This window comes from Lepidochelys olivacea (assembly GCF_965140295.1).
Source record: "Lepidochelys olivacea isolate rLepOli2 genome assembly, chromosome: 8".
NCBI lineage: Eukaryota > Metazoa > Chordata > Testudines > Cheloniidae > Lepidochelys > Lepidochelys olivacea.
Window position 1 is genome coordinate 79,556,948 of NC_140418.1, and position 144,179 is coordinate 79,701,126.

The 144,179-nt window shown below is 43.1% G+C and overlaps 2 protein-coding genes across 4 annotated transcripts; one reads left to right on the forward strand and one right to left on the reverse strand.

The window, feature by feature from the left end:
• Positions 1-18,667: 18,667 nt before the first annotated feature.
• Positions 18,668-64,101, forward strand: LOC311525560 (uricase-like). 3 transcript variants are annotated; one of them, XM_084637804.1, is made up of 8 exons: positions 18,668-18,774; positions 47,754-47,972; positions 49,209-49,325; positions 49,451-49,529; positions 56,287-56,473; positions 57,128-57,251; positions 60,155-60,238; positions 62,270-64,101. In XM_084637804.1, the coding sequence occupies exons 1-8, from the start codon at positions 18,682-18,684 to the stop codon at positions 62,348-62,350; spliced, it is 984 nt and encodes a 327-aa protein (XP_084493930.1). In that variant the 5' UTR covers positions 18,668-18,681; the 3' UTR covers positions 62,351-64,101. The 3 variants fall into 3 exon arrangements, with proteins under 3 accessions (XP_084493930.1, XP_084493931.1, XP_084493932.1); XM_084637805.1 differs by lacking the exon at positions 18,668-18,774 and adding an exon at positions 40,178-40,288; XM_084637806.1 differs by lacking the exon at positions 18,668-18,774 and adding an exon at positions 46,290-46,361.
• A 21,797-nt stretch (positions 64,102-85,898) lies between these two features.
• On the reverse strand, positions 85,899-99,685 carry DNASE2B (deoxyribonuclease 2 beta; the record flags this gene model as incomplete). Its single annotated transcript, XM_084637644.1, has 6 exons — positions 85,899-86,345; positions 86,940-87,137; positions 89,255-89,416; positions 91,011-91,092; positions 94,205-94,382; positions 99,573-99,685. The coding sequence occupies 6 exons, from the start codon at positions 99,683-99,685 to the stop codon at positions 86,002-86,004; spliced, it is 1,077 nt and encodes a 358-aa protein (XP_084493770.1). The 3' UTR covers positions 85,899-86,001.
• Positions 99,686-144,179: the final 44,494 nt, after the last annotated feature.

Here is a 144,179-nt window from a genome sequence, read left to right on the forward strand (position 1 = left end):
GAGGTTCCACCGAGATGGCAGCCATCTTCACTGGGGCCATGTGACTCCTGAGTGTTCTTAGGATGGCCGTGGCAAGCTGGCACCTGGTCATTTGGCCCAAGCGGTCCTCCGCCAGAACGGAAGGGTGCATGACCACAGTGAAGTCTACGCCATCGAACCTGTTGGTTCCCACTCTGTTCTGGTAGGGATCCCGGGATCTGACATCAGGAATCTGGTCAGGTAATTATTTCTGTGTTTTGTCCGGACTGAGGACTGTCTTGTCTCTGTGTCTATCCATCCTCCCTGTGGTGTGTTTGAGTCTGGGCGCCGTCTCCGTCTGGGGATCAACTGACCAAAGGGTTCCTGTCCCTACGGTCTGAGTGAGTGAAATCTGCACAATCGCAGCTGCACCGCGCCTTGGGTAAAACCCTTGGGGTAATTCACTAGCCTGACTATAGAACAGCCTGACTATAGAACAAAATAAGTACAGCCTGGAGGTAATTCTTCTTTTTTTCCTGCAATTAGCAAGGAAATTTGTAAAAGAAAGTGGTATTATTATTAAGCAATAATCTGTCCCCACCATGGGGGTGGAAATTGTTTCTTTTGTTTTTAGACTCTACAAGCAAGCTGGCGCCAGCGGAAGAATAACTCAGAATACCATGGATCTATGTTTTGTGTTGTTTGTCTGTGGTGTTTGTCTTGTTGCTAGCATTGTTGTGTTTTAATGAACAGAAAACCTCATGACATGGGTGGGGGATGGCTTCAAAAGGCTGACCTTGGGGGGGGGGAGGGGAAGATGTGTATGGGAATGCAAAAGGCTAACTCAGGAGAATCCCAAAATTCAGTGGCCTCTGTTAGGATCTTGGGACAAAGACCAAGTAGACATCTTAAAAGCCAAACTCGGCCAACCTAAAACTAAATTGGCAAAAGGAGAGGTTGATTGTTTCATGCAGTGGTGGGAAGAGGCAAATCATAGGTGGACAGAATCAATACTTGCCTCTCTCAAAGATTCTGGCTTCTATCCTACCAGATGCAACTCATTTTACTGTTGTTGATTTGTGCTCTGCTTTCTTTTCTGTCCCGGTTCACCCTGACTCCTAGTTCCTGTTTCCCTTTTCTTACAAGGGTCAACAGTACACATGGACCACACTGTCCCAGGGGTATACTGAAAGCCTGCCATATTTTTCCCAAGCATTAGCCCGAGACCTTGCTGACCTTGTTTTCCCGTCCAGGTCCACACTAGTCCAAAATGTAGATGATCTAACTGACTCTTTAGTGCTCCTTACTGCCCTAGCAAATAAGGGTCACAAAGCTTCTCGCTCTAAACTACCACTCTGTCAAGCTTCTGCCACATACCTTGGCTTTCTCCTCTCCCAGGGTTCCTGTGCACTTTCTCCCACTTGCGTCCAAGCTATCCTTAGCTTTCCCCGACACCACTCCCCATGCCAGGTCCGGAAGTTTTTAGGCATGGCTGGATTTTGCAGAAAATGGATTCCCCAATATGTCTCCCTTGCAAAACCTCTCCAGGAACTCACTCGATTCTCTGTGCCTGACCCCATGCCGTGGCCCCCTGAGGCCAATTCTGCCTTTGTTTCCCTCAAACAGGGTTTGGCTTCTGCCCCTGCCTTAGGGCTGCCTGACTATTCTAAGCCTTTTACCCTTTTCTGCCATGAACAATCTGGGTGTGCACTTGGAGTTCTCACTCAGATGCACGGAGAAAAGAACTGCCCAGTGGCTTATTTCTCTGCCACTTTAGACCCTGTTGCCCAAGGCTTACCCCCCTGCCTGCGTGCTGTGGCTGCTGCAGTGCGCCTAGTCGAAATGTCTGATTCCCTTGTTCTCCACTCTTCTCTTACCCCTGGTCCCTCACTGACCTCATCCTGCTCCAAGACTCTGCCCCAGAAATCGAGAAAGAATCCTGGGTTGCCCAGGGTTGCTCTCTACATCCCGATTCCTTTTGGCGCTCGTCTACGAGCGCCTTTGTGGCCCCCTTTTCACTCTACCCATCTCTGGCCGCCCTGCTACACGGTGTTTCACATGTCGGAAAGGAGGGGATGGTTTCTGCTGTAACAAAGACAGGATGGTGGGCCCCCACATTTTAGCTCTTTTGCAGCCCGCCACTGTGCAGCCTGTACCATTTGCCAAAGCCATAATATTTACAGGTAAACCTGTAAAAGTGGCCCAGGGGTTCAGGGGCCTGCCTCAAGCACCGTTCTTGCACAAATGCCTAAGTGTCAACAATATGAATTTATATTGGTTATGGTATGTTTATTCTCCGGTTGGATTGAAGCCTTTCCTTGTCACAAGGCTGACTCACTGTCTGTTGCCAAATGTTTGTTAAATCATATTATGCCTGCCAAGGGAATTCCTGCTACTCTGTCCAGTGATCGGGGTACACATTTTACTGGACAACTTGTTCAACACCTGGACCGTATATTGCATATCAAACACCTGTTGCACTGTCCCTACCACCCACAGAGTGCAGGTGCAGTTGAAAGACAAAATGGTGTACTTAAGAATAAGCTTGCTAAAATTTGTGACTCTACAGGATTAAGCTGGCCAGTAGCCCTTATGGACATGAGATCCACTCCATCCCAAAGGCATAAATTAAGTCCCTTTGAAATTGTTATGGGACGCCCTATGCGAGCTATGATTACCATTACTCCCGTTCCAGATTTGAACTTGACTCACAGTGCACTCCTTCAGTATTGCAAGGGACTAATGCAAGCTGTAAGTCACTTCCATTCACAGGTTCGAGTCGCCTGGCCCACGGAATCCACCTCCAACACTTGCCACAACCTCGAGCCAGGTGATTGGGTCTACGTATGGCGCCATCATCGAAAGCGCGCCTTGGAGCCCCGGTGGAAGGGTCCTCATCAGGTACTGCTTACTACACAGACGGCTGTTAAACTATCTGGCATCGCAGCGTGGATACATGCTTTACAGTGTAAGAAGGCACCATCCCCAGAGAACCAATCATCACCTCAGGACAACGCAGAGTCAATTTCCAGAAGAAGACGTAGAGGAACAGTCTGCAATACCTTACAATCTACGCTTTCGTAAGGGTTGCCAGAAGTAGACGACGAACAAAAAACAAACAAACAAAAAAGCAGTAGCGAGCCTAGCGCCTACTGCCTGGTGGGCATAAAACCGTGACTGCGGTTCCCCCAGTTGGGGTTGTCAGAACCAGAAGAGCCTTGCCTCCAACATGCGTCTCTGCCTGTTCCTCAGCTACTGGTATCTTAAAGTCTGGGGAGACCATGATGACAATTCTTTTATCCAGCAGCAGGTGTGGATAGCTCAGACCCTTAATATTTCTAATTGCTGGGTCTGCAGCCACATCCCAGCCCGCTCTCAAACTGGTGTTCCTGTCCTGGCTATCCCACTCAAGTCCCCAGACCTCACTGGAGGGCCTCGTCCGTTTAACAAAATATGGAACAGCAATGACACTTGGGAAGCAGTGGGAATAAATGCATCTAAATGGATAAGTGTGGTGGAGGGAAAAGGTCATTGGTGTTGGGTGTGTAATGTGACAGGGCTGGATCTGGGGAAGAGCTGTTGCCTTCAGCATATTGTGGCCAATGGTGTATGGGATTATTCAAACAAAACTAAAAAGCGGTGGGCCAGGTATGGAGATATGAACTTTTTCTCAACCTGGGATCAAACAGAGAAATCAATCTTGTGTTCCCCCTATAGAAACATTAGTGAAAACAATACAATCTTTCAATGTCATGCAAATAACACCACTCCTCGTAAGGAGAATTACCTGTACCCTTTAGGGGATACTACTCCTCCTTTGCAAACACCTATACGACAAATGGGTGCAACCGACCCTTCCCGGCCTTAATAGGCCATAACTGGGTGTGTGGGACCAGACCTTATACCGCACTACCAGCTAATTGGTCAGGAATCTGTTATCCCGCCCGACTCTTCCCACAATTCCGAGTGCTAGGAACCTTCCCTCGAACGCCTCCGCAATTTCAGGTGAAAAAGAAGGGACTTAACAGATGCCCAATGGTATGTAAATAACATAAGCCCCTTAACCTGGGAAGAGGCCATTGGCGGTTCCTTAATACCATTAGGGGGAGTAATACACCATGCAAAAAGGCTCCTAAGGTTACAAGCAGTAGTTGAAATAATGGCAAATGAAACCGGAGAAAGTTTAAGAGCCCTGGCCAAAGAAACAGGGGCTATCCGACAGATGGCTCTCCAAAACCGTCAGGCATTGGACATAGTGCTCGCGGCAAAAGGAGGGACTTGTGCTCTCATTGGAAAAGACTGCTATGTGTATATACCAGACAACACCAATGAGGTAACAGATCATGCTAGCCACTTAGAACAAATCGCATATCTTCCCCACGAAGAGCCAAGTTCTTTATGGAAGTGGCTAAGTAACCTTTTCAATTTCTCTGGCATAGGAAATTGGTTCTTTCAGGGAGCCCTAACTCTCCTGTTTGGAATCCTAATAATTTTTATGTGTTTTCAGTTACTTTCCTGTTGTATCCAAAATTGTGTCAGGCATGCTACACAGATAGCTGCCCCAAACCAGAGTGCTAATTTGATGATTTTAAATATCACTGATGAACAAAGAGATAAAGAACGCTTGATATGTGGAACCCCGTCATTGTTGGTCATTGCGTAGCTTGACCAAAAGGAGGGATTGTGAAAGTAGAATGAATTATATTGAAATTATAATTCATTAAAGAAATGCTACTTGAAGGATTTGTTGAAATATAGTTGTCAGGAAGAGAAACATTAAGGAGTGTGAGACAATGGGTCCTCATACTAATTAACTTAGAGCTCCTACTGAGCTAGGAGATTGGTAAATGTTAGTATGCAAATAAGATATGTATGTATATTTGTCAGTTTCTGCTTTCTTTTGTCTCTTATGTTAAATTGGCTTTGGCTGTATAAATAAGTTATCTTGGGCCTCAGAGAGGGGCTCACCTCTGGGTGCATTAGCAAGGCGCTTTGCTGATAAACAGAGTGGTCTGACAAATTATGTGAGTCCTGAATCTGACTTTGACACATCCCACCATCAACCTCAGCCTGGACCAGTCCACACAAGAGATCCACTTCCTGGACACTACAGTGCTAATAAGCAATGGTCACATAAACACCACCCTACAGCGGAAACCTACTGACTGCTATCCTTACGGACATGCCTCCAGCTTCCGTCCAGGACACACCACACGATCCATTTTCTACAGCCAAGCTCTAAGATACAACCGCATTTGCTCCAACCTCTCAGACAGAGACAAACACCTATAAGATCTCTATCAAGCATTCTTACAACTACAATACTCACCTGCTGAAGTGAAAAAACAGACTGACAGAGCCAGAAGAGTACCCAGAAGTCACCTACTACAGGACAGGCCCAACAAAGAAAATAACAGAACGCCGCTAGCTGTCACCTTCAGCCCCCAACTAAAACCTCTCCAGCGCATCATCAAAGATTTACAACCTATCCTGAAAAATGATCCCCCACGCTCTCAGATCTTGGGAGACAGACCAGTCCTCACTTACAGACAGCCCCCCAACCTGAAGCAAATACTCACCAGCAACCACACACCACTCAACAAAAACAGTAAACCAGGAACCTATCCTTACAACAGAGCCTGAGGCCAACTCTGTCCACATATTTATTCAAGTGACAACATCATAGGACCTAATCACATTAGCCATGCCATCAGGGGCTCGTTCACCTGCACATCTACCACTGTGATATATGCCATCATGTGCCAGCAGTGCCCCTCTGCCATGTACATTGGCCAAACTGGACAGTCTCTACGCAAAAGAATAAATGGACACAAATCTGACATCAGGAATCTTAACATTTAAAAACCGGTAGGAGAACACTTCAATCTCTCTGGCCACTCAGTAAAAGACTTAAGGGTGGCAATTTTGCAACAGAAAAGCTTCAAAAACAGACTCCAACAAGAAACTGCTGATCTTGAATTAATATGCAAACTAGATACCATTAACTTGGGTTTGAATAGAGACTGAGAGTGGCTGGGTCATTACACCTATTGAATGTATGAAGTGAGCTGTAGCTCACGAAAGCTTATGCTCAGATAAATTGGTTAGTCTCTAAGGTGCCACAAGTACTCCTTTTCTTTTTGCGAATACAGACTAACACGGCTGTTACTCTGAAACCTTTCCCCATGTTAAGTAGCCTCACATCTTCTTGTCAACTGTCTAAATGGGCCATCTTGATTATCACTACAAAAGTTTTTTTTTCTCCTGCTGATAATAACGCATCTTAATTAATTAGCCTCTTACAGTTTGTATGGCAACTTCCACCTTCTCTGTATGTGTATATATCTATATCTTCTTACTATATGTTCCGTTCTATGCATCCAATGAAGTGGGCGGTAGCCCACGAAAGCTTATGCTCTAATAAATGTGTTCATCTCTAAACTGCCACAAGTACTCCTGTTCTTTTTGCGGATACAGACTAACATGGCTGCTACTCTGAAATCTGCAACTAGGATCACATCCACCAAGGGAGAATGCACCTGGACACAGCCTCTGCAGTTGAACTTCAAACAAAAATGGACATTTAATAGTTTATAGAAGTTTAGTTCAGTTAGTCCTGTTTGTTAAACAAGTTCCCTTATGTGGCATGTAGCCTCACCTAACCCTAATTATTTCTTACCTGTGTGTAGGTGATGGGATTAGCGTGCATTCCTCCACCTTCCCACCAGTGCCTCTGCCTATCATCTTCCAGGGTGCATCATTATTTTATTACACAACCTGCAGGGCTGATGTTGATCTGAAGCTGATATGAGGATGTTGCAGGCGATCCTCCCAAAGCAATTCTGTAGCCTGTATCCAATTACTCAGAATAAACAAATTCTAATCTGATTGTTTTCTTTTGCTTAGAATAAATTACTGAGTAAATCGTTTCCTTTTTTTCCTGTTCTCTCTCAATATCCTTCTCAACTTCTCCCTATATTTTGTTACAAATAAATTCACAATTCTCCATCCTGCCTTTTCATTCTCCTGCTCTGAGACCTGATATTTGCAATTTTATTCTTTTCCCCCTTTTTTTCCCTTTTCTTTCCTTTTCCTTCTCCTTCTCATCCTGCCAGGAGCAGCATGATCACTCTTCTGTTCTGCTTGGAGCCGACCATTCATTCACCTGTCTGTTGTGTGGTTCCTCATGGGATCAGCCACTCCGCTCTGCCATCCTGACAAGGGGCAGCATTAACACTTCCATGCTGCCACGGAGCCGCCTCTCCTCTCCCATACCTCAGAGGACGATGTTGTCCACTCCCCTGTCTCCCTGTCCATCCAGCCTCCTGTCCCACCCCTCCAGGGAGCAGTCAGACAAAAACAGTCTGCTGGGCTCAGGACATTTCCTTCCTCCTTGTCCTTATGGGGCACAGGGGGCTCCTGTCCCCCTCACGGCCAGTTCGTCTCCTCTTGCTCCAGGAGCTCTGGGTTCAGCATCCCAACATTCTAAGAACTGCCAGATGGAAGCCAACTGCCATGGAACTTTCCAGAACATTCTCAAGCCAATGTTCCAACATTTACCTACATGACACACCCTGGCAGAAACTGGAAGGAGTTACGTCCTGAGGGTGAAAATTAAGCCAGAGTGATTTAAGTGGGGCTTAAATGGCGCATTAGAGCCCGGTGTGGGCTCTCTGAATTTCATCCAGATTAAGAACTAGTCTGTGAACAATCCTGTGAATTAATATACAAAAAACTGTGTTTAGGAGCAGTTAGAGTTGCTGTAATACACCAGATACAAACATACAAAAGCATAGAAATGAAAAGTTACCTTTTAATTTGACATACCCTCTACTCCTCCATTCATAGGCACACACTCTACCATCACTACAACTACTGTATACCACAGACCATACACTGCAACCTCAAATCTGCCCCGCTTTGTCTCTTCTTTACAGATCCTTCTTTCCAGATTATTTTTTATTGACAGTGGTGGCTGTGGACCTTTGGTGTCATAGTTGGTTGTGTTAGGAGAGGGTAATTTGGCAAAGGGGTGTGACAGAAGGGCAACTGAAGGGGCTGATGGTAGCCTGGCATCCCGAGCGGGGTCAGAGTTAAAGTTACGTTGCATGGTCCACAGTGTATAGTAGTTGTGGTAATGGTAAAGTATGTGCCTGCGAGAGAAAGAAGTACATATTATGAACTGGCTTTACTTTTCATTTGTGGATTTGTGCCAAGTGTGTTATGCCAAGCTGTTTGGAAAAATTCCAACAAAACATTTTTTTGCCAGATTTGCCAATTTGTTGAAGTCAAAATGTTTCATGGAGATGCTTTGATTTCAGCAGTGTTTGAGCAGAACCGAGACGGGGTTCCTGTCTGTTTTTGTGGCAGCCCACCTGCAGGACTGCCTTGGAGTCAGAGATACCAGGGCTTCCAGAGTCTATACCCCCGGGGCGGAGGTGGTGGGGGTGGGCGCTAGCAGGCAAACAGCCTTGAAGTTGGGAATCCCTGGTCTTCCAGGGTCTGTGGTGCTGGGACAGTCCACAGAGAAAATGCCTTGGAATTGGGGCTCCATTCCATATCATGGAGAATTTTGAAATTTTTCGTTTTCATTCTGAATTGGATAGATATCACATTTCAGAATATTAAACTCCTCTGCGAAGCAGAATTACCTTTCTGTGCACAGCTGTAATGTGTGTAGCAACTTTAAGAAGCTTACAGCCAAGTTTTTGTGTATTAATTTGATGAGGTTTTTTCAATGCTTAAGAGTAGGTGTGGGTGCTTGGCCAAGAGGCAGCTGGGAGGGGCAGACCTGTGGGGAGGTTGGAAGTGAAGTAGTTGATGGAGAAGATTTTATCTATCCATAACTGTACATGCGCACTTATGTGTCAGCAGCTGCACATGAGTCCTTATATACCTTTTTCATTGTAAAATAAAATTTGGAAGAAAAATGTAGTTTTGATAATGGGAAAAAATGTGCACTGCAAACTGGCTTTGGAACAGGGGCTAAAAATCTGGCCTGTGGGGTGGGAAGGAGGATGTTGACCGGATGTCAGGAATACAGCTTTTGCAATTTCTGTGAAAATTTGAGCTAGTTATAGGATTCCAAAAAAATCACAGTTCACATCTGCTGAGTAAAGAGTTAAAGTTTGGTAACTAAAATTTCCAAAGAGTCCATCTGTACTGAGCATGCTCCATGCCCTCACAATTCCTGTGTTAACCCGAGGCTGCATACACCATCCCTATAGAACAACCAAGCATGCTCGCTCCTGGGGCAACAGGGGCTGAGCAGGACTTTCCCTGCAATTACATAAAAATGGCTATACGGGGTCAGACCAAAGTTCAGTATCCTGTCTTCCGACAGTGGCCAATGCCAGGTGCCCCAGAGGGAATGAACAGACCAGGTAATCATCAAGTGATCCATCCCCTGTCACCCATTCCCAGCTTTTGGCAAATAGAGGCTAGGGACATCATCCCTGCCCATCCTGGCTAATAGCCATTGATGGACCTATCCTCCATGAATTTATCTAGTTCTTTTTGAAGCCTGTTACAGTCTTGGCCTTCACTACATCCTCTGGCAAAGAGTTCCACAGATTGACTGTGTGTTGTGTGAAGAAATACTTCCTTTTGTTTGTTTTAAACCTGCTGCCTATAAATTTCATTTGGTGACCCCTAGTTCTTGGGTTATGAGAAGGAGTAAATAACACTTCCTTATTTACTTTCTCCACACCCAGTCATGATTTTATAGGCCTCAATCATATCCCCCTTAGCTGTCTCTTTTCCAAGCTGAAAAGACCGAGTCTTATTAATCTCTCCTTAGATGGAAGCCCTTCCATACCCCTAATCATTTTTGTTGCCCTTTTCTGAACCTTTTTGATTCCAGTATATTTTTTTGGAGATGTGGTGACCACATCTGCACGCAGTATTCAAGATATGGCTGTACCATGGATTTATATAGAGGCAATATGATATTTTCTGCTTTATTATCTATCCCTTTCTTAATGATGCTCAACATTCTGTTCCCTTTTTTGACTGCTGCTGCACTGCGGGGATGTTTTCAGAGAACTATCCACAATGACTCCAAGCTCTCTTTCTTGAGTGGTAACAGCTAATTTAACACCAGGCACACATCATTTTATATGTATAGTTGGGATTATGTTTTCCAATGCACATTACTTTGCATTTATCAACATTGAATTTCATCTGCCATTTTGTTGCCCAGTCACCCAGATTTGAGAGATCCTTTTGCAGCTCTTCACAGTCTGCCTGGGACATAACTATCTTGAGTAGTTTTGTATCATCTACAAATCTTGCCACCTCACTGTTTACCCCTGTTTCCAGATCATTTATGAATATGTTGAATAGGACTGGTCCTACTAGAGACCCCTGGGGGACACCACTATTTACCTCTCTCCATTCTGAAAACGGACCATTTATTACTATCCTTTGTTTCCTATCTTTTACCAATCCATGAGAGGACGTACCCTCTTAACCCATGACAGCTTACTTTGCTTAAGAGCCTTTGGTGAGGGATCTTGTCAAAGGCTTTCTGAAAATCTATGTACACTATATCCACTTGATCCTTCTAGTCCACATGCTTGTTGAACCCCGCAAGAATTCTAGCAGATTGGTGAGGTGTGATTTCCCTTTACAAAAACCATGTTGACTCTTCCCTAACAAATTATGTTCATCTAGGTGTCTGACAATTTTGTCCTTGACTATAGTTTTAACCAGTTTGCCCGGTACTGACATCAGACTTACTGGCCTGTAATTGCTGGGATCATCTCTGGAGCCCTTTATAAGAATTGGCGTCACATTAGCTATCCTCCAGTCATCTAGTACAGAAGCTGATTTAAATGATAGGTTACATACCAGAGTTAGTAGTTCTGCAATTTCACATTTGAGTTCCTTCAGAACTCTTGGGTGAATACTACCTGGTCCTGGTGACTTATTACTGTTTAATTTATCAATTTGTTCCAAAACCTCCTCTAATGACACCTCAATCTGGGATAGTTCCTCAGATTTGTCACCTAAAATGAATGGCTCAGATTTGGGAATCTCCCTCACATCCTCAGCCGTGAAGACTGAGTCAAAGAATTCATTTAGTTTCTCTGCAATGGCCTTATCATCCTTGAGTGCTCCTTTAGCATCTCGATCGTCCAGTGGCCCCACTGGTTGTTTAGCAGGCTTCCTGCTTCAGATGTACTTAAAAATTTTTTGCTATTACTTTTTGAGTCTTTGGTGAGCTGTTCTTCAAATTCTTTTTTGGCCTTCTTAATTATATTTTTACACCAGTTCATTTGCCAGAGTTTATGCTTCTTTCTATTTTCATCACTAGGATTTAACTTCCACTTTTTAAAGTGCTCCTCAAAGATGCCGGAGGGGTGGGCAATGCCCCTCTGCCATGTACATTGGTCAAACTGGACAGTCTCTACGTAAAAGAATAAATGAACACAAATCAGACGTCAAGAATTATAACATTCTAAAACCAGTCGGAGAACACTTCAATCTCCTTGGTCACTCGATTACAGACCTAAAAGTCGCAATATTACAACAAAAAACTTCATAGAATCATAGAATATCAGGGTTGGAAGGGACCTCAGGAGGTCATCTAGTCCAACCCCCTGCTCAAAGCAGGACCAATCCCCAACTAAATCATCCCAGCCAGGGCTTTGTCAAGCCTGACCTTAAAAATATCTACGGAAGGAGATTCCACCGCCTCCCTAGGTAAAAACAGACTCCAATGAGAGACTGCTGAATTGGAATTAATTTGCAAACTGGACACCATTAACTTAGGCTTGAATAAAGACTGGGAGTGGATGTGTCATTACACAAAGTAAAACTACTTCCCCATGTTTATTTTTTCCCCCTACTTTTCCTCACACGTTCTTGTCAACTTCTGGAAATGTCCCATCTTGATTATCACTACCAAAGGTTTTTTTCGTCTCCTGCTGGTAATAGTTCACCTTACCTGATCACTCACGTTACAGTGTGTTTGGTAACACCCATTGTTTCATGTTCTCTGTGTATATAAAATCTCCCCACTGTATTTTCCACTGCATGCATCCAATGAAGTGAGCTGTAGCTCACAAAAGCTTATGCTCAAATAAATTTGTTAGTCTCTAAGGTGCCACAAGTACTCCTTTTCTTTTTGCTAACATAAACATGTATACCTTCCAGTACAAGAGTTGCTCGTTACAGAGCATATAGGGGAAAGAAATAGAGAAACTTGGTCAAGGTAAGATAAAGTAACCTTGGTCACATAACAAATGTGGAAATAGATGGGAGCTGTGTAAAGAACTTGTGGTTCAGGTACTAATTATTCGTTGACAGATCCACAGGGCTCTGTAGGCTGTGAAGTGATACTATGCACTTGGAAAGCTCAAAACTTTACCATTAATGAAACAAGTAACACAAATGTTAAGTTTTGTTGCTGAACAAAGCCATGAAATTGCAGGGGCTCAGAATCTGCCTCATGGACATATTCTTCACTGATGGAACACCACTGCTGTCCATAGAGTTACACCAGTGTAATCATTGACACCTTGTGGGGTCTCTGGTGTGCCATGCTACACCATTTCCTGGTAGTGCACCAGGTGTAGTATTCCTAGGCAAGCGCAGTCGATGCTTCAGCTGCCAAAGCTCTATGGGCCTTAGCAGCTGATGGGTCCCAAGATGCACTCCACCAATTGCTTACAACACCATGCTCTAAACTCTAGGGGCATTGTTTCAAAAAACATTCAGGAGGAGAGAGGGACAAAATTGTGTCAGTATACAGAACATTCTATTATATCCGGTAACCTCTAGGGGAGGAAAAAAGCAGAAGACATAATGGAGCATATAGACCTATGAAAAGTCTGGGGGAAGGACAAAACTGCCCCCCTTACTCCAGAGCAAATGATGCTCTTGCCAGACACCCTGTCTCTATGACCCTTTTCCTCACCAACTGCTATAGAATCTTTCCCTTCCTTATGACCTATCACCCTGCAGCTAGGAGCAAGCATAGCAGCAGCTGATTTGTCCTCAGCACATCCATCACACTGTCCTCTGCTGACCTTTTACTCCTCAGCAGACTGATCATACTAGAGAAGAATCCATACGTGTCAATCTGACCTCAACATATTAGGAAACCTCCAGTTAGGATAAATTTGTAGAAGAAAAATATAGTATGTGATTTTATTTTTTTGTTAATTTTAGTGTTTTTCTCTTGGTAGTGAAATTAGTATTTATAAGTATGGAGAGGAAGTGTCTGTATGTGACACATTCAAAGCGTAGCCCTAATTTTTTTTTTTTTTAAAAGGGAGCAACTAATTTTGGGTGCCTCAGTTTTCAAAGGCTCAGCGTAAGACATCTGGGCACTTGATTTTCAGAAGTGCTGGGCACGGGCAGCTCACATTGATTTTAACTGGCGTGAGCGCACGAGGGAGGCGCACAAATTCACAGACCACTTTTGAAAAACTTGGCCTTAATTTGAAAAACTCAATCCTGAGAAGGTATGAGGAAGCCAAGATTTGCCCTCAGGATCTCTGATTTGCCATTAACAGTTTCTTCTGATGATGTAATGCTTGTCACATAAAAGCCTTGCTAAAGAGTTTTGTGAAAACTGGTCTCTCCAGCTTAGAAAATCTGTGTTCAAAAAGCAGTAATTATCCTAATTGGATGCCAGATTCCTAATTAGTACTTCAAACACAAGAACAGAACAGCATCAGCACGTTTAATTTTAAAAAAAATCTCTTCAGTAGGAGTTTCTAGCCACACCTACTTCCTCTTACAAGAAATGCTTTTCTTCTCATGACCATATGGCCAAATACATAGTAGTTTATGCACTACATTTTGTATGTTTTTTTGAAGAGCTTAGCCTGTTCCACAACTTTTACCTAAATGTTAATCTATCTTGCATTTAACATGCTGGCATATTGAAATTATATTCATTATACATACTTTACACTGGATTTACTTCAGATGCAGATAGAACTAAACATCTTTAAATTTCTTTTTTTAGTGCCAAATCCTGGGCCCTTGTTACATGGGAACTCCATATTGGTTTGACTAATCTAGTCTAATTAATGTGCCCAATACCCTGGTGTCTGAGGGTGTAATTTGTTTCTGCGAAGTGTTGAGCACTCTGATCATGATCCAGGAAAGCATGTAAGCATGTGCTTAATTTTAAGCATGTGAGCAGTCCCATTGGAATGGCTAGTGATCATGAGACTAGTGCAGAATATCAATTATGTGCTCCTGATATTTTAAGAAGAGTCTCCCACAAATTTTCCCCTCAATTTTCTATAAAAAGCCTCATACCCAAGGCTACATGTGCTTGCAGGGAAGGGGCAAAAGACTGTGGAATATATTAATTTGCTTTTCGTCTTACATAAAACACATTCTGCCATAAACATGAGCAAGAAGGGGGGCACCACCAGGGGCAAATATACTTATATTAAATTCAAATTTGTTGGAAATATTTAGACATTTCTGAAAAAAATATACAAAGTATATTGGTAGCTTAGCACAATGTTCAACATGCATACTTTAAAATGCATTGCTGCGATAAAATGGATATTTCCAAAAACAGAAATTGTCACACACAAAGGACAAACCCCAAATGACCAAACTTTACAGGTAACTTGAGAAAATAATAATTCTTGATGGATAGTCAATCATAAAAGCCCATCTACCTCCAAGCATAAAACCTCACTTGAACCACAGAGCAAAAATTGCTGCATAAGTTGAGATTCTGTATAAAGGACATTGGGTCACGATATCCCAAAAAACAAAGTAAAAACTGCTAAGCATGATTCACAGTGCCTATCTGGACACTGAAAAATATAAAACAAGAGCCCAGGATGTCCTGTTGTGGCCAGGTGTGAATGCTGCCACTGTAGGGGAGGTATCCAAATGTGAAATCTGAAATAGACGCAGGAAGCAAAATACAAAAGAACAGTAAAACTACATGGAATTCTTGATTGCTCTTGTTTCAGTTTGGCACACATCTATTTAAATTAAAGAGCTGGCCTCTTATTAGTGAATTACTACTCAGATTTTTTTAAATTGAATGATTGCACAATACATTATGTCACAATGCCAATAAACATAAATTACAGTTTCCTCACCATGGGATTCAAGAAAAGTTAATAACAGACAATGGCCCACAATTTAAAAGTGGATCATTTGGGCAGTTCTCTTTCACAGATCAGTTTATGCACACCATGTCATATCCATGCTATGCACACTAAAACTAATTAGCAGAAAATTCAGTACACACAGAAAAGAGTTTGATTATTTAAAAGAAAGAAAGAAAAGCAGGAGCAGGACACTGGTTTCCAGGGATCCAGCCATACTTTTAACATAGTTTGAATACTGCAACACAACTCGCAGTGCTTAACTGGAATCACCAGTTCAAAGACTGATGTTCACAAGGACAAAAACCTCAATGCCAGCATCTAACCAGCATTTGAGGCAAAGACAACTCTTTCTGGCTATGTCCACACTACCGCGGTAAGTCAACCTACGCTACGCAACTCCAGCTCCATAAATAACGTAGCTGGAGTCGATGTACCTTAAGTCGAGTTACCGTGGAGGGTTGACGGGAGAAACTGTCCCGTTGACTTACCTTACTCTTCTAGTCGGGGTAGAGTACAGGGGTTGAATGGAGAGCGATCTAATGTCGATTTGGTGGGTCTTCACTAGACCTGCTAAATTGACCACCAGTGGATTGATCTCAGAGCTTTGATCCCAGCTGTAGTGCAGACATAGCCTCTGAAGTACTTGTAAAAGAGCTGCACGCCAATAAACTAGAACAGAAGTACACAATTACCTCCATTCCAAGTCAGATGGAATATTAGATTTCAAACAAAAAGTGACTTGGAGCTTGCTAAGGTAACTGCTAACCACCCACACCAAGGTCAGGCATCATAACCATTCACAGGGTCAAGCCTACAGGAGGAACAGAAGACATGTGAGACAAAACCAAGGAGAACACTGGCTTTCTGTTTCTTGAGGGCATCCAGGATTCTATCGGCAGTGGTCAGAGACATCTGTTCACATTCACTGACAATGAGCACCATCAGGTATATCAGACACAGACTCCAGGTGGTGAATCTATCTAAGCAACTGATGAGGCCATTGCAGAAGGAACTGTTTGGAGAACAAGAAGTGGCTGTGTGATCAAAAAGCCACTGAGGTTCAACGATGGTAGTTACTGACCCATGTCCAATGCTCAGATGGAGGTACTATACAGCTCTACCTCGGTATTTTATGAATTATCTATATTAGTTTGTGTCTGTTATTTTTAGTAGACATTATAATATTATTTGCATTTGATATTTCAAAAACAGAGCATATGTAACAGGAACCACCGGAGGAAGCGAATACTGAACCCTGCCATGAGACAGTGGTACCAACCTTTTGTAATTATGACACATTTTGAGACTGTGTCCAGGAAATAAAGATCAGTCCCTTACCAGCATTCCTGCATGTCACACCTTTATTGCATTAACATTGTAATTTATTTCACTAACAGTCATTTTAGGCAAAACATCCAGCTAATCATGCAAACTCAAATTGCTTCACACAGCTTTCAATGCTTTCAAAATCCACAGCTTTTTCCCGAACCAGCAGCCCACATTTCCTGCATCCTCTCTTCAGCTGCTAGTATGAAGTTAGGCATATTCAATACAAATGGGACCTTGAACATTGCCAAGTGCTGTTGCTGGCTATCTTGGCTCAGTTAAATACTTCTTCTGGAAATGTTTGTACTTTGATCCTGAAGACTCCATGGAATGGAGTACAGCACCCATATAAAATGTGTACCATTGGAAGGGGGGCAAATGAGGTGTATTCTTTGGCAGGGCATTTTAAAAAAATACCAGCCATTGAGTGGAGTCAAGCTCGTTCTAAGGAAATAGAACTAGTTTTTCAGAAGTATTTTGTGAGCAAGAAAGACAAACCTCTCTGGAAAAGCTTTAGTAGTATCCTGAGAAGAAAGACTCCTTAAAGGGAAATCATCCCAATCCTCACTCAATTTGGTGGCAGAATTTTAACAAGGGCCTTTTTGGTGCCCCCAAAGAGTCCCCTCTTGTACTGTACTGACAGAAGAGGTCAAGCAGGGACTCTGTACCCAGTGGTTAAAGTTAAGCCAAATAGGAGCAGGAGCTCAACAGTTCTACCAGCTGTAAGTAGTTGTGGGTATTTCCATCATGTGGTGATGACGTTGTATCATCTTACATGACATAGGGAAGAGAATGGGACAAGGGAGAGCCCAGGATGGGGTGGAGGGTGAACTCTAACTTTGCTTTTAGCAGAGGAGGGGGAGCTGTGCTCCTCCACATTTCTCCTTGCTGTCCATGCCTGCTGTATGATAGCACCCACAGAGATACTCAGGAAGGTGAGGAGATCTTTCAAATTAGTTCCCTGCCTTTGAATTTTTCCCAAGGAGACCCCCACAGATCTTCATTCCCCTTTGTCCCTGGGAACAAGGCCTGCAGAAGAACTGGGTGAGAAGAAAAGTGGATGAGGATGGTTCCCGAAAAGGGGGGAAGTGCTAGTGGGGACTATTGGATGGAGGTGTTGGGGGATGTGTCTCATCCCCAAGCACTGGGGAGGGACAGGAGACACTGTGCATCAATCCATGCTGCTTCTCTCCTAGCTGTTCTGAACAGTGAGAGAGGAAAGATGGTTTAGTGCTTAGGGCGCTAACCTAGGACTTGGGAAACAAGGGGTCAAGTCCCTGCTCCACCACAGACTTCCTGTGTGACCTGGGCAAGTCATTTAGCTGCTCTGTGCCTCCATTCCCCATCTTCAAAATGGGGTTAATAATTCCTCCATACCTCCCTGGGGTGTTGTGAGGGTAAATACAAATAATATTTGAGGGATGCTCAGATACTATGGTAATGGGGACAGATAAGAACCTAAGATAGATAGTCATCCAGTACTGATCTCTGGGACATACACCCCTCTGAGTTTAATCATGGCTAAGCATCAGGGTAACCTGCCCCTCTCCAGAGCCAAGGAAACTGCACATGCATCGGGCCTCTCTGATGTCATTCCTAGCAGCCAGCATGGCAGAGCCATGGACTGCTCCCGGGGGCTGAGGTCTGGCAGCCACACAAGGTATGTCTAGATTGCAATCATAGGATGTGATTGCAGCTTGTGTAGAGATAGCTTGAGTCCTGGAGCAGTGAAGCCAGTTTAGTGTGGGCTGCACAAACCTACCTGGGTAACTGCCAGGGTAGCCTGTTTTGCTGCAGCTTCACTACTCTGGGACCTGAGCTATCTAGATTAGATTTAAACTAGTTTGGGTATGTCTACTCCCACTGACGTAGTCGACCCTGTTACTGCAATTTACACGTACCCATAGACACCACAGGGTTGATGAGTAGACGTCCCCCACTGCAGGATTACACTAGCGGTTAGTGGGGCCAAATATTGTTTATGTTTTAGCTTATGCCATAGACCATGACTGAGTTACAATTTCACCCTTGGAATTTTTTTAGTGATTGCTTTGTCTTTGAAGTGCGGCTCCCACATAAGTGGAGGGTAAATTCCCATTGACTTCGGTGGGATCAAGATCAGGATCAGTCCCCTTGTCTCTATATTAGCTGTAGCGTTCTTTTTTTGCCATAGATATTTTCCTTCATTAAAGTTTCTGCCCAGGGCAGAAAAAGAATGACATGCTGCTGAATACATTGTGAAATATTTGCATTTGTGAGGCCATCCCCCAATCATTGCTCCTCCTCTGACATCAAGATGACACCATTTATAGAGCAGCAGCAATTACTCTTCTCAGTGATCCAGGACTCGGAAGTAACAATGCAGCGGCCAGCGGTGTGTCACCTGCCAGTAAGTTTTAACAAGAGATACTAATTTTCTCTCAATGCAGTGAGAAGCAGTGATGTTAAATGTAAAGCTATATTTTTGTGCTCACCTATTTATTTTAAAGCTGTCAAATCAGTTTAGCACAGAGTTCTCTGACAACTAAATGTGACCTATTTAGCATCTAAAACTGAGTAGAAAAGAATGTGACAGTTGGGAGGTAAGATGAAATAAGGTAAAACTTCTAAGCAGAGGAGTTTATAACCTAATTTTGATTTTTATCTGTAAACCAAAAAGGGTGTAAACAAAGGCATTTACTAATAACACCCAAATGAAAGAATGTGAAGAACCCAACTGGCTTATTATTTGTGCTCTTTATTTAATTTGTGCATTTCTCTCAGCCTGGGCAGCGAAAATGAATGAATTACTTTAATTTTCAGGTTCTCTGCTCTAATGTTTGGGTTGCAAACGTTGCAGGGGAATTTTTATTAGTTTAAAACCATTGGAATTAAAAAAAAAACTGTTGTCATTGGAATTACAAAAAAAGTGACCTGTTGGTTTTAAACTTATTTTTACAAGATTGAACTTTGGGTCAAATCTAACTTCACTCTAATGAATTGTTTGGGGTCACTGCTTAAGTCATGGACTTTCCCCTTTTATTTTTAGCATATTCAATAATCTTTTAATTTCGCTTTTCACTGATGCTTGTAGATATAGAAAGCGTTTGGAGGGCTAGACAGGTTTGTCTCTACCTTACTTCATTTTTTCTTCACTGCTTAAGTGAAGTTTCCCTCCCCCCCAATTAGTTGTCTCTGATCTTACATTCTTTTCAGGTGTTTAATTCAGTATTTATTTTTGTGTGTGAAATCTCTTCTCTCTTTCCCCGAGACATTCAAGTGGAGATGTCTGAGTTCTGACCTTGAATCTTCTACTAACCAGGACAAGTGACTTCAGTTTAGGTCTTTCATTGTAATCTCTCTCTGCCTCAACTTCCCCATCATTAAAATGGGGTGAATGATGCTTTGTAAAGTGCAGTGAGTTATAGGGAAGGAAAGTGCAAAGTGCTAATTATTTCTCTTGGTTCTTTGCTATCCTGCCCCATGGCCTTTAACCTCTCCCATTCCCCTCCACCTCAGGGTTTCTCTGTACATCTCCTTCATTTTCCTTTTCCCCAGGTCCCCTGTTCCCCCCTCCCCCAAAGTCTGCTTTCCTCAGCTCCTAGAGCACTTTCTCTCTCCAGGTCCAGTTCCCTTCATTCCTTCCTTCCTTGGATTCTCTGTTCCTTTTCCCCCACCCTTTAGGGAGGCCTCCCCTTTCTATCTTGTTCTCTTCCCCCCATCTTGGGTTTTCTATTCTCACATTGTCCTTCTATCATGTGTCTCTCTCACCCTCATTCCCCACCTCCACTGCTATTGGCCCTTCACCTGCCACCTCACTCTCTTCCTCTTGTTTCTCTCTCTCCATCATTGTCTTCCCCCCTCCTGCCTTGGGTCCTTTGTTTCCCTGACTTGCTCTCTCCTCCTCCAGTTCTCATCTCCTGTCTCCTGAGTTCTCTCCTCTTCATTTCACACTCCTCTTCACTCGTATTTCCCCAGTCTCTTGCTTTTTTGCACAGGTGATTGCAGAGAGGAATGGGAGACAGGGCCCTCTGGCAGCTGGGAACAATTGTAGTAACTGATCTCCCCTGCACACAGTGACCCCTGCAGACGTAGAGGCAGAACTGCTTCTTTGTTCTGTTCCCTGCTCATTCTCTGCCCTCCACTTCACTGTGCAAGTGCTAAAGGAAAATGGCCAGCTCCATTTCTCTCTCCTTGCAGATCCCATTTGCTTTCAGGGTGAGGGTGATCATATCTGTATGGACTGGAAGATGTGCAGGTGACAGGGGAAAGATGCAGGATCTCACCTGCACAATGCATGTGAGTTACTAGACCTGTATGAGAGAGATGGAGCAGATTCCTGAGCCAGAGGAAACTTTAAATGCACTCTAATCCCATCTAGGCATTTCTAATGCACCAACACCAGGGTACCAAAGCATAGATCCTGAGAATAATCAGACCAATGCATAAGCACCTATAGTTGCAAAGCTGCATGGAAGAGATATAAATATTGACTTCCAATAGAGAGAGGCTTAGCACAAGAGAGGGGTGCGAAGCAAACTCTGGATTTCAACACCCCAACAGTCTGGGGTGTTTGAAATACAAATCCAAAATTTATGGCTTAATCACACAGCTTTTAGTGAGTCTTGCAATTTTTATAATATAAAACGTAAGTGAAAATGTGTTCACTGTTACTAAATAACACCCCAAGCTGTGGGAAATGATGGGGCTAGGTCACACAGAAGTATGACAGGTTAGACTTTCAGGGTACTGCATTAAGATGCACAGTTATGTGAATAATTTGTACACACAATTACTATGATGCATCAAGTGTATAACTCTGTGCAAATGTAAGCTGTTGGCACCAAAAGCAAACAGATTTACATGCACAACTGTGATACTCACTTGGACAAATTAGACATGCATTTGTGCACACAGTTTGGATGCCTACATTTTTTGAAAATCTGGCTCCAAAATTATTTTAAAAATCCAAAACTCCAACTTCAGTTTTTTAACTAGGCAACAACTGAGCAAAATGCAGTCCTTTATATAGGCCAAGATGTCATCTGATTTTCCTGCCATCTTGCAGTTGGCACATTTATCCACCTGCTATTTTGCCTTCCTTCCCCTGAACTGGGGAGTTAGTGGGTTTCCTGATCCTGATTCTTCCCAGCTGCTCTCTTTAAAAGCCAGAGAGGAAAGCAGCGAGAAGAAAATCCTCCCTGATTCAAAGCAGCTAAATCAGAATCAAGGATGAGAATGACCTGCATAGCCAGACTTTCAGAGTTTGGGGAGCAGATAATATTGCAGCACCAATTGAAAGGATTACATTCTCCATTAAATCTGGTCTGGTTTTATAGAACTTTATTACATTTCTATAGAAGTGTGCTGGTTTCATTTCTATTATATTCTATGGGACTGTTCTATAAGGGGAATGTTCTTAAGCTGCTGCCCTCTGAGTTTTAGAGCACATCACAGGCAGTTCCCGGAGTATTCAACTCCTCTCAGTCTCCAAAGTTCAAATGTGGGACACATTGTAAGACAATGACCCGAAATGAGGGATGTGAAAAAAATCAAAGGAACATAAGAATCTCTAAACATTAAAGGACTTTTTAAAAACATATATAATGTTGTCTATCACCCCAGTGTCATGAGTCAACTTTTCTGATGTCACCAAATTACAGAAAGCAAGTTATCACCAGATCAGCTTGGGATGGAGGCCAATCTGGGTTTTAAAAGAGGGATGTCCCTTCTAATGAGTTGCATCACACTCCAGTGAAATTTCAGTACCGTAAAAGGTGTCCTACGCAACTTAATACAACACCTCCTTCTCTCTCACATCTCTGTTCACTTCTCCAATTCACAGCAGGTAGGAATATGAATTATGGTTGGACCTGTCCAGAGGTGAAAGTAAGTCAGCCCGGTCCGGTATACCGACAAGTGCCAGTATGCCGTGCCAGACTGGACCGGCTTCCCCGACTGCTACGGGGAGCCCTGGGCCCTTTAAACCTCCCACCCCCCGCCCACTACAGGGAGCCCTGGGCCCTTTAAAGCCTCCCTACCCCCCTACCCCCGCCCAGCCCCACAGCCGGAGCCCCGGGGCAGTGGCCACAGCCCCCAGGCCGTTTAAAGCACCCCCCCAAGCCCCACTGCTGGAGCCCCAGGGTAGCGGTGGCAGGGCTCCGGTGCTGATTTGAATGGCCAGGGGCTGCCCCGGGCCCTTTAAAGCGCCCCCCCAAGACCCCAGGGCTCCCCTCAGTGGCTGGAGCCCCTGGGCCCTTTAAAGCACCACCCGAGCCCCTCTGCCGCAGCCCCGGGGTAGCAGCAGCAGGGCTCCAGCAGTGATTTAAAGGGCCCAGAGCTCCGTTGCGGTAGCGGCGGACAGAGCCTGGGGCCCTTTAAATCGCCCCGGGGCTCCAAGCTGCCTATGCAGCTGGTAGCTCTGGGGGTGATTTAAAGGGCCCAGGGCTCCCAGCCACAGCTGGAGCCCTGGGGCCTTTAAATCTTGATTTAAAGGGCCTGGGTATTTAAAGGCCACGCCTCTTCCAGTTGAGGCCATGCCCCCCTGCTCAGGACTCCAGAGTACCGGTAAGTCCTTTAAGTTACTTTCACCCCTGGACCTGTCACACACAAATTTGAATGGTCCTGGATTGCAGTGAAGACAATATTCCACTCTTATAAAGCTGCATTGTTTGAACATTGTTCCAGCTCTGCAAAGTGGTCAGTTGGATGGGAGCATGTACCTTACTTCTACTCATCTTTCAAGAGTCTCATAATTGTCCCCAAACATCTCATGTGCAAATCTTAGATCAACAAAATTGTAAAAACAATGAAGTAATACTGAAATCAACAGGGGTCACTGACACCACTTACACTGTACATTAACCTTTTGTCAATAGAAAGCTGGATAATTTTTTCCTTATGTTCATTTTTAACATTTTACTATTTCACTTTTAAAAAATAATTAACATATGAAATATACCTTGTACTATATACCTCAGATATTTAAATATAAGTATGGAAGGATCTTTACTCTTAAGTAAATGGATTAAAAAGCCTATGGAAAAATATACATGGAACAATGCAACCTATTTAAAATGGAAAGGATATAAAATTTAGCTCATCAATAGATCCCACTTTTTTGATGTCTTTGGTTGATCTGATAAGTTGTATGTTCTAAAAGGTTCTGAGGACCAATTGCTGAGAATCCGGAAGGACTGGTCTCTTAATCCATTCTGACCTTGAAGATACAGGTTACTTTGTCCAATATCTCAGTATAAAACCTAATGAATCTAATGTATAATCTGGGTATTTATAAAGTACGTAATCACTGTGGTATCCAAGGCATGACGTTCCAGTCTAGGATCACAGTACATTGAATGATCTCTGCTCTCTAATCCAGATTTTGCTGCACTTTTCCTTGTGTTTTTAACCCCCCCTCTTCTCTCTCTGTCATTTTCTGTCTGTATTTATGGAGTCGGTCTTTCTTTAGCCCTGTTGTTGTAGAAAGGATGTTGTGAAAAAGCAGGTCTTGCATCATGCTGTGAACACAGTTAGCCTTGGGCTCATACTGATTTCTAGTGCTGAGGCATCTCGCAGACTATGGTAGACAGCTGACAATGCTGTACCTCCAGCTCCTGCATATTTCACCATGGGCGCAGATGGTTTCATGTCTTTTAATGCAGTTAGGGGGCTGAGTAACCCAGGGAAGTATTTTTCTGAATACCTGAAAATAAAGGTATAACCATATCCATATAGTAGTTCATATAAATTAATATATGGGTGTAGGTGTTTCTGGGGATAATTATGGAGCATAGTAATGACTCCAGTGATGTGTTGCCAATATTTAAAGAAGGGGGTTCCTCAAAGTTGTTCTTCCTCTCCTTGTCTAAACTTTGGGAGCTAGAGGTGTGTATGCATGAAGAGAATAGAAGGGCCAAAGAATTTACTCATTTGTTTCTTCAAAAATAACCCCCTCTTCCTGTAACCACAACCAAGCTGAAAGGAATCACTAGTTGGTAGTGGAGTATAATGAGCAGAAGGTATATAATATAAGTTGATTTCACATTTCCTTGCTGTTGTGAGTTTGTGTCGGACATGTTGGGGCTGATCCTCAGCAGGTGTAAATTGTCATAGCATAGTTTACCCCAACTAAGGATCTGCCCTCTTGGGTCTGATTTGTACATCTTCTGCTCCGTTAGCAAGTAGCTTTAGTTGTTTTAATGTTCCCATTTTGTTTGAGTGGGATAGTACCACCCTGCCAGAACAGCCATGGGGATGTCTCCTGCAGACACACCTGAACACTGAGAAATGTGCTCCAGAGTTTCCAGAAACAGGATTAGGCAACTAGCTCTCCCACATCTCTGGGCCATGGGTCTGAGGCATCAGCCTTCTTAGAGCAGCAGCCTCATCTCAACTGGAACCCCTTAGGGGTAGCACAGAAAAGACCCGACTGGATTTCTTCTCCAGCAACAGAACTTCACTCCAGGGCAGAGGATGAGGTGGACAGCAGAGGGAGAATAAAATTGGAATATTCTTTTTAATCACCAGAACAGCAGATATCATTGCATTCAGTGTTTAACTTCTTGACAACAGAGTGGAAGATTTAAAAAGAAAAATGTACACATATGTATTTTAAAAAGTGTAGGCATTTCAAATCTAGATGACTGAATATAACACGTACTAGATTTCTGAATCAATGAAGTGCAATATAAGTTTCACTCAGGTTGCCTGAGATCCCATCCTTTTAAAAGATCCATAGAGTTTCTTATTGATCATAGCACTCTTTAGGGAAATGAAGAGACTGGGATATCTATTCTTTCTTTATGTTTGCCTGTAGTATTTTGACAGTAGATACCTTTCATTTGTCATGAAAATACAATGAAAGCAAAAACTAATCAAAGCTGCTTCAAATCAAAGAGAACCAGAATTGCAATTGCACCTGTTTCTATACCCCAAAAATATGTGATACATAAACCAGGCATCCATATGATCATATTGCTGTAACACTTATCCTTCCTCACCCCATCTCCTCCCTACTGTTAGTCACCGTTACTCATTGTGTCACATCTAAAATGTAGACTCTAAGCTCCTTGGTGTAAGGGCTGTGTCTTTTTTGTCTTCTGTGAAGCATCTCTTACACTTTTGAGTATGAATAATAAGATAATTAAGAATAAGAATTAAAATTTAACCTTTGAGTGTCTGGTTGTGAAGACTAACTTTTGGCCTGGAGGCCAGGATTATCAGACAACAGTTAAAGTGGTAGTTTGAGTCCTGGGATACTCCTGGCTATTGAACACCATGACACAGCATCGGACACAGGAGGTACAAGCTGTGCACCAAAGTGATCAATTTGGTAAAGCAACTCCATCTGTGGACACCTAGGCAGAGTAGGTGTGTCTATGCAAATACGGTCCACTCCTGAAGTCGTTTCCCCACAGGTTGTCACTAGATGTCAGGGGAGAGCGCATTCAGACCCTGCTTACATTCTCCTCACAGCTGAGAATTTGTCATCCCGGCCAGTAGCACTCCATATTAGACCAGGTCCACTAGTTCTCCCCATAGGGTCTTAGGATGCCTACTATGGTTGTCACAAGCCTGCGAGCCAAGTGTATCAGTTCTTCATTAGCCATTTCAGAAACATCATAAGTCAGCCTGTTTACTGGCCTGATAATCCTGTCATACCTATTGAGAATGGGCATTGCTGGGGCAGGGGGGACAACTTTTTGGGCATGGGCCCATGGACCTCCTCTTCTAGTACTGGAGGGTTCAGAGCAGCAGGGGCACACTGTCCCCACTGTCCAACAACCTAGCTAGGTTATCTGATTCCTGCCTTTCTTCAAGGAGGTCTAGAAGCACTGATTGGGCAGACTTCTTACTTCAGGTTGGTCTCATTAGTGGCATGGATTTGCCAGCAACAGGCCTAAAGCTTCTGCCATGTGGTTTAGGAATGAAGAAGTGGAGCTCTCACTGAGTTCAGCAGATTGAGACCAGAATGTGTTCTCTTCATACTCAGTCTCAGATGCTTTGGGTAGTGGTGGGTTAGCTCCACGGGGCCCACTACCTGTGCTGGAAGATGGCTTCGGTCCAGCACCTTTTTGCCACCCAGATCCCATGTCATGGCCTATTTTGTAGGGGGTGCCTACTAATTCTTCCATTGGTAGTAAGAGGTTCCATGTACGGTCTTTATTTTCACTGGTCCCATCTCAGGTTTGATTTTGTAGACTGGCAGATCTCCCCGTTTTTTCACCCCTAGGTAAAGTAGTGCCTTCTGTCAAGTAACTTGTGTTTGCCAGCAACTCCCAAATTTTGCAATAGAACTCTGTCTCCCTGTCTGGAGCTCCTGCAAACTCACCCTAGCATCATGCTGGTGCTTGTTACTATCTGTGTTCTTGCAGGCTGCAGACATAGTTAAATGATAAGCATCCCACAACTTATCTTAATTGGGAGACATACTGCTGATGCATCTCAGAGCTATCTCCATCCTCTGATACACCAAAGCACAGATCCATGGGTAATCTGGTTCTTGCCCAAACATCAGAAAATATGGTGTAACTCCCATAGCATCATTCTTTGTGGCACCAAAACTACAACATGCTGGCTCCAAGTTGTCTTCTGCTCTGGACAAAGTCCCCAGCATATTTAACAGAGTTTGATTAAACTGCTCTGGCTGAGGGTCACCTTGTGGTGATATGGGGTTGTCCTGGACTTTTTAATTCTTGCCATCCTGAGCACCACCTTCAGAAAGTAACTTTCAAAATCCCATCACGAGTTGGAATGAACCTAAGCTGGAAGTTCATACACTGAAAAATATTTCTCCCACAACACTCAAGCAATGGTAGTGGCCTTCTGGTCATGTGTTGGATATGCCTGCACATACTGCATAAAATGGTTAGTCATTAATAAAATGTTCCCCATATTCTCTCTGCCTACTTCTAAAGGCAAGAAGTCAATGCATACCAGCTGGTTTGCTGCTGATAATATTCTCCAGATACACAGCTCTAATGGGCAGTTTTCCTTTGAATCCACCGAGCACTTGTCTTGCATTTCTTGTGAACATCCCAGGCCATCCAGGGGGTTGTAAGCATTGCAGCCAGCACTTCATGTTGTGATTCTCTGATGGGTCCAGATACCTCAGTTTTATATGTGCTGCCCTCTTGCCTTTTGCTGCCTCTTGTGGTTCGAATTCAGCAAGCTACCATGCTATGCATTATGGGGTGTTTCATATCATGTCTCTTTATGCATATCATGATAACACACTAAGTACAAACAAGAAGCAACAGAGGGCAGTTGGGATCATCCACTGCTCCCATTTATTCCTGGCCCCTCACTTATCCAGCAGTGACTCCCCCCTGTATCATGGTGCTTCTGTTACAATCTCCAGCTTCATCTGAAATTTCAGTGAACTGCAGGTCAATTCATTCATCCCCTTTTCCCCATTAAACAGGCTCCAGAAATCAGTACTTCAAGAAAACCCCACAAATTCTCTGAGTTGCCTCTCTTGGCATTCTGTATACTTTGCAGTTCAGTTCTGGTTTCTGAGGATGAAAGGGGAAGGAAATCTTTGCCTACTGCTTGTGGTGGGTGAGCATTTGCTTTGCAATATCAGCTTCCTCTGCAGACATTTTCATGGGGGGGGGGGGAGAAATCAGTCATGTAGACTGAGTGCACATAGAGCAAGGCACAAAAATATTACTAGTGGTCACTGACCATACGCCAGTAATTGATACTGACAAGTCAGAAAAAAATTATAACCTTACAACAGGGATATGGTCTTGCACCAAACCCAAGATCTAAAAACAGCTGTACTTCTGAAATATGAATACAAATCTAGGTTAAAATTTTGCAAATGGCCCTTGTCTTTAAAATAAGCCAAACCAAAATTTCCAACCCAAAAACACACCTAGATTTGGCATGTTGAAAATCCAGATCCAAAGTAAATGGACTAGGCCCATCTCTACTGAAATTGCAAATGAAATGACACATAGTATATTTGCATTTCCCCATTTTTTTTCTCTAGCATATACAGAATATTTCTGCCTGCTACAGATACATATTGATGGAAGAGGAAGACCATAAACAGAACATTTAATTTGTGTTTTGAAAATGTATTTTATTCATTTACTTATTTGTTGCAGAAAAGTGAAATGCACTAGAATCACTTCTGAGCAATTGAGTAATTATGGTTTAAAGTAGGATTATTTCTAAAAAGTATAACTGTGTAAAAAAAGGCACCTTCTTTCTCCACAGATCTGTTTGCCTCCCAGTCTGTGTCCAGTCACATTTGTTAGCTCTAGGATCTGACCCAGTTCCCACTAAAGTTGATGGAAAGACTCCCACTGACTTCAGTGACTTCTCATTAACTTCACCTGAGCAGGCCTATCAACGGATACATTCACCACTGTATTCACCATATCCACTTTGATTGAATTGGCCTCGTTAGCACTAAAAAAAGTAATTTTCCCACTGTTGATATTCACCTCTTCTTGTCAACTGTTGAGAATGGACCACATTCACCCTAGCTGAATTGGCCTCATTAGCACTGACCCCCCCCCCCCACTTGGTAAGGCAATTCCCATCTTTTCATATGCTATATATTTATACCTGTTTACTGTATTTTCCACTCCATGCATCTGATGAAGTGGGTTATATCCCACAAAAGCTTATGCCCAAATAAATTTTTTGGTCTGTAAGGTGCCACAAAGACTCCTCATTGTTTTTATTCACCACTGTGGCAACACATTGTGGCCTACCTGGGGATTAGCTCATGACCAGTCTGATGCTCCCCCTTTCAGTTACTCACTCCATGGTGAGTGTCTGTCTGTCTGTCTCTCTCTGGAGTCAGGTTACTCCCTCAGGGTGATTTTTATGGCTTAGCCCTCTGGCCAGGTAACTATAATTTTCCCCTTCAGGCACAGTATCAAAGTCTCCATGGATAACCGTCTCAGGTAGTCTTCCACTACACTTCTCAGACTATGCCACTTCCCCAGTGGCTGGTAGGGTAACACAGCCCACGCACTATTCCGGGTTCCAGCAAGGGACCCCTCTACCCAGCAATCTCAGTTTGCTCATTCCCAGACCTTGCTGCTGTTTCCCTGTGCTCCTTACTACTTCCCTTCCTATCTTCTGACTTACCTCTAGGTTACCCATGGAGATTCCTCTGCTCCCTATGGCTATTTTACCACTCTGGGGTTCTCGCCAGAGTCTGTATTTCAAGCCAGGATCTCAGGGCTTGCTCCCCTCTAGAAATCCCCCTTGTCTGTTACCAACTCTCCTCTCTAGGGAATGCCTGCAGAATTTTTCCCTACAGCCCTCTCTTACCACCAACTTCTACTCTATGTCTAGTCCAGCTCTTCCTACAGCTGGGCTTCATCAGCCAGCAAGCCTTAACAGCTCTCGCTCTCCTCCAGGTGCAGCCTGTAACAGGGTTAATTGGCCCTATCTCTCTAACTGGACTTGTGTGCATAGGGACCTCATCAAAAGCCCCAGATGACAAAGATATAGAGTAGGATTTTTTTATTATTTTCCTATTTCTTAGTGCTTTTTTCACTCCTGTTAAGCCTGCAGAACCAAAATAACTTAAAGAGAGTGAGCTGGATTCTGTTCCTTCTTATATCTCATCAACAGCATTGTTTACTAAGCACCAACCAGTTACATCTGTGCAAACATACTGAAGGCAATGGGGTTGCACATGTGTCACTGAGGGCTCACTCTAGCAAGCAGAACCTTTATTACTGGTGAAAGGCCAGTGAAGGAAAGAACAATGCTTGACTCTCAGAGCCCCGATTGAGTTTTCTGTGCTGGAAGTTTAAAAACAATTTTTTTTACTTGTAAAAAGTTGAGCACTTTTATTGCAGAAATGATTCAGAGACAAACACAGAAGCTCACAATGCCATTTTTCAGAATAGAACTGCACCTGAAGGGGAATCTCTATAGTCTCTTTATGTAATGGGTGGGTACAGTGTTTGAGAACTGTGATTCATTCATATCCATCTTTAAGAGTTATTGCAGTTTTGGTAACGGAAAATCAAGTGTCAGATTGCATCATATTCAATACCTGATCCACTATAACTCCCAGATCCTTTCCAGCAGTACTACCACCTAGCCAGTCATTCCCCATTTTGTAGTTATGTATTTGATTTTTCCTTCCTAACATAAGTACTTCACCCTTATCTTTATTTAATTTCATCTTATTGAATACAGACAAATTCTCCAATTTGTCAAGGTCATTTTGAATTCTAATCCTGTCCTTCAAAGTGCTTGCAACCCTCCAAGCTTGACAATATTGAATAATACCAGACCCAGAACTGACCCCTGGCAGAACACCACTGGATATACCTGCCCAGTCTGAGATTGAACCATTGATAACTGTTGATAACCATTGATAACTCTTTTGAGTATCAGAGTGATAGCCGTGTTAGTCTGTATCAGCAAAAAGAACGAGGAATACTTGTGGCACCTTAGAGAGACTAACAAATTTATGTGAACATAAGCTTTCATGGGCTAAAACCCACTTCATCAGATGCATGCAGTAGAAAATACAGTAGGAAGATAGATAGATATATACACAGAGAACATGAAAAAATGGGTGTTGCCATACCCACTATAACGAGAGTGATCAGTTGAGGTGAGCTATTATCAGCAAGAGAAATTATTACACTCTCACACTATCAGAGGCTCGTTCACCTGCACATCTATCAATGTGATATATGCCATCATGTGGCAGCAATGCCCCTCTGCCATGTACATTGGCCAAAAGAATAAATAGACACAAATCAGAAGTCAAGAGTTATAACATTCAAAAACCAGTAGAAGAACACTTCAACCTCCCTGGTCACTCGATTACAGACCTAAAAGTCACAATTCTTCAACAAAAAAATTTCAAAAACAGACTCCAGCGAGAAACTGCTGAATTGGAATTAATTTGCAAACTGGACACCATTAAATTAGGCTTGAATAAAGACTGGGAGTGGATGGGTCATTACACAAAGTAAAACTATTTTGTCATGCTTATTTTCCCCCCTACTGTTACTCACACCTTCTTGTCAACTGTTGGACATGGGCCATCCTGATTATCCCTACAAAAGGTTTTTTTACTCCTGCTGATAATAGTTCTCCCTAACTGATCACTCTCATTATAGTGGGTATGGCAACACCCATTTTTTCATGTTCTCTCTGTGTGTGTGTATATCTATATCTATCTATCTTCCTACTGTATTTTCCACTGCATACATCCGATGAAGTGGGTTTTAGCCCACAAAAGCTTATGCTCAAATAAATTTGTTAGTCTCTAAGGTGCCACAAGTACTCCTTGTTCTTTTTCTTTTGAGTATGGTGTTTCAACCAGGTGTGCTCCCACTTTATAGTAATTTCATCTAGCCTGCATTTGCCTAGTTTGCTTATGAGAATATCCTGTGAGATTGTGTCAAGAGCCTTACTAAAATCAAGTTATATCACGTCTAATACTTTCTATCCACTATGCCAGTAACCCTATCAAAGAAGGAAATGAGATTGGTTTAGCATGACTGGTTCTTAGCAAATCCATGCTGGCTGTTCCTTTTCACCCTATTATCCTCTAGCTGCTCATAAATTGATGGTTTAATAATTTGTTCCAGTATGTTTCCAGGTATCAACGTTAGGCTGACTGATCTATAATTCCCAGGGTCCTCTTTGTTCCTGAGTTCTCCAAGATAATCACTAATGGCTCCGAGATTGCTTCAGCTAGTTCCTTACGTACCTTAGGATGAATATCATCAGGCCCTGCTGACTTGAATACATCTAATTTATCTAAATATTCTTTAACTTTTCTTTCCCTATTTTGGCTTGTGTTCCTTCCCCCTTTTTGTTAATATTAACCATGTTGAGCAGCTGGTCACCATTAACTTTTTTAGCAAAGAGTGAAGCAGAATAGGCATTAAACACCTCAGCCTTCATAATGTCATCAGTTATCAACTCTCCTTCCTGACTAAATAGAGGACCAACACTTTCCTTCATCTTTCTCTTGCTCCTAATGTATTTAAAGAACCTTTTCTTATTGCTTTTTTGTACCTTGCTAGGTGTAACTCATTTTTTGCCCCAGCCTTTCTGATTTTGTCCCTACATGCATGTGCTGTTCTTCTGTATTCTTCCTTAGCAATTTATCAATGTTTCCACTTTTTGTAGGATTCCTTTTTGATTTTCAGGTCTGGGTGGCAAGTGAACCACCAGCTCACGGAGGCTAGCTAGCCCTTGGCCCAGCCCCTTCTGCCCAAGGCCCCACCCCCACTGGAGCCCAAAGCCCCCCCTCCCCCATTATCAAGTTTTATGTTTTGGATATTTCTGTTATTTGTTCCCAAAAATGCCTTATTTACCTCCTCTAACCTGAACATAGGAAAAGATTAAAAATATAGCCAAGATTAACATTCAGTCTCTAACTCACTTCTTTGTGATCAGATACGGGGGGACAGTGACATTACCCTCTGTAGATTATGGACAATTGTGAAGTTGCTTAGAACTAAAGGGCAAAGAACAATTGTGCTCAGAACAATAAGGAGGAAACTTTACATACTAGATTATACAGGTGGAAATAATAGTTATACACGTAAGGCTTAATTTTGACAGCCATACTTAGGTTGAGCTTGATTATTCACTTCCTTTCTTCTTGTATAGTAATTTATATGGGTGTAAAATGTGCATAAATTGCTACTGCTTTGATCGGATATGATTTTACAACCACTTTGCGCAAGTGTAAATGTTTATGCCAGATGTGAGGCAACGTAATATCAGGCCATCAAATAGTATGTTATTGTAGAAGTAGTCAAAGAGATTCCAATGAGAGTACTCACAGATTAAAATACTGCTCAGCATGAGTGAGGACAGCAGAATAGGAACCCTAGAGATAGTGTAATAATTTTAATTTTAAATATCTTTTCTATTGGCACTATATTATTTATATTATGGTAGTGCCTAGCGGCCCCAGTCCTGGACAAGGACCGCACTGTGCTAGGTGCTGTATAAACACAGAAAAAGACAGTCCCTGCCCCAAAGAGTTTACAATCTAATTCTTAGCAATATTTTAACTTTGTGAAAGGTTTGACTTGAACACAGAAGGCACCCAAATTCATGGGGGATTCTTGTTCTAGCCAAGCCTGCAGACAATCTGCTCTGCTCCATGAACTTTTGTAGACCTATGTTGGTGCAGATCAGTCAATGCATTCCTCCTTTTATTAAAATAAATCTCAATCAGGTCACATTATGCTTATGAAAACGTATTAGGGCTCTGGCACTGGTTTCATTTCATTTACATTTTAGAAGGTTTAAGTAAATGTGTTAACAACTGATAATGAAATAAGTCTTGCCTTGGATTTATAAGCTTCATAAAGTTGGCTTAATGTTTGCCCCAGGGCACTCTGTCATGTTGATCAGGAATTTACTCAATTGCCAAGCTTGCATCAAAGAATCCATGTACATGTACTCTAGCCCAGACCCAGGGCTTTCTTTTCTTATATACTTTGGTAACTTATAAAGAAGAAACCTGCAACAATGAAGGATAACTAGAAATTATAAATCATCCTATTGGGATGGATAAGCCAACATCCCCTTTTGCTATGTGCCAAATGAGAGCTTTGAGTCAGCAGGGCCTCCCGCAGAGAGAACTGTATCCATGAAAATAAACTTCAACTGAAAACATTTTAAAGTATGTACTAAAAATAATAAAAATATATAAAACAGAAACATATCCACAGCGTGAGTCAGTGTTCTGTTATGGCCATTGTGGATGGCAGCCCTACGCAGATTTGCTCCAGAGGAAACATAAATCTTAGGCAACTCTCAGCCCTAGTGTAAGTGCTTGCAATTCTATTGAAGTTAACAAAATTAAATCCACTTACATTAGGTCTGACTTTGGCTCTTAGTATTCTAGACACCCTGAAGCACGTCCATTGCTATTTAGAATAGTTTGCAGGGCAATTCTATGCTGAAAAATGACACTGTCTTATTAAACAGTTCTGCTGTCTGTGTCACATCTAGTGACAGAAAGTAATTTTTATTGTTTTTTACATCTGTTACCTCTTCAGACCTAACAGAGCTAGGAGAGAATGAGCTAGATTCTGTTCCTCCTTGTACTTCATCAACAGAATTGTTTAGTAAATTTCAATCAGTTACACCTATAAAAATGTGCAGAAAGCAATGGGGGTTTCACAGATGTCACTTGGAGTCTAATTTGCCCTGCAGAGCCTTTGTTATGCCTGGAGATTCATGAAAAAGTCCCAGCTTGAGTCTGAGATCCCAGATTGAATTTCCAAGTGTAGGAGCCAGGAGATACATGTTTTTACCAACAAATTGAGCATATTTGATAACGAAATAAGAGACAAAAAACAGGGAATTCAGGGTTGCCCTTATTACAGTGTTACTTTTCAAAACAGATTTGTACTTTAACAAACTGTAGCATGCTGTGTATTTACAGACTGTTAACACAGTTTAATCTTCTTCAAACTGTAGAGTATTCTGTATAGTCAGCAGTAGTTCAATTGACATGGATATCCCTGGTGAAATAAACAGCTCCATCGAATACAAGTTTCCCTAAATACATGCTCTAGACTACTTTGAGTGCTTCATTGCAGTCAGCTACTCATTAATTATTCACAAAAAGAAAAGGAGTACTTGTGGCACCTTAGAGACTAACCAATTTAGTTGAGCATGAGCTTTCGTGAGCTACAGCTCACTTCATCGGATGCATACCGTGGAAACAGCAGAAGACATTATATACACACAGAGACCATGAAACAATACCTCCTCCCACCCCACTGTCCTGCTGGTAATAGCTTATCTAAAGTGATCATCAAGTTGGGCCATTTCCAGCACAATTCCAGGTTTTCTCACCCTCCGCACCCCCCCCCCCCCAAACTCACTCTCCTGCTGGTAATAGCCCATCCAAAGTGACCACTCTCTTCACAATGTGTATGATAATCAAGGTGGGCCATTTCCTGCACAAATCCAGGTTCTCTCACCCCCTCACCCCCCTCCAAAAACCACACACACAAACTCACTCTCCTGCTGGTAATAGCTTATCCAAAGTGACCACTCTCCCTACAATGTGCATGATAATCAAGGTCGCTATCTTACAACAAAAAAACTTCAAATCCAGACTCCAGCGAGAAACTGCTGAATTGGAATTCATTTGCAAATTGGATACTATTAATTTAGGCTTAAATAGAGACTGGGAGTGGCTAAGTCATTATGCAAGGTAGCCTATTTCCCCTTGTTTTTTCCTCCCCCCCCCCCGACGTTCTGGTTAAACTTGGATTTAAACTTGGAGAGTGGTCAGTTTGGATGAGCTATTGCCAGCAGGAGAGTGAGTTTGTGTGTGTGTGTTTCGGGTGGGGGGTGGGGTGAGAAAGCCTGGATTTGTGCTGGAAATGGCCCACCTTGATTACCATGCACATTGTAGGGAGAGTGGTCCCTTTGGATGAGCTATTACCAGCAGGAGAGTGAGTTTGTGTGTGTATGGGGCTGGGGGGGGGGGGTGAGAAAACCTGGATTTGTGCTGGAAATGGCCCACCTTGATTACCATGCACATTGCAGGGAGAGTGGTCACTTTGGATGAGCTATTACCAGCAGGAGAGTGAGTTTGTGTGTGTATGGGGGTGGGGGCATGAGAAAGCCTGGATTTGTGCTGGAAATGGCCCACCTTGATTACCATGCACATTGTAGGGAGAGTGGTCACTTTGGATAAGCTATTACCAGCAGGAGAGTGAGTTTGTGTGTGTGGTTTTTGGAGGGGGGTGAGGGAGTGAGAGAACCTGGATTTGTGCTGGAAATGGCCCAACTTGATGATCACTTTAGATAAGCTATTACCAGCAGGACAGTGGGGTGGGAGGAGGTATTGTTTCATGGTCTCTGTGTGTATATAATGTCTTCTGCAGTTTCCACGGTATGCATCCGATGAAGTGAGCTGTAGCTCAAGAAAGCTCATGCTCAACTAAATTGGTTAGTCTCTAAGGTGCCACAAGTACTCCTTTTCTTTTTGCGAATACAGACTAACACGGCTGTTACTCTGAAACCTGTCATTAATTATTGTTATTATTTATCTATATTACTGTAGACTCCAAAGCATCCACATAGAAAGAGGCCTGATTATTCTAGATGTAGTACAAGCATACAGAGGAAACAGTCCCTGCTCCAGTGAGTTGACCATCTAAGTAAAAAAATGATAGAACAAGTGGGTGTGGCAGACAAACAGAAGAGGGGGCGGGGGCAGGGGAAAGGAATTAAATTATCAGAGCTGAATGGCTGCTTTAGTTTTTAGCTCTGTGTTGAAGCTGGCACAATCAGCAGATATCACCACTTCCTAGCCCCCCACAAATCCCCTCAAATCCCAAATTCATGGGGGCTTCTTGTTCTAGCCAAACCTGCAGACAATCTGCTCTGCTCCATGAACTGTTGTAGACCTGTGCTGGTGCTCTCCTACTGGTTTTTGAATGTTACAATTCTTGATGTCTGAAGCAACTACTCACCAGCAACTACACACCGCACAACAAAAACACTAACCCAGGAACCAATCCCTGCAACAAACCCCGTTGCCAACTCTGTTCACATATCTATTCAGGGGACACTATCATAGGATCTAATCACATCAGCCACACCATCAGGGGCTCATTCACCTGCACATGTACCAATGTGATATATGCCATCATGTGCCAGCAATGCTCCTCTGCCATGTACATTGGCCAAACTGGACAGTCTCTACGCAAAAGAATAAATGGACACAAATCAGATGTCAAGAATTGTAACATTCAAAAACCAGTAGGAGAACACTTCAGTCTCCCTGGTCACTCAATAACGGACCTAAAAGTGGCAATTCTTCAACAAAAAAACTTCAGAAACAGACTCCAGTGTGAAACTGCAGAACTGGAATTAATTTGCAAACTGGACACCATCACATTAGGCCTGAATAAAGACTGGGAGTGGTTTGGTCATTACAAAACCTAAACTTAATTTCCCCCATACTAATTTTCCTCTGCCATCACCCACACCTTCTTGTCAACTGTTTGAAATGGGCCACTCTCATTACCACCACAAAAGTTATTTTTCCTGCCTTGGTATCCTACTGTTAATTGAATTGTCTCGTTAGACTGACCTCACACTTGGTAAGGCAACTCCCATCTTTTCATGTATTTATACCTGCTCCTGTATTTTCCACTCCATGCGTCTGATGAAGTGGGTTCTAGCCCACGAAAGCCTATGCCCAAATAAATTTGTTAGTCTCTAAGGTGCCACAAGGACTCCTTGTTGTTTTTACTGATACAGACTAACACGGCTACCTCTTTGAAACAGTTTGAATAGATGTTGAAAAATGAAGGCAATGAGGAATGTTTCATTTATAATGAAACCTCAGTGCTGTAAGGTGCTAATTGCCCTTCACTGCCAATTGCTTCCATGCAGTGTACTTGTAGCTGTGCCGGTACTAGGATAGCAGAGAGACAAGGTGGCTAACGTAATATCTTTTATTGGACCTACTTCTGTTGGTGTTGATTAAATGGTCCCTTACAATATGTGCGAGCTACTTATGCTAAACAATCTGTTCCACCTTGCATTTTGCTGCTGGGAGTTCATTTCCCAGACCTGAAAAAGAGCTCTGTGTGGCTCAAAAGCTGGTCTCTCTCAGCAACAGAAGTTGGTCCAATAAAAGATATTACTTCACCCGCATTGTCTCTCTAACGGCTTCCATGTGACAGGGTGGTGAGAACAGTGGCTTGAAATATTGTACTGAAACTTTTTTTTTTTCAACAAAAAGTGTTCTTTTGATAAAATGGTAATTTTTGTGAGAAAATTTCAGTTTTCACCAATTTTTTTCTGGTTTTCGTAAAAAAATCTAACCCCTGAAAACCAGATCTTTTTATTTATGTATACATTTTGGGTTTTTTGGGGTTTGCTTTATTATTTTTTGACCACTGGGACCTTCAGTTTTCTGACAAAAAACTAAAAAGCCTCCATGAAAATTTCCGACATAACCACACGTTTTCATTTTTGTTGAATTGTTTCATGGCAATAAACATACATTGCTGAACAGCTGCAGTGCTGAGCAGCTTCAACAGCCTTTGGGCCTAATCTCACAAACCTCTGAGTGTCTGCTGTGAAGTGTTAAACACCTTCCACTGCCATCAAAGTGATTGACTCTACTTATGGTAGTAAATGCTACTGCTCTTTTTACAGGATTGGGCCCTTATACACACAAGTCAAGAACAGAAAGTCTTCAGGTTTTCTGTGCCACTCTAATTCACTTAAACTACTTATTTTTTATTTAAAAGTCTTCTTTTCAAACTCATTTCACTGAGGACTAACCACAGATATAGTATGTAATTTTGCATTTTGATAATTTTTTCAGCCACACATGCATAAAAAAGTGTTACATTTCCTTTTTAAAGATAACACCCCCCAACTGTTTGGGTAACTTTGAAAGGTGGAATAGTTTTTTTAAAAAATCACCCTTGGCCTGATTTGGTCCAAGCGTGGAAAATGTTAGCCTCAAAAGATAATTTTTGGGTAAGTCCTGGGTAGGTTGTTATAATGAAAGTTACCTTGCACCTTCACACTAATCTTTCTTTACTACACTATGGATTTCAAAGTGTATCCATTTATCAAGCCTCCATCCTTGCTCCATTCAAATCATACTTAGACCCACTTCTGTAGTGTCACAAAATCCCTCCCACCGTTTCCCACATTTTTTGGAGCAGGAGATGTTTGTATGACTAACTTGAGTAATCATATCCTCATATATTAGTAACATCAGTCTTTGCTGACCATCTCCTTTCCTGGTGTATGTTATAGCCTTACTTGTGTGACAGATCTACCACTTAGAATGTAGGGTCTTTGGAGTGGGGACCTGTCATTTACATCTTTTTGGTGAAGTATTCACCCAACTGTGGACACTTTGAAATAATAACTAATAATAATTATAATACATTCTTTTAAATACTTAGTTGGGTTGTTACTAGAAACCTCAGCACTTACTGAAAGTCAGAAACATATTTTTAAAGGTAACGGGGGAAAAATGCCAACCAGAAAAAAAATGAATCAAGTTAATGTGTAGAAGGAAACCAATGCAGAAGAAATAAGTGGGTTCCAGGGAGTTAGCAGCTTTGAAATGATGCAAGAGCCTACTGCTTCTGCTTATATTTTGTTGTTTTACAAATATGGGGAGAGGTTTAAAAGGATTTTGACACCTTTTGGCTTGTTGAATTCATGAATTTTCAGGGGCAAGCCAGAAAATATTAGTGCAGATCTGAGCCAATGGGGTGACTTGGCTCTCCAGTGTGAGGGACAAACTGTGATCTCATCTACAGGGAAACAAATCCAGAGCCACTCCAGGAAATTCTGTGTAGTCATGTGTCAGACAGGAATATATTAATGCGAAATAGGTGCCTTTTAGTTTGGTCTAGCAGTTACAGCACAGCACTTTAGTGTGTCACTTTTGTTGTGTCATTTCTTTCCACTGCTTTCCTCTCTAGGCTTCTGGACCCAGATAAGGTAAAAAGAAAAATAAACCAAACTGTCAGCCCCAACTGGGCTCAACATGTAGCCCTGTTCTCTCAGGGGGACTTCTCTGGCACGTTTGTCAGGAGCCTTCCAGGTAGTCTTCCTCCATAGCCTCTCCCTTCTGAGCTGGTGTCATAAATATAAAGGGAAGGGTAACCACCTTTCTCTATACAGTGCTGTATACAGTGCTCAACATCCTGTTACCTGTAAAGGGTTAAGAAGAAAACTTCTTCTTAACCTGGCTGGCACCTGACCCAAAGGACCAATAAGGAAACAAGATACTTTCAAAGCTTGGGGGCTGGGGTGGAAAGGCTTTTGTTTGTGCTCTTTGTTTAAGTGTTTGTTCTCTCTTGGGACTGAGAGAGGCCAGACAGAAATCCATCTTCTCCAACCCATCCTAATCCAAGTCTCCAATGTTGCAACCAGTATAGGTAAGCCAGGCAAGGCGGATTAGTTTATCTTTCGTTTTATGTGAATTTTCCCTGTGTTAAGAGGGAGGTTTATTCCTGTTTTCTGTAACTTTAAGGTTTTGCCCAGAGGGGGATCCTCTGTGTTTTGAATCTGAATACCCTGTAAAGTATTTTCCATCCTAATTTTACAGAGGTGATTCTTTTACCTTTTCTTTAATTAAAATTCTTCTTTTAAGAACCTGATTGATTTTTCATTGTTCTTAAGATCCAAGGGTTTGGGTCTGTGTTCACCTGTACAAATTGGTGAGGATTATTATCAAGCCTTCTCCAGGAAAGGGGGTGTAGGGCTTGGGGGGATATTTTGGGGAAAGACATCTCCAAGTGGTCTCTTTCCCTGTTCTTTGTTTAAAATGCTTGGTGGCGGCAGTATACTGTTCAAGGACAAGGCAAAGTTTGTACCTTGGGGAAGTTTTTAACGTAAGTTGGTAAGAATAAGCTTAGGGGGTCTTTCATGCAGGTCCCCACATCTGTACCCTCGAGTTCAGAGTGGGGAAGGAACATTGACATGGTGGCAGAGCGGCGGGATCATTTTGAACCAGAGATCATTTTGAACCAAAAGCACAGACCCGAAGAGGGTTTTTTTAAGCTGAGAGCAGGTAGAGGGTTTTCTGTCTGCCTGGAGATAGAGGTGTTAGGTTTTTTTACAAAGGGATTTTTCTTTTTGAGCTGGAGTTTTCTCTACCTAAAGGCAGGGTAGTTAACCTCCTGCAGGGAAATTCACAAGTTTTTTTTTTTTTCCTAACTCTCGGGTATAGCTAGAGTTAAGCACAAGAAAGCAGGAAAATGACTACCAGTGAAGCAGCTAATAAACTAGAGCTGGCCAGATTCGAAGCTGAAGAGAAACAAAAAGAGCATGATAGACAGATGGCCTTAAGGCGCTTGGATATGGAGGCAGAAAAAGCCAGGGTGGAGGCAGAGGAAGCTGCCCACAAGAGAGATATGGAGGAGAAAGAAAAAGAGAGGAAGCATGCACTGGAGATGGAGAAGGCAAGGGCTCAGCAGAATATACCAATCAACCCTAGCAATCCTGCTCCAGGTATCACTTCCCATCCCAGAAAGTTCCCCACCTGCAAGGCAGGTGATGATACTGAGGCCTTCTTAGAAAACTTTGAAAGGGCCTGCCTTGAGTACAGCATTTCTACAGACCAGTACATGGTAGAGCTCAGGCCGCAGCTCAGTGGACCCTTAGCAGACGTGGCGGCCTAAGAAACACATGAACAGTTATGAACATTTTAAAACCCAGGCGAGAGTCAGAATGGGGCTAACACCCGAGCATTCCTGTCGGTGGTTCAGAGCCCTAAGGTGGAAACCAGATGTGTCATTTACCCGACATGCCTACTACATTGTGAAATATTGGGATGCTTGGATATCAGGAGCAAGTGTTAAATCTCCAGAAGAGTTGCCCTTCCTAATGCAAATGGAGCAGTTCTCAGAGGGTGTTCCTGAGGAAATTGAATGGTACTTCCTAGATGGGAAGCCCAAAACTGTAATCGAGACAGGGGAGATTGGAGCCAAATGGGTGGAGGTGGCAGAAAGAAAAAAAACTAGGAGCAGTTGGGGCAAATATCAGAAGGGGCAACCCGAAACAAAACCCTATCACCGGGGGCAACCCAAGGACCCACCTACATCCCAAGGAAAACCTCAGACACCTTATCATCCCACCACACCATTCTCCAGCAACTCACCTCGCCCTAGTGACCAATCAACTGGGTGATGTTTTAAATGTAATGAGCTAGGGCATGTGAAGGCCACCTTCCCCAAGAACCCCAACAGATTACAGTTCATTGCACCAGGGTCACACCAAAGGTCCTCAGGCCCAGATGCCTCCCAGATACTCTTAGAGCGAAGGGAAACTGAGTGTAGGCGGGAAGAAGGTTACAGCATGGAGGGACACTGGAGCGCAGGTGTCAGCTATCCATCCATCCTTAGTGGACCCCAACTTAATCAACCCAGAGGCCCAAGTGACGATTCAACCCTTCAAGTCCAACTCTTTCGATTTGCCTACAGCCAAGTCGCCTGTCCAGTACAAGGGCTGGTCAGGAATGTGGACTTTTGCAGTCTATGATGATTATCCCATTCCCATGCTGCTGGGGGAAGACTTGGCCAACCAGGTAAAGCTGGCCAAGAGGGTGGGTATGGTCACCCACAGCCAGACTAAGCAAGCTTCCACACCTATCCCTGTTTCTGAGCCTTCCAGCAGGGCCCCGTCTGTGTTACCAGAGACCCAGGTGGAGTTGGTGGTGGTGGAACTGGATCCCCTGCCAACGACTGCAACGTCCGTAGTGGATCCAGTCCCAGAGACCCAGCCAAAGCCAGTCTCTGAACCGAAACTGGCGAAGCAACCAGCACCAGAACCATTGACAGCACTGAGTCCAGTGCTTGCAACCCCGTCTACAGCTCCAACACCAGAGGGCACCACTGAGCCTGCATTGGCAGCAGCAGCAAATGACCCTACACAAGAGGCTCAGCCAGAGCCTGAAATACCCCATAGTGCACCAGTGGAGAGCGGTTCATCACCAACGGAAACAGCCCCATCACTTGCATCGCTTCCAGAGGGACCAAGCCCAAGTCCACAATCCATTGAGGAACTGATGTCTTCAGCATTATGGGAACAGTTCCAGGCCGAACAGGAAGCAGATGAAAGCCTCCAGAGAGCTTGGACCGAGGCATGGAGCAACCCACTGCCTCTCAACTCTTCTAATTGATCCTGGTTTGTTGTAGAAAGAGGACTTTTATACAAGGAAACTCTTTCTGGTGGACACCTGGAAAACTGGCATCCTCAGAGACAGTTGGTAGTTCCAACTAAGTACCAGGGAAAGCTCTTGAGCTTAGCCCATGATCATCCTAGTGGCCATCCTGGGGTGAACAGGACCAAAGACCATTTGCGGCGATCATTCCACTGGGAGGGAATGGGCAAGGATGTTTCTGCCTATGTCCAATCTTGCAAGGTATGCCAAAGAGTGGGAAAACACCAAGACCAGGTCAAAGCCCCTCTCCAGCCACTCTCCATCATTGAGGTTCCATTTCAGTGAGTAGCTGTGGATATTCTGGGTCCTTTTCCGAAAAAGACACCCAGAGGAAAGCAGTTCATACTGACTTTCATGGATTTTGCCACCCGATGGCCAGAAGCAGTAGCTCTAAGCAACAACAGGGCTAAAAGTGTGTGCCAGGCACTAACAGACATTTTTGCCAGAGTAGGTTGGTCCTCCAACATCCTTACAGATGCAGGAACTAATTTCCTGGCAGGAGCTATGGAAAGCCTTTTGGAAGCTCATGGGATAAATCATTTGGTTGCCACCCCTTACCACCATCAAACAAATGGCATGGTGGAGAAGTTTAATGGAACTTTGGGGGCCATGATACTTAAATTCATAAACAAGCACTCTAATGATTAGTACCTAGTGTTGCAGCAGTTGCTCTTTGCCTACAGAGCTGTACCACATCCCAGGTTAGGGTTTTCACCATTTGAACTTGTATATGGTCACGAGGTTAAGGGCCCATTACAGTTGGTGAAGCAGCAATGGGAGGGGTTTACACCTTCTCCAAGAACTAACATTCTGGACTTTGTAACCAATCTACAAAACACCCTCTGAACCTCTTTAGCCCTTGCTAAAGAAAACCTAAAAGATGCTCAAAAAGAGCAAAAAGTCTGGTATGATAAACATGCCAGAGAGTGGTCCTTCAAAGTAGGGGACCAGGTCATGGTCTTAAAGGCGCTCCAGGCCCATAAAATGGAAGTGTCGTGGGAAGGGCCATTCACGGTCCAAGAGCGCCTGGGAGCTGTTAATTATCCCATAGCATTCCCCACCTCAGTCCAAAAGCCTAAGGTGTACCATATTAATTCTCTAAAGCCCTTTTATTCCAGAGAATTAAAGGTTTGTCAGTTTACAGCTTAGGGAGGAGATGACGCTGAGTGGCCTGAAGGTGTCTACTACGAAGGGAAAAGTGATGGTGGCGTGGAAGAGGTGAACCTCTCCATGACCCTTGGGCGTATGCAGCGACAGCAGATCAAGGAGCTGTGCACTAGCTATGTGCCAGTGTTCTCAGCCACCCCAGGACTGACTGAATGGGCATACCACTCCATTGACACAGGTAATGCTCACCCAATTAGAGCCCAACCTTCCCAGGTGTCTCCTCAAGCTAAAACTGCTATAGAACGGGAGATCCAGGATATGCTACAGGTGGGTGTAATCCGCCCCCCACCCCCGCCCCTGGACTGCATGGGCATCTCCAGTGGTTCTAGTTCCCAAACCAGATAGGGAGATACGTTTTTGCGTGGACTACTGTAAGCTAAATGCTGTAACTCGCTCAGACAACTACCCAATGCCACGCACAGATGAACTATTGGAGAAACTGGGACAGGCCCAGTTCATCTCTACCTTGGACTTAACCAAGGGGTACTGGCAGGTACTGCTAGATGAATCCTCCAAGGAAAGGTCAGCCTTCGTCACACATGTCACGGGTCACTTGCTGGAGGATTCTCTGCACTTTGAAGTCTTTAAACCATGATTTGAGGACTTCAATAGCTCAGATATAGGTGAGAGGTTTATCGCAGGAGTGGGTGGGTGAGATTCTGTGGCCTGCATTGTGCAGGAGGTCAGACTAGATGATCACAATGGTCCCTTCTGACCTTAATATCTATGAATCTGTGTTGGGCTGTATGAATTTCATGTGCCCCCTTTCGGGCTGCAGAATGCACCCGCCACCTTCCAAAAACTTGTAGATGGTCTCCTAGTGGGATTGGGAGAATATGCAGTCGCCTACCTTGATGATGTGGCCATATTTTTGGATTCCTGGGCAGAACACCTAGAACATCTACAAAAAGTCTTCGAGCGCATAAGGGCGGCAGGACTAACGGTTAAGGCTAAGAAGTGTCAAATAGGCCTAAACAGAGTGATTCACCTTGGACACCAAGTGGGTCAAGGAACGATCAATCCCCTACAGGCCAAAGTGGATGCTATCCAAAAGTGGCCTGTCCCAAAGTCAAAGAAACAGGTCCAATCCTTCTTAGGCCTGGCCGGATATTACAGGCGATTTGTACCGCAATACAGCCAAATCGACACCCCACTGACTAACCTAACCAAAAAGAAACAGCCAAATGCAGTTCAGTGGACTGAAGAGTGTCAGAAGTCCTTTAACCAGCTTAAAGCAACACTCATGTCTGACGCTGTGCTAAGGGCCCCAGACTTTGACAAACCGTTCCTAGTAACCACAGATGCGTCCGAGTATGGTGTGGGAGCAGTCTTAATGCAGGAAGGACCAAATCAAGAGCTCCATCCTGTTGTGTTTCTCAGCAAGAAGCTGTCTGAGAGGGAAAGCCACTGGCCAATCAGTGAAAAGGAATGTTACGCCATTGTCTACGCTCGGGAAAAGCTATGCCCATACGTTTGGGGAATGGCGTTTCCACCTGCAAACCGACCATGCTGCGCTACAGTGGCTTCATACTGCCAAGGGAAATAACAAAAAACTTATTCGGTAGAGTTTAGCTCTCCAAGATTTTGATTTCGAAATACAACACATTTCAGGAGCTTCTAACAAAGTGGCTGATGCACTCTCCCGTGAAAGTTTCCCAGAATCAACTGGTCCAAATCATCCTTAAGATGTGGGAAATATTGTTAGTTTTTATACAGTTAGTACTATATTTAGAGATGAATGTGTCTTATTAACTCTGTTTTATCCTAGAGCTCCAGGAAGAAATCATAGCCAGTTTTTCACCCTATCTGTGATTTGGGGGGGCGTGTCATAAATATAAAGGGAAGTGTAACCACCTTTCTGTATACAGTGCTATAAAATCCCTCCTGGCCAGAGGCAACATCCTGTTACCTGTAAAGGGTTAAGAAGCTCAGCTAACCTGACCCAAAGGACCAATAAGGGAACAAGATACTTTCAAATCTTGGAGGGGTGGGGTGGAAAGGCTTTTGTTTGTGCTCTTTGTTTAAGTGTTTGTTCTCTCTTGGGACCGAGAGAGGCCAGACAGAAATCCATCTTCTCCAACCCATCCTCATCCAAGTCTCCAATATTGCAACCAGTATAGGTAAGCCAGGCAAGGTAGTTTAGTTTATCTTTTGTTTTATGTGAATTTTCCCTATGTTAAGAGGGAGGTTTATTCCTGTTTTCTATAACTTTAAGGTTTTGCCCAGAGGGGGATCCTCTGTGTTTTGAATCTGAATACCCTGTAAAGTATTTTCCATCCTGATTTTACAGAGGTGATTCTTTTACCTTTTCCTTAATTAAAATTCTTCTTTTAAGAACCTGATTGATTTTTCATTGTTCTTAAGATCCAAGGGTTTGGGTCTGTGTTCACCTGTACAAATTGGTGAGGATTATTATCAAGCCTTCTCCAGGAAAGGGGGTGGAGGTTTCAGGGGGATATTTTGGGGAAGACGTCTCCAAGTGGTCTCTTTCCCTGTTCTTTGTTTAAAACGCTTGGTGGTGGCAGTATACTGTTCAAGGACAAGGCAAAGTTTGTACCTTGGGGAAGTTTTTAACGTAAGTTGGTAAGAATAAGCTTAGGGGGTCTTTCATGTGTGTCCCCACATCTGTACCCTATAGTTCAGAGTGGGGAAGGAACCCTGACAGCTGGGTTTTCTCCCTTTTCAACCCTGTCTCCAGTTGGAGCATGCAAGGCTGGAGGGGCAGGGCTCAGTACCATCCTTTAACCCCTTCCAGGACAGGGTGCGGTTCGTATATTCCATCACAGTCTGATTATTTCCTTATTCTCCCCCATTTGTTGTATTAATTGGTTGTCTCTTCTCTTATACTTAGATTGTAAGCTCTTTGGGGCAGGGGCTGTCTTTTTTTAAATGTGTTTGCACAGTGCCTAGTACAGTGTGGTCCCGTTCTATGATTGGGGTCCCTGGGCCCTACCACAATAGTAGTAGTAGTAGTAATAAAATAAATTAAAATAAAATAATAATTAATAATGGGCCTCATTCTGCAATGTTGTAATTCCCATTTTATGGTGGTGTAACTCCATTGATTTCAGCCTAGCACTGATTTCAGTGGAGTCACAGCCAATATATATATGAGGAGTAACATAGTGGTACATCAGGCCTAATATCCGTAGTGGTATGTTATATCTCCCTGTGTCAAATAGAACATTTGTTCCACACTATAGACAGATTACCTGGGGTGTTTGTACAGTGCCCAATGCAACAAAGCCCACAATAGATGAGGTCTTTAGGCACTACTGCAATATAAATGTTAAATACACTAATAATAGTATCTTCTTAAAATGTTTCCTTTCTTCCTGCCAAGATTTCACACCATCACCATTACTTATTTTAATTATCATAGGTAACCACAGAAATAAAAATATCACCATTTATTGATAAGGAAACAGGTCTTTGATCCAGCTAAGCCAGACTCTGGTTCCATTGTAACTGGGATCTCCCCTGAGTAGAAAATGCATGTGTTCTTATTGCAGAATGAAGATCTGGAAATCTTAAATTCTGAGTATGGAAAGAACATGATCAAGCTTCTTCGCATTAGAAGAGATGGCAAGAAACACTGCATTAAAGAAGTGGAAGCTTGTGTACATCTTAGACTGGATTCTGTCAATGAATACTCGCAGGGAGACAATTCTGCTGTTATCCCTACTGACACCATGAAGAACACCGTCATTGCTTTGGCAAAATGCAACGGGGTATTCTTTTAAACTCTTCTACTTAGTATTGTACTGATTGGTGTTTGTGATGTTGTCTTGGAATTTACTTGGAAGTAGCCATTGTACTTACTTTTCTGTTGTCATCATATATCAAACCATCCTCCTTCCTCTTTCATTGTCCTGTCCTGTCCCCTTCCAAAACTCATCCAGTTCCAGAAGCTCTTTTCTAGGCAAAAGGTGAAGAGAGTTTGGGTGAGATCAAAATGCCTACTCTCTTTCATTTGTTTTTCTTCTTCTGTCTGCTTTCCAGTTTGGCACTAAGGTTCCCTTCAAGATTTTGAACCGGGTCTTTTCTTTTTCCAGTACTAATTCTTCATACAGAAAATAGACTCTCTCATCTGGTATTTGGTGCACAAATGTGAATAATCTATATTTTATATATTGAAGACATTTTTAGGCTTGGCTGACCTCTCTTATCATGAATGTTTTTTGTATTTGATCAGGCCAGATCCCCTGTGTCTGATACCCCTGAACTTCGGAAAAGTATGAATCCAATTCTGAATATGAATATTGGAATTTGGACCCCTCTTTAGTTTTCGGACAGACTTTTATCTGATAAAGCCAGCACTGTTTTCACCCCTGTCTTCGGGTACCTTGGACAGCTGGTGCACTCTTTAATAAAATAATAAATAATAACAACAAAAATAATACCTAGCTCTTATACAGTGCTTTCCATCTGTCGATCTCAAAGTGCTTTTCAAAGAAGGTAAGTATCACTATCCTCAGTTTAGTTTCATCAGCTAGTCTTTTAATGTCCTAATTCTAAATAGCCTAATTATGTCACACTGTGTACCAAATTCTCAGTCTAATTAATTAAACCCCATCTTTAGCTTTTATCCTTGTTCAGTTCTTATTATTGAATCAGAGCACTCACCCAGAGTGTTTTGACATTTTATCTTCTAAGGGTCAGGTTCTAGTAGTGACTAGACTTCAATCCAGTGATTCTAGCTTGCTCTGTCCTTTCCTTGGTGTGAGTCCTACTTTACGTAAGGACTAAGGGATCTCTGACAAAACATGACTTTTTAGCTCCTATTGCAATTTAGAATGCATTGTGCTCAGGCGTTAGACAGACATTGTCTTTATAAACCCAGAATTGAATGGCATCCATATTGGCCACAAAACCCATTTTTATCACAACATTTACAGTGATCTGGACCTGTATGCCAATATACATTACGTAACTGGTGCCCTCTAAGATGTTATTTGTTTTCTTAGATTGAAACTATAGAACAATTTGCCCTGGATATCTGCAATCACTTCATTTCAACATACTGTCATGTGGTGTATGTCAAGGCCTACATTCAAGAGGTACCATGGCGGCGTCTAGAACAGGTATATAAAAATGCTAGTGTAATGCAGCACATATATTCTGGATAATTGTTTCTCTCTGTTCATTTTTTAAAAGTTATACTATAGTACATTGCAGTTTTACTTCCATGTGTGTTTTTAATCTGTAGGATGGAGTTCCCCATGTCCATTCCTTTATCTTTGTTCCTGAAGGAATTCGCTTTTGTGAAGTCGAACAGTGTCAGAATGGTGAGTAAATAATTTATAATTTTCCAGCAGCATCATTACTTCTTCCTTAATTTCCCTTAATTTCCACCAGAGTGGATCCAGACTGCTGGCACCTAACATTAAAAAGGTTGCAGAGCAGTTTTTAAACTGAGAGATAGGGGAAAGCAGATTGCTGCAGAGGCACATGTGGACCGGACAGAGACTTCTCTTAGAGGAGAGTCTATTCACAGAGATTCTCTAGGTTTTAGTCAGGAGGAGAGGATGGAAAAGGATAAAGTATGGGCCAGATCAGATGAGAAACATTCACATAAAGAATCTGACACATCAGAAAAGGGCAGAGAAATAAACAGTGACAGGTTTTTAAAGTGCTTGTATACAAATGCTAGAAGTCTAAATAATAAGATGGGTGAACTAGAGTGCCTCATGTTAAAGGAGGATATTGATATAATAGGCATCACAAAAACCTGGTGGAGTGAGGACAATCAATGGGACACAATCATTCCAGAGTACAAAATATATCGGAAGGACAGAACAGGTCGTGCGGTGGGGGAAGTGGCACTATACGTAAAAGAAAATGTAGAATCAAATGAAATAAAAATCTTAAATGAATCCACATGCTCCACAGAATCTCTATGGATAGTAATTCCATGTTCTAATAAGAATATAACAGTAGGAATCTGTTATCAACCACCTGACCAGGACAGTGATAGTGATGATAAAATGCTAAGGGAGATTAGAGAGGCTATCAAAATAAAGAACTCAATAATAGTGGGTGATTTCAATTATCCCCATATTGACTGGGTACGTGTCACCTCAGGACAAAATGCAGAGACAAAATTTCTCAATACTTTAAAGGACTGCTTCTTGGAGCAGCTGGTAGGAACCCACAAAGGGAGAGTCAACTCTTCATCAAGTGCTGGGTGGAGCGCAGGATCTGGTCCAAGAGGTAACTATAACAGGACCTCTTGGAAATAGTGACCATAATATAATAACATTTAACATTCCTGTGGTGGGAAGAACACCTTAACAGCCCAGCACTGTAGCATTTAATTCAGAAAGGGGAACTATGCAGAAATGAGGAGGTTAGTTATACAGAAATTAAAAGATACAGTGACTAGAGTGAAATCCCTGCAAGCTGCATGGACACTTTTCAAAGACACCATAATAGAGGCTCAACTTAAATGTATACCCCAAATTAAAAAACACAGTAAAAGAACTAAGAAAGAGCCACCGTGGCTTAAGAATCATGTAAAAGAAGCAGTAAGAGATAAAAAGGCAACTTTTAAAAAGTGGAAGTCAAATCCTAGTGAGGTAAATAGAAAGAAGCATAAACACTGCCAAATTAAATATAAAAATGTAATAAGAAAAGCCAAAAAGGAGTTTGAAGAACAGCTAGCCAAAAACTCAAAAGGTAATAACAAAATGGTTTTTAAGTACATCAGAAGCAGGAAACTTGCTAAACAACCAGTGGGGCCCCTGGATGATCGAGATACAAAAGGAGCACTTAAAGATGATAGGTTTCAGAGTAACAGCCGTGTTAGTCTGTATTCGCAAAAAGAAAAGGAGGACTTGTGGCACCTTGGAGACTAACCAATTTATTTGAGCATAAGCTTTCGTGAGCTACAGCTACAGTATGCATCCGATGAAGTGAGCTGTAGCTCACGAAAGCTTAGGCTCAAATAAATTGGTTAGTCTCCAAGGTGCCACAAGTCCTCCTTTTCTTTTTAAAGATGATAGTCATTGCAGCAAAACTAAATGAATTCTTTGCTTCAGTCTTCACGGCTGAGGATGTTGGGGAGATTCCCAAACTTGAGCCGTCTTTTATAGGTAACAAATCTGAGGAATTGTCACAGACTGAAGTGTCACTAGAGGAGGTTTTGGAATTAATTGAGAAATTTAACAGTAGTAAGTCACCGGGACCAGATGACATTCACCCAAGAGTTCTGAAAGAACTCAAATGTGAAATTGCGGAACTATTAACTATGGCTTTTAACCTGTTCTTTAAATCAACAACTGTACCCAGTGGCTGCAAGACAGCTAATGTAACACCAATATTTAAGAAGGGTTCTAGAGCTGATCCTGGCAATTACAGACTGGTAAGTCTAACGTCAGTACTGGGCAAATTAGTTGAAACAATAGTAAAAAATAAAATTGTCAGACACATAGAAGAACATAAATTGTTGTGCAAAAGTCAACATGGTTTCTGTAAAGGGAGATCATGTCTTACTAATCTATTAGAGTTCGGGGGTCAAACATGTGGACAAGGGGGATCCAGTGGACATAGTGTACTTAGATTTCCAGAAAGCCTTTGACAAGGTCCCTCACGAAAGACTCTGACGTAAATTAAGTTGTCATGGGATAAGAGGGAAGATCCTTTCATGGATTGAGAACTGGTTAAAAGACAGGGAACAAAGGGTAGGAATAAATGGTAAATCTTTCAGAATGGAGAGGGGTAACTAGTGGTGTTCCACAAGGGTCAGTCCTAGGACCAATCCTATTCAACTTATTCATAAATGATCTGGAGAAAGGGATAAACCAGTGAGGTGGTAAAGTTTGCAGATGATACTAAACTGCTCAAGACAGTTAAGACTGAAGCAGACTGTGAAGAACTTCAAAAAGATCTCACAAAACTAAGTGATTGGGCAACAAAATGGCAAATGAAATTTAATGTGGATAAATGTAAAGTAATGCACATTGGAAAAAATAACCCCAACTATACATACAATATGATGGGGGCTAATTTAGCTACAACTTATCAGGTGAAAGATCTTGGAGTCATCGTGGATAGTCCTCTGAAGATGTCCACACAGTGTGCAGCGGCAGTCAAAAAAGCAAATGGGATGTTAAGAATCATTAAAAAGGGATAGAGAATAAGACCGAGAATATCTTATTGCCCTTATATAAATCCATGGTATGCCCACATCTTGAATACTGCGTACAGTTGTGGTCCCCTCATCTCAAAAAAGATATACTGACAATAGAAAAGGTTCAGAAAAGGGCAACTAAAATGATTAGGGGGTTGGAACAGGTCCCATATGAGGAAAGATTAAAGAGGCTAGGACTTTTCAGCTTGGAAAAGAGGAGACTAAGGGGGGATATGATAGGGGTATATAAAATCATGAGTGGTGTGGAGAAAGTGAATAAGGAAAAGTTATTTACTTGCTCCCATAATATAAGAACTAGGGGCCACAAAATGCAATTAATGGGTAGCAGGTTTAAAACTAAAAGGAAGTTCTTCTTCACACAGCGCACAGTCAACCTGTGGAACTCTTTGCCTGAGGAGGTTGTGAAGGCTAGGACTATAACAGAGTTTAAAAGAGAACTGGATAAATTCATGGAGGTTAAGTCCATTAATGACTATTAGCCAGGATGGGTAAGGAATGGTGTCCCTAGCCTCTGTTTGTCAGAGGGTGGAGATGGATGGCAGGAGAGAGATCACTTGATCATTACCAGTTAGGTTAACCCCCTCTGGGGCACCTGGCATTGGTCACTGTCGGTTTACAGGATACTGGGCTGGATGGACCTTTGGTCTGACCCACTATGGCCATTCTTGTGTTCTTATATTGATTCAAAACAGACAGGCTAAGGGATAGTAGCAGGAGTTAAAGGGCTTAGGACACAATCAAAGGTTCCTCGTACTGGTAAAACATAGAAAGCAGCACATACAAAGTTTTTACTATGGATCTGATCCTGTGTCTTTGTTCACAGAATCACGGGTGAAAAAGTAATGTGGGATCCAGAGTTATATTTATAGAGTTATTCTAAACACATAACAATAACAATTGTTTACAAAGCACTAATACTTTATAAACTCACAGGATTTAACTGTCTTCTGAAAATAAGCTGCTTAAACCAATATATTCTAGTATAGCCTACAATCTGACTATTAGTATTACTCTAACAGTCAATATCCATCCAAAGACAGAGAATTTAAGTCCAACCACCTAGTTTGCATTAACACTACAAAGCCCATGGATATGCCCTGGCTTTATTTTTAAAAAGATGCAATTACAAATCAGGCCCAATTGTCAGAAGGACCTCAGCCGAACCTCTAAAATTGCACCCATACCTCTGTCCAAGAAATTTTTCATGTGTAAACATTCAAATGTGTGCATGCAAATACTGCATTTCTTGCATAACCAAAACGTCCATTGACTTCAGTCAGAATTTTGGAATGCTCAAGAAATGCAGGATTTAAGGCTGTATTTGCATATGTAAATTAGGATATTATGTGTCTGACTACTAATCTGAATGTATAAGTTCCAGTTAATTGCTGTGACTGCCAACAAGAGTGCCAGTTAGAGCCAAATGTGTTGGTATTTTGGGTGACATGGGGATGTAATGCTGGGAACTGGATTGAGATTGCTATAGTGTAAAGCACAACGGGACTACAGTTTCTAGGCACTACTCTGATACAAATACTAACAAGAGACTCCTTAGCTACTGAACAACCACCACCAGATAGTAGCAACCTTTAATTGCTGATGACTGAGGCTGGATTCAAACTTGTAACCTAGAGATAAAAGGCTCTGTAGCCCATTACCAATCCTATGAAACATCCAATCTCCTCTGTGTTTCACAGTTTTGTTAGACCTGGAAAGAAATTGGCCATACGGCTACCAGGGGGTTTTCTGGTGGCCACAGCCTCCTGGGCAGTGATTCTGTAACCCACACACCTCCTGGGTGTGGTGTTCTGTCCCATGTAGAGGCAGAGACAGAGAGAGAGATTAACAAATTTGCTCTACAGCCTTAGCAAACAGCCACATGGCTTTTAGCTCATCCAGTAGAGGCTCATGCACTAAGCTCCAGAGGCCACCAGTTCGATCCCACCTGCCAATGACCAGGGTCTGTTAGTATTACAAAGGGGGGCTTGCCCAGGGTTTCAACTGGGAAGTCTCTGAAGCTTGGAACGCGCTTCCTCAGCTAGGGGAAGTATGTAACCGACACACCACCTGAGTGTGGTTTTCTGTCCCCTCTAGTGGCACCGACCCCACTGGAGAGAGTAATAGTAATAGCATAAAATAGGGTATTGATAAACATTGCATAAGAGCTCAGAAATTATTGTAATGTGCTTAAGATGATAGAAAATGTGAAAATCATTGAGATAGAATAAAATAGATCTCATGATTAGAATTGGTGAGAAATTATTTTTATATAAAAATGTCAAATTTTGGTAGAACAAACAAACAACCCCACCTCCCCCCAAAACTCCTGACACAAAAACATATTTTTGTTTTTCTGCAAAAATGGTGCAACAAAATCTCAGTATTTTACGTGGAGCAGTTTTCATGACAAATTTTGTTTTGTTGAAAACTCAATTATCTTAAAAAACAGTTTTGATGGAAAACTTCCAACCATCCTCTACTCACGATGCCATTTTTACACAATCATTTTTCAGAGTGTAAGCACCTTTCAAAGACTATACCCCATTGCCATTGCCCTGAGCCATCCAATCCCTACCAGCAGAAAGAAATTTATCCTTATCTGGTTTAGAAGAACAGACTCCCTTTTGGACCTGTAGCGTCTCAGTTTTGGAGACATCTTGGTGTAGTTGCAAGGTTGGTGTCGCATGCTTTACATATATCAGATTGCTATGTATATGGGGCATGTGCTTCTCCAGGGCTTAAAAAAATGAAATACCTCTCAACTGTCAATAGTAATCATTCTTAAGCATCTTAATGGAAAGCCTTTTGACAGATCAACCATTCAAACCTGAAAGAGGTTTAATTGTTACCTGAGATCAAACAAAACTAGCTTCTCTTGCTCAGAAAAATCTTCGTCCTATAGTGAAACAAAACAATCAAAAGGATTAGACATCTGAAACATCCCAAGGTGGTCACAGACTCAGACTTTAAGGCCAGAATCATGATCATGATTATCTAGTCTGACCTCCTGCAGATTGCAGGCCCATAGAACTTCACCCACCCACTCCTGTAGCAGGTCCATAAACTCTGGCTGAGTTACTCAAGTACTGAAATCATCAGTTAGACCCTGAGCATGTGGAGGCCCGGGTAAGAAATCTCTGTAGTAATTCAGAGCCCTCCCCTCTAGTGTCCCATATCTGGCCTCTGGAGATATTTGCTAATAGCTGTTGCAGATGGGCCATATGCTGTTGCAAGCAATGCCATCATACCTTCCACTCCCTTTACTTGCGAAGTGCAGTCTTAAAACAAGTTAGGTTTTTTGCCCTCACCACAGCCCTTGGAAAGCACTGAAGGTTAAAAACCTTCATCAAATTTCAAACCTAAACTTGTTCTTATCCAATTTATATCCATTGCACCACCATTGGTCCTTAACTTAAATAACTCATGGTGTTTACAATAAACTTCCCTGGTGTTTATCCTTCTGATGTATTTGTAGAGAGCAATCATATCTCCCTTCATCCTTTGTTTTGTTAGGCTAAACAAGCCAAGCTCCTTAAGTTTCCTCTCATTCAAAAAATCTTCTCAAATTAAAAAGTCAAGAAATTTGGCTGATACTGTGATAGTTATGATCCTCTTATTGACTTTAATGGGGCTTGTATCAGGAGTGTGCCTCTCTTTAGAGTAAGGGCTTAGCACCTTTCAGGATCAAATGCTAACTTCTAATGTTTAGAAGTTACCTAAGTGTGTGCAGAAAATAATTTTTAACAATACCTAAGTATCACACAAATACAAACAAATGCAGCTTTGGGTGAATGCTGCATGGCTATGGAACTGACCTCACCCCCGCCAAAGAGTTCCCATCTCCCTGCATGAATTGGAGCTCACCCTTTCCTTCTTATATTTTTGGATCACAGGTTGTCCGCTTATTTCTTCTGGAATTAAAGATCTGAAACTTAAGAAAACAACACAGTCTGGCTTTGAAGGCTTCTTCAGGGACAAATACACCACACTGCCTGAGACGACAGATAGGGTTTTAAGTGCAGAATTATTCTGCAAGTGGTGCTATGGCGAGTGCCAAGATATTGACTTTGACTGGATATGGTACGTATTGAATTGAATTACATCTGCTAGCAAATATATTATCCTAAACTCCCTCTAAAAACAAACAAACAAACAAAAAACCTTCCACAGGCAGTAAGCACTGCACAGACCGTGCCCAAAAAACAACCACAGTTTGCTTTTTGTTACCATTAAAACTGCCTTATTTAAATTCTCTAGGCCTGATTTTCACAGCTGCTGAGCACCCACAGCTCCCATTGACTTCAGCTGAAGTTGTGAGTGTTCAAGTGTTTCTGAAAATAAGGCTCTGAGTGGTAGATTGTCAGTAGGTGTAAACTGGCTTAGATCCACTGTGGAGTTGTGTCAATTTACACCAGTTGATGATCTGGGTAGTTCTTATTTGAATACAGAGCACCTCTGCAAAATATGAAGTTGCATCAAATTTGTTAAATACCTTAAATAAAATGCTTATTTGCAGAACTGTAAGACTGGGGGTAGGGAGGCTGGGGAGAAATTGGGGGAAGGAGCAGGGGAGTGGTAGTATAAACCCTGTGTCATATCTGGTGTTAGGAAGATGCAGAAAACTACAATCATAACCAAACAAAATATTAGAGAGAAAAAAGGCAAGCAAAATGACAATTAATGAAATGCTTCATTGGTAATTTTAGATCTTTATTTTCATACAATATTTTTAAGGGGCATTGTTCATGAGTGTGTCCTTGAGGCATTTTCTGGGCCACCTGAGTGTGGGGAATACTCACCCTCTTACCAGAAGACTGTCAACAATATTCAGAAGCTCATCCTGGCAAGAGTTCCTCAGGTATCTTTTTCACCATTTAATATTTAGCTCATAAAATAAATACAGTCATGGGGTCCACCAAGAAGTTCAGACTGAGCCCATGTGAGTTATACGTGAACTGGTCTAGATAAACTAAGTAAAACATGAAACTGCCAGAAGACGCAGCTAGCCATTTTTGAAAACTGAGCATGCACACAAAATACCAACCTGGTGAGGTGCAGAGCACGTCCTGTTAAGATAATGGCAGTAAAGAGCACTCGAGTAGGCTCAGAAGGGCACTTCACAGGAGTAGGCTCAGAAAGAAAAAGAAAAAATGCTACAGAATAATGTTCAAGTATTTCTAAAATCGGTCTATTTTATCCTCTGCGCTCCCCTTCCTTTTGTGATCATTCAGCTGTTTTTCTTTATGTAAGGGGACTGTTGTCCCCTTACTAATATTCAGTGAGGGTGTTTTGGTTGACTAGCTCCCAGTATCAAAAGGAAAGAGGCCAATGCTCCAGGTCAGCCTGATTGACAGGGGAGGCAGGCTAATCAGGGAGTCAGGAGGCCAGGGAGGGCCCAGTCCTTCATGCAAGCTGGAATTGCCTGGGTCAGACAGAGTGGGGCTGAGCTAGGGAGAAAGCGGGGGCCCAAGCTGAGTTGGGGAGCAAAGCTGTGCCAGATCCAGGGGGGCCAGAAAAGCAGCCCAGAGAGAGCAGTCCCTGTGCTGGGAGCAGAGCTGCAGCCACAGAGCCAGAGAGACAGCCTAGAAAGAGCAGATCCTCTGCTGGGAGCAGAGCCGCGGCCACAGAGCCAGAGACACAGCCCAAAGAGAGCGACCTGCCGTGGGAGGAGAGCTGTAGCAACCAGAGGCCAAGGGGCCAAAGAAGCAGCCCAGGGAGCTGGAGGCAGAGCAGCAGTAGTGCTGAGACAGTGTGGTGGACGTGGGGCTGGAGCAGTCCGGACCCGGGTGCGGTGAGCAGCTGGGGAGAGTGAAGGGGACCCTGGGCAGTGGGCCTAGCGCAGGGAGATGCCCCCAGCCAAGAGGCCCTGTAGGCCAGACTTGGAGGGGGATCGTAACCCTAACGAGAAAGGGGCAAAACTCGGAAGAAGGGTCCTGCCACCTAGAGCCTGAGAGCGTGTGGCCGCCGCCAGACCGAGTGTCCAACCCACAGCATCCCTGCAGCACAGCCAGGGCCTGAGGAGGCCTGGGAGCTACAAGAAACAGACTGTGAACTGCCCTGATATTCCAGAGACACTGTTTGTGATGTTCCCTGCCACAGAGCGTGGTGATCATAGAATCATAGAATCATAGAATATCAGGGTTGGAAGGGACCCCAGAAGGTCATCTAGTCCAACCCCCTGCTCAAAGCAGGACCAATTCCCAGTTAAATCATCCCAGCCAGGGCTTTGTCAAGCCTGACCTTAAAAACCTCTAAGGAAGGAGATTCTACCACCTCCCTAGGTAACGCATTCCAGTGTTTCACCACCCTCTTAGTGAAAAAGTTTTTCCTAATATCCAATCTAAACCTCCCCCACTGCAACTTGAGACCATTACTCCTCGTTCTGTCATCTGCTACCATTGAGAACAGTCTAGAGCCATCCTCTTTGGAACCCCCTTTCAGGTAGTTGAAAGCAGCTATCAAATCCCCCCTCATTCTTCTCTTCTGCAGGCTAAACAATCCCAGCTCCCTCAGCCTCTCCTCATAACTCATGTGTTCCAGTCCCCTAATCATTTTTGTTGCCCTTCGCTGGACTCTCTCCAATTTATCCACATCCTTCTTGAAGTGTGGGGCCCAAAACTGGACACAGTACTCCAGATGAGGCCTCACCAATGTCGAATAGAGGGGAACGATCACGTCCCTCGATCTGCTCGCTATGCCCCTACTTATACATCCCAAAATGCCATTGGCCTTCTTGGCAACAAGGGCACACTGCTGACTCATATCCAGCTTCTCGTCCACTGTCACCCCTAGGTCCTTTTCTGCAGAACTGCTGCCTAGCCATTCGGTCCCTAGTCTGTAGCTGTGCATTGGGTTCTTCCGTCCTAAGTGCAGGACCCTGCACTTATCCTTATTGAACCTCATCAGATTCCTTTTGGCCCAATCTTCCAATTGGTCTAGGTCCTTCTGTATCCTATCCCTGCCCTCCAGCGTATCTACCACTCCTCCCAGTTTAGTATCATCCGCAAATTTGCTGAGAGTGCAATCCACACCATCCTCCAGATCATTTATGAAGATATTGAATAAAACCGGCCCCAGGACCGACCCTTGGGGCACTCCACTTGATACCGGCTGCCAACTAGACATGGAGCCATTGATCACTACCCGTTGAGCCCGACAATCTAGCCAGCTTTCTACCCACCTTATAGTGCATTCATCCAGCCCATACTTCCTTAACTTGCTGACAAGAATACTATGGGAGACCGTGTCAAAAGCTTTGCTAAAGTCAAGAAACATGTGATGTGATGTGTTTTCCTTTAACCTTTCCCATTTTTCCTTATTCCTTTTTAAACTAATTGCTGATTAAATGTATTTGCTTTAAATTGTATGCAGTGATCAGTGGGTCAGGGAAGTGTCCAGTGCAGAGAGAGTACCCTGGAGTGGGGACACTCTAGCCCCTGTCCTAGGTGACCACAGCAAGGTTGGGGGTCAAGCCCCCCAGAAATCCTGGGCCCAGTTTTGTTGGGGTTACAATGACTCTGCCAGACAGGAGAGTGGAAGGGGAGTCCTCGAGGGCAGGGAGGCCTCTGGGTAAAGAAAGTGGAAGCGAGGACTCAAATCCTTCCACTAGCCCATTTCACCAGGGTAGTGCAAAAGTCAGAAAGGTTCCCCACAATAGCGGGACCATTCCCCTGCTTACATTTACAGCTAATGGAAAATGTATTAGATTGTCATGTTTGAAAGTAGTGTGACAAATTGTGGACACCAATTTTATGGTTTCAGATAGAGGAGACTGAAGTCATCTTGAACAACATTCACTATTTCTTCACAGACTTGAAGAAACTGGGATTGACCAATGAAAAGGAGGTGAGGAGATGTTTAAAACATTAAATATACAGAATCATCTAAAAAACCCAATCCACCGCAACAGGCACAGTACCCAGATAACTTCTGTACAATAGAATTAAGGAATCAATCATCACATTATGAGGCTAAGGGTGGGGGAAAGGGAAGTTTCTCTGTCGATAAAGTTCAATCTCTTCTCACTTATACTGCTGTAAATTGAAAGTAAAGTCATTGAGGTCAGCAAGCCAATTCTTGACCCCAGTGTGGCTCATTTGTACTGCTCTGGTCTTGCAAAGGGGTCATAAAACTAGTTTAACTGGCTTCCTATGCACTCCCTCTGGTGATGTAGGGCCAGTGGATTGACTGGTGAAGGAAAGGGGGTGTGGCCAGAGCACTGCAGTACTAACTGATAAGTCTCAAAATGCAGTTATAAACAAGGAATCTTGACTGAGTCTGTCTGTTTCTGGTGGAGTCCCACAGGGATCGGTTCTTGGCCCTACACTATTCAACATTTTTATCAATGACTTGGAAGAAAACATAAAATCCCCACTGATAGTTTGCAAATAATTCATAAATTGGGGGAACTGCAAATAATGAAGAGGACAGAACACTAATTCAGAGCGATCTGGATCGCTTGGTAAACTGGGCGCAAGCAAACCATATGCATTTTAATATGACTAAACATAAATGTATACATCTAGGAACAAATAATGTAGGCCATATTTATAGGATGGGGGATTCTATCCTGGGAAGCAATGTCTGTGAAAAAGATTTGGTGGTCCTGGTGGATAATCAGCTGAACATGAGCTCCCTGTGTGAGACTGTGGCCAAAAGAGCTAATGCAATCCTGGGAGAGGCCATGTCTACACATACAGCACTGCAGCAGTGGAATTGCGCCGCTGCCGTGCCTCTGGTGAAGATGCTCTATGCCAAAGGGAGAGAGCTCTCTCATCAGCATAATAAAACCACCTCCATGAACAGCAGAAATGATGTCGGCGGGATGAGCGCTTATGTTGGCATGGTTTATTCACATCCCTGAGCAACATAAGTTATGCCGACATAAGCGGTAGTGTGGACATACACATGGACTCAAAGAGCTCAGTCTGTTTCGCTTAACAAAGACAAAGTTAAGTGGTGACTTAATTACAGTCTACAAGTATTTACGTAGGAAACAAATTTTTAATAATGTGCTCTTCAGTCTAGCAGAGAAAGGTATAACACAACTCAGTGGCTAGAAGTTGAAGCTAGACAAATTCAGACTGGAAATAAGGTGTACATTTATAACAGTGAGGGTAATTAACCATAGGAACAATTTACCAAGGGTCATGGTGGATTCTCCATTGCTGACAATTGTTAAATCAAATTGGATGTTTTTTGAAAAGATATGCTCTAGGAATTATTTTGGAGAAATGCTACGGCCTGTGTTATACAGGAGGTCAGACTAGATTAGCACAATGGCCCCTTCTTGTCTTGGTATCTATGAATTTATTCCAGAACTACCCAGCTGCCAGAACACCCCTCTGATATTTTGTTGCAGCTGGGAACAAGTTAAAACTGGGTACAACTCACAATTTTGTGGGGGGCAAGGATGGAAGGTGGTGTAAAACATTTATACACCTTTCTCTCAGTGACTCTTGGACTGCCCCGGTCCAGCTGAGGAGCCGACCTAATGAAGTTACACTGATGCAAACTGGGTATAAGTGAGAAGATAATCAGGCTATTTGATTTTATGATTGCCACTTTTGATAGAGGAATGGATTAGTCTTCCCTTGTTCTCTGTTCTCTTCAGGTCTGAGTCCCCTTCCCCCACTACTCTTATCCTGGCATCCTTTGAATAGCCAGTATAGGTCTGCTCCTGCTCCCATTTAAGTCCATAACAAATCTCCCATTGACTTCAGTAATATCAGGAATAGTCCCTGTGGGCTTGATCTTATGATGGGTTGAGTGCCCTCAGGTTCTAATGAATATTGATTTTAGTTCTATGATACCTCTGAAGCTAATGGATACTCCAGCTGGAGAAGAATTATTTATGTGTATGTCATTTATGTTCAGGTTCTGGTCCCAGTGGAGACTCCCTATGGTTCTTGTACGTGCGTAGTCCGTAGGAAGAAGTGCTTAGAAGAGCAAGCCTAAAATACAAGAGATGAGAAGCAATGTCAGTGAGTTGGATGGATGTTTCAACAGGGGACAAACTAAACATTTGAGCTCCAGCCACACACATATAAGATTAATTTACCATGTCGCTTTCTTTTCAGAATGTATCCATTCCATTCATTGACCTTTTTGTATATTGCCTGATTTTTGCCTCCACAAATTGCAGAGATTGGGATTTTGAAAGGAGCCTAAGGAATTCAGATTTCCAAATCCTATTGAATCGCGGTAGGATTTGTGTACATAATTCTCTTGGACTCCTTTGAAAATCCCAGCAAGAAATATTAAAATCAGTTCATTAGAAGAGAACTATTTTCAAGTGTATGATGAAAGTTTCAGTTAATCAGTTAAAGTCTGTAATATGCTTTGCTCATTTAAAATCCTAAATAGGTTCTATACATTATTATTATTTATTAATGTTTGTGCATTAATGCATTCTTTCCATTAACAAAATTAATTTATAATCATGAGAGCAAATCTTTAGGTGGTGTAAACTGGCATGACTTCAGTGGATTACACTAATTTACACAGCTGAGGGTCTGGTTCAATATTGTAAATTTAATAAGGCAGAATTATTACTTGTATTTCCAATGCAAATTAAATTGGACCCAGCTTTCTTCATGAAGCAAATGAAGAAATAAAACAAAATTCTACCTACCTATATATTATATCTTCTTTACAATATTAATAGTACAGATGCTACCTAATTTCTATGCAAGTATTCTGATTACACAGCTGCCACATTATTGCTAATCAAATAAACATCTGTGGGGATTATGCAGCTGTATAATTGCTTTTGTGTTAATCATTTAAATGTTTAAAGGTATTGGGCTATCTCTGTGGGGTTCTTGAAATCTTCTTTAATTTCATTTGTTGTTACTTTTGAACACGCAGGAGCAGGAGTCAACCCAAGAAGTGAGCTATTGCTTTTTTGTGGAAAAAATAGATAGACAAAGTCTACTTTATTTACAACTTGTTAAAAACATTTAGTTACTCCAGGACATAGTTTTGAGCAGAGATATTAAATAGCAAAATCAGCTAATCTCATTCCTACATGTTCACAACTTGCAGCTAACACATGCACAACATAAATCTTGCTCAACTCCAGTCATCTTGTAAGTGCTGCTTTTAGTTTCCGAGGACAGGATTTAGAAGCAATTTAATGACATAGGAGATTAAATTCAGTGGGACTTCTGCCTAAATCACTTAGGCATGCTTGAAAATCTTACCCCAAAAGACGTTGCGCATTATACTTCTCACTCAATACATTTAGACTTATTTTTCCCTTCTGGATCTGATCATGTGCTTTGGGTAGCAATAAAAATTGGGGAACACATCCTGAATTGGGTGCTTGGTAAACTGAGGTTGCTTGCAACATAGGAGCATCTCTCTCTCTTTCTTGCACAAAGGAATTCACCTGCTTGCCTTAAATGCCACATGAAACTGGAGGACAGACATTGCTCATCATGACAATAGGACTAATTACACCAAGGGATGAATTTGTTCTAGATGTGCTGTTATTTGCCTGAACTGCTCACTAGTTGACCTGACTAGTTTGGTCTGTAGTACTTTTAACTCTGTGTTGGGACATTCCTTTCTTCTTTCTGTGAAGTTTATTGTATTACACTTGAGAGTTTCAGATCTTTACTATTCTTCTGCCTTATAATTTAATGACTGCATGGGCTTTTAGTGTATCTATGTAACTTTTAATGGGAAAATAAAATGCAAAGTTTAAAAAAAGTTGATTATTGGCCATTTATTCAATGAGAGATGAGGCCATATGGATCTCATTCAAATGAATACACACTAGATATTACTAATATTAATTTTAGACCAAAAAAGATGATCCACCTCTCCTATTTGAGAAAAAAAGCTGAGGGATCCTCCTGAACATTTCATTACCACCTCTTCCTAGGTTAAACAGGTAATTTATTTTCTGTGGACAGCCTGCTCATTGCTGTTAGACTAACTTAATGGAAGAAATAATGCAGGAAGAGGGGAGGGATAGGGGAGAGGGATAGCTCAGTGGTTTGAGCATTGGCCTGCTAAACCCAGGGTTGTGAGTTTGAGTTTGACCCTTGAGGGGGCCCTTTAGGGATCTGGGGCAAAAATTGGGGATTGGCCCTGCTTCGGAGGTTAGACTAGATGACCTGTTGAGGTCCCTTCCAACCCTGACCTTCTGTGATTCTATGATAAGAAAACAACAAAATCCCTATTCAGACTTCCCATTGATTCTGAACACACATCAGTACTCATGCCATGCAGTGTCTCTAGAACTCTGTAGCTGTGCACCTCTAGCTCAGATTTGTAAAGGTATTTAAGTAGTGTGCTGCTCATAGCTGCAAGGCCTAAGAGCCAGATTTTTACAGTTATTGGGGTGCCTAACTCTCACTGATTTCAATGGCACTTAAGCACCTAAATACCAGGGCTGTTGATTAATCGCAGTTAACTCACACAAGTAACTTAAAAAAATTAATCGCGATTCATCACACAGTTAAACAGAAGAATACCAATTGAAATTTATTAAATAGTTTTGGATGGTTTAAAACATTTTCAAATATATCGATTTCAGTTACAACACAGAATACAAAGTATACAGTGCTCACTATATATTATTAGTTTTGATTACAAATATATGCGTGTAAAATGATAAAATAAATACTATTTTTCAGTTCACCTCATACAAGTACTGTAGTGCAATCTCTATCATGAAAGTGCAACTTACAAATGTAGGTTTTTTTGGTTACATAACTGCACTCAAAAACAAAACATAAAACTTTAGAGCCTACAAGTCCACTCAGTCCTACTTCTTGTTCAGCCAATCGCTAAGAAAAACAAGTTTGTTTACATCTATGGGAGATAATGTTGCCCACTTCTTAATTACAATGCCACTTGAAAGTAAGAACAGGCATTTGCATGGCACTGTTGTAGCTGGTGTCGCAAGATATTTAAATGCCAGATGCGCTAAAGATTCATATGCCTCTTCATGCTTTGGCCATCGTTCCAGAGGACATGCTTCCATGCTGATGATGCTCGTTAAAAAAATAATGTGTTAATTAAATTTGTGACTGCACTCCTTGGGGGAGAATTGTATGTCTCCTGCTCTGTTTTAACCCGCATTCTGCCATATATTTCATGTAATAGCAGTCTCAGATGATGACCCAGCACATGTTGTTCGTTTTAAGAACACTTTCACTGCAAATTTGACAAAATTCAAAGAAGATACCAATGTGAAATTTCTAAAGATAGCTATAGCACTTGACCCAAGATTTAAGAATCTGAAGTGCGTTTCAAAATCTGAGAGGGATGAGGTCTGGAGCATGCTTTCAGAAGTCTTAAAAGAGCAACACTAATGCGGAAACTACGGAACCCAAACCACCAAAAAAGAAAATTAGCCTTCTGCTGGTGGCATCTGACTCAGATGATGAAAATGAACATGCGTCGGTCCACACTGCTTTGGATTGTTATCAAGCAGAACCCGTCATCAGCATGGACATGTCGTCTGGAATGGTGGTTGAAGCATGAAGTGATATATGAATCTTTAGTGTGTCTGGCATGTAAATATCTTGTGACGCTGGCTACAGCAGTGCCATGAGAATGCCTGTTCTCACTTTCAGGTGACACTGTAAAGAAGAAGCAGGCAGCATTATCTTCTGCTAATGTAAACAAACTTGTTTGAGCGACTGGCTGAACAACAAGTAGGACTGATTGGACTTTTAGGCTCTAAAGTTCTACATTGTTTTATTTTTGAATGCAGGGGGTTTTGTACATAATTTTACATTTGTAAGTTCAACTTTCATGATAAAAAAATTGCACAACAGTACTTGGATTAGGTGAATTGAGAAAATACTATTTTTTGTTTTGTTTTTCACAGTGCAAATATTGGTAATGAAAAATAAATATAAAGTGAGCATGTACACTTTGTATTCTGTGTTGTAATTGAAATCAATATATTTGAAAGTGTAGAAAACATCCAAAGATATTTAAATAAATGGTATTCTATTATTAACAGTGCGATGAATCACAATTAATTTTTTTTAATTGCTTGACAGCCCTACTAAATACCTTTAAAAATCCATTCAGAGGCCTTGCCCTGAGAAGCAGAGAAAAATCTGGGCCTAAGTGACTTGGAAGACTAAGTTTCATTTTTAAAAGTGACTGAGGCACATGGGATCCCAAGTCTCACTGAAAAGCAAACTGGGATTTAGCAGTCTAAAACACTTAGGCTTTGTGACACTGAGCAGAGCAACACCTGTATACTTTTACAAATCTGGATCTTTGTGTTAGGCAGGCAACAGACTCATGAATAGAAAAGTGCCAAACGTCGAACAAAAATTCATGAGAGAAGAGGTATTATCTCTGATCTCCTGACCAAATTCCAATATGGATCATTATATTCTAACTACATAGACTCCTACACAGTTTTAACTGGGAAAGTGCACAGGAGCAGGCCCATCATTTATAAAGCGCTTTGAGAACCTGTTAGATGAAAGGTGAAATGTAAGTGTAACCCTTCTGCCCGTCAGAGTTGGCAGCAACAAGGGCCGGGTTCAATATCTAGGGGTTCCATTCCAATAACACAATGCAAACCGGCTCGAGCCCCCACCCAGTGACCTGGGACCAATATATACCACCCCCGCTGGGCGCCTCCAAGAGGCAATACTTCCCCTCTCGCAAGCACATAGTCTGAGTGTAGCAAAAGTCTTTTAATAACAGAGAGAAACAATGTGGCATTATGTTGGGGAAACACCACCAACAGGATTCATAACACAACCCATGAGCAAAAACAACCCCACCCCAGGCAAATTGGGGCATGCCCTTTTCCCTTTGGTTCTTGAGTCCAGCAACCCCAAATCACCCAAAGTCCCAAAAGTCCAATGCCCCAAAAGTCTCTGTCCTTGGTCAGGGCAGCCCCAGAGTTCGAAAGTTTATCGGCGGAGCTTTACCTCCCAATCTGGGTGGAAATGGGACAGGGGTAAGAGGCACCTTACGTGATCTGAAGCTGACCGCCCCATAGCTCCATAGCGGCGCTCCGCTCCGCCAGCCGCCCCACGAACTCCTTCGCTCAGCTGCGCTCCGCTCCGCCAGCCGCCCCACGAACTCCTTCACTCAGCTGCGCTCCGCTCCGCCAGCCGCCCCATGAACTCCTTCACTCAGCTCCACGGCCCACAAGCAGCTCCTGCCATCCACACACTGCTCCACGTCGAACTGCTTCACCAGCCGTCCCGCAAATTGCTCCACAATATATCTTCAGGCTCCCCCACTACTTAACACAACACTCAGTGATTTCAGCTCTTAGGTGAATTCAGCTTATAGTAGGGGAGCCCCAGTGCTGGTGCACTGTCAGCCCAAAGTGAGCTCAGCAGCCTATAACTAGACTTCTAATGAAATCAAAATTAGCTCTGATATTCCACAGTGGAGAGAGGAGGAAGTGCAATCAGCATGTAAGGCCCTCACCAAGGGGCCCATGCCACCAAGTATTAATACTTGTCCCCAGCCTCTCTCCATTCACACAGTTTTGGAACCCATGACCCTTGCCTAGCGAGTGCTACTTAGTTGATGGTGAATCCCTCCATCATAACAAAAGGCCACGTACAGTTCCAAGCACAGTTCCCATAATCAGGGTAATAGCAATTTATTCTTCCTGCCCCAATAACAGAGACACTGGGGATCCCACAGCAGCCAAAGTGACCATTTGGGCAGCTATGGTCTCATTCTAGGCGTGGTGGGTGTGCCTATGCAAATGAGATCGGCCCCTGAAGTTCTTTTCCACAACTTGCCACACCTCACCACCAGATGTCAGGGTGGAGCTCATCCTGACACTGCTTACATAAGGTAAATGTAAACCATTACCATGAAAAATAGGTTGCCTAGCAGTGCTCCTCTCTGTCAATTACAAAAACGTGTGGAATGTCAAGTCTTCCACCAAAATGCCCTCCAAAATAATTTCCTTGCCTGGGGGTTGGACCTTGCATCTTTGGACTATCCACCCATGTAGTTCACTAGTGACCTATGGAGTCTTGCAGATTGGAGCCCAGAACCTATAATTAAAACCTAACTGGGGGTCTCACACATGCACACAATGGTTCCTACCATTTTGGTTTCCATTCGTGTAGCCCCCAGCATCTGGCCAGTCCTAGTAGCTGGTCAGGAAGGTCTCACTACAGACCTCATCAGCCATTGTTCAAACTCCAAGTACAACCAACTTTGTATAAAGAAGTGTGTGCACAGACAGATTTTGTTAACTGGGCCAACAAAGATTAAAGAGATGAAATCCATTTTCAAATAAGTACAATTGCTTTCTGTAAATTGGCCATACCACAATGCAGAATTCTATACTCTACATAGCTAAGTATAAGGCCAGGAAAAAATGGCCTTTCTAAAATAAAATATAACATTTTACCTTTTTAATATCATTGGGCAAGTTTATTGCAGCAAGTTAGATCTTTAAGAAAAAAAAAACCTGTTCACTTCCAAACTCCTTTTTATCTTTGAACATTTGAATATCACTGTATCCAAGGATCTGAGTACAGTCATTTTCCACATGAAGCCAAATAAAAGTAAAATCAAAGCAATATCCTGCCCTCATATTTTTGTCTAAATGCAAGAAATAAAATTCTAAGATGAACTGAGCTGCTCTGTGATTTCCAATTTCCAATAAAACCACAAAATCCCAGTCTCACCATGGGATACCTACAGACCAGACCTGCTCCTGAGGAAAGAAACTGGCCCACACCAGACCTGTAGGATATGAGCCAACCTAGACTGGACCACACCTAAAGAATAGAACCTGGGCTAAATTGGAAAAGCGGAGACAAAGCAGCGTGAAGCAGATCACATCCTCATAAAAGGGAGGAGCCAGACCACTCTGAATCCTTGGGGTTTCTTTACCTGTTGGTCCAAAGCCTGTCTTTGTAATCATGAGCTGGTAAACAGCAGATCTAGGCAAGGGCTAACACATCTCAATTTCTTGAAAAAATATCTGCATTGCTTGTAGAGCAACTGTGCTGTGCGGGAGGCAGATGCTAGTGCCTTTTTGTTAGTGGTAATTAGACATGGCTTGTACTACAGTAATAAAACATACCTGCTAGTACTGAGGAAAAAAAGAGTTTATCCGACACTGGAAGTATGATTAATTTCTATCCAAATATTCTAAATATTTTACTAACTTTTTTCTTTTCATGAAGTTTCTTTGTTTTCTGTTAATTGCTATTAAATAATTTTTATGTAGTATCGGAGTGGCTTTTAGGTAATAAATAGGACTGGGTGTAGAATTCAAAGCAAATCACTTTAAATTACATTTTGCCTCTTTATCTGTTTGCGAATGACTCACAAACAACTGAAAATTTTGTCTTTGTCCCAAATTATTCACCAGGTAATTCCTACAAATAACTGTTTGATTGTAAATTGTTTCTGAACAGTTTGTGTTGTGTAGCAGGTCAGACTAAATAATCATAATGCTCTCTTCTGTTCTTAAATTCTATGACTCTATGAAACATCAACAGAAGAGCAGAAAAACCCCTATAAAATATTTTTAAAGGAATTTTAAAATAATTAACATATTGAAATAATTGACATATCGAAAGGGTGCTTTATCGGAAACTGTAATTTAAAAAAAATGAATTAATTTAAAACAAATTAGTTAACAGAGTTACTTTATATTACTTTTTTTTGGGGGGGGGGGTGGATTTTAGGTGGAGATTGAGCTCCTCCTACAGTTGAGGTTCCCATAATCAGTGTCAGAAATGAAGGCCTGCAGCTGAGCTTGGGACTAGCTAGCTCAGTCTCCAGGCAGACGAATGAACACAGATGGCTGAAGGGAACCAGCAGATGAGCTCTTAAACCCAGCAGCATGAGCATGTTGCTGGCTGCTCAGTGCTTACGCCTGCAGCTGTGATTATTCCTGTGCCTGCCTTGTTCCCAGACTTGCTCAGCTTCTGACTCTGGCTCTGAGCCTTGGCTCCGCTCTCTGTCTTCTCATTCTGGCTCTGACCCTTTGCTCCAATTACTGATTCCTGGCTCAGCTCCAACCTTTGTCTCTGATTAATGACTTCTGACTCTGGCTGTGACCCTTGGATCCAACTCCTCGCCCTGGGTCTGACCACAAGCCCAGACTCCAGCTCTAACCAATAAGTCAGACTGCCCACATCCCAGTTGCTGACAATAAGATCTTGCTTTCAGTTGCTTATAACTTTGTCAGATTTAAACAGTTCAGGCTGAAATTTCCCAGCTGGGTATTTGTGTCAGGCTGATCCATTTTTTTTAAGTATGTATCAATTTTTTGGAAATGACTACAAATAAATGGAGAAGTTTAAGGCAAATGGACATGTGTCAAACAACAAAAAGGCAAAGACTAATAAAAACAAATGGATAAACTAGGCAAGAGAAAAACCACTCCGCCACTGTCAGGGTCCTGGGCTGGGTTGTGGTGGAATTGAGCGGGCCCGTGTCCCCCGTCACCCCACCTCTTGGGTAGCAGTACTCACCTCTTCTTCGGCCAGGAGGCCTGCGCTCCTCACTAACCCTTACCTGAGCCCCATAGATTGCGTGGCGTGCTCACCCTTACTTGAGCCCCATAGAGTGGGCTGGTGCTGCAGCTCTGCCTGATTACAGGGCTGATGTTGTTGATCTGAAGCTGAGCAACAGATGTTGAAAGATGATATGAGGATGTTGCCAGAAGTCCCACCAAAGCAATTCTGCAGCCTGTATCCAATTACTCAAAAAAAAAAAAATCCTAGTCCAATTGTTTTATTTTGCTTAGAATAAATTATTCAGTAAATTACTGTCTCCTGGTTGATTTCTGTTCAGGCTCTTCTCGTGTTCTCTCTCAGTATTCTTCTCCCTACATTTTGTTACAAATTCACAATTCTCCATCCTGCCTTTTCATTCTCCTGCTCTGAGACCTGATATTTGCAATTTTATTCTCTTTTGTCCATTTTTTTTCTTTTCTTTCCTTCTCCTTCGCCTCCTGCCAGGAGCAGCATGTTCACTCTGCTGTTCTGCTGGGAGCAGACCATTCATTCAACAGGCTGTTTGTGTGGTTCCTCATGGGATCAGCCACTCTGCTCTGCCATCTCGAGAAGGGGCAGCACTAACATTTTTCCATACTACAGCGGATGATCCTCTCCACTCCCCCGTCTCCCTGCCTGTCCATCCTCCTGTCCCACCCGGAGAACTGCCTGTCACTCTCCCATCCCTCCAGGGAGCAGCCAGTCTGGTCTTCTCATGAGACAAAAATACAGCTCTACCCCGATATAACGTGACCTGATATAACATGAATTCGGATATAACAAGGTAAAGCAGCGCTCTGGGGGGCAGGTCTGTGCTCTCCAGCGGATCAGCGCGTCAGTGTGTCTGGCTCCAACACGCTGCTCTGAGCGGTGTGTTAAGGGTGCCGGGCCGGGGCCGAGGGGTTGGATAAGGGGCAGAGGGTCTCGGGGGATGGTCAGGGGACAGGGAGCAGGGCGGGTTGGATGGTTTGGAGGTTCTGGGGACGGGGGCGTTGGATAGGGCATGGGAGTCCTGGGGGGCCTGTCAGGCGGCGGGGGTGTTGATAGGGGTCGGGGCAGTCAGGGGACAGGGAGCAGGGGGTTGGGTAGGGGGTGGGGTCCTGGGAGTGATTAGGGATGGGAATAATCCAGCTTTGGATGGGAAGCAAGATCCTCCAGGGAAAGGAGAGAAGAGCCTCTAAGGGATGTCTAGGCAGTGGGGCTCAAGTTGGTCTGTACCAGTGGGATAAACCATCTTTTCTTCATTGAGATAGGGGAGTTGGAAGCACTGCAGCCAGTACTTCATGTTGTGATTCTCTGGTGGGCCAAGGTACCTCAGCAATCACCATTATACATGCTGCCCGCTTGCCTTTTGATACCACTTGTGTTTGAATTCAGCAAGCTACCAGGAAGCTACTGATAAGTCTTAAAATGTAATGTTTGTATTTCCCGATTTTTTTTTCTCTACCTGCTGCAGATATGTATTGGTGGAAGAGGAAGACTGAAAACAGAACATTTCCCTGAACGCAGTTTAATTTGCCCATATGGAAATGCATTTTATTCATTTACTTTATTTGTTGCAGAAGAGTAATTTCTTCTTCAAGTAGTGTCTCTGTGAGTGCTCCACTGTAGGTGTGTCTGTGTCCCTGTACTGCTGATTGGAGAATTCAGTAGCACTGTTTGCGAGGCCCGCACAGGTGCTGTCTCTCCTCATGCGCCATGAGGCTAGTCAGCTGACGTGGGCCAACCATCCTCAGTTCCTTCTCAACCACCACTGGCTAGAGACAGAACTTTAGCTGCCTGTTTGTGGATTGTTAACGCTCTTACATTTGCTAACCTTTAGTTTCCTTTGAAGCCTCTCTTGTTTCTTTTCTCATTCTACTGTTTATTTGGCCATTTTCTTAAAAAACCCCCACACAAATAAAAAAAGAAGAAGAAAGGAGTTTGTTCTTTTGTCAATCTCCATGGGTGGGGGGAAGGGGGGAGGAAGCTGGGCAAGGGTGTGCCTGGCTCTTTGGGTTTCAAGAAGTGCCACACTTGCAATGAGGCGATCACGGTTGTGGACAAGCATTTCCAGTGCATCCGCTGCCTCAGCAAGGGCCAAATCCCACAGAACTGTTCCCCTTTGCCAGCAGCTCTGGCCAAGATCCCGCAAGGACAGACAGCTTTGCCAAAAGAATCATCTTTATGGAGGCAGCTCTCCAAATCCAATCTTCGGCAGGCATGAGTCTTCCCCTCAACATTTGACTTCGAAGGGTAGAGGGTTGAAGAAATGGGCTGGGGACGCCTCTCACAAGTCAGAAAAGAGAGCGGGAAGTCCCCTCAGTGAGCCCAGGACTAGCCAAATGCAATTGTTATCTCGCTGGGTATCCTCAGCACCGCCAGCACTGAGACGACAATCTGGCACCCACGCTTCATGGCGACTGTCAGTATCCAGTCCCTCTGATAGCACAGGCCCCAGCTTTTCCCTTTGCCCGGGGGAGCTCAACCCCTGCTCAGCCGCACTCTTTCCCTCCTTGAAAATTGCTCTTCCAATCAATGAAGCCATCTTAGATCCAGTTAGAACAGTGTGGCAAACTCTGGCATCAGCAGCCCTGACGTGTAAGCATGCGCCAAGGAATATTATGTCCCCACAAAGGAATCAGAGTTCCTTTTTTTCTCCCATCCGCCACCCAATTCCATCATAGTGGATGCTATAAACTCTTGTGGCTGACAACATCATTCCAGGGCAACGCCCTATGACAGGGACTGGACGCGCCTCAATCTCTTTGGCAGGAAGGCATATTCCTCAGCCACCTTACAGTTTCATATTGCCAATTACCAGGTGCTCACAGTGAAATATGACCACATGAATTCCAACAAACTGCATGACTTTACTGATAAGCTGCCAGAGGGTCATCGAGAATCCTTCAAGACCAGCATTCAGGAGGAACAACTGGTGGTAAAAACATTGCTGCAACTGACCCTTAATGCCACTGACACACCAGCTAGATCCATCTCCACGGCTGTGATGAGGAGATGGACATCATGGCTTCACCTGTTGGGATTCCCGAAGAAGGTGCAAACAACAGTGGAGGACCTCTCCTTCGAGGGTGTGAAGCTCTTCACTGAGAAGGGCCTCCCTCCACACCTTGAAGGATTCAAGGGCCATCATCAGGTCGCTGGGAATATACATCCTGAAACAAAAGAGGCATTTTATCCCCCAATCCCAACACAGGCCTTACTCATCTCAATTCCAATCACAGAGAAAAAAGGGAAAATGTATGAAACGTAAACTGTCCAGTCCACAATCTTCGACCCAGCCCCCAGTCTATAAGCATCACTTTTGACGGGCAGATTGAGGTACAGCAAGACTACTCCCCACCACTGTCTATGATCATGCACCCATTTGACCACTGTTTGGCAGTGTTCTGCAGTGCCTGGGAACACATAACATCAGACTGATCAGTCCTAGATTTTGTCGGATCTGGATACTCCATCCACTTCACCTCCCTACCTCCTCCACAACACCCTTCTCTTTCCCTTTTCAGGGACCCTTCTCACAAGAGTCTACTATGACAGGAGATAGATCAACTCCTGTAATTAGGAGCAACAGAACCAGTACCTCAACATCTACAAGGCAAGGGATTCTACTCGTTACTTCCTAATACCGAAAAGGAAGGGAGGTTGGAGACCCATTCAGGACCTCAAATCTCTCAAACAAGTTTGTCAAGGCTCAAAAATTCAAGATGGTCATCTTATCGATGATCATTCTATCACTGGAACAAGACGAGGTTTTCGGCCCTTAAACTACAAGACACCTACTGTCATATTTCAATACTACTGGCTCATAGGCGTTTGCTCAGATTCACTATGGGACATGACCATTATCAATACAGAGTCTTTCCCGTTGGACTCTTGTCAGCCACGAGTGTATTTTCCAAAGTTCTCTCAGTGGTAGTTACTCATCTACGCTCGCAAGGGATAATGATCTACCTTTATCTGACATATTGTCTCCTCAGAGCCCGGTTGCTTCAGGAGGCTTGTCAAGCCACCGACACCACGATGCACTTGCTTACAGAACTGGACTTGCAGATCAACATTCAGAAGTCGACTCTCATGCCAGTGCAATGCCTGGAGTTCATAGGGGCTGACCCGGATGCTCTACAGGCCAAAGCCTTCCTACCTCAACACAGGTTCCTATCCCTGATTTCACTCAGACATGGCTCAATGCAGTCCTCAAGTACGAGCCAGACTCTGCTTTCAACTGCTGGGACATAGACTCATAGACTTTAAGGTCAGAAGGGACCATTATGATCGTCTGGTCCAGGGGTCTCAAACTCAAATGACCATGAGGGCCACATGAGGACTAGTGCACTGGCCTGAGGGCTGCATCACTGACACCCCACCCTTGCTGCCCCGCCCCCATTCCACCCCTTTCATGAGGCCCCGCCCCTGCCCCACCTCTTCCCACCCCTCCCCGCCCCCATTCCAACCCATTCCCCGAAGTCCCCACCCCAACCCCGCCCCCACAGGGAGCAGGAGGGGTGCAGCGTATGGTGGGGGCTCAGGGCAGGGAGTTGGGGTGTGGGGTGCAGGAGGGGTGCAGCAGGGGGCTCAGGGCAGGGGGTGCAGGAGGTGTGCAGGGTGGCTCAGGGCAGGGAGTTGGGGTGTAGGGTGCAGGAGGGGTGCAGCAGAGGGCTCAGGGCAGGGAGTTGGGGTGCGGGGTGCAGGCTCTGGCCCAGCGCCACTTACCTAGAGTGGCTCTGGGGTGGTAGCGGCGCGGACCAGGGCCAGGGCAGGTTTGCTGCCTGCCTGCCCTGGCCCCTTGCCCAGCGTCGCTCTGCTCTGCTCCAGGAAGCAGCCAGAACCACGTCCCTGGAGGTTGGGTGGGTGGGGGGGCACACGGCTCCGTGTGGTGCTCTTGCTGGTCCTCCATGTACCTCCCCGAAGCTCCCATTGGCCATGGTTCCCCGTCCCCGGACAGCGGGAGCTGCGGGGGGCGGTGCCTGGAAGTGAGAGTAACGCACGGAGCCCTCTCCCCCACCCAACCCCAGGGCCGCAGGGGCATGGTTCCAGCTGCTTCAGGGAGCAGCGCAGGGTTTGCAGTGCCACGGAGTACGCAGAGGGGCATGCGGGAAGGGGGGCGCAGGGAGCTTGGCGGGTTGCACGAAAGAACCCCACTGGCCGTGTGTTTGAGACCCCTGGTCTAGTTTGACCTCCTGCACAACGCAGGCCACAGAATCTCACCCACCCACTCTTGTAACAAACCCCTGACCTATCTCTGAGCTATTGAAGTCCTCAACTCGTGGTTAAAAGACTTCAAGGTGCAGAGAATCCTCCAGCAAGTGACCCGTGCCCCATGCTGCAGAGGAAGGTGAAAAACCCCCAGGGCCTCTGCCAATCTGCCCTGGAGGAAAATTCCTTCCCGACCCCAAATATGGCGATCATCTAAACCCTGAGCTTGTGGGCAAGACTCACCAGCCAGACACCCAGGAAAGAATTCTCTGTAGTAACTCAGATCCCACCCTATCTAGCGTCCCATCACAGGCCATTGGGCATATTTACCACTAATAGTCAAAGATCAATTAATTGCCAAAATTAGGCTATCCCATCATACCATCCCCTCCATAAACTTATCAAGCTTAGTCTTGAAGCCAGATATGTCTTTTGCCTCCACTGCTCCCCTTGGAAGGCCATTCCAGAACTTCACTGCTCAGATGGTTAGAAACCTTCATCTAATTTCAAGTCTAAACTTCCTGATGGCCAGTTTATATCCATTTGTTCTTGTGTCCACATTGGTACTGAGCTTAAATAATTCCTCTCCATCCCTGATATTTATCCCTCTGATATATTTATAGAGAGAAATCATATCTTCCCTCAGCCTTCTTTTGGTAAGGCTAAACAAGCCAAGCTCTTTGAGTCTCCTTTCATAAGACAGGTTTTCCATTCCTCGGATCATCCTAGTAGTCCTTCTCTGTACCTGTTCCAGTTTGAATTCATCCTTCTTAAACATGGGAGACCAGAACTGCATAAATATTCCAGATGAGGTCTCACCAGTGCCTTGTATAATGGTACTAACACCTCCTTATCACTACTGGAAATACCTCGCCTGATGCATCGCAAGACTGCATTAGCTTTTTTCACAGCCATATCACATTGGCGGCTCATAGTCATCCTGTGATCAACCAATACTCTGAGGTCCTTCTCTTCCTCTGTTACTTCCAAGTGATGCATCCCCAGTTTATAACAAAAATTCTTGTTATTAATCCCTAAATGCATAACCTTGCACTTTTCACTATTAAATTTCATCCTATTACTATTACTCCAGTTTACAAGGTCATGCAGATCTTCCTGTACGATATCCCGGTCTTCCTCTGTATTGGCAATACCTCCCAGCTTCGTGTCATCTGCGAACTTTATTAGCACATTCCCACTTTTTGTGCCAAGGTCAGTAATAAAAAGATTAAATAAGATTGGTCCCAAAACCGATCCCTGAGGAACTACATTAGTAACCTCCTTCCAGCCTGACAGTTCACCTTTCAGTGTGACCCGCTGTAGTCTCCCCTTTAACCAGTTCCTTATCCACCTTTCAATGTTCATATTGATCCCCATCTTTTCCAATTTAGCTAATAATTCCCCATGTGGAACCATATCAAATGCCTTACTGAAATCGAGGTAAATTAGATCCACTGCATTCCCTTTGTCTAAAAAATCTGTTACCTTCTCAAAAAAGGAGATCAGGTTGGTTTGGCACAATCTACCTTTCGTAAAACCATGTTGTATTTTGTCCCAATTACCATTGACCTCAATGTCCTTAACTACTTTCTCCTTCAAAATTTTTTCCAAGACCTTGCATACTACAGATGTCAAACTAACAGGCCTGTAGTTACCCAGATCACTTTTTTTCCTTTCTTAAAAATAGGAACTATATTAGCAATTCTCCAGTCATACGGTACAACCCCTGAGTTTTCAGATTCATTAAAAATTCTTGCTAATGGGTTTGCCATTTCATGTGCTAGTTCCTTTAATATTCTTGGATGAAGATTATCTGGGCCGCCTGATTTAGTCTCCTTAAGCTGTTCGAGTTTGGCTTCTACCTCGGATGTGGTAATATCTACCTCCATATCCTCATTCCCATTTGTCATCCTACCATTATCCCTAAGCTCCTCATTAAAGACTGAGACAAAGTATTTGTTTAGATATTGGGCCATACCTAAATTATCCTTAACTTCCACTCCATCCTCCATGTTTAGTGCTCCCACTTCTTCTTTCTTTGTTTTCTTCTTATTTATATGGCTATAGAACCTTTTACTGTTGGTTTTAATTCCCTTTGCAAGGTCCAACTCTACATGGCTTTTGGCCTTTCTCACTTTATCCCTACATATTCTGACCTCAATAAGGTAGCTTTCCTTGCTGATCCCTCCTATCTTTCACTCCTTGTAGGCTTTCTGCTTTTTCTTAATCTCCTCTCTGAGATGCTTGCTCATCCAGCTTGGTCTACAACTCCTGCCTATGAGTTTTTTCCCCTTTCTTGGGATTCAGGCTTCTGATAGTTTCTGCAACCTTGACTTGAAGTAATTACAGGCCTCCTCCACCTTTAGATCCACAAGTTCTTCAGTCCAATCCACTTCCCTAACTAATTTCCTTAATTTTTTAAAGTTAGCCCTTTTGAAATAAAAAACCCTAGTCACAGATCTATTTTTGTTTATCCTTGGCAAGGTTCCTTCCCCACTCTGCACTCTAGGGTACAGATGTGGGGACCTGCATGAAAGACCCCCTAAGCTTATTCTTACCAGCTTACGTTAAACTCTGCCACCACCAAAGTGTCTAACAATAACAACAGGGGAAGTGGCCACTTGGAAACGTCTCCCCCACAAAATCCCCCCAAGCACTACACCCCCTTTCCTGAGGAAGGCTTGATAAAAATCCTCACCAATTTGTATAGGTGAACACAGACCCAAACCCTTGGATCTTAAGAACAATGAAAAGCAATCAGGTTCTTAAAAGAAGAATTTTAATTAAAGAAAAAGTAAAAGAATCACCTCTGTAAAATCAGGAGGGTAAATACCTTTCAGGGTAATCAGATTCAAAACATAGAAAATCCCTCTAGGCAAAACCGTATGTTACAAAAAGATACAAAACCAGGAATATACATTCCATTCAACACAACTTATTTTATCAGCCATTTAAACAAAACAGAATCTAACGCATATCTAACTAGATTGTTTACTGACTTTTTACAGGAGTTCTGACCTGCATTCCTGCTCTGGTCCCGGCAAAAGCAACACACACACAGAGAAGACCTTTGTTTCTCCCCCACTCTCCAGCTTTGAAAGTATCTTGTCTCCTCATTGGTCATTTTGGTCAGGTGCCAGCAAGGTTATCCTAGCTTCTTAACCCTTTACAGGTGAAAGGGTTTTTCCTCTGGCCAGGAGGGATTTAAAGGTGTTTACCCTTCCCTTTATATTTATGACAATCCTTCCATTTAGTTTGAACTGAATTAGCTCATGATTGCTCGAACCAAGGTTGTCCCCTATAACCATTTCTTCTATGAGGTCCTCACTACTCACCAAAACCAAATCTAAAATGGCATCCCCTCTTGTTGGTTCAGCAACTACTTGATGAAGGAATCCATCAGCTATCACATCTAGAAAAATCTGAGCCGTATTATTATTACTAGCACTTGTCCTCCAGTCTATATCTGGGAAGTTAAAGTCTCCCACAATCACACAATTCCCATTAGTATTTACTTAACTGAAAACATTAAAGAGGTCTCTATCCATATCCAAATTGGATCCCAGCGGTCTATAGCACACCCCAAGCACTGTCCCAGGGGAGGCTCTAGTAACTTTCTTCCCCAATGTGATTTTTGCCCAGACAGACTCTGTCTTATCCATTCCATCACTTCTTATTTCTTTACAGTCTACCTCATCAATGATATACAGTACTACTCCACCACCTTTGCTTTTATTTCTGTTTTTCCTAAACAGCACATACCCTTCAATACCTGTACTCCAGTCATGACTACTATTCCACCATGTTTCCGTTATCCCTATAATATCTGGTTTCACTTCCTGCACCAATAGCTGTAGTTCCTCCATTTTGTTACCTAGGCTCCTCGCATTAGTGTACAAACTTCTTAATTTTTGCTGTTTGGCTTCTCTCACATTCTTTACCCGATTCGGCACAGACATTCTATCGCCAGTATCACTGATTAGACTGGTATCTACACTACCCTTCCTCTTTATGTCCAGTCTCCTACCCATGGCTGTATCCTTTCTTACTTCATTTTCTTCCCTCTCAATGTTAAAATTTGGCGTGGCGACTACCTGGGCATCTCCCAACCGTATCCCCCAAATTCCTAGTTTAAAGCTCTCAATCAATTGTGCAGCCTTCACCCTAGAAGTCTATTTACCTCCCTACTCAGGTGAAGTCCATCCTGAGAGAACAGTCCTCTGTCCATGAATGCTTCCCAGTGGCCATACATCCCAAAACCCTCCTTATAGCACCACTGCCTAAGCCATCTGTTGATCATCAGAATCTTGTCACACCTTTGTTGCTCTTCTCTAGGAACAGGCAGAATCCCACTGAAGATCACCTGAGCCTCGATTTCCTTAAGCGTCTTCCCCAGTCTGGAATAGTCTCCTTTGATACGTTCCAGCAAGAATCTAGCTGTATCATTTGTTCCCACATGAAAGACAATCAGTGGATTCTTTCCTGCTCCCTTTAACATCCTCTTCAGCCTCAGGTTCACATCCCGTATGTTAGGACCTGGCGGACAGCACACCCTTCTGTTCTCTGGATCAGCTCTGGTTACAGGCCTGTCTATTCTTCTCAGTAAGGAGTCCCCAATCACATAGACCTGCCTTTTCCTGGTTACGGTGCTATTCCCCAGTCTATCCCCTGTTCCCTCTGGCTGCAAGTCCTCTCAATTCCTATTGTCCCTTGCAATCCTCTGCAACCCATCCCATATCCTCCTGGGGCTCATATTTGGTGTTATCTCCATTGACTCTTTCCCTCTTCCTATAGGACTTGCCCTCCCACCTTCAGTGACCACCTGCTGTGCCCCTTCTTCATTTTCCAACTCTGCAAACCTGTTCCTGAGCTCTATTTCTCCTTCACTAGCCCGTCGTTTCCTCTGCCTGGTTCTCTTAGTCACACGCATCCACTGTCCACTTTCCTCAGCAGTCTCCCCTCAAGAGTTCTTTGATCCTGCTTCCATCTGCAAGTCTGAGCTTTCCCTTCAGCCTCCTCATGTCTTTGCTCCATCATCTGCTTGATCCCCCTTCTGAACTCAACCAGAGTTTCCACCTGCATCTCCAATCCTCAGATCTTTTCTTCCATCAGTTCTAAAAGGCGGCACTTCATGCAGATGAAACTCTTTTCAGGTACCCCCTCCAGGATCATGTACATGCCACAGCTTCCACATCCAGTCATCTTCATTGAGTCTTCCACTGCTGGGTCACTATCACTGCTGCCTCTGTGTCTGTCATAGCCTTCCCACCTAAATCCTGTTAGTCCGGGAAACACAAACCAAACCAAAACACCACCACCCCCAGCAAAACAAACCCCCAACGAGCACCAAAACACTGCCAGGCCACCACACACTCCCTTCACTACCCTGTCTGTTCCTCTGCCTGGCTCTCTTAGTCTTCCCCCAAACTCCCCTTGCAAACTCCCACTCAAACGCCCTGTTTACAGCTCTGTTTGCTGGCTCCTGTGCCGCTGCAGCTGTCTATGCTGCTGCCTGACTGGCTGGCTACCTTTATAGGACCCCTAGTCAGAGAAGCCCCACCCCCTAATCAGGGCTCAGCTTCTCTCCCAGCAAATGTGGCAGTGAGCACAGCTGTGATACCACAGGTCAGACTCCACATGCAAGGCCTCCAACTATGGTTTAGCTTGGTTTACAGATTGAACAGAGACTGTCTGGACCAGTGGTTCTCAACTTATTTACCACTGTGGGCTGCATCCAATACTACCTCTATGGCCCCGAGGAAGTCACATGGGCCACGACTGTGTGCTGATTGGGCCAGAATCAGCCCATGGGCTGCAGGTTGAGAACCACTGGACTATGGACAAATCCCTGTCACGACCCACTTGGGTGAGACAGACCTGGTACCCTTACCTGACACAGCTTGCGCTATGCCCTCCACTCTCCTTTCTGACCTCCTGAGTGGTTCTACCACCTAGAAAGCTCATGCTCAAAGGAAGTGAAAAAGGTTCTACGACACAGTAGAAATTTCTCCACATGACTGACTTACCTGCAAAAAGGTTTCAGATTTGGTTCATGTCCCAACAAACCTCTCCAATGTCTGCAACTCTTTCCCATATTCTGGAATATGCTCTGACCCTTAAAAAATTAGGGTTATCCCTGAGTTCTCTTAGGGTCCACCTAGCACGTATTACAGTTTTTCACCAGCCATAGATGGGTACTCAATACTATCGCACTCAACCTCTACAAGCTTCCTTCAGGGTATAATAAACCTCTTCCCTCAACCTTGACTCCCTACCCTTTCATGGGCCCTAAACCCTGGTACAGAAAGGGTTGACTAGGCCCCTCTTTGAACCCATGACCACCTGTTCGCTAATGTACCGATCAACGAAAACAGCCTTTCTGATAGCAATTAACTTGGCTAGAAGAATAGGGGAGATAGCAGATTTCATAGGCATTGACTTTGTGTGTGCTCCAAGGCTGGAGCTCCCACGGGGAAAAAATGGTGGGTGCTGAACACCTACTGACAGCCAGCTCCCTGCCCTCCCCTGCAGTGCCTCCTGCCTGCCAGTGGCCCTGCCAATCAGCACCTCCACCTCCCTCCCAGTGCCTCCAGCCCGCAGCAGATCGGCTGTTCTGTGGTGTGCAGGAGGTGCTGGGGGCAGGGCGGAGTGAGGGCAGGAAGAGATGGGGGTGGAGCAGGGTCGGAGTGTGGGCAGGAAGAGATGGGGCAGTGTGGGGGTTGAGGGGAAAGGGTGGAATGAGGGCAGGGCAAGGGCAGAGCTGGTGGGTTGAGCACCCCCAAGCTGATTAGAAAGTTATCGCCGCTGGCAGCTTTGGTGGCGTATCCCCCCTACACAGCATTCTTTCCTGACAAGGTTACACTCAGGCCGCATCCAAGGTTCATCTCTAAGGTAACCTCCCCTTTTCATATGAGTCAGTCAATCCATCTTCCCATTTTCTACCCCAAGCCTCCCCAAGACAACAGGGAGGCTATACTGCACACCTTAGATGTTAGGGGAGCCCTAGCATTCTACCTCAATAGGACAAAAGCCTTTCAGAAGTCCCTGAGACTTTTCCTCTCTATGGCGGAAAGATCCAAGGGGTCAGCAATATCAGCCCAAAAACTCTCTAAATGGGTCTAGAATTGCATCAGACAGTGCTACCAAATTCGTAACATGACCTGCTCCTGCCTTGATCCGTACACTTTCCACAAGATCAGTCTCATCTGTTGCCTTCCTTAAGGATGTCCCTATCGCAGAGATCTGCAGAGCAGTGACATGGGCATCAGTCCACACCTTCGCAGAATACTATGCAATCACTGGGGACTCTGCTCCTGATGCCATCTTCAGCTCCACAGTGCTGTCATCTGTAACAGACTCAACTCCTAAGCCCAGCCGTCAAGAAGAGGTACTGCTCGGGAGTCACCTATCATGGAACAACCATAGGGACACTACTTGAAGAAGAGGTTACTCAACTTGTGCAGTAATGATGGTTGTTCAAGATGTGTCCCCCTGTGAGTGCTCCACAACCTACCCCCTCCCTTCTACTTTGGGGTTCTCGTTTATGACTATGCAGTAGAGAAGGAATTGAGGATGGTTAGCCCGGACAAGCTGACTAGCCTCGTGGCACAGCGGATACTGCTACCAAAGTTCTCCAATCAGCAGCGCAGAGACACAGACACACCTAGAATAAAAAGAATGAGGAGTACTTGTGGCACCTTAGAAACTAACAAATTTATTTGAGCATAAGTTTTCGTGGGCTAAAACCCACTTCATCGGATGCATGCAGTGGAAAATACAGTAGGAAGAGATAGCTTATGCTCAAATAAATTTGTTAGTTTCTAAGGCACCACAAGTACTCCTGTTCTTTTTGCTGATACAGACTAACACTCATGGAGCATGTCCTCAAAGAATCAATCCTGAAGCACTTACATGAGAGGAAAGTGATCAGGAACAGTCAGCATGGATTTACCAAGGGAAGGTCATGCCTGACTAATCTAATCGCCTTCTATGATGAGATTACTGGTTCTGTGGATGAAGGGAAAGCAGTGGATGTATTGTATCTTGACTTTAGCAAAGCTTTTGACACGGTCTCCCACAGTATTCTTGTCAGCAACTTAAAGAAGTATGGGCTGGATGAATGCACTATAAGGTGGGTAGAAAGTTGGCTAGATTGTCGGGCTCAGCGGGTAGTGATCAATGGCTCCATGTCTAGTTGGCAGCCGGTGTCAAGTGGAGTGCCCCAGGGGTCGGTCCTGGGGCCGGTTTTGTTCAATATCTTCATAAATGATCTGGAGGATGGTGTGGATTGCACTCTCAGCAAATTTGCGGATGATACTAAACTGGGAGGAGTGGTAGATACGCTGGAGGGCAGGGATAGGATACAGAGGGACCTAGATAAATTGGAGGATTGGGCCAAAAGAAATTTGATGAGGTTCAATAAGGATAAGTGCAGGGTCCTGCACTTAGGACGGAAGAACCCAATGCACAGCTACAGACTAGGGACCGAATGGCTCGGCAGCAGTTCTGCGGAAAAGGACCTAGGGGTCACAGTGGACGAGAAGCTGGATATGAGTCAGCAATGTGCCCTTGTTGCCAAGAAGGTCAATGGCATTTTGGGATGTATAAGTAGGGGCATAGCGAGCAGATCGAGGGACGTGATCGTCCCCCTCTATTTGACATTGGTGAGGCCTCATCTGGAGTACTGTGTCCAGTTTTGGGCCCCACACTACAAGAAGGATATGGATAAATTGGAGAGAGTCCAGCGAAGGGCAACAAAAATGATTAGGGGTCTGGAACACATGACTTATGAGGAGAGGCTGAGGGAACTGGGATTGTTTAGTCTGCAGAAGAGAAGAATGAGGGGGGATTTGATAGCTGCTTTCAACTACCTGAGAGGTAGTTCCAGAGAGGATGGTTCTAGACTATTCTCAGTGGTGGAAGAGGACAGGACAAGGAGTAATGGTCTCAAGTTGCAGTGGGGGAGGTTTAGGTTGGATATTAGGAAAAACTTTTTCACTAGGAGGCTGGTGAAACACTGGAATGCGTTGCCTAGGGAGGTGGTGGGATCTCCTTCCTTAGAAGTTTTTAAGGTCAGGCTTGACGAAGCCTTGGCTGGGATGATTTAATTGGGGATGGGTCCTGCTTTTGAGCAGGGGGTTGGACTAGATGACCTCCTGAGGTCCCTTCCAACCCTGATATTCTATGATTCTATGAACACAGCTACCACTCTGAAACCTGACACCTAGAGTAGAGCACCCATAGGGGGACACATCTCAAAGAACCATCGTTACTGCACAAAGTGAGTAACTTCTTCATGCACTAAAATCACCTCTGAAAAATTGAGAAATTATGGTTTGAAGTGTCTGCTTGCCTCCTTGTCTGTATTCAGTCATGTTTGTTAACTCTAGAACATGATCCAGGTCCCACTGAAGTCAGTGGAAAGACTCCCATTGACTTCAATGGCTTCATATTAACTTCACCTGAGCAGGCCACAGGTGACAAATATATACAGTAATGTTTATTATGTTCATTAATCCTGCAGAACCAAAACAGCTTATGGAGAGTGAGCTGGATTCTGTTCTCTCTTATGCCTCATCAACAGCATTGCTTACTAAGCACCAATCAGTTACATCTATGCGCGCACCAAAGGCAATTGGGTTGTGTATGTGTGACAGGCAGAACCTACTGTTGAAAAGGTCAGAGAAGGAAAGAACAGAGCTTGATTCTTAGCATCCTGATTGAGTTTACTGGGCTGGAAGCTAGAAAAAAAAACACACCAAATTTTTTACTTGTAAAAAGTTGAGCACTTTTATTGCAGAAATGATTCAAGAGACAAACACGGAACCTTACAATGCCATTTTTCAGAGCAGAATTGCACCTGAAGGGGAATCTCCATACTCTATGTAATAGGTGGGTACAGTGTTTGAGAACTGTGGTTCATTCATATCAGGAGTTATTACAGCTATGGTAATGGAAGATCATGTGTCTGAAAGCTTTGTAAATGTACTGATTCTGGGTACAAATGAAACCACCACTTCTCCAAGCCTGTTGAGGAGCACGGTTTAAGTCTCCAATGCACGTCCACAGATCTTCATATCTCCAGGAAACACACCATTTAGAATGATCATAATAGGAATGGAAAGTGGAATTCCCTGGTGTCTTAATGAGGTTTATGTTGTAGACGTGGTGTTGGAGAGAGCAGTTTGATGGAAGCTCCTGTCCATCATGCTGCCAGGATTCTGCTAACAAATCTGTCTGCAACTGTTGAGCCATCCAGGCTACGTAGATATCTGTGTAATTTCAGAAGATGTGGGAAAATGATGTTTAACAAAGACAACTGAACAAAAGTAGTTTGAAACAGTCTGACTAATATTCCCTTCCCCTCTCATTTTCTAAGCTCTCAATCTCTTAGTTTTTGAGATGTCAGTAGTCCTCCAACCACCTTAGAGTCTTCCAGAGAAGAGACAGCCTGAATCTCTAATGCAAGGAATAAGCAGGGAAAAGCAAGCAACCAACCAACCAAACACACACTGGAAAAGAAATCGTTCATACCTTCTTTGTACATGCTGAAGCAGCAAAAAAGAAATACACAAGCCCATCTTTTTCCTTTGAGTAGTAAAAGTAGAGTAGTTTTAAGAAGATCCCTATACTGAACACCTTACAATACAAAGTGCCATGCAGCTTTTCTCTTTGCTCTGTCTTGCTATTAGTATATCTCCTATTTTGTGTATTTGTTAGTGGTTTCCAAAAGTGTCAGTATTATGATGCAACAATGTTCCCTACCCACTGTTATGTTCCTGTCTGTGGTTGAACTTGTTTCCCTCCAAGAAAATGCTTTGTTTGTTTCCCAAGAACGTGTATTTGATAAGGACAGTTTTTCTTACCATCAACAAAAAAGCGTGATTTAGCAAAGTGGAGGAAGTTTTCTCCCTGGGCTGACTGGAGTTTGGAGAGGTGGCGCCAAGGGACTAGAGGCAGTGCAGAACCTACACAGAGCTTTTGCAGATTTGGGAGGTCAAGCTGAAAGATGTCAGGGATGGAGCAGTTGTAGATGTTTGGATTGTAGCATAACAACTGTTTGTCTGAACAAAACCAAAGACATTAACAAGTACAAGATTAGGAAATATTAAAGATAAGCGATTAAGTTCTAAAGTACGGTTCTAACCTGACAAGTGTAACTATAAATTTGGTGCCTTTTCACTCCTCACATCCTGTCTCTTTAGTATGTTCAAGGTCAGATTTACTGACTTTAGTGACAAAAAAATATTTCTACTGCTTTTTATTCCTATTAGCCCTGCAGGTCAACACAGCTGAGAGCGTAAGCTGGGTTCTATTTCCTCTTGTGCATCACTGACAGAACAGTGAGTGAAGGCCTCAGTCCTGCAGACACTTCACACACACAAGCAGGTCACATGTGTAAAGTTAAGCAAAGGCATGTCTGCAGGATCAGGTTCCAGTCATTCCACCTGTGAAACCCCTTTCCCAGCAATAGGGCTGCAGAAGGGTCACTGTGGGTAGATCCACAAAAAGATGTAAGTGTCTAACTCCCACTGTAGGTGCCTAAATTCAAAATTTAAATCCTCAAAACCCCTGCTTTGCTGCTGCCTTATACTGTAGGTACCTATGTTTCTACTGGTAAAGTCTTCTAGGTGCCTAATTTCAAATAGCCAGAGCATTCACGCAGGATGTGGTCGATCCAGTTTCCCCTGCCGGATGTGGGGCAGGGACTTGAACTCAGGTCTCTTACTATCCAGGGGAGTTCCTTAATCAGTGGGCTATGGGGCAGTGGTGGGCCGCCGCTTCCTGCAGCTCCCATTGGCCGGGAACGGCGAACCGCGGCCACTGGGAATTGCGGGCGGCCGTGCCTGCAGACAGTCAATGTAAACAAACTGTCTCACGGCCTGCCAGCAGATTACCCTGACTTGGTCACATGCAGCCCACAGGTTGCCCACCACTGCTATGGGGTATCTGGGCTAGATGTTTCTCAGACCTTCCTGTTGAAGTTTGTACAAAATACTTACATATACATTGGGCCAGGGAAAAAGGGAGAATGGCTCTATAGCCCAGTGGTTAGGGCACTCACCTGGGAGACTGAGGTTCCAGTCCCTGCTCCAGTGATGCTGGGCTTAAGGGCACCACCAGTGGTTTTTGCAAGAAAGGACTAACCTGGCTTAGACACCTAAATCTAGGAGAGTGAATCCCATGTAGCAGGACGTGCCTCCTGTTAGCTGCCTAGCTCTCTTTGAGGAACAGGACATAAACCCCACCCATCTCCTCAGCATTTCCTATTTGCTAATTTATATAGTTTCTCCACTCCAACATGTTGGCTTTTGTGAATCCCATTCTTAGGTGCCTATCCCTCCCAAGCATTGTACAGGGAGCCTGGGCACCTAACTCAGGGCTGTGGATTCCAATAACTGGCAGGGCACCTAAAATTCAGGGCATTGAGACACTGAGTTTATGTCCACCTTTGTGGATCCTTCTGCAGCCCTGTTGCTGGGAAAAGGGTTTCACAGGTGTAACTGATTAGAACTTAGACTGTGATCCAGGGATGTAATGTGGCCTGCAGCATCTTTATCACTGAAGATGTGTGATCAGGAAAGAACAGAAGTTGACTTTCAGAATCCAGGTTGAGTTTGCAGCGCTGGTAATTCAGTGAGTCATCTCTCGACTTGTAAACCGAGCACACATGATATGAAAAGCATTGAGGGACAATGAACATTGCATCCCACAATGCTTTTTACAGTCACTTTTCAGCGCAGAATTACATTCTGAGATACCTGCCAGTAATCAAAAGATTTATTTCCATTTGTGTTAGTATTGATATTTTATGTGACAAAAGGTCCTCATATAAATTCCTGTCTTCCCACCCCTGCTATTACTACATGCCATATTTTACCTGGAGAAGAGCTCAATGTAGGTCGAAAACTTGTCTCTCTCACTGACAGAAGTTGGTCCAATAAAAGAAATTACCTCACCCAGTTTGTCTCTCTGATACCTTGGGACCAACACGACTACAACATTGCAACATATTTCTGATGTATCAGTGCTGTTACTCCAGCTCCAACAAGGCCCAGTGGTGTTTTAAATCATGAAGAAAGTTTAAATTATTATTATTATTAATGACCATTATGCATTTTTACAAAGCTTTACATTTTCAAAGCCCTTTACACACAAACTGAGGAGGAGGTTGTCATACCTATTTCTGCAAACTGGTTATATCTGAACGTTATACAGATGGCCATCTGTGCATTTTGCTTTCCGGTTGGTGGATATCCATAACCCTCCTCAGGAAATGGAGGGAACAGAGGGATGCTGTGAATCCCCCAGAAACCTTGTGATTTGTCCAAGAGCAGAAATCCTGTCAAAGTACAGTTACTGCAGATAAATTAAGAAACCCATCTAGGAAATACATAAGAACATTGTACTGTTCTAATACCAGAGGGCAATACAATTCAAGTTGGATGGTAATGTCCTATTTTAACTTTATTTATGCTACTATTATATATTACCTTAATAGATAATAAGTCAACAACACCACTTTGCACACCTACGGTGCCTCCCATTCAAGGATCTCTAAACTTTTCACAAATATTATTGCATTAATCCTCGTACCTCTTTTTGACCCTCGTACCTCTTTTAGACCCATTTTATAAATGTGGACTCCGAGGCATAGAGAGGGTAAGTGACTTGTCCATGGTGTCCCAGAAAGTTTGTGGCAGAGCTAGAAATACAACCCAGCTATTTTAGTTCCCATTGTATTGCCTTTCTACAGCATATTTTTTTCAAAGGATCCCAAAGCACTTTACAAACTATAAATACAGGAATCAGTTTACCTATCACCAAAGTGCAGCCATCTCTATGGAACAGAATCACTGATTCATGACAATGCTACATTACATGCTAGGAAAGAAAATGATTAATACATTCGCCAGTGGAACCTGACTGGAGCTGATCCCCTACTTCGGAAAAACACCATGGGATCTTTAACGAGCGCAAAGGCCAACACCTCCTTTCTACTTCCCATCCAAATTATATTTAGAAATCTAACAGCATAAGAATAATGGCATTGACTCTGTCTCCACATCATAGCACCTGATCCTCAGCCAGCCTGAAAGGGATTCATCATGTAAGAGAAAACTACAATGTCAACATGGTGTCCACCACCATTGAGCAAATCCCTCCCCAAGCGGGGCTTAGAGGAGGCAGCAGGTGGGGGGAGAAATTGGTCTCACAGCAGGCATACTGCCGTGGAGGCAGAGAAGAGACAAGGTTTCCAGGGACCTCATCACATCTGCAATCTGAAGATTTAGGGGAGTCAAAGACTCTGCTCATTCTACAGGGAGTCTGACCAAATCTGGCCCCCTTCCTCCTTGGAACAATTAGAAATTCACTGAGTCCCCAATTCAGAAACCACATAAGCATGTGTTTAACTTTAAGCATGTGCTTAAGTCCCAGTGACTTCAGTGGGACTTAACCACATGCTTAAGTCATTTCCTGAATCGTGGGCTCAGTTCCTTAACCTCCTATGGAATTTTCCATTGGTAGAGCAGAATTTGGGGTTTGTATTTCTCATTCTGTCACATAGGATAGTTGAAAAGCTGTTGCTGTCCCAGCCAGTGTTGCTGGCAGCACAATGCGCAACTGGGCAAAGGGCAGAGTGTGGCTCTCTCCTTGCAAAAAGTGAGGAATATCAATTTCAGCGCCTGTGAGAAGGGTGTAAGGGCACTATAGATGTGGAGCTGCTCTATAGCACAGATGCCGTGAAGAGAAATCCAAAAAAAGTAGATACAGCATTGGCATGTGTTAATATTACCCACGCCACAAACACTACCACACAAACCGCTCTTTCGCTTTGGCCTAAACAGGGGTTTCATTTTCAATATATAGAGCTAGATAAAGACAGAAATTCTCATCCATAAAGAAAAAAGCAGAGAACAGAACTATCCCTGTACCTTTAGTGTGTCCTTGTTTCCAGCTGTAATGCTTTGAGTGAGGGACATCATCATTGTATATCACATAGACAGTGCTGTCGTTCTGCAGAGAAATATCCAATTTGTGACACATTAAATTCAATGAAAGGAAAGAGTATTTCTATTTGTAACAGAATAAAGAACTTCAGAGATGGAAGACTTTGGGACAAATTCTCCTCTCACACTGCTGCAACCTCATTGATTGTAATGGGGTTAGAACTGGAATAAATTAGAACAGAATACAGCTTTGAGATTTTGATTCTTTCATGTAATATGAAATGCAACCAAAAAATGCATGTTCTCCTGAACAGTAGAAGAGGCCTTCCCAGAGAGATGGCTAGGTCAGATATGTGCAACAACACGATTTGTAAGCACTTTATTGGGTAACAACCTGCAGTGCAGCTTTTTCTTTTTCTTTGCAATCTGTTGTTGATTTACAACCAGATGTTGGAAAAGTGTTTATCAAATGCTTGTTTAGGAAATGCAGCCATGCCAACTGTTCTTCTTTAGGAGGAACAGTCCTAACTTTAACAAGGCACACATATTCCATCCTGTCCTTCCTAAAAGTTCTCTTTGCCTAATCCAGTGGTTCTCAAATGACGGCCCACAGGCCGCTTGCGGCCCAATCAGCACACAGCTGTGCCTGATGTAACATCCTCAGGGCCATACAGGTAGTATATACTATGTGGATGTGGGCTGCATAACACACAGAGAGCTCCATATGCAGCCCACAATGGTAAATAGGTTGAGAACCACTGGCCTAATAGTTTTCAGTAGAGTTTAGAGGTGTTTTTCTCCCCATATCTTGGCAGAACTGAAAGATTAGTAACTATTGGCTACATTCTGGGATTGTAAACAGCATCTTCCACTTACAAAGCACAAGGATAATGCAAATATTTGATTGACTTCTTGAAATCTCTCCCATACACAAATTCAAATAAACTAAAAATGTTAAAATAATGTTACTGGTCTAATCTGAACCCACAAGAAAAATGCAAAGACATAGCCAAGATTAACACTCAGTGTCTAATTCACCCCTTTGTGACCAGAGATGGGGGAAAGTGATGGTACATTCTCTAGATTATGGACAGTTGTGAAGTTACTCAGAATTATAGGACTAAGAACCACTGTGCTCAGAAAAGTAAGGAGGAAAATGTACATACTAGATTATATGGACAGCAAACAATAGTTACACACATAAAGCTTAATTCTGCCACCTATATTCAGGTTGAGCTTGATTCTCCACTTCCTTGTACCTTGTATAGTCATTTATATCTGTATATAGTGGGTGTAAGATGTTTGGATCTAATACCATTTTCAACCACTTTGCACAAGTCTAAATGACTATGCAAGGTGCAGAACAGTGGAATATCAGGCCCATCAAACAGTATGTTGCATTGCAAGTAGCCATATTGATTTCAGTGGGAGTACATGAAGATTCAAATACTGCTCAGCATGAGTAAGGATGACAAGACAGGACCCATAGGGACAGTGTAATAATCTGAATTTTGAATATCTTTTCTATTGGCAATATATTATTTATCATAATTCTTTAGTATTTGTATTGCGGTAGCACCTAGAAACCCATCATGGACAAGGAAACCATTGCACCAGGTGCTGTACAAATACAGTCCAAAAGACTTTTCCTGCCTGGAACTGGGCTCCCAGGAGAGCCAGCTGAGGTCACTCAATTAGGGTGAACTGCAAAGAATGGGGCAGACAATCCTCAAAACTGGTGGATATTCCAATACTTAGATTTAGTAAGCCAGCCCCAGTTAGCTTCTGCTATACTTCACGGGTTACTCAGAAGTCCATAACACAGTTCCCTTGAAGTAACCCAGCCTCAGGCCTACACCTAGTTACCCAAATCAGATATAATGAGGATTAATAAAAATCTTATTTAATCATATAAGAGAAAAGGTTCTACCAATCCCAAAGGATTGGACACATTACCTCCCAGGTTAATGAATATTCCAGATCTCACCCAAATACAAGTTTACAGACAATTCTTATTAACTAAACTAAAATTTATTAAAAAAGAGAGAGTATGGTTGAAAGATCAATATACATACAGACATGAGTTCAATTCTTGAGATTCATATTCATAGCAGAGATGGTGAACTTCGTAGTTGCAAAGAGTTCTTTTAGAATTTAGTCCATAGGTTACAGTCCAATATCCAATATTATATTCAGGGTGTACCAGCTTAACTGGGATTTCAATCTTATGACTCAAACTTCCCCTGAGGTAGCTTAAGGAGATCTGAGATAAAAAGGATTGGGATCCAAGGGTCTTTTATACAGTTTTCTAGCAGCCACTTGACCGTACAGTCCTGGGTAAACAATAGGCTTTTGATGTAACCTTCTGTTTCCTAAGCACCACCAGTAATTAGTTACACAAATTAACATAAGGCAATTTATCCATTAGTTAGTCTATCACAAACTTCAAAGAGACATATAGACACTGACATTATTTCACGCAAGATTCATCTAAATATTAATATTCCATTTTGATTTCTGAATTAATAAGTGACAGACAGGAACTGTTTGTTTACACGGCTAACGTTTATGAGTACACACAGACAATTAGTATCACTTCTAACAATATTAGTTTGCATTTCAAAGTTCTAGCCAATCTAACATTGAATGGCCCTCATTACCATTCGCATACTTTCTAATATGACTTTAAAGGTTGGCTTTGGGTCATTCAGCCTGCAAACTGTTTGACCCTTTCTGGCCGTGTATTATACTTTGTATAAGATTTGTTGCAATTATATAACAGTGGTAGCAATAATGATTTGCATGATTATATTTTAATTAGACAATGTCACACTGTCCCAAAAAGCTTACAATCTAAGGAATCCTTAGCAATATTTAAACTGTGAAAGGTTTTACAACCCAGAACTTGCTCAAATACATAGGGCCTTCCAGTAAACCTGCAAGCAATCTGCCCTCCTCTATGAATGTTTTCAGACCTGTGTTGGTGCAGATCAGTCAATGTATTCCTCTTTTTTATTAATATGAAATATTTTAGTTGAACCTCATCCATCAGGTCACACAATGCTTATAAACACTTATTTTGGCTCAGTCACTGGTTTCATTTCATTTACATTTTAGAAGTGTTTTTTAAACTATAATATAAAGAAAATGTGTTAAAATGATAATAAAATATGCCTTGCCTTGGATTTATGAGCTTCATAAAGTTGGTTTAATGTTTGCCCCAGGGCACTCTGTGTCATATTGATCAGGAATTTACTCAACTGCCAAGCTTGCGTCAAAGAATCCATGTAAATGTACTCCAGTCCAGTCCCGGGACTCTCTTTTCTGATATACTTTGGTAACTTGTAAAGAAGAAACCTGAAACAATGAAGGATTATTAGTAATTATAAATCAGTCCATTGGGATGGATAAGCCATAGCCCCTTCTGCCTTGTGTCACATGAGAGATTTGAGTCAACAGGGCCTCCCGCAGAGAGAACTGTATCCATGAAAATAAACTTCAACTGAAAACATTTTAAAAGTATGTTCCAAAAATATAAAAATATGTAAAACAGAAACATATCCACAGCGTGAGTCAGTGTTCTGTGATTGCCATTGTGGATGGCAGACTTACACAGCTTTGCTTCAGCGGAAACAAAAGCCTTAGGCAACACTCAGCCCTAATGTAAGTGTGTGTAATTCCATTGAAGTTAAGGGAGTTAAATCCACTTACAGTGCGCCTGACTTTGGCCCTTAGTATTCTAGACACCCTGAAGCACATCCATTGCTATTTAGAATAGTTTGCAGTGTAATTCTACACTGAAAATTGACACTGTCTTATTCAACAATTCTGCTCTCTGTTTGTGTCACATCTGGTGACAGAAAATCTTTTTTATTGCTTTTTACATGTTAGCCCTTCAGAGCCCTAACACAGCTAAAACAGAATGAGCAAGATTCTATTCCTCTTTGTGGTTCATAAACAGAACTGTTCAGTAAGTTTCAATCAGTTACACCTGTGAAAAGGTGCAGAAGGCAATGGGGTTTCACAGATGTTGCTAGGAGTCTAAGGCTATTTCTACACTTGCAGAGTTTTTGCACTGTAAGTTTCATCAGTGATAGGGAACCGGTGAAAGTAAAGCACTGGTTTGTGTACTCACTTAATTCCTCAGGCATCAGAGAGTACTTCCATTACTGATGAGAACAGCACTCTAGGGCAGCTATTCCACAGTGCAGCTCTCTCCAGTTTGAAGATGGGTCTTGTGGGAAGGGGTGTGTGTGTGATCACGGGGCATCCTGGGTCCCTGCACAACCTCCTCTCCCCAAAGACTGATCAGCTCCAGTAGCTCAACATTGCTCCAAGCAGGAGATGGTTTGCTCCCTGGAACAGGCATTGTCACCTGGCCAGATAAGTGAGGACTTGCCAAGAAAACAGGAAGGGGAGTTCCAGGGGCTTTACAGGGGGAGGGGTGGATGTCTGTTTACCGGGCATCAGAGCAGCAGAGCTGCCAGCCAGAGTGGTCGCCTAGGCACTGGGGGAGATCCTCCGGAGGCTAAAAGCTGTGTAAATAGGAAGAATGTGTCTTCACTTGCACATCACTGCAAAAGCATCACTGGTAAGAGCTGTATGCCTCTCGTGGAGGTGGTTTTCTTTTTGTGGTGAAACTTCTGAGTTTCACTGCAAAAAGTCATTGGCAAGTGTAGATGCTCCCATGGTTTTTGCGCAAAAAAGGGACTTTTCCCACTTTAAATGGCAAAGTTATTGCCTGTGACTGAATTTTGAGTTAATAGAATTAATGTCTCCGCTCTTAACATTTTTTAGTGTGCTACTTACAAACTGAATATTTTAAATTACCATGTCCTTTGTTTGGACAATTATCAAGATACTGCCTAACCTTGGCTGCATCCTGGAGATGCTGAGTGCCTTCTGTGAGGTGCTGAGGGTCCCCAAATTCCGTTGACTTCAGTGGCCTTCAGGACACTAGCACCTTGAAACAGGAAATCAGCATCTTACATAATTTGACACCTTAGGTCCTGTTCCTATGAAAAGATTCCAGGCAGTATTCAAATGAATGAAGAAGAGGCACATTCTGCCCTCATTACAGATTACTGATTTTACAATCCTTTGTGCAGATTAAACTTTTATTGAGTACAGAGCAAGTTTTACACAAGTAAAGATTACAAGATTAGCTCCTAAATGTAATGTAAATACCTGGGGACATTTGACAACTTGTTCCCTTGAGACAGAGTTTATTCCAGATGAGTCTTGGGAACATAATTGTTGCCACAGTAAATCAGACAAGTGATCCATCTAGTTTAGTATGAAATGCTACAGAGGAAGGTGCAAGAATGCCAAAAATAAGCAACTATGGAATATTGTAGAATGAAACCAAAGATATTGAATACTCAATTCACCCTGCTGCTAACTGAATACTGTAATTAGAATTCAGTACAATTTGTTCTATAGCACGCAATTGTCTTTTGTGCGATAGGAAATTTTATGCAACAGTTTCACTTCTGCTCCTCATTGCTACTTCATACCACACAAAATCGGAATCAAGTAACCCTTGAATATTTTTTTAGCAACAGGCCTGAATTACCAAAAAAGTGAAGCGTGTGGCCTTCTTGGTCAAGGAGCCATACTTCAAAAGAAATTTCCCACTTTTCCCCCCTTAAAAACTTGATTCTTTGTATCTTTGGACCCAAACTTGTAAACTGATCTACACGGGTTCACACTGATGCAGGAGTCCACCTTCACAGATCATTTTGCAGGGTTGGGGCCTTAGCTACTTGTCTCTGAACATTTAAAATGTCTTAAATTGTCATAGAATCATTTCATTGCTAACACCCATGATTGTGTAATATAAACAATATAACTGAATAGCAAAAATGTACAGGCCTAAGGGATATGATGTCTCATAAATCTTTAATAACAAGCACAGGAGAGGAATTTTCCTGAGCATCTGGACTCTGTAAGTTTATGTGTTTAGACATGTACAAATCCTACGCTGAAGGGAATGAAAAGTGATGTTGTCTTTACCGTGTTGACAGGCTGTGCTAAGGATCTGACCCTGCAAACATTAATTATTATTTTAATTATTGTAGCACCTAGGACGAGAGCCCATTGTGCTAAGCAAACATAGAACAAAGACAGTCTTATGAACTATGAAGCATTGACTTCAACGGCACTAGTCATGTGCCGAAAGTAAAGCATGTGCTCACGTGTTAGCAGGATCAGGGCCTAATTTTACAAGTATGTTACTTGTATCAATCTGTAAGAAATGACTCTTTTCTTTTTAAAATTGGTTGATGTTTATCGTTAGTGATCAGTGTTTCTAACAGTACTTGTTCCATTGCTAAGACCTGTGATTAGATTTATGAATAATAATAATAGTTAACACTTTTCATGGTCAAGGTGCATTATCTAATTAATCAGTGTAGTGATTTAACACTGTAAGCACATTGCTGCCAGTTACTGCTGCCAGTTCTAGTACTGGCATTTCTGGAGACTGACTGCCCCAAGTGACCTACAGTTCCAGAAGATGACATAGAATCGTAGAATATCAGGGTTGGAAGGGACCTCAGGAGGCCATCTAGTCCAACCCCCTGCTCAAAGCAGGACCAATCCCCAACTAAATCATCCCAGCCAGGGCTTTGTCAAGCCTGACCTTTAAAACTTCTAAAGAAGGAGATTCCACCACCTCCCTAGTAATACATTCCAGTGTTTCACACCCTCCTAGTGAAAAAGCTTTTCCTAATATCCAACCTAAGCCTCCCCCACTGCAACTTGAGACCATTACTCCTCGTTCTGTCATCTGCTACCACTGAGAACAGTCTAGATCCATCCTCTTTGGAACCCCCTTTCAGGTAGTTGAAAGCAGCTATCAAATCCCTCCCCATTCTTCTCTTTCGCAGACTAAACAATCCCAGTTCCCTCAGCCTCTCCTCATAAGTCATGTGTTCCAGTCCCCTAATCATTTTTGTTGCCCTCCGCTGGACTCTTTCCAATTTTTCCACATCCTTCTTGTAGTGTGGGGCCCAAAACTGGACACAGTATTCCAGATGAGGCCTCACCAATGTCGAACAGAGTGGAACGATCACGTCCCTTGATCTGCTGGCAATGCCCCTACTTATACATCCCAAAATGCCATTGGCCTTCTTGGCAACAATGGCACACTGTTGACTCTTATCCAGCTTCTCGTCTACTGTAACACCTAGGTCCTTTTCTGCAGAACTGCTGCCAAGCCATTCGGTCCCTAGTCCGTAGCGGTGCATGGGATTCTTCCATCCTAAGTGCAGGACTCTGCACTTGTCCTTGTTGAACCTCATCAGATTTCTTTTGGCTCAATCCTTTAATTTGTCTAGGTCCCTCTGTATCCTATCCCTATCCTCCAGTGTATCTACCTCTCCTCCCAGTTTAGGGTCATCTGCAAACTTGCTGAGGGCGCAATCCACAACATCCTACAGATCATTTATGAAGATATTGAACAAAATCGGCCCGAGGACCGACCCTTGGGGCACTCCACTTGATACCGGCTGCCAACTAGACATGGAGCCATTGATCACTACCCGTTGAGCCCGACAATCTAGCCAACTTTCTATCCACCTTATAGTCCATTCATCCAGCCCATACTTCTTTAACTTGCTGGCAAGAATAATGTGGGAGACCGTGTCAAAAGCTTTGCTAAAGTCAAGGAACAACACGTCTACTGCTTTTCCCTCATCCACAGAGCCAGTTATCTTGTCCTAGAAGGCAATTAGCTTAGTCAGGCATGACTTGCCCTTGGTGAATCCATGCTGACTGTTCCTGATCACTTTCCTCTCCTCTAAGTGCTTCAGAATTGATTCCTTGAGGACCTGCTCCATGATATTTCCGGAGACTGAGGTGAGGCTGACTTGCCTGTAGTTCCCAGGATCCTCCTCCTTCCCCTTTTTAAAGATGGGCAGTACATTAGCCCATCCTCTCTTTAATCACAGAACAGCACTTTCCCACACTCTGCTTGTCAATATGCCTCAGCCTGGATCCATCTGGAGAGGGTTCAGTTTTATTTTTCAATCAATTCTTGGCCACTGAGCTGATATGGCTACGGAAGGGGGTCAATTCACGCCAATGTTTTGTTATGATACAGACACCTATGAGGACTGGCCTAAGACTGAGATAATAACAAAGAGTCCCAACTTTCCTACTTTCAACCAAGTTTCCTAGCAGTGAAAAGCCACTTTCGCAACAACTCACTGTAATCTGGGTGCTACCAATGTTGCTTGAAATGCACCTGACTCCCAGAGGCTTGCCATAAGAACACAGCTTGCATGCTCACTTTGATCATAGGAAATTAGGTTTTTTTTGTCAACCAATGATCATTTTGTAGTTAGTCATAATGCAATGATGAATTAGTTACAATGAAATTCAATCAGATTTCAGTAATCTACATTTCACTCGCCAGACATGGTTCAAAGGCTACCTCCAAAGTAAAAGAGACTGAGACACAAATTTATATGCATTACAGTTCTCTGATCCATCTACTTAATGATTTTACATTCCAAAACTTCTCCATACATGTTCTTTACCTACCAATCAACCGGGTCACCATCTTCACTTCTGCAGGAAATTTCAGCTGCCCACAGGGACCTGATGGAACAAAATAACAGCAAAAAAGCACAACTCCATAAAGATCCTGCAGTCATTTCTGGTCTCAGCTCTACAGAATGAGCAAACTGTAGATTTTAAAAGGAGAAGTTGTTTTGTGAAGTGCATTTCTCTTGTTTGATTCAGTTTCAACCCCATCAGCCCTCAACACAATGTTTCACAGCAATAAAAACACATTTCCCAACCAGCTGCAGTGCTGCAAAGCACTAGTGTTCTTATGAGATGCTAAGCTATGGGGTCGTTCCCTTTTCCAGTACTATTTCTGCATACAGAGCATTGGCTCTCTCATCTGGTATTTGGTGCACAAAATGTGGATAATACATATTTTACATTTTGAAGAGATTGTTAGGTTTGGCTGACCTCTCCTATTGTGAATCTTTTTTGCATTTGATTGGACCGGACCCCCTGGATTCTGTAGCCCTAACTTTGGTAGAAGTATGAATTCAGTTCTGGATCTGAACTTTGAAACTTGGGTCTCTCTTAAATTTTCTGGTGGAGTCTTTTGTCTGACAAAGCCAACGCTGTTCTCACACCTGTCTGCAAGTACCTTTGTGGTAGGACAGCTGTGCACTGTTTCAGAATATAATAAATAATAAATAATAATACTTAGCTCTTATATAATTCTTTTAATCAGTAGATCTCAAAGAGTTTTATAAAGAAATATTGTTACAGCCATTTTACTTTTATCATCTATTCTTTTACTCTACCAATTTCATATAGCCTAATTATGCCACACTGTGGACCAAATTCTCAGTCTCATTAATGAAACCTCATCTTTAGCCTTCTTCAGATCTTATTGTTCAATCAGACCAGCCACCAGGAGAGTTTTGACATTATGTCTTCTAACGGTCAAGTTACAGTAGTGGCTTTTCTCAATTCAGTGATTTTTGCTTGCCCTGTCCTTTTCTTGGTGTGAGTGCTACTATACCTAAGACTATGTCTACGGTACAGAAACTACACCACCATTGCTATGTTGGCATAGCTATGCTGGCATAAACCCATAGTGTAGATGCAGCCTAGACCAATGGAAGGGGTTTTTCAATCCTTGTGGGAACACTACCGCTCAGAACAAAGTCTATATTGACAGAAGCACTTTTCTTTAGACAAAGCTACTAACTGGGGGTTAGCTGTGCCTACGGTGATCAGGGGTGTGGTACTGTCAACCTAACTTTTAAGTATAGGTCAAGCCTCAAGGATGAGTCCCTGATAAATGTGACTCTTTAGTTATTGTCACTTACTGTGCATGCTGACTAGGTGTTTAGAATGACAGAGCTAGAATTCAGTGACATCCACATCATCCAATGTATGCAATGTACATTATCATGTTATTTGTCTTCTTAAATCAAAACTATAGAACAATTTACTCTGGATATCTGCAAACACTTTATTTCATCATCTTGTCATGTGGTAAATGTCAAGACGTATTGTGGTAGCATCTAGAAAAAGACTAGTATAATGCAGCATATTTATTCTGGATAAATCACACTACAATGCACTGCAGTTTGATTTACAAATGTGCTTTTGATTTATAGAATGGAGTTCCCCATCTCCATTAATTTATCTTTGTTCCTGAAGGAATTCGCTTTTGTGAAGTCAAACAGAGTCAGTATGGTGAGCAAATTATAAATCATTTTCCAGCAGCATCATTACTACTTCCTTAATGTCTCTATTGATTAAAGACAAAGACAGGTTTAGAAATGGTTACAGGAGTTAATGCATTTAGAACAGGGGTCTCGAAGTCCCTTCTTGCAAGCCATCTGCGGCCCGAGAACCTCCTCACTGTGGCCCGTGGAGGAGAGACCCATGCAGCCGTGCTGCTGGCTCTGTCTGCTGCAGGTGCCGCCCCCCACAGCTCCCATTGGCTGGGGGAGAGGGACGGAGATACCAATACTAGTCTCTGGGCAGAGTCAGCCGTGGAGGCAGCGTCACTTTTTTCCACAATGAATATAAACAAGTCAAAATACCGAACACAACTATCTGATGCCCACCTTGCTGCAATCCTGAAGGTTTCAACTACTCAGTCACTGAGGCCAAACATCAACAAACTGACAGAACTGAAGCGTTGCCAGGTGTCTGGCAAACACTAAAAACTCTATGGCAGGCGAAGAATTGTATAAAGTTGTATGACAGTTTTATTATTTCTAAGAAATTCAAAATAAAAAATGCAATATAAATGTTTTCTTTTCTGAACACCATCTTCAGTGACATTATTGGCCCGCTGGGAGGATTTGAGGACTGGCACTGGCCCTAAGGTAAATTGAGTTTGAGACCCCTGATTTAGAACACAATCTTAGGGTCACCATAGCTCTAAAACAAAGAAGGGGGTAGGCATTCAACATTTTTAATCTAAGTCTGATTCTGCATCCTTGTCCACTAAATCATGAGTGAACAAGTAATGCAGGATCCAGCTTATGTATTTGTATAGTTTTCCAAAACACAAAACAATTACAATTGTACACAAAGCACTACAACTACAGAAACACAAGATTTAACTGTCTTCTGAAAATGACCTGCTCAGATTAATACATTGTAGTATAGCCAATGACTATCAGTATTACTGTAACAGTAATTACACTTCCAAAGATATTTTAAGTCCAACTGCCTAGTTTACACTAATACTGCAAAACTCCAGGCATCTTGGCTTTATTTCTATCAAGACAAAATTTCAATATGACAAATCAGGCCAGAAGAACCTCAACCTAACCTCAAAAATTTCACCCATATCTTCATGCAAGCAATTTTTCATATGTAAACACTCAAATGTGTGTGTGCAAATTCTGCATTCCTTGAATAACCAAAACTCACACTGACTTCAGTGAGAGTTTTGTGGGTGCTCAAGAAATGCAGAATTTCAGGCTATATTTACATATGTAAATTAGGGTGTTATTTCTCTAGATACCAATTTAAAAATACATATTCCAATAAGGGCTGTCAAGCGATTAAAAAAATTAATCATGATTAATTGTGCAATTAAAAAAATTAATCGTGATTAATCGTGCTGTTAAACAATAATAGAATACCATTTTTAAAAATATTTTTGGGTGTTTTCTACACTTTAAATATATTGATTTAAATTACAACACAGAATACAAAGTGTACAGTGCTCACTTTATATTATTTTTATTTCAAATATTTGTACTGTAAAAAACAAAAGAAATAGTATTTTTCAGTTCACCTAATACAAGTACTGTAGTGCAATCTCTTTACCATGAAAGTTGAACTTACAAATGTAGCTTTATGTACAAAAAATAACTGCATTCAAAAATAAAAAAATCTTAAACTTTAGAGCCTACAAATCCACTCAGTCCTACTTCAGCCAATTGCTCAGACAAAATAAGTTTGGTTACACTTTGCAGGAAATAATGCTGTCCGCTTCTTGCTTACAATGTCACCTGAAAGTGAGAACAGGTGTTCGCATGGCCAGTGTCACAAGATATTTATGTGCCAGATGCACTAAAGATTAATATGTCCCTTCATGCGTCAATCACCATTCCAGAGGACACGCGTCCATGCTGATGATGGGTTCTGCTTGACAATGATCCAAAGCAGAGCAGACCAACACATGTTCATTTTCATCATCTGAGTCAGATGCCACCAGCAGAAGGTTGATTTTCTTTTTTGGTGGTTTGGGTTCTGTAGTTTCCGCATTGGAGTGTTGCTCTTTTAAGACTTCTGAAAGCATGTGCCACACCTCATCCCTCTCTGATTTTGGACAGCACTTCAGATTCTTAAACCTGGGGTCGAGTGCTGTAGCTATCTTTAGAAATCTCATATTGGTACCTTTTTTGCGTTTTGTCAAATCTGCTGTGAAAGTGTTCTTAAAATGAACATGTGCTGGGTCATCATCCGAGCCTGCTAACACATGAAATATATGGCAGAATGCGGGTAAAACAGAGCAGGGGATATACAATTTTCCCCCAAGGAGTTCAGTCACAAATTTAATTAATTCATTATTTTTTTTAACAAGCATCATCTTCATGGAAGCATGTCCTCCGGAATGGTGGCCGAAGCATGAAGGGGCATATGAATGTTTAGCATAACTGGCACGTAAATACCTTGCAATGCTGGCTACAAAAGGTCCTGTGAACGCCTGTTCTCACCTTCTCGTATTATAAATAAGAAGCAGGCAGCAGTATCTCCCGTAAATGTAAACAGACTTGTTTGTCTTAGCGATTAGCTGAACAAGAAATAGGACCGAGTGGACTTGTGGTCTCTACAGTTTTACATTGTTTTGTTTTTGAGTGCAATTATGTAACAAAAAAAAATCTACATTTGTAAGTTACACTTTCACAATAAAGAGATTGTACTACAATACTTGTATAAGGTGAACTGAAAAATACTATTCCTTTTATCATTTTTTACAGTGAAAATATTTGTAATAAAAATAATAATATAAAGTGAGCGCTGTACACTTTGTATTCTGTGTTGTAAAAGAAATCAGTGTATTTGAAAATGTAGAAAAACATCCAACATATTTAATAAATTTCAATTGGTATTCTATTTTTTAACAGTGCGATTAATCACGATTAATTTTTTTAAGTTAATCGCGTGAGTTAACTGTGATTAATTGGCAGCCCTAATTCAAATTCATTGCTGTGACTGCCAACAAGAGTGCCCGTTAGATCCAAATGTGTTGGTGTTTTATGTGACATGGGCATGTAACTATTGGGAATTGGACTGAGATCACTACAGTGTTAAGCACAATGGGACTCAAAGTTCTAGGCAATGCTGCAATGCAAACGACAACAAAAAAAAACCTCATTAGCTACTGAACAGCCAACAGATAGTAACAACTTTTAATTGCTACTGGTTGAGGCTGGATTCAAACTCATAACCTAAAGATTAAAGACTTTGTAGTGCATTACTAATCCTATGACCCAACCAGTCTATTGCCTAGTTTACAGCCTTGTTAGAACTGGAAGGGACCTCTATGGGTTATGTAGCACATCCCCTTGCATCTTGACAGGATCAGTTTCATTTCTGAACAACTTTAAAAGGCTCATTCAGATTGCTTTTCTTGTATTTCTACCAGTAGAAAAGGCAGAATCAGATACAAATTTCTAGTGAATTATGGCCTTGATTTTCTATGGAAAGAGATGTTTAAAATTCATAAAGACATTTAACTATTGCCACAAAGGAATCCTACAAAAAGGGGAAACATGGACAAATTGCTAAGGATGAGTACAAAAGATTTGAATAGCAAGGAAAGCAAAAAGGCTAGGGCCAAAGTGAGTTACTCATAGCAAGGAATATAAAGGGCAATAAAAAGAGGTCCTATAAATAAATTATGAAGAAGAGAAAGATGAAGGAAAGTGTAAGTCCTCTACTTAGTGCGGACAGAAGAACTAATAATGGATAACATCAAGAAGGCTTCAGTCTTCACTCTTTTGCTCCAGTCTCCAATAAAAAAGTAAATTGTAACAATAGACTTAACACAATTAATATTAACAACAAGAAGGAAGACATACAAGTCAAAATAGGGGAAAAAGAGTTTAAAGACTGTTTAGAAGTTAAATGTAGTATAGTCATCAGGTCCTGATGACATTCATCATAGGGTACTTAAGGAACTAATTGAAGCACTCTTGGAACTGTTAGCAATTACTGTTGAGAACTCATGAAGGACAGATGAAGTCCCAATGGACTGGAGAAGGGCAAACGTAGAACCAGTCTTTAATAAGGGGAATAAAGAGAACCTTAGAGAACTACAGACAAGTCAGCCTAACTTCAATACCTGGAAAGATACTGGAACAAATTACTAAACAATTGATTTGTAAGCATCTAGAAGATAATAGAGTTATAAGTAATAGCCAACATTGATTTGTCAAGAATGAATAATGCCAAACTAACCTAATTTCCTTTTTGACAGGGTTACTGGCCTAATGGATAGGAGGGAAGCTGTAGATATGATATATCTTGATTTTAGTAAGGCTTTTGGCACAGTCCCACAGGACATTCTCATAAACAAACTAGGGAAATGTGGTCTAGATGAAATGACTATAAGGAGGATGCAAAACTGATCGAAAGACCATATTCAAAGAGTAGTTATCAATTGTTCACTGTCAAACTAGGAGGAGATATCTAGTTGGGTCTGTCTTGGGACCAATACTATTCAATATTTTCATTAATGACTCAGATAATGTAGAGGAAAGTATGTTTATAAAATGTGTGGATGACACCAAGCTGGGAGGGATTTCTGGCACTTTGGAGGACAGGATTAGTCTTCAAAATGACCTTGACAAATTGGAAAATTGGTCTGAAATCAATAAGTTGAAATTCATTAAAGCCTAGTGCAAAGTACTACCACTCAAGAAGGAAAAGTCAAATGCACAACTAGAAAATGGGGAATAACTTGCTAAGCAGCAATACTTCAGAAAAGGGTTATAGTGGATCACAAATCGAATATGAGTCAAAATATGATGCAATTGTGAAAAAGGCTAATGTCATGCAGGGATATATCATTTTGCATGTAAGAGACAGGAGGTAATTGTCCCGGTCTACTTGGCACTGGTGAGACCTGAGATGGAATACTGTTCCATCAGTTCTGGGCACTGCACTTTAAGAAAATTGTGGAGAAATTGGAGAAAGTCCACAGAAGAGCAACAAAAATGATAAGAGGTTTAGAAAACTTGACCTATGAGGAAAGGTTAAAAAACCTGGGCACGTTTAGTCTTGAGAAAAGAAGACTGAGGGGGGAACCTGATAACAATCTTCATATATGTTAAGGGCTGTTATAAAGAGGATGGCGATCCATTGTTCTCAGTGTCTACTGAAAGTAGAACAAGAAGTAAGGGGCTTATTCTGCAACAAGGTAGATGTAGGTTAGATATTAGGGGGAAAAATTCTAACAATAAGTATAGTTAGGCACTGGAATAGGCTTCCAAGGGAGGTTGTGGAATCCCTGTCATTGGCGGTGTTTAAGAATAGGTCGGAAAAACACCTGTCATGGATGGTCCAGGTATATGTGGTGGTGGGGGGGGTGGATTAGATGACCTCTTGACGTCCTTTCTAGCCCTACGATTTTGATTCTATTTTTTGGCAGCATGAACAGCATTGACTTTGGGTTCCTCATCCTTCTGGGAAAATTCCTTTTTGAACTTCCTTGCAAAAGCTAAGAAGGAAACCTTAATGAAATTAAAGAATTTATACCATTTTCTGGAAAAGCTCCTGGTTTTAATACACTGATAGGATTTCAGTTTTCAATGTCTAAAGACTCACTGCCACATGTATAAAAGCTAAAAATGTTAGCAAGCAAAGAACATGTACCCCAAGTCACCAGAATGACTTACCTTTTATTCTCAATCTTGCTATCATGCAGCCCTTTAATAGATTTTTGGGGCTTACTGCACAGGTGAGGAGTAACGTATGCCATCATGTGCCAGCAATGCCCTTCTGCCATGTACATTGGTCAAACTGGACAGTCTCTACGTAAAAGAATAAATGGACACAAATCAGATATCAAGAATTATAACATTCATAAACCAGTCGGAGAACACTTCAATCTCTCTGGTCACGTGATTAAAGACATGAAAGTTGCAATATTACAACAAAAAAACTTCAAATCCAGACTCCAGTGAGAAACTGTTGAATTGGAATTCATTTGCAAATTGGATACAATTACCTTAGGCTTGAATAGAGACTGGGAGTGGCTAAGTCATTATGCAAGGTAACCTATTTCCCCTTGCTTTTTCTACCCTCCCCCGATGTTCTTGTTAAACGCTGGATTTGTGCTGGAAATGGCCCACCTTGATTATCATACACATTGTAAGGAGAGTGATCACTTTAGATAAGCTATTACCAGCGGAGAGTGGGGTGGGGGGAGGTATTTTTTCATGCTTTGTGTGTATAAAAAGATCTTCTACACTTTCCACAGTATGCATCCGATGAAGTGAGCTGTAGCTCACAAAAGCTTATGCTCAAATAAATTGGTTAGTCTCTAAGGTGCCACAGGTGGTACTTTTCTTTTTGCGAATACAGACTAACACGGCTGTTACTCTGAAACCTAGAAAGGGTTTATAACCACTTCCTTTTTTCTTGCAAATAATTCTCTCTATCAAAATGTTCCTCCTACACAGCTTTGAAATTTACCTCTCAGTCAACTCTACATTTTACCTTTTCACTCTGCTAGTAAAAATGAGCTCTGTGAAAATTATTATAATCATAATTTTATTTCACTGCCAACACATCAAATGTTAAAACGCACAAAGCTCTTCATGTGCCAAAGAAAAGTCATGATTAAGTTAATTAATTCAAAATCTAACATGGGATGGCATAAAATAGGGGATTTTATCTTTTGATAAACATTTCATAGGTGCTCAGACAGCATTGTAATAAGCTTAAGATAAGATAAGATAAGATAAAAGAAATGCCCCTGGTAGCAGAGGAGCTGCTTAAATTGAGGCAGTGATACTTTACAGTAAGGAACATAAACTACATAAGAATGGCCATACTGGGTCAGACCAAAGGTCCATCTAGCCCAGTATTCTGTCTTCCACAGCGGCCAATGTCAGATGCCCCAGAGGGAACAGAACAGGTAATCATCAAGTGATCCATCCCCTGTCACCCATTCCCAGTTTCTGGCAAACAGAGGCTAGGGACACCATCCCTGCCCATCCTGGTTAATAGCCAGTGATGGACCTATCCTCCATGAATTTATCTAGTTCTTTTTTTACCCCTGTTTTAGTCTTGGCCTTCACAACATCCTCTGGCAACGAGTTCCACAGGTTGACTGTACGTTGTGTGAATAAATACTTCCTTTTGTTTGTTTTAAACCTGCTGCCTATTAATTTCATTTGGTGACCCCTAGTTCTTATGTTATCAGAAGAAGTAAAGAATACCTCCTTATTTACTTTCTGCACACCAGTCATGATTTTAAAGACCTCTATCATATCACCCATTAGTCATCTCTTTTCTAAACTGAAAAGTCCCAATCTTATTAATATCTCCTCATATGGAAGCTGTTCCATACCCCTAATAATTTTCATTGTCCTTTTCTGAATCTTTTCAAATTCCAATATATCTTTTTTGAGATGAGGGCGACTACATCTGCATGCAGTATTCAAGATGTGGGCATACCATGAGAGGCAATATGATATTTTCTGTCTCATTATCTATCCCTTTCTTAATGATTCCAAACATTCTGTTTGCTTTTTTGACTGCTGCTGCACATTGAGTGGATGTTTTCAGAGAACTATCCACAATGACTCCAAGATCTCTTTCTTGAGTGTTAACAGCCAATTTAGACCCCATCATTTTATATGCTAGGCATATGAAACAAGCAGTTTCATTGCTCGTACCTGCAATGCATGACTATTTGCATAGCACTGTCTAAACTCCTTCAGTCCTGTCCATGCATGCACAGGGCTCTCCTTGGAAATATTATCTGAGGGCAGTCTTTTCTTTAGTTGCTCCGAAGTCCTGGTAAGAAATGGAGTAAATTATAGGAAATTATAGATAGAACTCCTTAGACAAGACTAAAACAGTAACAAAAATAATGCAAAGAATAAAAATTAGAATGTTATATGCAAAATAAAATATGATTATTCAGATGAGATAACAATCCATTTTAATATCATATACAGAAAGTGGCCAATATTTCAAAAGTAAAAAATTCCATTACAGTCTTTTTTTTTAAATTTAGTCTTACAAAGGCAAGAGCTACTACAGCTAAGAGATAGTGATTCGGACACAGCTTGACTTTTAGAGCCTATACAGAGCTGGAGTTAGGACTGTTCAAATGTAGTTTTGAAAATCACTGACAGAGAATAAATATCATGATTGGAGCTGGTCAGGAAATTGGTTTTCTTCTAAAAAAAAGTCAAATTTTACTAAAAAAAATATTTGGGTTTTAGCAAAAAAATTTCAACAAAAACATTTTATGTGGAAAGCAGACATTTTTCATGAAAAATTTTGTTTTGTCAAAAATCCTATTTTCTATAAAAAACAGTTTTGATAGAAAACCTTAAACCATCCCTATTCATGATGCCATTTTTACACAATCATTTTGCAGAATACAAGCACCCTGGAAAAAATTATATCCCACTACCAATCCCTTGAGTCATCCAGTCCCTATCAGCAGAAAGAAGTTTATCTGTGTCTGGTTTAGAAGAGTAGACTCCTTTTTGGACCTGTATAGCCTCAGTTTTGGAGACAACTGGATGTAGTTACACGGCTGATTTCACATGCTGTACATACATCGTATAGATATGTGTTTCTCCAGTGCTTAGAAAATGAAATACTACTCAACTGTCACTAGTGATAACTCTTAAGTATCTTAATAGAAAGATTTGTGACACATCAACCATTGAGGAATTCCACCATGATTTCAACAACTTCCATCCCACCATCCACCTCAGCCTGGTCCAGTCCACACAAGAGATCCACTTCCTGGACACTACAGTGCTAATAAACAATGGTCACATAAACACCACCCTATACGGAAACCTACTGACCGCTATTCCTACCTACATGCCTCCAGCTTTCACCCTGACCACACCACACGATCCATTGTCTACAGCCAAGCTCTGCGATACAACCGCATTTGCTCCAACCCCTCAGACAGAGACAAACACCTACAAGATCTCTGTCAAGCTTTCTTACAACTACAATACCCACCTGCAGAAGTGAAGAAACAGATTGATAGAGCCAGAAGAGTTCCCAGAAGTCTCCTACTACAGGACAGGCCTAACAAAGAAAATAATAGAACGCCACTAGTCGTCACCTTCAGCCCCCAACTAAAACCCCTCCAACGCATTATTAAAGATCTACAACCTATCCTGAAGGATAACACTCTCACAAATCTTGGGAGACAGGCCAGTCCTTGCCTACAGACAGCCCCCACAACCTGAAGCAAATACTCACCAGCAACCACATACCACACAACAGAACCACTAACCCAGGAACCTATCCTTGCAACAAAGCCCGTTGCCAACTGTGCCCACATATCTATTCAGGGGACACCATCACAGGGCCTAATAACATCAGCCACACTATCAGAGGCTCGTTCACCTGCACATCCACCAATGTGATATATGCCATCATGTGCCAGCAATGCCCCTCTGCCATTTACATTGGTCAAACTGGACAGTCTCTACGTAAAAGAATAAATGGACACAAATCAGATATCAAGAATTATAACATTCATAAACCAGTCGGAGAACACTTCAATCTCTCTGGTCACGCAATCACAGACACGAAGGTCGCTATCTTAAAACAAAAAAACTTCAAATCCAGACTCCAGCGAGAAACTGCTGAATTGGAATTCATTTGCAAATTGGATACTATTAATTTAGGCTTAAATAGAGACTGGGAGTGGCTAAGTCATTATGCAAGGTAGCCTACCCCCCCCCCCCCCCCCGACGTTCTGGTTAAACTTGGATTTAAACTTGGAGAGTGGTCAGTTTGGATGAGCTATTGCCAGCAGGAGAGTGAGTTTGTGTGTGTGTGTGTGTGTGTCCCCGGGAAAAAAAGGGTGGGGGGTGAGAAAGCCTGGATTTGTGCTGGACATGGCCCACCTTGATTACCATGCACATTGTAGGGAAAGTGGTCACTTTGGATGAGCTATTACCAGCAGGAGAGTGAGTTTGTGTGTGTATGGGGGTGGGGGGGGTGAGAAAACCTGGATTTGTGCTGGAAATGGCCCACCTTGATTATCATGCACATTGTAGGGAGAGTGGTCACTTTGGATGAGCTATTACCAGCAGGATAGTGAATTTGTGTGTGTGTTTTTTGGAGGGGGGTGAGGGGGTGAGAGAACCTGCATTTGTGCAGGAAATGGCCCAACTTGATTATCATGCACACTGTGTAGAGAGTTGTCACTTTGGATGGGCTATTACCAGCAGGAGAGTGAGTTTGTGTGTGGGGGGGTGGAGGGTGAGAAAACCTGGATTTGTGCTAGAAATGGCCCAACTTGATGATCACTTTAGATAAGCTATTACCAGCAGGACAGTGGGGTGGGAGGAAGTATTGTTTCATGTTCTCTGTGTGTATATAAAGTCTGCTGCAGTTTCCACGGTATGCATCCGATGAAGTGAGCTGTAGCTCACGAAAGGTCATGCTCAAATAAATTGGTTAGTCTCTAAGGTGCCACAAGTACTCCTTTTCTTTTTGCGAATACAGACTAACACGGCTGTTACTCTGAAACCTATGGGGAAATAGTTTTGCTTTGTGTAGTGACCCATCCACTCCCAGTCTTTATTCAAGACAGTCTCTACGTAAAAGTATAAATGGACACAAATCAGACGTCAAGAATTATAACTTTCAAAAACCAGTCGGAGAACACTTCAATCTCTTTGGTCACTCAATTACAGACCTAAAAGTGGCAATTCTTCAACAAGAAAACATCAGAAACAGACTCCAATGAGAGACTGCCGAACCGGAATTAATTTGCAAACTGGATACAATGAACAGGTTTGAATAAAGACTGGGAGTGAATGGGTCGTTGCACAAGGTAAAACTATTTCCCCATGTTTATTCCCCCCTCACCCCCACTGTTCCTCAGATGTTCTTGTCAACTGCTGGAAATGGCCCACCTTGATTATCACTACAAAAGGTTCTCCCCCCCCCACTCTCCTGCTGGCAATAGCTCACCTTACCTGATCACTCTCGTTACAGTGTGTATGGTAACACTCATTATTTCATGGTCTCTGTGTATATAAATCTCCCCACTATATTTTCCACTGCATGCATCCGATGAAGTGAGCTGTAGCTCACGAAAGCTTATGCTCAAATAAATTGGTTAGTCTCTAAGGTGCCACAAGTACTCCTTTTCTTTTATCAACCATTCATGCACCTGAAAGAGGTTTGATTGTCACCTGGGGCCAAACAAAAATCTAGCTTCCCTTGCTCAGAAAAATCTTAGTCCCATAGTGAAACAAAAGTTAATTTTCAGTTATCAGTGTAATCAAAAGGATTAGACATATGAAACTTCCCAATGTGATCATCCAAAAGAGCTTCTCAAATAAAAAGTCCAGAAATCTCCTGGTTGGTATTCAGAAGACTACAATCCTCACAATGCTACAGGGATCTGCAGTAGTAAGTTTTAAATGCAGCACTAGAGGTCAAGACTGAAAGTACCGACTGTCAACTTGAAGCTGTGGGTACAAAAACCAGTATCTGCAAGTAATCCAAATTGCAAGTGTTCACGTTGGCTACTTGCCATGCAAATCTAACACATGAGAACTCATACTGGACTAGATGTGAAAGAGGGACTTTTGATAGGGTTCTAGTCTATGTATAGTGTATTTCCTACAATACTACTTTTCATTTATGGGTCGGAAAAGCCCTCTTAATCACCCTCTTGTGCCACATCACCAATGGCCCAATTCAATTCCCATTGAAGTCAATGGGAGTCCTTCCATTGATTTCAGCGAGAGCTGAAACAAGTCCTAGCTCTTTCTAACAGGCTGATCTAAAAAGATAAGGTGTGTAGTGCTCTCAACTCCCATTGACTTTAATGGGAGCTGGATTGGGAATTTGCCATTCCTTAAAGGAGGGCTCAGCACCTTTTCAGGATTAAGCTGTAATTTTTAATGTATAGAATTTGGTGCTCAGTCACATATGTCTGTGTGCTTAATTTTTAAAAATACCTAGGTAACACACAAATGCATAAAATTGCACCTTGGAGTGAATGCTCTATGGCTAGGCAATTGACATCAGCTTGCTTTTTGTTATGATTAAAACTGCCTTATTTAAATTCTCTGGGCCTAATTTTCACATTTGCTGAGCACCCACAGCTCCCATTGACTTCAGCTGAAGTTGTGAGTGTTCAAGTGTTTCTGAAAATAAGGCTCTGACTGCTAGATTGTCAGTTGTGTAAACTAGCATAGCTCCAATGTGGAGTTGTGTCAATTTACACCAGCTGAGGATCTGGACTGAGCAGTTTGTATTTGAATACAGAGCATCTCTGCAAATAAATGAAGTTGCATCAGAATTGCTAAATACCTTAAATAAAATGCTTCTTTGCAATATTATAGGGTTGGGAGGTGGTCTGAGCGGGAAGGCAGGGGAGAGGGCTTACTACAAACCCTGTGTAAAATAAAATGTTTCGTCAGTAATTTTAGATCTTTCCCTTAAAAATATTATTTGAAAGTATACTGTTCATGAGTGTGTCCTTGAGGCATTTTCTGGGCCACCAAACTCTGGGGAATACTCACCCTTTCACCAGAAGACTGTCAATGATATTCAGATACTCACCCTGGCAAGAGTTCCACAGGTATCTTTTTCACCATTTAATATTTAGCTCATGAAACAAATACAGTCGTGGGATCCACTGAGAAGTTCAGGCTGAGCCCATTTGTCTAGATAACCTAAGTAAAACATGAAACTGCCCAAAGAGGCAGCTACCTGTTTTGGAAAAGTGAGAATGCAGAGCGCTTCCTGTAAAAATAATGGGAATGAAGGGCCCTTAGCACATCACAGGAGTAGACTCAGAAACAAAAGGGAAGAATGCTACAGAATAATGTTCAAGTGTTCCTAAAATGGGTCTATTTTATCCTCTGCTGCACTCCCCTTCCTTTTGTGACCTTTCAATTGTTTTTCTTTATAACTGATGGAAACTTTATCAGACTATCATGTTGGAAAGTAGTGGCACACTTATTTTATGGTTTCAGATACAGGAGACTGAAGTCATTTTGAACAACTTTTATTATGACATCATAGATCTGAAGAAAGAGGGACTGACTAACAAGATGGTGAGGGAATGTTTAAAATATTAAATGCATGGGGTCATCTACAAAACCCAACTCACTAGAAAAGGAACTGTAGCCAGGTAATTTAAATAGAATAGACATAAGGGATTAATACTCACAGTATGAAGGGAAGGGTGGGGAAAATGGAGTCTCTCTGTCTCTGTGCCCAAGGTTCAATCTTGCATGCAAGGGAGTTTTGCCTGCATATAGAGGGCAGGATCAAGCTCATCATCTTCAAGGTGCTGCTGATAAGGGCGCATATAGGTAGGTTATTGTAGAGTGGAACCCACTCTAGATCAAAGAGCATTTTTCTAATTGCCACTAAGGAAAGCATTATTGCAACAGAATTAACTACTCTTTTCTCTATTGAATTTGATTCTCAATGGGGATGTTGACCTGCAAGGTGCTTTGCTCATAACAAATCCTAAGTAGGTCCTACACATTCTTATTATTGTTAATTAATGCATTAATGCAGTCTTCCTGTTAACACTAAAAATAATTTATAAGTGTAAGGGGACGGTTGCCCCCTTACTAACATTCAGTGGGGTGTTTTGCTTGGCTAGCTCCCAGTACTAAAAGGGGAAGGGTCTATGGGAAATCAGGACCCCGAGACTGACAGCCCCCAGGAACAATGGGGAAAGGCCAATGCTCCAGGTCAGCCTGAATGACAGGGCAAGCAGGCTAATCAGGGAGTCAGGAGGCCAGGGAGATCCCATCCTCTGTGTGAGCTGGAATTGCCCTGTGAGACAGAGTGGGGCCCAAGCTGAGCTGGGGAGCAGAGCTGTGCCAGATCCAGAGGGACCAGAAAAGCAGCCCAGAGAGAGCAGGCCCTGTCCTGGGAGCAGAGCTGCAGCCCCAAAGCCAGAGGCACAGCCCAGAGAGAGCAGACTTGCCCTGGGAGGAGAGCTGCAGCAACCAGAGCCAGAGGAGCTAGAAAAGAGGCCCAGGAAGCAGGTCAGTGCTGGGAGCAGAGTCACAGAAGCAGCCTGTAGAGCAGACCTGTCCTGGGAGCAGAGCTACAGCAACCAGAGCCAGGGGAGCCAGAGAAGCAGCCCAGGGAGCTGGAGGCAGAGCAGCAGCAGCAGTGCTGAGACCGAGTGGTGGAGCTGGGGCTGGAGCAGTCTGGAGCTGGGTGCAGTGAGCACCTGGGGAGACCGAGGTGGACCCTGGGCAGCAGGCCCAGCACAGGGAGATGCCTCAGCCAAGAGGCTCTGCAGGCCAGGCTTGGATCCTAACCCCGACAGGGCAGGGGCGACACTGGGAAGAAGGGTCCTACCACTTAGAGCCGGAGAGCGTGTGGCCACCACCAGAGCGAGTGTCCAACCCACAGCATCCCTGCAGCACAGCCAGGACCTGAGAAGAAGGCCTGGGACTTACAAGGAACAGACTGTGAACTGCCCTGACATTCCAGAGACACTGTTTGTGATGTTCCCTGCCACAGAGCGGATTGATGTGTTTTCTTTAACCTTTCCCATTTTTCCTTATTCTTTTTAAAATTAATTGTTGATTAAATAACTTGCATTTGCTTTAACTTGTATGTAATGGTCAGTGGGTCAGAGAAGTGCCCAGTGCAGAGAGAGTACCCTGGAGTGGGGACACCCTAGCCCTGTCCTAGGTGACCACAGCAGGGTTGCGGGTCAAGCCCCCCAGGAATCCTGGGCCCTGGGCCCAGCCTTGTTGGGTTTACGAGGACTCTGCCAGACAGGAGAGTGGAAGGGGAGTCCTCAAGGGCAGGGAGGGCACTGGGTAAAGGAAGTGGGAGCGAGGACTCAGATCCTTTCGCTAGCCCACTTCACTGCGGTAGTGCAGAAGCCAGGAAAGTTCCCCACAAGAGTGGGACTATTCCCCTGCTTACATAAGCATGAAACCAAATCCTTAGGTGGTGTAAACTGGCATGACTTCAATGGACTACAGTGATTTACATAGCCTAGGATCTGACACAATGCTTGTAAATTTAATAAGAGAGAATTATTACTTGCATTTCCAATGTAAAGTCTATTGGACACTGATTTCTTCATGAAGCAAATGATTAAATAAAACCAAATTTTACCTACCTATATATTATATCTTGTTTACAATATTAATAGTACAAACACTGATGAATTTCCACATAAGTGTTCTGATTACACAGCTGTTGCATTATTGCTAATCAAGCCACCAGTTATGGGAATTATGCAGCTATACAATTGTTTCTGTGTTAAGCACTAAAATGCTTAAAGGCATTGGGTTGTCTCGGTAGGGTTCTTCAGATCTTCTCTAATTTAATAATATTGTCATGATTTTTGAGCAGGCAGAAGTCAACCCGAGAAGTGAGCTAGTCCTTTTTTTGAGGAAAAAATAGGTAGACAGAGTCTACTTTATTTACAACTCAGTTAAAATGTTTAGTTACACCAGGACATACCTTTGTGCAGAGATATTAAATAGGAATAATCCCTTTTACACCAACATGCTCACAACATGCAGTTGATACATCCACAAGCTAAATTGTGCCAAACTCCCATCAGCTTGTAATTGCTGCCTTTAGTTTCCAAGGGCAGGATTTTCAAAAGCGCCTAAGTGACACAAGTGCTTAAATCCAATGGGATGTTTGCGTAAGCCACTTAAAAGTGCTTTTGAAAATCCCAACCCAAAAGCCTTTGCACATTAAATTCTTCACACAATACATTTAGACTTGTTTTCTTTACTGGGTAGGATCACATGCTATGAGTGGCACTGAAAATTGGGGAACACATCCTGAATGGGTGCTTGGGAAACTGAGGTTGCCTTGATCTTACAAACCCCTCCCTGGTCTGTTGCATGGGCAGCTCAATTACGCTACATGCAAAGATGGGCCTGCAGGAGGCCCTGAAGGTTAACTAATCCAGACTGCTGTGACCCAGGGAAAGAAGTCCATAAATCAAAGATATCTCATGGAGGACACACCCACTGTCATCAGTTTGCATTCTTTAATATTGAGGGTATGTCAGCTGATCTCCATTGATCTCAAATGCAGTAGGATGGGATGAGGAAGTTGTGATATCTCACCAGGTAGCCAGGTACCAAACTGTTTAGCACCTTATAAGTTAAAGTCAACAACCCGGATTCCATTTGAAAGCTTATAGGCAGCCACAGCTCCTGATGTAAAACCCCACTTAATAAGCACAGTATTGACAACCTCAAGAGATCAACATTTAGAAGTCGGACCCCTCAAGAGATCAAAAATAATGAATTATGGAATCATTCCTGAATATATTCCTGATACCTGGAGATTTCCTGGCAACAAGGCAGCATGATTTTAATGTGCAGCTTGGTTGCTAAAACACTGATTATGCAAAAATGGAAAAGTCAATCCCCATCAAATATTGATGCCTGACTCAGTGATATGGCTGACCACACAGATAATGCACAACTGGCATTCCACAGAAAGGGAATGCCTGAAAAATTCAAAGGAATTTGGGCTGACATTTTAGAGGTCTATGTTTAATGTGAACCCTGAAGATAGATATGTTGCTTCCCCTTCCCTCCCTTCATCCTAATTCTCTTCATTTACTTTGTGTATGAGGAATAAACCGGTATTTTGGTATATGTTGTAATATTTGGAAAAAATCATAAATAAAAAAAATCATGAGTCAGACCCCCAAAATCATGAGTTTGGCCCAAAGAATCCAGAAATTTTCAAGAAAGATTAAATTGTGTGGTTTTTGGTGTGTGTCTTGATTTTTTTGAATTTGCCATGCCCATTCCCAGTGTGGCTGTGCCAATTACTGTTGCCCACTCTACCAAATATATTAAGGTGATTGTGGCCTTGTTGCAGGAGTTCTCAACACCACTTCTGCTCATCCCCAGCTCAGAAGTCAATAACGTCTCCAACCCCATAAATTCAGCTCCCCCTTTGTTTTCCCTGGGGGTCCTTCACCTCCCCCTCTCAGGCTTGGGATTCCCTCTCCCTTTTCCCAGGCTGAGAGAGGCAGCTCTGTGGTCTCTTCATCCTAGGGTTACCACCTTTGACATGCAAAAAACCTGGCACCCCCACATACAAACGGCAAGCCTACCGCAACCCTAACCCTGAAGGCAACTCTGCAATGCCCCCCTTCAACAGCCACTTATGGTATCTAGAGAGGTAACATATATAGATAAGCTTGATAACATCATTGATAACAAACAGGCATTTGTTTGATCAGTACATTTTGCCAGACAGTTTTTGTAGTTGGTTTTGTTTAGTCAGTTGTCATTGAATGTGCAGTTTCTGATGTGAGCTTTTTTTTTTCTGAGGGTGTAGTAGGATCACTTGCACCAACACTGTGATCTTGCATTATTTAATATCCCTTGCACATCTCCTCACTCTGTGAGATCAAACCCTCTCTCACACACATGCGTGATGCGCTCATGGCTGGATTAACCTTTTGTGGGCCCGGCACCAAAGGAGCATGGCATGGGGAGGTCGGTCCCTACAGTAAGGGGCCAGCCAGGGGCAATGGGGCATAGCATGGTGGGGCCGGCCCTGCTCCACCCAGCCCAGTGCAAGGGCACTGTACACAAACCGACAGTTGCCAGATGCACACTGGCCCGCCCAGCCCTGTACTGCTAGCACACCCCTTCCCCTCGGGGGTGGGCCCATGCCATGCCACACAGCCCCCGACTCTCTATGCCCAATGTCCCCCGGCGCTGCTATGTCCAGCAGCCCCCACACACAGCCCCTCCACCACAAATGCACAGCAGCCTGCACTCACAGCCACACCACTACTGCCCAATGCACTTCCCCACAACCCACCACCACAACTACGCAGCACCCCACTTAGACCCTCCACTGACCAGCATCCCAACACACAGACCTCCCCCACCGCCCACCAAGAGGCCCCCCCACTGGCCAGCGGCCCCCCCACTGGCCAGCAGCCCCCCCCCACCTCCAGAGACCCACTCCCTCACACCGTGCCCCCTGGCCACACTCACCGGCCCTGCTGGAAGGTGACGGCATCTGCCAGGCTGAGCTGGCGGTGCAGCTGAGGCTGGGCCGGGGCCGGTCCAGTACCAGGGCAGGGAATCACTCTAACTTCTCAGGAGTGGTGCGATTAGCCAGGTCAGTGTCTGCCCCAGCCCTGGCCAGACTCCCTCAGGACCCACTCGCCTGGAGATAGGATGACCATACGTCCCTCTTTTGCTGGGACAGTTCGCTTTTTAAGCTCTGTCTCGGCCATCCTGACTTTTTTTTTACAAAAACGGGCATTTATCCCGTTTGCTCTTGCCAACTGATCTTGGCAGTGGTGCCATGGTAAAGCCGGTACTGGATGCGCTTGCGTGTTGGTGGGCAGACAATTGCTGTATTTTCAATAGTTTTGATCTGTTATTGCTTAAAGTGCGCAACTGGGAACACTGCAGCATCTTTAGCTGGACACAGAAACTTTTAACATTAGCAAATTAAAATCCTAGTGTATTGTGATGATAATGCAAATCTTTAGACCCACTTAAAAAAATAAAAAACCCAACAGATTAAATTATTTTTCTGGCAACTGGCAAATCTGTAAAAAAACCAACCAAGCCTGTCAAATACCAGCCAGGTAGTAACCCCACTTCATGCCCCCTTTGGTCCTTCCCAGGCCGGGTGCTGCAGGAAGGGAGAAAGAAGGGAGGAGGAGCAGAGGCACCATCCCATTACCATTGCTTACAGGAGGAGAGGGGGTGGATGGAGTAGAGCCAGGCTGAGCTACTGGCCCTTTAGTTCCCTCCTCCCTTCCTGTGAGGATCGTGGGACAGAAAGAGCTCTTCCTGTTGCTGCTCTGTTTGGCTGCTCAGCACCAGGAGGCAGCAAGTGGGCAGGCAGGCAGGCAATCAGAGGGCTCAAATTTACTAGAGAGCTGGAGCATCTGTTATCACCAGACTGGCTCCAGCCCCAGCCAAAATCATGTCACAGGTGAAAAATCATGAGAGCTGGCAGCACTGTAAGCATGCAGCTGCTCTTGCTTCTGTTTCTGAGTCACTCACCGTGCAGCCCCTTGTAGAGCGCATTGCAGCAAGATAATCACGTGAGAAAAGCATGGGAAAGATGGCAAGGTCAGTGAGAGATGTTCACGTTTGCTCCACCGAGCACAGATGAAAAAAAGTGCTCTTGGCTTCCACTTCGATTTGGATGACCGGCCCCAGAGCTAACAGAACACCCTAGCAGCCAGCACCTTTGCCACACCTGGCAGTTCTACACCCTGCAATAGGGGCACTGATACAAGTTCGGCCAAATCTTCTGGTTAGTTTCCCCCAGTCCACTAACATCTCGGTCTTGTCTGGATTGAGTTGCATCCAAATAGGCTTCATCTAGTCTCAAACCTCATCCAGGCACTGGCATAATAATTCCACTGCACCAGCCAAATCAGACCTGATGGAGCTGTACAGCTAGGAATTAAACTATGAGGCGAGTAAGGGAGCATGCATCCCCTTTGTCTGCTAGCAGGGTCAGCTGGTGAAATGAGGACTCACTGGGCAGGGAGATTTAAAGCAGAAGTAGCAGAAGGTGATGGTTGACTGCTCTGGATTTTCTGGTGCCCCCAACCGTTCAGCCAGTAGATGGAGCAGCAGTACCTGATGAGAGATGACCCAGCCAAGGTTCCCTATCCATCTCTTCTACACAGGAAAAATCTCTCTTCTCCCCTGGCTCCCTTTTGGAGGTGGGGAAGTGAGAAGAGCTCCTTTCTTTAAGGGGGCAGATGAACAGTGAACTCCTTGTTCTCCCTGGGGAGCAATTATTTGCAGGAGTAGTGACATTTAAGTCAACAATAGAACTGTCTCTGCAACTCACTGCTCACAATGGGAGTGTGGCACTAGATGGGGAGGTGGACAGAAGGGTCTGGGGTTGGAGTAGGAGAATAAAAAAGAATGGAGGGAGAGGAGGAAAGAAAAGAGACAAGAAACTTAGTGAGAGGAAGAAAGCGGCAGAATGAGGGAAAGGAAAAAAAGTGACAAGAATTAGGAAAGGAAAGAGGAGGACAGAGAATCCAAGAGACACAGTGAGGAGAGAAAAGTTTTTGGTATGTAGAAGATCGGTTACCAAATTAAATACCGGTGTTTGATTTATATTTCAGGGACTCAAAAGGGCTTCAGAAAGTTGAGTGTGGGTGGCAGATGAGCCCAGTATTCTTACATAGAGGAGTTTCCCACATCAAAATGCTGGCACTTCGCATGGTTTTCTCTGTTTTAATGTGCATGTCTGATGGGAAATGTTAGAGAGTTTGGACCTTAATTGCTTTGGTGCTTCTGCAATGTCTTAAAATCTTCTAAACTACAGGAAATTGTTTCAGATATTTCCAGAATGTCCAGGTAAGGGAATCCAGAGCCCCATTTCTATTGACTGTACATCAGTACCAACTTTCAACCTTGGTCATGTTTAAATGGCAGCATATTTATGGAAATGGGGACAAGGAGTAGCTCAGAGACTGTGTGCACAGAATCCTCCCCCCATCATTTTGTCTGGTTGACTACGGCTCTGCTTGGAGACATTAACTCAGATACGTTTCTCTCATCTCCATTCTCTTCCTCCTGCAGCAATCCATCACCTTGAGAGGACACAACACTGCACCAGCACATGATTCTGCGACCCATCATGACAGTCACCAAATGGTTCATCTCTCCCTCCTACTCTGATCCACTTTAACCACCACACAAAACTGAGCATCCTCAGCAGATGAAATAGCACATATGGTAAATGTAGAAGAAGCCCACTTGCAGATACTATATGGAAGCCATTCTAAATGAGGGATGTGTTGAGATAAATACAGGAATGCCCAGTGCCACCACATTTGCTGTTGCCTTACTAGCTGGTAAGATTTTATCGATCAGCTGGTTGGTTCATATCATAAATATGCACATCAGCCCTACATGCAGAAACATTCCACTGAGCATTCCTACTGGTGCTCACAGGCAAACTCACTGGAGGTCATAGCCCCATTCTCCAGTAGCAATGAAAGTCACACACACACAGATCATGGGCTACTTAAGGCCTTAGTGATGTTACCCTTGGGCTTTGCAGATGCTTGGAGTTTACAGCCATGTCCATGTCCACAAGGTTTACTCTTTCTAGGAGGTAGCATTATTTTGGGGGTAACTGCGCGAGGGTAGCTGGGGCTAAGCTGTGAAGGAAGATGGGGAACACCACCTGCTGGTATGTCTCCTCCAGCCCCAAGCTGTGCAAGAATGCCCACTGCCAGCTGGAGTTCTACCACCCTGATCCCGAGCTGAGCTGCAAGGACACAGGCTGCCACTAGGGGAGCCATTTGGGAGGGCAGGGGCGGCTTCTTCCCCCCTCTGAATTTCGTACAGGAGGTGTGCTCCCAGGCACAGCTCTTAACTGCACAGCATTAGTGTGGAATGCGAATTCTGCAGGGGAGACCTGCTGCGCCAGCTTGTGCCCCTGGGGCAGGGAGTCGGGGTATTTTGTTTACAGAGGCAGGGTGATTAAGATAAGAAAGGGGTGGCAATTAAATTAAGGATCTGGAAGCCCTTAGATGAACCTGTAAAACAGGAATCCCTCTGCAGTGGGTGGGGGTTTAAGCAAAATATTTTAAAATGACATTTTCCATTAGCATACTAAATAAAATGCAGCCATTCCCAACAGGAAAGAAAAGCAACTTACCAAATCAATCTGTCTCCATTATTCAGATCATGATGGATGGACTCTTAACTTGCGCACTGCCTGAGGGCGTTCACTACTGCATTGAATGACCCCAGGGTGGAGCTATTGTTTCATCAGAATGACTTACTCGCAAACTTTGTTTTTAAAAAAAGAAAAGGAGGACTTGTGGCACCTTAGAGACTAACAAATTTAACTGAGCATAAGCTTTCGTGAGTTACAGCTCACTTCATCGGATGCATTCAGTGGAAAATACAGTGGGGAGACTGATATACGTAGAGAACATGAAACAATGGGTGTTATCATACACACTGGTAACACCCATTGTTTCATGTTCTCTATGTATCTAAATCTCCCCACTGTGTTTTCCACTGAATGCATCTGATGAAGTGAGCTGTAGCTCACGAAAGCTTATGCTCTAATAAATTTGTTAATCTCTAAGGTGCCACAAGTACTCCTTTTCTTTTTGCGAATACAGACTAACACGGCTGCTACTCTGAAACCTTTGTTTTTAAAGTTACCTGCCTTTCATTAGACTAGAGTGTTGGTGAAAGGTGCTGGATTGAACCTTGGCACCTGAATTTCTCCAGTCATCCACAGAGATGGCCAGTGAGAGGGCACAGTAGCTCACTCTCTATGCCCAGTCAGTCCTTGCGCTCTCTGCTGAGGCAGCAGCGTACAACACCACCAATGCCGTTGCATGTATGAGGCTCAGAGTCTCCTCCCTACTCACACGGCTCTTTTGAACTAAAATCAATTCACAGGAGCAGAAGGAGCTTCTTCTTCTGGCGTGCATGGCAGTGAGCAGACTGGAATACTAACTAGAACGAAATTTCTCTGCCTCAGCTCAGCCTCATACTTCAACATTTCAATTTAGATTTTAAACCAAAGGCAAAAGCTGGTTGAGATCTGAGACAGATTAAGATTTACTGGGACTCTGCACAAACAATATTTGGGGTCCCCCACACCTCATTAAAAACATGAACGTATCAAAATACATTAATATAAAGACTCCATTCAGTGTTTACATACTGCATTAATTATAAAGCAAATCAGATCCCAGTTCATTATGCCTAAATTAACTGCTCAATTTTTCCACATAGAAAATGAATATGGCTAGATATTATCCATACCATTACACAAAGGTGTTCGCTGCTAATTTGGACAATACTGATGTTACAAGACTCAGTCATTCGCAGATCAAGGGTTTATTTCATCTCCCACAATTTTCTTAAACCTGACCATTATGCATTTTTTTCCACTTATTGAAATTGTTACAGTCCAGTTTTTCTGCTGTGGAAGCAAAGATGTCTGAAGGACAACAGTCATAATTCCAGTAAGAAGCTTAATTAAAAGAAATAATCCTAACCAGAGGTAAAATTACTCTATTATTAAGAGCTTTAAGTTTCAGCCAATGGTGAGAACTGGTTTAAAACAAAGTTTGAAACTGATCACAGGAGCTATGAAAAAATGTTGAAAGAATGGGATATGTGTGCCAAAGTGACTCTTGGCTTTCTGCCAAAGGCACTTCATGTCAAACCACTAATTGGCAAAATTAACATTTTGCCAATTTAGTTTTAGGATTAACTATTTCAACTAATCAGAAATTAGCTTATCTATCTATCTAAACACACTTAAGAATAAGCCAGGTTCTGATTAGGCAGAGCACACAACAGGATTTTCCATCATTACTAAGCCAGTGAGAATATAATTTTTCCAATAATACTGCAGAGAGAGAATATTCATCACTCTATTATACCAATGCCTTATCATCCGTGTAATGGAGGAAAAAAAGTCACTATTCATAGTTGAGTGAGTTGGGTCTGGAGGTTGTGGACCAGTGTAAACGTCAGTCCATGCTGGGTGAATGGGGAAATACACATAAAGACGTTAAAAGTATGGTCTGGGGTAAATAGCACTATAGTCTTTCATCCAATGCTAAGGTGGGAGAACTATACTATGGAAGACCTCATACCAGCTGAGCAGGTGGGTAAATAATGACATATCACAATGCACATGGCAAAAAGAAAAGGAGTACTTGTGGCACCTTAGAGACTAACCAATTTATTTGAGCATAAGCTTTCGTGAGCTACAGCTCACTTCATGGCAAGAATCCACACTAAGATCCAAAGGCCCACATGCATGGGGAGGTGGGATCCACAAAGGTCTCAGGGGTGCAGGTGGGGGTAAATAGGACTACATCATGACATATTAGGATGGGGTAAATAATGCTGCATTGTGAGATGCAGGGACATGGGCATCCAAAGGCCTCCAAACTGGATGGAGGCATAAAAAACTCAAACAACGCCTCTGTCTCACTCAATATTTTGCAATCACCAAAAGACACAGAAAAAAAAAACCTGGAAGAGAAGGGGAGAGAATAGGTCATGCCTGGGGGAGAGAAATGATTGAACATTGAGAGGCAAGGAAGAGGCAAAGGGGGCTCCGATTGTACGTGTGTCAGGGCGAGAGTGGGGTTTGGAGTTTCCATGTTTCTCCCCTTGAGGAGGACAGCAGAATTCCCCCTGCCCGGCTCCCTGTGCTTATGGGGGTTGCACTTCCCTGGAGGCTGCCTTGTGGGTTGAGGTAGCGGGGATTTCCCCAGCTCACCTGGTTGTGGGAAGCTCCCCATCCCAGCGGCCCCATACCCCTCTTACCGTCTATGTTCTCCCAGCAACTTTAACTGTGATTCCAGGAGCTACTTAGGAACCTGGAAGTTCTATTTTTTTGCAGCCAATAACTTAGAAATTTGCTGACAGGAGCACTGTATCTAATTCCTATATAAAGAAAGAAAATTAAATAAATAGTAAACCCACTCAGCTCTAGTACTAACATGTTCTGATATCTTGTGTCAAATCACTTAAGGGACACTGGTTAGGTTTAAAATTTTAATATACTTATTTTGTTACTAACTCTTGAATAGAACAATTGAAACAACTGTGGAGAAATCTAAATAACTTTCTATCACTTTTTTTGCAGTTAACCAAGCTTGGAATAGATCATTTAACTTTTGGAAACAACCTACTATGGCAAGGCCCCAGGAATTTATACTGCACCTGCCTGGGGCTCTAGGGGTGTTACCCTACTGCAAATAACAGATTAGAAACCGACTTTAAATAGGAGTGAAACTGACACTTTGAAGTCACTCTCACAATATTGCCAACCAAATGTGCAAAAATCATGAATCAGGCTCACCAAAAATCATGGGATTAGCTTTAAAATCATGAGTTTACGTAAAAATAATAGATTTGGTGTTCTTTTTATTTGTCTTCTGCTTTTTGAGCCTTGAGGGTGTACTGGGGTGACATTTTGAAGCTTTCTCCACAGGCATGAAGGCTTGAAATTTCATTTTTCTTTACGAATGAAGGCTGAAATCATCTAATATCCACTTGACTGCAGAGGCTGGGCTTTAAGGAAAACAATAATTATGATAAAAAGAAAAGGAGGACTTGTGGCACCTTAGAGACTAACAAATTTATTTGAGCATAAGCTTTCGTGAGCTTCATGCCCTCCAATGAAGTGAGCTGTAGCAAGCTTATACTCAAATAAATTTGTTAGTCTCTAAGGTGCCACAAGTCCTCCTTTTCTTTTTGCGGATACAAACTAACATGGCTGCTACTCTGAAACCAATAATTATCATGAGAATCATGACAAAATCATGAGAGTTGGCAACCCTGCTTTCACTTCTGTTTAAAGGCTAGTTACTTTCCAGAAGGCCCTAAAAAAAACACTACAGTGATTGAGTTACAGTTCTCACAGAAGAATATTTAAAACCAAAAACATTACTCATTTTAAAGTTGCAAAAAAAATTGAGACTGCTGCTGCTGCACTATACCAGGGCCACTGCAGGCAGGAAAGGAAAATAAACAGGCACAGGAGCTCTGGGCAGCTCTTCCTCTTGTAAGAAAGTTAGAGGGTCAAATCTTCTGGTCCTTAATCAGGTAAAACGTCTCTTGCCATCAACACCTCCACTAATAGGTATTAACATCACAGTGAACATGTGCTCAATAACTATACACTTCATACTTAAATATCTGAGTCATCTTATCCAGGGCTATACATCTTATACACATTGGCTCAGGAACGACATTTCTAGCACATTTTGAACAGTGCTGAGCACACAGATGGTGCCCAGTGAATAATACAAATCATGACAATAATCGTTGACTTTATGGATGTAATTTCTGTTCTTTGTTCTGGAATTGTCCTGGATACAGCTGAAACCCTAAGAATTTGAGGCATAAACACATCTGATACTCATACGACACTTTCTCAATCCTTCCTTTTCTCAAACTCGGAACAAAAAATGACAAAACAAAATGGTTTTCAGTTAAAATCTAAAACTGCACAGCAGGCATTGCTCTGCAACCCAGTCTGGGGCAGAACCTGCCACCCCTTTTGAGTTAGTGATCTCCTCTCATCTGACTCTCATTCTCTCTTTCTTCATCCTTCCTGACCTCTGTGCTGCTTTTCATGCTGTCAAAGATGACATCCTTCCTAATCGCCTGGAACAGATTGTTGGAGTCTCACAGAACTGGCCTTCTTGGTTTTGCTCCCATCTATCAATATTCCCTTTTTTGCAGCAGGCTGTTTCAGTGTACAGGGAGCTAGCCCTGAGAAACCTGGGTTCTACTTTCCCCATGGACTTCCTGTGTGACCTCAGGCCAGTCACAGTGCCTTAGGGACAGAGTTTTAAAGGTTTTTAGGCATCCAAAGATGCAGCTAGGCATCTACTGGGGTTTACAAAGCACCTAACCTTCTAGGCACTTTTGAAAATCCCAGTAGGTGCCTAGATACCTTTGGAAATCTGGTCTTTAGCCTGTGTGTGTCTCAGTGCCTGATCTGTACAATGGGGATAACAGCACTGCTCTTAAAGCCTTGGCACCAACGAGAGGCGTGTGTAGTGGCCCAAGAGACCCTGGTCCAGGGAAATAACATGCAGGAGCAGATCAGGATATCCACTGATCTGACACCAAACCAGAAGAAGGAGGTAACTGAGATGATCAACTGATACCAGGATGTGTTTTCAACCAAACCAGGTCAGACCACTGAAGCCTATCACCACATTATCACAGACCCTGGGGCAAAGGTAACTTTAAGGCCCTATTGGCTCCCAGCAGCAAAAAGGGAGGAGATCAAGGCAGAGGTAAAAAGGATGTTGGAGCTGGGAGTCATAGAAGAGTCCCACAGTCAGTGGTCAAGCCCGATTGTGTTGGTGCCCAAACCCGATGGCACCACTAGGTTTTGTAATGACTTTCACCGGCTGAATGAGAGATCCAAATTTGATGCATACTCCATACCCCGTATCGATGAGTTAGTTGACCATCTGGGCAATGCCTGATTTTTGACCACCCTTGATTTAATGAAGGGATACTGGCAGATTCCCCTTGCCAAAAATGCGAAAGAAAAGACGGCATTCTTTACCGCAGAGGTTCTGTTTCAATATACTGTTCTTCCTTTTGGACTGCATGGGGCACCTGCCACCTTCCAGCGTCTTATGGACAAACTCCTACGACCCCATACCAGTTATGCAGCGGTATACCTGGATGATGTGATTATTCACACCCCCGACTGGGAAACGCACTTAGGAAAGGTGGAAGCGGTTCTAGACACGCTAAGACAGGCTGGCCTCACAGCCAACCTGGCCAAGTGTACCATAGGGCTAGCTGAGGCTAAATAACTTGGCTACATTGTAGGAAGGGACATGGTCAAGCTCCAACTAAACAAACTAAAGGCTATCCAAAATTGGCCCAAGCTGAATCAGAAAAAGCAAGTCCAGGCATTTCTGGGTGTGGTAGGGTACTAACGACGATTTATTCCCCATTTTACTACCAGAGCGAGTCCCCTGACAGACCTGATAAAAGCCCGGGGTCCAGACATGGTGAAGTGGACAGATGCCGCAGAGAAAGCATTCATGGATCTACGGACAGCCCTCTGCAGTAACCCCGTGCTTATAGCCCCAGACTTCAACAAAGAATTCATTTTACAAACAGATGCATCTGAAGTAGGAACGGGAGCTGTCCTATTGCAGATGGTCGGAGATGAAGAACACCCAATCCTCTACCTCAGCAGGAAACTCCTCCCGAGAGAGCAGAAGTATGCCGTGGTTGAAAGAGAGTGCCTAGCTGTGAAATGGGCCATGGAAACACTACATTATTACCTTCTGGGATGACAGTTTACCCTTGTGACCAACCATGCACCCCTCCAGTGGATGCAGTGAAATAAAAGAGAAGAGTGCTAGGGTGACCAGATGGTTCCTGTCCCTACAACCTTTCCAATTCACCATACAACACCAGGCTGGAAGCCACCATGGCAATGCAGATGGTTTGTCACTATCAGAGGCTCGTTCACCTGCACATCTACCAATGTGATATATGCCATCATGTGCCAGCAATGCCCCTCTGCCATTTACATTGGTCAAACTGGACAGTCTCTACATAAAAGAATAAATGGACATAAATCAGACGTCAAGAATTATAACATTCAAAAACCAGCCGGAGAACACTTCAATCTCTCTGGTCACTCAATTACAGACCTAAAAGTCGCAATTCCTCACCAAAAAAACTTCAAAAACAGACTCCAACGAGAAACTGCTGAATTGGAATTAATTTGCAAACTGGACACCATTAAATTAGGCTTGATAAAGACTGGGAGTGGATGGGTCATTACACAAAATAAATCTATTTCCCCATGCTTACTTTTTCTCCCTACTGTTACTCACACCTTCTTGTCAACTGTCTAAATGGGCCATCTTGATTATCACTACAAAAGTTTTTTTTCTTGTGCTGATTCACCTTAACTGATTACTCTTGGTATGGCAACACTCATTTTTTCATATTCTCTGTGTGTGTATATATAACATATACACACACACACATTTTCCTACTGTATTTTCCACTGGATGCATCCGATGAAGTGGTTTTTAGCCTACGAAAGCTTATGCTCAAATAAATTTGTGAGTCTCTAAGGTGTCACAAGTCCTCCTCATTCTTTTTGCTGATACAGACTAACATGGCTACCACTCTGAAATCTGTTCTCTGGGTTTTTATCAGGGTGTACCTTCAATGCCAGTTTTCGGTATGCCTTTTTAATGTCCTCTTCAGAGGCACTTCTTTGCATTCCTAAAATAATAATATTTATAATAACAATAATAATAATTTACCACCTTGTCAGAGGTCTCAGCGGAAACATTCAGTCTTTGTCCTCAGGGAGCAGAGTTGACCCAGTGAAACTCCTATTCCTCTTGGCACTCTCTCTATTCTCAAGTTTTATATGGCTGAGAAATATCACAAGTTTTTAAAAAGAAAACAGGTTTGTGTTAAAGTTATCTACACCATATCCCTCTGTGTTTCTCCACGTTTTTGTAAAGGTATATTTGATAGAGAGAGGTGCACAAGGTGAGGAGAGAGTCATGTGCACTGACAGGCCCCTGTGGGAGGACCTGTTGGGTTCTGGCCTGTGTCCTATGTCCCTTGATGGCCCCACACCTCTGCGGACTCCTGCAGAATAGGGCTGGGTGTGAGAGTGGGGGTCTCAGTGGAATTGTGCTAAAACCCAGTGGCAGGCTGGAGTGGTTGGGAAAAACTGACAGGGTTAAAATAAAGTAGGGGCTGGGGTAGAAATCAGGCTCCCTAGAAGGGAAGATCTGTTTACAAATATAGGGAGCAAAGAAGCAGTGTGTATATATGTTTAAGAGAGGGGAAATTTTGTCTGTCTAAAAGGCCCATTCAAATAGAGAAGGAATGAATCTGAGTGAGGGTGAGAGAGGAGCAGAGAAAGGCCTAGACAGCTTATATATACTGGGTGGGCTGGAAAAGTCTTTAAAAAAACAACAGCAGCTATTTACTGAAGATAACAAAGGAACCATGTACAACTGCTGCACTTTATTTTACTGCTCTTATTGCTTCAAATGAGTTAGACCTGCTGGTCTATTGCAACTTGTTTAATAAAGAAAAACACATAAAGATTTAAAATACTTCAATTATTCCTGTTTAACATAGATACTATATGTAAATTTTCCTTTTTAAGTGGTTTGAGAAGCTGATGTAGTCAAAGTGTCTGAGCACAGGTTGTGGAGCCAGAAAAATGAGTTCTCTTACCTCCTAGGAGATCCTGGCTTGTTACATAACTTTGTATTTTCTGAGTTTCCACATAATAAAATGATCTTTACTTATGTACTCACCTCCCCGCAGGGGGTTAGGATTAATCCTTTTCCTTTTATAAAGCATCTTGAAGTTTAAAACCACTACATATAAGCTGAGTATTTATTGGAAAAATACTAGATTGTAAACTGCTCAGCGTGGGAACATTGTATCTTTACATGTCAAAGAATCTAAAACACTAATATAAAATAGGCAGCATAGAAATAAATATGAATGAAAATCAATGGTTCAATGCACTAAACATGTGGCTGTATAAAAGTTGTCATCTTGTTAATAAATTGTTTGGTTTTGAATTAATAACCATGCTAATACTTGTGACTGTAGTTGTGGAGCCTGTAGTTTCAGGTGAGTGGATGTGAACAGCTACAGCTATCCATACACAAATTACAGCTTATGACAGAGAATTCTGCCTATGTGCCAAATACTGTAACAGCTGTGAAAGGAGGTTTATTATTAAAAAAGTATTGTTTCTTGGTAAGTGTTGGAGACTGGGAGTTGGGACTCTCGAGTTTTCTAACTAGCAGTGAAACTTGATTCTCTTTGTGCTTGACTGTCGGGAATTTGCTTAATCTCTGTGTGTTTCACTATACCCATCTGTAAAATGGGGATATTAATAGTTATTCCTCTTGCAAAGAACATTGTGATCATCAGATGAAAGGCAGTTCCTGAATGCAAAGTATTATGTCATTTTTAACAACGCTGTCATGCCCATTATCATAATCACAGGTCTATTCCACACTGTCTTATGATTTTCAAAGCTTTTTTTTTTGATAATGTTCACCCAGCTGTGACATGTTCCTCAAATGGAAGCCAGAGGCATGCGCTTCCCTTCTCCTTCCAATATTTTCTAGAGTGTGCTCATTGTTTCATGTTATTTTCTTTCTGCACAACTCACCATGTAGTGTTTGGGTTTTTTTAATTAACTGTAGAACACTGTGGACATAGTCTTTTTTTGCGTGTTTGAAACCCCCCAAATCTCAAATTACTTAAGTGGTATTTATTTTTGTCAATATATAAAAATCCATCTTATAGATAAGTGGTTTTCAACCTTTTTTCATTTGTGGACTCCTTAAAATTTCAAATGGAGGTGAGGACCCCTTTGGAAATCTTAGATATAGTCTACAGACCCCCACGGGTCCACAGACCACAGGTTGAAAACCATTGTTATAGATGAATTAGCGCATATTTTAAAACATTATTTTTATCCGCAAAGAACTAAATTGTGCCAAGATGCTTAATTACTACGACAATGAAATAAGAGAACTCCCAGAATTAGAGATATTTCACAGTTTTATTAAAATCATGGGTGGTTTGATGTTCACAAGGAAAACAAATATACTTACACGTCATCTTGGAAAGTTTATTCAGCAAGCCTTTTTGAAAATGTCAAAGGTTACACATGAATTCTCTTTCACCATTACAGTTGTACCATGGCTGCTGTGATGACCCCTAATCTTTTTACTTAGATTTATTTGGGCTGTTAAATCTTAGGGCCTAAAGGGCAGGTCTTATCATATTTGCAGATAGGTACAATTAACTATTAGTTTAGAGGGTCTTGGGCTGGCCCTCCATACCACTTACATCCCTCGTAGCGGTTGTACTGGGCATTGGTTGGCTGAGCAGCCATGTAGGGGTGTCTACACACCCTCTACATGTCATGGAACTAGTCTCCGTACTAACCAATCTGAGGCCAGGACAGAACTGAGGTGCTACAGATCTGTGTTTGTGCAGATCCAGTGCCCTATGCAGCTAGTATACGGAGGCTGCAGCTGCTTTTCCTGTCCAAAGAAGCTTTGAGGGTGGCTGCACAGCAGCAATCTCAGACCCTGGTTGTGGTTTGGGGTGGTGAATTTTACCTTTCCACATTCCATCTGCATGGAACCTGAACTTTTAGGCTTTAGGCTGTTGGAGAGAATTTCACCCTTAGAGTTCTCTTCTTTAATCTCAAACTCCAGAGTAAATTGAGGACAAATTCTGAGCCAGGATGGGACCATATAATTGCTCTCTTTAGGCCATTCAAGAATTGTTTTGAAATTTTGGAATGCTTCTACCAGCATAGAAAGCAGCATTGCAGGATCACTGTAAGAATGTGGCGGTAGTTTTTACTCGGACAGTCCAGTTTCGGCTTCTGAATTCCAGGTGCCATTTAGGGTTGCCAGGTGTCCAGTTTTTGGGGACCTGGCAACCCTAATTATGGCACTGGCACCAAAAGCCCAGTTACTGTGCCATGGGGGGAGGCACTAGGTCATTAACCTGGGCCAGTCCCTGCTCAGCCAGGGCTGCCTCCTACCTGCAGGCAGACTTCTTGAGATGATCCAGCAAGTGGTGGTGGGGTGTTGGGAGGAAGTGGTGGAACAGAGGTGGGACCTTTGGGGAAGTAGCACGGCAGGGCGTGGGCCTTGGGGGTGCAGTTACCAGGAATTAGAAATATGGCAACCCGAGTGGAAAAAGGAGTAAAGAGCCTTATGGGGCTAGTGGAAAAAGGAGAAAAGAAGGTGCAGGCCAGAGTTCTCAGGCCTGTTTTTCCAGTCATGTGACCTGTTTTTACAGTGGTGTAACTCATATGATTTCAGTGGAGTTACTCCTAATTACTGCAGGTGTAAATGAGAGAAAAATTAAACAGGGGTTGCTTTAAAAAAAAAAAGTTCTGGTGCAATGCCAGCTAATTTTGGTCCTGACACAGATTTCACAACTGTTGAGTCCCATGAAAATGTTTCTAGGCTTCACAATCAGAAGTGGCAATGGAAATGGCTAACTAAAAGGCTTTAAGCAATGATATGTAGAAAAATAATTAATGTTTAGCACAAAGAATGGTTTCCAATAATACTTTAAACTTATTAATAAAGGAAAGGTCGTGTTCTTCATTGTTGTATTATACAAACTATAAGGATGAACAAAACAATACTCTTAAAAGGAAATCCTGAAAGAAACAATTTTGTGTTTATTTACACTGATAAATCATCTGATTGAAAATTACAAAAAAGAAAAGAATTGGGAGTTCTTATAGGAATCCAGAAACCATTTCTTCCGCAGACTAAACAATCCCAGTTCCCTCAGCCTCTCCTCATAAGTCATGTGTTCCAGTCCCATAATCATTTTTGTTGCCCTCCGCTGGACTTTTTCCAATTTTTCTACATCCTTCTTGTAGTGTGGGGCCCAAAACTGGACACAGTACTCCAGATGAGGCCTCACCAATGTCGAATAGAGGGGAACAATCACGTCCCTTGATCTATTGGCAATGCCCCTACTTATACATCCCAAAATGCCATTGGCCTTCTTGACAACAAGGGCACACTGTTGACTCATATCCAGCTTCTCGTCAACTGTAACCCCTAGGTCCTTTTCTGCAGAACTGCTGCCTACCCACTCGGTCTCTAGTCTGTAGCAGATCACGGGATTCTTCCATCCTAAGTACAGGACTCTGCACTTGTCCTTGTTGAACCTCATCAGATTTCTTTTGGCCCAATCCTCTAATTTGTCTAGGTCCCTCTGTATCCTATCCCTACCCTCCAGCGTATCTACCTCTCCTCCCAGTTTAGTGTCATCTGCAAACTTGGTGAGGGTGCAATCCACACCATCCTCCAGATCATTTATGAAGATATTGAACAAAACCTGCCCCAGGACCGACACCTGGGGCACTCCACTTGATACCAGCTGCCAACTAGACATGGAACCATTGATCACTACCCATTGAGCCCGACAATCTAGCCAACTTTCTATCCACCTTATAGTCCATTCATCCAGCCCATACTTCTTTAACTTGCTGGCAAGAATAATGTGGGAGACCATGTCAAAAGCTTTGCTAAAGTCAAGGAACAACACGTCCACCGCTTTCCCCTCATCCACAGAGCCAGTTATCTCGTCATAGAAGGCAATTAGCTTAGTCAGGCATGACTTGCCCTTGGTGAATCCATGCTGACTGTTCCTGATCACTTTCCTCTCCTCTAAGTGCTTCAGAATTGATTCCTTGAGGACGTGCTCCATGATATTTCCGGAGACTGAGGTGAGGCTGACTGGCCTGTAGTTCCCAGGATCCTCCTTCTTCCCTTTTTTAAAGATGGGCACTACATTAGCCTTTTTCCAGTCATCCAGGACCTCCCCTGATTGCCATGAGTTTTCAAAGATAATGGCCAATGGGTCTGCAATCACAGCCGCCAACTCTTTTAGCACTCTCAGATGCAGCGCATCTGGCCCCATGGACTTGTGCTCGTCCAGCTTTTCTAAATAGTCCCAAACCACTTCTTTCTCCACCGAGGGCTGGTCACCTTCTCCCCATGCTGTGCTGCCCAGTGCAGTAGTCTGGGAGCTGACCTTGTTTGCTAAGACAGAGGCAAAAAAAGCATGGAGTACATTAGTTTTTTCCACATCCTCTGTCACTAGGTTGCCTCCCTCATTCAGTAAGGGGCCCACACTTTCCTTGACTTTCTTCTTGTTGCTAACATACCTGAAGAAACCCTTCTTGTTACTAATACTTTAGTAAATACCCTAACTAATGAATTAAAGCAAACAACTGCTAAACAAACATTTCTTAATAGAGACACGGTGAGCATGTCTACACTACAAAACTAAGTCGACCTGATGTACATACTGCTGCCGCAGTAATTACATCTCTTGTGCACGTCTATACTTTACTCCTTGTGTTGGTGGTGTGCATCCTCACCAGGAGCGCTTGTATCGATTGTACTGGTAGTGTAGGGCTTTGTGGGATGGCTTTTGAAATCTGGTAACAGTGGATGTAAGCAAAGTGGTGTCTACACTGACACTGCATCAACCTAACCACATCAACATTGATTCTATGCCTCTTGTGGAGGTGGAGTTGTGAAGTCGGCATAATGGGGCAGTTACGTTGGCTGGAGCAAAATTTTAGGGTAAACACTTACATGGGTCTACTTAAGTTGCCTTGCGTCAACCTAACTCTGTAGTGTAGACGAGACCAATGTCTCTGATAAGGTTGTTGGGTCCTGCGGTCTTTTGTGCTAATCCTAGCTACAAATGCTAAATAGGACTTATCCCAAAGTTGTTTACAACAGTCATGCCCCAGTGCTAGCAGATTTAGCTGATCCCATGGGAGAAGCTGCTTCTGATCATGTAATAAGGACAGACATTGGGACTTTCATTTTGGGTTAACTGACAAGTGGCTGGTCCAGTTGTGGGTCATTTATGGAATAAACTGACCTTTAGACAGTGTCTACACATAGGAATGTTTTGGGAAAAATTCCCATAAATGCTACCTGTGGTAAAGCTGCATCAGTGGTAACACAAATTGGAGCTGTAGCATCGATAAGGTTCTGATGGCTTCTGGTGTTTTTACCACAAATGTAGGTTAAGGTACTTAGAAGTGAGTTAGGGTCACGTTGAAAAAAGAATGTGTACAGCAGGGAAAAAATAATATGACATTGCAATGTATTTACAGAGGAAGTACAAGAAAATGAAAAAATGAAGGTAAGGAGAAGGTAAGGCTTTGAAATAGCAACAACTATTTAGTGAACAACAGACATGGAGAACTATAGTTAAAAGGGAATTACAGTAGAACCTCAAAGATATGAACATCAGAGTTATGGACTGATCAGTAAACCAGATACCATGTGAAACCAGAAGTAACCAATCAGGCGGCAATGGAGACAAAAAAAAAAAGCAAATACTGTACTGTGCCTGTTTTGCATCGTAAAGGTGGGCACATCTGGGCTGCCTGTCCCCACCCCCACCCGTACCCCCATGCGCGGGGCACCCACTTATAGATAGGAGGAGTTGAAGACGCTGAGATTCACAGGCAAAGCTGTGAGACCCCACTGCCAGCCCAAGGCAGCCGGAGCAGGAGCAGCACTGGGGTCTGTGCTACTTCCCTGTAAGCTGTAGGTGCTGTTATCACCCTCCCCTTCCCTGACCAGGAAGGGGGGGGCTGTTTTCACACACACACCCCCGGGAGGGGGACACATTGTTTTCACCACCATCTCCCTCGCCCCAGCTAGGAGGGGACATGCATGCCCCAGAGAGAAGTTGTCTGCAAGGAAGCTGCCTAGCTGCCTCTGGAACTAGGCCCGGAGTGTGAACTGCTGGAGCCAGGGTTGTGTTTTGTTCAGAGTTACGGACAGCCTCCATTCCCAAGGTGTCTGTAACTCTGAGGTTCTACTGTACAGCTTTAAAAAGGATTAGAGCAGTGAAGCAACAATTTGATAATTTTTTTTTCTGTTTATTCTTTTTTATTTAATTACTTTGAGATAAATAGGTTAGGAATGAAATATAAATACAATTTCAAGAGGAACATAAGGAGAGAATTCTGAGCTGCGGACTTGATCATTCACACAGAACATTGATCCTTACCCTCAGATGAACAATTAAGACAAAAAATTCTGTGCATATTAATAAACATTTTAAAAACTGATTTACTTTGTGTAACCCTTCTGCCCATCAGAGTTGGCAGCAACAAGGGCCGGGTTCAATATCTAGGGGATCCATTCCAATAACACAATGCAAACCGGCGCGAGCCCCCACCCAGTGACCCGGGACAAATATATACCACCCCCGCTGGGCGCCTCCAAAGGGCAATACTTCCCCTCTCGCAAGCACATAGTCTGAGTGTAGCAAAAAGCCTTTTAATAACAGAGAGAAACAATGTGGCATTATGTTGGGGAAACACCACCAACAGGATTCATAACACAACCCATGAGCAAAAAAAAAACCCACCCCAAGCAAATTGGGGCATGCCGCTTTCCCTTTGGTTCTTGAGTCCAGCAACCCCAAATCACCCAAAGTCCCATAAGTCCAATGACCCAAAAGTCTCTGTCCCTGGTCAGGGCAGCCCCAGAGTTCGAAAGTTTATCTGTGGAGCTTTTTACCTCCCAACCTGGGTGGAGATGGGACGGGGGTAAGAGGCACCTTACATGATCTGAAGCTGACTGCCCCACAGCTCCATAGGCCTTCGCTTCGCTCCGCCAGCCGCCCCACGAACTCCTTCGCTCAGCTCCGCTCCGCTCCGCGGCCCACAAGCAGCTCCTGCCGTCCCACGAACTGCTCCACCAGCCTGTCCACAAGGCACTCCAGCCCTCCCACAAACTGCTCCGCAATATATCTTCAGGCTCCCCCATTACTTAACACAACACTCAGGGATTTCAGCTCTTAGTTGAATTCAGCTTGTAGTAGGGGAGCCTCAGTGCTGGTGCACTGTTAGCCCAAAGTGAGCTCAGCAGCCTGTAACTAGACTCCTAATGGAATCAAAATTAACTCTGATATGCCACAGTGGAGAGAGGAGGAAGTGCAATTAGCATGTAAGGCCCTCACCAAGGGGCCCATGCCACTAAGTATTAATACTTGTCCCCAACCTCTCTCAATTCACAGAGTTTTGGAACCCATGACCCTTGCCTAGCGAGTGCCACTTAGTTGATGGTGAGTCCCTCCATCATAACAAAAGGCCAAGTACATTTCCAAGCACAGTTCCCATAATCAGGGTAATAACAATTTATTCTTCCTGCCCCAATAACAGAGACACTGGGGATCCCACAGCAGCCAAAGTGACCATTTGGGCAGCTATGGCCTCATTCTAGGCGGGGTGGCTGTGCCTATGCAAATGAGATCGGCCCCTGAAGTTCTTTTCCACAACTTGCCACACCTTACCACCAGATGTCAGGGTGGAGCTCATCCTGACACTGCTTACATTTGTATTTACCTTTTTGTTGGTGTTGTTGGCTTTTGGCTATTTTTCTAGAATAACAGTTCCCAAACTGCGCTCCATGGATTTGGTTGTAGTACAGATGATTACTACAAATAAAATAACAAAACACATGGAAGTTCATAATAATATAGAATCTAACAAGCATGATTTCTGTAATGGAAAATTCTTACTAAACTCTTACATTTCTTTGAATGTGTCAGTTAAGTAGTACCAGTTGACCTTATTTAGATTTTCCAAAGGCCTTTGACAAGGTCCCTCACAAAGGCTACAAAAGAAGTCAAGTAGAGGTGGGGTGAGAAGTTAAGTATTGTCCTGGATAAAAAAAAAACAACAGCTAGGAGAAAGAAAACAGTGAGTAGGATTAAAAGATCAATTTTCATCATAGCAAAAACAATACAGAGGGATGCCTCAAATTCCATATTAGTTCCTATGCTGTTTAATATATTTATTGATGATTTGTAAAGGGAAATGAGTAGTTAACTAGCAAAATTCTCAAGTGACACAAACTTATTTAGGTTTCAGAGTAACAGCCGTGTTAGTCTGTATTCGCAAAAAGAAAAGGAGTACTTGTGGCACCTTAGAGACTAACCAATTTATTTGAGCATAAGCTTTTGTGAGCTACAGATGAAGTGAGCTGTAGCTCACGAAAGCTTATGCTCAAATAAATTGGTTAGTCTCTAAGGTGCCACAAGTACTCCTTTTCTTTTTGCAAAACTTATTTAGGTTATCCAGGACAAGAGACGACTGTGAGGAACTTCAGAGAGACCTAAGCCCGCTAGGCAAATGGACAGCAGGATGGCAAATGGTGCCCAGTGTCAATAAATGTAAAGTAATGCACACTTGAGGGGGAAAAAAAACCCTCATACACTTTATAAGGTTCTAAAGTAACCGTATTGTTGCCTCTTTGGGTGGAATGGTTAGCTCATATTTGGAGCCCTGTTAGGTTGTTCTGGTGAGGAGGAGAAATTGCAGTAGAAGCCAGTTATTTCTTTGGTGCAATCCCACTTATTTACAAAAATTGTTGACCAAGTCCTGTTTCCGTGAACACAGTAGAAACAAACAACAGCAGTCAGCTTCCTGGATCATAGTTTCAAAGCCTGCAGCAGCACGTGAGTGATGTCAGAACACAATGGTGTTCTGGCACTTTTTTCCAGAGCTGGAATAGCATTCTGGAACTTCTGACAGAGGTGCAATGAAGGGGAGAGTGGGGGACCAAGGAGCCCAGCCCCTCACCGCAGCTGGCTCTGAGTGGAAACGCAGCAGCCATTGCCTCCCCTCCCATCCATGCCTGACACAGCAGCATAGGGTGGCCCCACTGAGAGGTACCTTCTGCCCACACAGGAGGTAATTCGTTAGGGTGCCCACATCCCTGCCCAATAGGGGATCCCCTACTGGTGTTCCAGCACTATGGGCTGGGATGGGAGGCCCAGGCACTTTCCTGAGCCCCTTGCTCTGGGCAGAGCAGCAGAGGTGGGGCTGCAGCCCATATTCCAGGACTTGTCACTTTCTACAGGGAACAGGTGTACAAGGGGCCTGAGGAGCTGCATAGTACCTCCCCCTTCCCTCTCTGGGCTGTTCCCTGTCCTAACACCTGGGGGCCTGGGCTGAGCACATCCCACATCTTCCGGTCACAAAGTCTATGACGCTATGAAACACCAACAGGGGAGCAGAAAAGAACTTGTAAAATATTTTTTAAACAATTTTAAAATAAGTCTCAAATAATATTTAAAAAATATTAACTTAACAGAGTTTCTTTAACTATGTTAAAAGTTTTCTGTGGGGGAATTATAGGTGAAGGTGACAGTGCTTCCTATAGTTAAGGTTGTCTACATTTCCCATTATAAGATCTTGTTTCCAGCTGCTTATAACTTTGCCAAATTGTAACTGTTCAGGTTGAAATTTTCCCTGCTGGGTGTTTGCATCAGGCTGATTGTGGGAGGCAGGGGGACAAGGGATGGGGGTGAAGTAAATATCAATTTTTGGAAATGGTTACAAATAAACTGGCAAGAAAAAGGCTTCATGATTTTTCCAGAGACTGAGGTGAGGCTGACTGGCCTGTTGTTCCCGTGATCCTCCTTCTTCCCTTTTTTAAAGATAGGCACTACATTAGCCTTTTTCCAGTCTTCCAGGACCTCCCCAATCGCATATATTCCTAAACAGTTTCTTATCTAAGTACTTATATGGCCCACATCACTGTTCTACCTCTTTGGACCAACCAAAACTTTCTCTTACTTAGTGTCTGTCCTGATTAAGGACAGCAGGATTTGACCCACAAATTCTCTCTATGAAGAGCTTTATAATCTCATTGTGGCAGGAACCTTTCTCATGTGCCTGTAAAGTCCCAGGTACACTTTTGGACATTGTGTAAATAATACTAATATTGAAATAACAAAAGGTAGTAAACAGCATAAAACGTGTAGTGACAACATGTAATGCTCCTAGTGTGCACATGTAATGCACATGTATTTATTAATAAAGCTCAAGCTATATCTAATTACTACTAACAGAAAGTTACTGGCATTTACCTCCCACATATAAAACCACACCTACCCTCCAGGAAACCCAGATATTTTCCCAAGTTATGCGCTGTTAGCCCTTGCGTAGGTTTCACATTGTTATATAGCAATTTAAAGGCTTTTCTCCTGTTCTTGCTCAATATTCTTCTCACCTCCTCCCTATATTTTGTTACAAATAAATTCACAATTCTCCATGCTGCCTTTTTGTTTTCCTGCTCTGAGCCCTGATATTTGCAATTTTATTCTCTTTTCCCCATTTTTTTCCTTTTCTTTCCTTCTTCTTCCCCTCCTGCCAGGAGCAGCATGTTCACTCTGCTGTTCTGCTGGAAGCAGACCATCTATTCACCTGCTGCTCTGTAGTTCCTCATGGGATCAGCCACTCCGCTCTGCCATCCTGACAAGGGGCAGCATTAACACTTCCATGCTGCCACGGAGCCGCCTCTCCTCTCCTATGCCACAGAGAGCAATCTTGTCCACTCCCAACTCCTGGTACCAACCAACTCATGGTACCTACCAACTCATGGTAGGAAGGTGATATGGAAGGGGGGGGGGTTTAGCTGTTGTGACCTGCACTGGATGTGCCATGTTTGTCTTTCTTCCACAGGACAGAAGCGACTTTGTCTGTACAAAGTGCAAGCTGGTCTCCATATTGGAAGAGAAGATTGAAGGTCTGGAGCAACAGATAACAACCCTGCGTTGCATACGAGAAACTGAGGATTTTCTGGACAAAACTCAGGATAGGCTTCTAGGGGCACAAAGCTCTACAGATATAGAGCAGGTTGCACAGAGGAGCCAAGAGGCCAGTGAAGAAGCTTGGCAACGTGTGACCTCCAGAAGAGGTAAGCGGAATGTCCGGGTTCCAGTAACACAGACACAGGTAACTAACCGCTTTCATGTTCTCTCCACAGGTATCGTTGCGGAGAGTGGACCAGATGATATGTCTGGGGCGAGAAAGCAGAAGGAGACTCCGCTGGTTGGAAGGCATGAGATGCTATGTCCTGAGTTTGGGAGTTCCACGACCACCACTCCCAAGAGGAGAAGGCGGGTGGTGGTGGTCGGGGACTCTCTCCTCCGGGGGACTGAGTCATCTATCTGCCGCCCTGACCAGGAAAACCGAGAAGTCTGCTGCTTGCCAGGGGCTAAGATTCGCGATGTGACGGAGAGACTGCCGAGACTCATCAAGCCCTCAGATCGCTACCCCTTCCTGCTTCTCCATGTGGGCACCAATGATACTGCCAAGAATGACCTTGAGCGGATCACTGCGGACTATGTGGCTCTGGGAAGAAGGATAAAGGAGTTGGAGGCGCAAGTGGTGTTCTCGTCCATCCTCCCCGTGGAAGGAAAAGGCCTAGGTAGGGACCGTCGAATTGTGGAAGTCAACGAATGGCTACGCAGGTGGTGTCGGAGAGAAGGCTTTGGATTCTTTGACCATGGGATGGAGTGCTGGGCAGAGACGGGCTCCATCTTACGAAGAGAGGGAAGAGCATCTTTGCCAGCAGGCTGGCTAACCTAGTGAGGAGGGCTTTAAACTAGGTTCACCGGGGGAAGGAGACCAAAGCCCTGAGGTAAGTGGGAAAGTGGGATACTGGGAGGAAGCACAGGCAGGAATGTCTGTGAGGGGAGGGCTCCTGCCTCATACTGGGAATGAGGGGCGATCAACAGGTTATCTCAAGTGCTTATATACAAATGCACAAAGCCTTGGAAACAAGCAGGGAGAACTGGAGGTCCTGGTGATGTCAAGGAACTATGACGTGATCGGAATAACAGAGACTTGGTGGGATAACTCGCATGACTGGAGTACTGTCATGGATGGTTATAAACTGTTCAGGAAGGACAGGCAGGGCAGAAAAGGTGGGGGAGTAGCACTGTATGTAAGGGAGCAGCATGACTGCTCAGAGCTCCGGTACAAAACTGCAGAAAAACCTGAGTGTCTCTGGATTAAGTTTAGAAGTGTGTGCAACAAGAGTGATGTAGTGGTGGGAGTCTGCTATAGACCACCGGACCAGGGGGATGAGGTAGATGAGGCTTTCTTCTGGCAGCTCACGGAAGCTACTAGATCGCATGCCCTGATTCTCATGGGTGACTTTAATTTTCCTGATATCTGCTGGGAGAGCAATACAGCGGTGCATAGACAATCCAGGAAGTTTTTGGAAAGCGTAGGGGACAATTTCCTGGTGCAAGTGCTAGAGGAGCCAACTAGGGGGGGCGCTTTTCTTGACCTGCTGCTCACAAACCGGGTAGAATTAGTGGGGGAAGCAAAAGTGGATGGGAATCTGGGAGGCAGTGACCATGAGTTGGTTGAGTTCAGGATCCTGACGCAGGGAAGAAAGGTAAGCAGCAGGATACGGACCCTGGACTTCAGGAAAGCAGACTTCGACTCCCTCAGGGAACGGATGGCCATAATCCCCTGGGGGACTAACTTGAAGGGGAAAGGAGTCCAGGAGAGCTGGCTGTATTTCAAGGAATCCCTGTTGAGGTTACAGGGACAAACCATCCCGATGAGTCGAAAGAATAGTAAATATGGCAGGCGACCAGCTTGGCTTAATGGTGAAATCCTAGCGGATCTTAAACATAAAAAAGAAGCTTACAAGAAGTGGAAGGTTGGACATATGACCAGGGAAGAGTATAAAAATATTGCTCGGGCATGTAGGAATGATATCAGGAGGGCCAAATCGCACCTGGAGCTGCAGCTAGCCAGAGATGTCAAGAGTAACAAGAAGGGTTTCTTCAGGTATGTTGGCAACAAGAAGAAAGCCAAGGAAAGTGTGGGCCCCTTATTGAATGAGGGAGGCAACCTAGTGACAGAGGATGTGGAAAAAGCTAATGTACTCAATGCTTTTTTTGCCTCTGTTTTCACTAACAAGGTCAGCTCCCAGACTGCTGCGCTGGGCATCACAAAATGGGGAAGAGA

Coding starts and splice junctions, on each gene's coding strand:
- LOC311525560 (XM_084637804.1), top strand. CDS start 18,682: ATGACACCATTTATAGAGCAGCAGCAATTACTCTTCTCAGTGATCCAG. Junction 49,530..56,286: donor AGTCGAACAGTGTCAGAATG/GTGAGTAAATAA, acceptor TTTGGATCACAG/GTTGTCCGCTTATTTCTTCT. Junction 56,474..57,127: donor ATTGACTTTGACTGGATATG/GTACGTATTGAA, acceptor AATATTTTTAAG/GGGCATTGTTCATGAGTGTG.